The sequence below is a fragment of the Sinohyriopsis cumingii genome, chromosome 14 (assembly GCF_028554795.1).
Source record: "Sinohyriopsis cumingii isolate HCF-2022 chromosome 14, ASM2855479v2, whole genome shotgun sequence".
Lineage (NCBI taxonomy): Eukaryota > Metazoa > Mollusca > Bivalvia > Unionida > Unionidae > Sinohyriopsis > Sinohyriopsis cumingii.
In genome coordinates, this window is record NC_142974.1 from 60367814 (window position 1) to 60511992 (window position 144179).

The following is a 144179-nucleotide window of genomic DNA, read 5'->3' on the forward strand; positions in this document are numbered from 1 at the left end:
GGACTCGTGAAAAAAAAACAATTACTGGCAAAATTTATGTTGTCTACATTTGCAACCTGTAACTTTTCATTACCGTAATTAAAATTTCCAATTAATAACGGGTAGAGAACAAAACATGGAAAGTACCTGATGCAATAGCAAAGTCAAATGGATTAAAACCTCTATCTACTTCCAAATTATAGTAAAAGTCATAAAGGTTATGTAAACAATCAAAACCTACTATTTCAGCAATGGGCTTAAATTGCTAAAATTTGATTTCACATGCATTTAAACGAAACGTATTCACTATATTTAGATCATCACGCATCCATTTGCCTTTTGGAAGGTCATTATTTACAAACCGCGAAAAATACTTACGGCAAAGTCCATGCTAAATCGTGTAAACATTTTAGACGATTTTAACCTAAAGGTGTGATAAGGTACAAACCGGACTGTGTGCCGCGCGCTGTGCTGTCACAATGAAGGTAGCGCGAGTTAAAAACAACTACTATGTTATGTGTTATGATAGACGCGACGTTCTCTTTTCTCACCCATGCGAGAGAGAAATCTACTTGTTTTGCTAACCTTACTTTTCTTATCTCAGTCTAGTTATCTCAGACCAGTCGTCTCAGTCAAGGTGTTCTCACGCGCTCAGAACTTCTTTAAAAAAAGAAACCCTTGTTGTTTTCGGCTACGCCCGACATAGTTGTGCTAAAATCAAAACAACAACAACAACAGCAACACATATATAACATAAACATAGTAACTTAAGTTAAATCCATCTCTGAGAACACACAGTACAAAAACATTTCGAGCGATACAAAGACAAACGCATATGATGTCGAGCTTTTTGGTATTATGCTTGTTCGTTCCACACAGCATGGTCAATTTTGTCCTATATGCAGGCCTAGCTCAGTACATTTTTAAATCAGCGTCATTAAATGTAGCTAAAGCTACCTAACTAGTTTTAAATACTTCGTGTGAAACAAGTTATAAACTGTTAGCTACATTTAATGACGCTGACCTAAAAATAACTGTGCTACAGATAGGATCAAATTCTCAATGCTGTGTGAAATGAACAATATAATAGAAAATACTGATCCATGCATATAAACTATAGGCCTATACACTTCATGGCCTCCCACACCTCTTAACAACTATGAAAAACGTAGTAACAGCCAGATTAGTCTTTGTAAAACATGCTTCTTTTCTAATTTTGTTAAGCATCTCCACTGTTCCCCGGTTGAATCAAAAATATACCTACACTATTTAATGACAAATAATACACTTACCAGCCAGAAGGAATCATTTATACGTCAGCACATTAATCCATAAGCAAATTTCACTGTAGCACTTGCCATATTTCCAGGACAGAAAAATAAATATTCAAAGAATCCGTGAACTTGAAAGTTTTGCACATGGTTATCCGCTAGAGTCCTTTTTGGAGGGTCTATTATACACGGGGATAATTTTACAATTAATATTAAGGACAACACAAGTATGTCACACATTTTCACCTCCTCCAAAGAAAAGAATAGTTATATACAATAGTGACACAGATCTATAATTACCCATGACTAATGTAAAGAAAGATGTTACTCTTCGTTACAGCTTGTACTAAGTAAAATTGCAGTAAAGCTGAGTAGCCAATATAGCTTTATTATTTATAATATAACTTTTCAAAATTGGAACTGATGAAAATAAAACAATTTCTTGTAATAAATATTAATTATTTATTGCCAGTTTCATATAGCATCCATCTTTTAAATGTGATAATACCTCATTATTATGCGACGTTTTATGTTGTTTCTTTGCTCACGTGTATAAACTGTGTACTTCAGACGCAACGGTCACACCACAGCCCTCATTGACATATTTATATTCATGCGCCGCATGTAAACATTGGACGTGAACACTAGTGCAGAATTCTTTTTACTTTAAAGGAAAATATTGGGTAAGAAAAATAATCTACGTTGGGGTTTGGACCGAGACAAGGAAATCCCAGTTAAGGGTTTATATTATATGTCTCCCCACGAGGCCTGCCCAAGTGGGTTGACATATAATAAAAACCCTTGACTGGGATTTCCTTGTCTCGGTCCAAACCCCAACGTAGATTAATATAAACTCTTGACTGGGATTTCTTTGTCTCGGTCCAAACCCCAACATAGATTCTATATTTCTAGACCCATTTTAGTACCTGGTTACCAATGTAAAAGTCCAGAGTGATCAATAAGTTTTATATGGATTTTTTTTTATAAATGGCATTTAGGTACAAAACATTTAATAATAAGGATTTAATAGGCTTTGGTTAAACTATTTTAGTATTTAATTTTAGAACAACAATTACAATATTTTAACTTGAGAAAATACGCCTTCATGGCCTGTATGACTTTAACTGTAGAAAATGATTGTGTATATCATTTGGACACGCGCGCACACGCACGCACGCACACACACGTAAACACAAAACATTAACAATAGCAATACAAAAACAATCTGTTTAAAATCTTTATAAAGATTTGTGAGTTTTTCGTTGAGAAAATAAAATGTGGAGCAGCAAATGTTTTCTTTCAGATATTTATAGTCATCTTCCATTTTTCCGCTTTTCCGGTTCGTCCAACCATTGTCCCGTCTCCGTTCCCTTCCCTACATCTCAGGTGTTTAGCGACAATAGCCAGTACGAAGGACTACGGTTGCTCGTCGCCAGTTTGGTGTTGAAATAAAAAATCTTAATATGAAGTAATAAAAAAGATCATACGAGTGACACCCGTTTTGACATAGGACTTTGTCTATCATAAAAAAGACTGATAGACATGGTCCTATATTAGTCCTACAACGTAAGATACATCACCTGATATTTTAAGGGTGCACTAAAACAAAATCAGCATGTGCTGTCTTACATTGGAGGACTAGGTTCTATATCAGAATGGGACAATTGGGTAATCTGAGGTAATTTAGTCAATCGGTATGATTTGTTTAATTAAGGTTATTGCCTTTTTTCAACAGTAACCTCGCGTTGAGCACCTGTGCTTTTGACAGATTACCTTCTACTCTGCCAGAGTTGTATTTATACACATATTTTTCATCTGTACAATTAAACCAAGGCTGTTTGCATGGCTGCGGTGTACATTAACCGGGAAACATTACTCACACGGCTGTCATGTATCTACCGGTAACCTGGACAGATTATTTGCACAATGATCGCAAGCATAATTTGCATAAAGGCATTTGTATGGTTGCTTGTACCTGATATACAATGGGAATAAGCCAAATCCACATCACAGCAGTTGGATAGTTTGTATAACTGACATTCACCATTAGCTATGCAAACTGCCTGTGTTATAGTGGGCATATGGTTGCGATACAATGTTTAAGTCAAAATTCCGTACATGGTTGCTGTACAAATAGTAACTTCAGTTGCCTTCAGTTTTAAAAGATATGAAAATGCACTTACATAACTTTTTGCTTTCTAATGAAATGCTTTTAACTTTATTTTAAAGGTGAATGACAGTAGTAAGCTTGCAAGCAATATTAATTCGTTGTAGACACCAGTCATCTTAATTTTCTTGTACTGGATGTATCCTAATATTATCAGCAATAAAACTGACCTTATTCCATGGGACCCCAACATATCCCCTGGCTCACCTTTAAGTCAACCACTTTGCTGCATTTGTATGAGGGAATTATTATAATACTGGCATTCATTTATGTTACTGTTATTTTAACAGTGTTTGAATTCATCCAGATTTTTCATAAAAAAAACTCAGATTAGGATAGCTGTAGTAATTTTTTTGTTGTAGATTTATTTTCAAACACAAATGCTGGAAAGAAAATATACCAATGAAAATAAGAGATTTAACTCTTTTGATGCAGCTTAAAGTAATGTTCAAGATTTGAATATGGAATTTATATCTACAGTCTTAATTGCTGTGACTGGGCAGTCCAGATTTGATTAATTTCTTTATTTTGTTGTTTTTGTTGTTGGTATTAGTGATTGAAAAAGTTCACAAAATAGTCCTCATTTCCCCAAGGAGTTTTACTGTCCTTGGTGAGCATATTAGCATTACTGTCAAACTACACCATATATTTGGAATATAGGATGATCTCGTACACCCCTCTCTCAGGTCCATGCCTGCCTCTGGGTTGGGTCGTGGCATAGTGAATTTTTATGAAGATGCATTTTGGTTTAAGGCTTTACTTTTAAAAAAAAATATCTTAAGGTATATTTCCAATAATTGGTTCACTTGGTGTATATAGTACTTCCTTTCTCCCAATATCCACTGTTGCTCCAGCATTATGTACGTTGGTTTTGGGTCAACAAGTAGGACAGTGATTATTATTATTATTTAAAAAAAGCACAATCATGTAGTCTGTACAGATGGATGTACATGTGTCTCTGCTTGAGTAATGTCCTTGAATCCTCCTACACTGTTAGAGTTAGACACAGGAGACTTGGGTCAAGGGTAATGTGCCAATGCTTTAAGAACTTTTACTATATATATAAACTGCTCTTTTATATCTCATCCCAAGGGATGGGGGGATGAGGTGTTGGGGTCATAACATGACAAAAGGTAACATTCTCAATATTTCAAAATGACCAGTAAATGAACTGAAATTTTAAAATAAGCTGTTTTGTTACCACTTTCCTTATATGGAATTGGAGCCGTGTTCACTAAACATCTCATCTTAAGTACACAAACTAAAATTTTGATAACTTAAATACAGCACTATATGATGTGTCCCAATTGCATGTTGTTCTAATATATTAACCCCTCATTATAGAGCACCTCAATTTTGCATTGTCCTTCATTTAGTATACCCTCACAAGAAAGTACATCAGGATTACATTGTTATATAGTATCCGCACTACATTTTCAAAAAGTAACCCCACTATAAAGAACACCTGAATGTTGCTTCATCCATTATATAGTCCACCTGCAATACAAGGCATAAATAAATATGTGTTTCTGGCTGGCCGACTGTTCATTGCCAACCTTAGCAATTCTTCCCCAGGGTTTAAAAAAATTGGAAACAAAATGAAAGAAAAAATCCCCAAAATTTGATTTGTTTATCTTATTAAATTCAATCGGTTTTGCCCAGTACTTACAGCACTCAGCACCTTATATATACTAATAACTGTAATATAGCTTAGGTTTAAAAACACAAAACCTGCATACCTAACCTAATTTTAGAAACCAGTATAATAAGAAACATTTTTCTTGCCTCAATATTGCATTTTATTTAATATGGCCCCTCCCCTCATCCACAATAAGCAGGTTACTGCTATACTGTCCATTTTATTGTATCCCACACTATAAAGTACCCCAGAATTACATTTTATTTTTTGTTCCATTTCTCCCATAATCTGGCTCGTCATAGCTGTGCCACTAATGACTTTGCCACAATCTCTCCATTTTGCATTGTTTTCCACTGCTCTTTGGGATTTGCAAAGTCCATGCCTATCCACTCTTGGATGTTATCTTCCCATCTCTTCTATCTGCCTTGTTTTCTCTTTCGTCTCACTGTGCCCTGTGGGATTGTCTTTGACAGGCCATATAAGCATGAGATGTGACCATACCAACATGGTTTGTGTTTCTTTACAATGGTGGGCAGATCATCATACCCTGTTGAAAGCCTCTATCATGTCTTTATTGATTTCAAGAAGGCAGTATGACACAGTACCCCCTCATTATAAAGCACCTCTGTATTTCAAATTGTCCTTGATATAATACTGATTCCTTATATATAAAGAATCTAGGTATGTTAATGTGCCGTATATATTGCCACTCATTATAAAGTACATTGGTATTATATTGCGCCCTATAATACCTGCTCTATAAAGCACCTTAGTGTTACATTGTCCCTTATATAGTACCCCTCACTATAAAGCATCTCAGTATTACATTGTCAATTATATAGGCTGATGGCTCTGTTGGCTTAAGTGGTTAGAGTGTTTGCCTTGGATGCAGAAGATTGTGGGTTTGAACCCTAGCTGAGTCATATCAAAGACTTATAAAAATGGTATTAGTGCTCAGTATTAAGAAATAAGTGTTAGGACTGGTCAGCCTGATGTCAGGATAATGTGATTGGGTAGGACATGATGCTATAGTACTACAACATGGTCCCACAGAGCTAGATATTACATTAAACTGCCACACTACATACATCGTAGCGATATTAAATTGTTAAAACTAGTTGAAAATCCAGATCACACAGACATAGCTCATCACTATAAAGTACCTCAGTATTTCAGTATTCTGGATAAAAACACTATTATCTTGGAAGGCATTAGACAGATTGCATTTTTTATTTTCTGTATTAAGTCTTTATAAGGTCACCCCTTCTGCAGATGGAGATTAATCTTAGAAAAGAAGTGAGATGGATCTTAGGCAAGGGGTGAGATTGATCTTAGACAAAGGGTGAGATGGATCTTAGACAAGGGTGAGATTGATCTAAGACAAGGATGAGATTGATCTTATAAAAGGGGTGAGGTTGATCTTAGACAAGGGGTGAGATTAATCTAGACAAGGGGTGAGATTGATCTTTGAGAAGGGGTGCAATTGGTCTTAGACAAGGGGTGAGATTGGTCTTAGAGAAAGGAGGAGATTGATCTTATAGAAGGGGTGAGATTGATTTTAGAAAAGGGGTGAGATTGATGTTAGAAAAGAGGTGAGATTGACCTTAGAGATGGGGGCGAGATTGATCTTAGACAAGGGGTGAGATTGATGTTAGAAAAAGGATGACCATTGGAAATGAGATCACACATATATGAGTACTAACTAAAATATAAAGATACCATGCAGCTAATTTTGACAAAAAGCTATTTCATTAAAAGTCACATGCATATTTTGGAATGAATATTATTAATACTTGCATTAGTGTCACATTAAGCCTCAGTATCTTACCAGTACTGTTTCAATAATGATTTTGTATTCACATCAGCTGTTGGTATGATTTTGTATTCACATCAGCTGTCAGTATGATTTTGCATTCACATCAGCTGTCAGTATGATTTTGTATTCATATCAGCTGTCAGTATGATTTTGTATTCACATCAGCTGTTGGTATGATTTTGTATTCACAGCTGTCTTCATTGGGAAAATAGACACTAGTTCTCAAGAATCTTTTGGCATATCATATTCATCAAGTTTATATTTCTGAGATGTTTCTACACTTTTGTTCCTGTGGTGTATGAGAGAAAGCTTGCCAGTAGCTTCTCATGGGTCGGTGGTTCTTTCCTGGGTTTTTCCTCCACCATTAATACTGGCCACCATGTATAGCCTATCATGTGCTGAAAAATGGTGCTAAACCCTACAACAACAACAACAATTTTGTTCTGCATTGAGAAATGAGTGTAGAAAGAAGGTGAGGTCATCATCTGATTGTTCATACATGTAGTCTGGCTCTCTGTCCAATGAGTTTAGTAATGTTGTGCAGGATAATGTAGTCTGGCTCTCTGTCCAATGATGTTAGTAATGTTGTGCAGGATAATGTAGTCTGGCTCTCTGTCCAGTGATTTTAGTAATGTTGTGCAGGATAAATTAAATAGTTTCTGTACTTAGTCTAGTATGCTGAGTGAAAGTTGTGTTATAAAGGAATACTCATCCAAGATGGGTACTTTTGAACATAAAGTTACTGACAGAGAGATTATGGCTATAAATATCAAATAACTCATCAGGGGTGGGGTGGGTGAGGGCTGATGTCCAAGAGGAGGACCATTATAATGTACCTCTGAATAAGGTGGCATTACCTCTATCATTGTACATGTGTATGATTCCCATGAATAGTGTTGTAGTAATGGAGTACTGCTTAAAGATATCTGACTCCCATGAATAGTATTTTAGTGTATGAGTACTATATACATATTCTGGTAAAGACACAGCATTGTGTGCACATGTATGACTCTCTTGAATAGTGTTGTTGTTGTTGGGTTTAATGCCATTTTTCAGCACATGATAGGCTATGCATGGTGGCCAGTATTAATAGTGGAGGAAGAACCTGGAAAACAACCGGAAGAACCACCGACCCACGAGAAGATACTGGTAAGCTTTCTCACATACCCAAATTGGCTCTAACCCTAAACTCGAACCCATGCAGACAGAGGTGAGATGTCAGCGATCTGTAATGGAGAGCGCTTTAGACCACTCGGCTACTCAGGGCCCTGAATAGTGTTGTAGGGAGGATGTAATAATATACAGCTGATAAAGACAGCACAATATACACTTGTATAACTCCCATGAATAATATTATAGTGTATGAATACTGTATACCGATATCTGATAAAGACAAAGCCCAATATACACTTGTATGACTCCCATGAATGGTGTTTTAGTGAGGTAGTACTGTATACAGATGTCTTGGAAAGACACCACATTATCTTTTTCACCAGAGCTGTCATAGATAATACACAAGAAGCATTAACCATCATGCAGAAGAGAATGAAAGTTGATTAGAATGACAGTTTTAATCTGAAGAAGGTAACAATGAATGGTTGGACCAGTTTTCATGGCTGAAATAAAACAAAGCATTAATTTCTTGTGAGTTATGTTGAGCAAAAGAAGAAATATTTCTTTAGGTGTTTAAAATTTTTGAAATGTTCTTTTGTCAACCACTTGGAATGTAATTAATGTATATATTCCTTGAAAGCTGAAAAAGTGGCAATAAAACCTGTTCATGTCACTGTGATTGACAAAGATTCAGACTTGGAAGGTAAAGCTTAGATAATACTAATTCAAAATGCCGATTGAAAAGTACTAATCCCTGAATTATAGGCAGTCATCCTAATGAATTTTAAATGAAATACATTTATTGCAAGATAGGTAATTTTGTAAATATTGTTATTACAGATAAGTTGTTACCAATTTCACATGTTTTTTGTTGTTGATGAAAGGTGATAATAAATCCACTTACATTTCATCACTCCATGAACTGGGGACAGTGGGGTACATGTTACAGAGTTGTTATCACACCATTGACTGGGGACAGTGGGGTACATGTTACAGAGTTGTTATCACTCCATGGACTGGGGACAGTGGGGTTAATGTTACAGTATGGTTATCACACCATTGACTGGGGTCAGTGGGGTACATGTTACAGAGTTGTTATCACTCCATGGACTTGGGGGCAGTGGGGTTAATGTTACAGTATGGTTATCACACCATTGACTGGGGACAGTGGGGTACATGTTACAGAGTTGTTATCACTCCATGAACTGGGGGCAGTGGGGTTAATGTTACAGTATGGTTATCACACCATTGACTGGGGACAGTGGGGTACATGTTACAGAGTTGTTATCACTCCATGGACTTGGGGGCAGTGGGGTTAATGTTACAGTATGGTTATCACACCATTGACTGGGGACAGTGGGGTACATGTTATAGAGTTGTTATCAATCCATGGACTGGGGGCAGTGGGGTTAATGTTACAGTGTAGTTATCACACCATGGACTGGGGGCAGTGGGGTTAATGTTACAGTATGGTTATCACACCATGGACTGGGGGCAGTGGGGTTAATGTTACAGTATGGTTACCACACCAAGGACTGGGGGCAGTGGGGTTAATGTTACAGTATGGTTATCACTCCATAGCATGTGGACAGTAGGGTATGTGTTACAGCATGGTTATCATTCCATAGCATGTGGACAGTAGGGTATGTGTTACAGCATGGTTATCACTCCATAGCATGTGGACAGCTGGGTATGTGTTACAGCATGGTTATCATTCCATAGCATGTGGACAGTAGGGTATGTGTTACAGCATGGTTATCACTCCATAGCATGGGGACAGTTGGGTATGTGTTACAGCATGGTTATCACTCCATAGCATGGGGACAGTTGGGTATAAGTTACAGCATGGTTATCACTTCATGGGCTGGGGACAGTGGGGTACATGTTACAGCATGGTTATCACTCCATGGGCTGGGGACAGTAGTGGACATGTTACAGTGTGGTTATAACTATTTAGACTGAGGTCAGTGCAGTACATGTCAGAGCATGGTTATCCAATACACCAGTGTTGTATATCTTTACTCGTATTGATTGCATGTGACAACTTCTCATCTTTTATTGCTTGAAAGAATTACTGTTATGAAATCATTCTTGATGCAGTAGCAAAAAGCGCTATTTAAAATACCATGCAAATTGAACTTTTTCACCAAAATATGATTTATAATAATTTATGCAATTTTCTATGGTTATAAATCAGACATTTCCAAACTCAAATGGTCCTTTTGTAGAACCAGCTATGTCAAGAAATTTTGTATACATCCCTTTAGTCTGCCAATGAACAAATAATCAATACAATCAATACTTTTGTTATTACCTTTGACACATGGAAATAACTATCCATACAGTCAACAGTTTTAATATTTTCTGCCAACCACTGATGCATGCTGATAAATACAAATAACCACTTACATGATATTTTGTTTTTATTACTGCTATTATAATCAGATACCTTATGTTTATTTTAAATAAAAACTATAATTTTTCTTCTTCAGCTGACAAAAGAAGTGAATCAAAGGCAATTATCAGAAAAGTTGAAGGTAAATTTGAGACATTATTAATCTTTAAAATGGCTTTAAAACTTGGCCACAGACAATCAAGTTAGCCATAGGCAATTAGCTATATAATTAGCCATAGACAATTAAATTAGCCACAGATAATCATAGTGGCCAGTGACCGTAGACAATCAAATTAGCCACAGATAATCATAGTGGCCAGTGACCGTAGATAATCAAATTAGCCACAGATAATCATAGTGGCCAGTGACCGTAGATAATCAAATTAGCCATAGATAATCAAATTAGCCATAGATAATCAAATTAGCCATATACAATCAAATTAGCCACAGATAATCATAGTGGCCAATGACCATAGATAATCAAATTAGCCATAGATAATCAAATTAGCCATATACAATCAAATTAGCCACAGATAATCATAGTGGCCAATGACCATAGATAATTAAATTAGCCATAGATAATCAAATTAGGCATAGGTAATCAAATTAGCCATAGATAATAAAATTAGCCACAGATAATCATAGTGGTCAATGACCATAGATAATCAAATTAGCCATAGATAATCAAATTAGCCATATACAATCAAATTAGCCATAGATAATCATAGTGGCCAATGACCATAGATAATCAAATTAACCATATACAATCAAATTAGCCATAGATAATCATAGTGGCCAATGACCATAGATAATCAAATTAGCCATAGATAATCAAATTAGCCATATACAATCAAATTAGCCATAGATAATCATAGTGGCCAATGACCATAGATAATCAAATTAGATGTATACAATCAATTTAGCCATAGATAATCAAATTAGCCATAGAAAATCAAATCAGCCATAGATAATCAAATTAGCCATAGATAATCAAATTAGCCATATACAATCAAATTAGCCATAGATAATCAAGTTAGCCATATACAATCAAATTAGCCATATACAATCACATTAGCCACAGATAATCAGATTAGCCATAGATAATCAAATTAGCCATATACAATTAAATTAGCCATAGATAATCATATTAGCCATATACAGTCAAATTAGCCATTGATAATCAAATTAGCCACAGATAATCAAATTAGCCATAGATAATCAAATTAGCCACAGATAATCAAATTAGCCATAGATAATCAAATTAGCCACAGGTAATCAAATTAGCCATATACAATCAAATTAGCCACAGATAATCAAATTAGCCATAGATAATCAAATTAGCCATTGATAATCAAATTAGCCACAGGTAATCAAATTAGCCATATACAATCAAATTAGCCACAGATAATCAAATTAGCCATAGATAATCAAATTAGCCATTGATAATCAAATTAGCCACAGGTAATCAAATTAGCCATATACAATCAAATTAGCCACAGATAATCAAATTAGCCACAGATAATCAAATTAGCCATATACAATCAAATTAGCCACAGATAATCAAATTAGCCATAGATAATCAAATTAGCCACAGATAATCAAATTAGCCATAGATAATCAAATTAGCCACAGGTAATCAAATTAGCCATATACAATCAAATTAGCCACAGATAATCAAATTAGCCATAGATTATCAAATTAGCCATTGATAATCAAATTAGCCACAGGTAATCAAATTAGCCATATACAATCAAATTAGCCACAGATAATCAAATTAGCCACAGATAATCAAATTAGCCATACACAATCAAATTAGCCATATGCAATCAAATTAGCCACAGACAATTAAATTAGCCATAGATAATCAAATTAGCCATAGATAATCAAATTAGCCATTAACAATCAAATTAGCCATAGATAATCAAATTAGCCATTAACAATCAAATTAGCCATAGATAATCAAATTAGCCACAGATAATCAAATTAGCCATATACAATCAAATTAGCCACAGATAATCAAATTAGCCATAGATAATCAAATTAGCCACAGGTAATCAAATTAGCCATATACAATCAAATTAGCCACAGATAATCAAATTAGCCATAGATAATCAAATTAGCCATTGATAATCAAATTAGCGACAGGTAATCAAATTAGCCATATACAATCAAATTAGCCACAGATAATCAAATTAGCCACAGATAATCAAATTAGCCATACACAATCAAATTAGCCATATGCAATCAAATTAGCCACAGACAATTAAATTAGCCATAGATAATCAAATTAGCCATAGATAATCAAATTACCCATATACAGTCAAATTAGCCATAGATAATCATATTAGCCACATACAATCAAATTAGCCACAGATAATCAAATTAGCCATAGATAATCAAATTAGCCATAGATAATCAAATTAGCCATAGACAATCATATTGGCTATAAATAGTCAAATTAGTAATAAACTCATCAAATTAGCCGAAAAGAAAATTACCTTCATTAATCATCTTAATTCTTTCATGATGTGATATACCTGATAGTAAACACATCAAATTTATAAATCATTTTATCTTTGCTTTTTCTTCCATTTGTAGAATGCATATTTTCAGCAAGCAGCGTCAGTCCCCTGGCTTATCATTAATAATAGACTCTAAGTATAAAACATGTATATTGTCTGCAAGCAGTGTCAGTTCCCTGGCTTATCATTAATAATAGACTCTAAGTATAAAACATGTATATTGTCTGCAAGCAGGGTCAGTCCCCTGACTTATCATTAATAACAGACTCTAAGTATAAAACATGTATATTGTCTGTAAGCAGGGTTAGTTCCCTGGCTTATCATTAATAATAGACTCTAAGTATAAAACATGTATACTGTCTGTAAGCAGGGTTAGTTCCCTGGCTTATCATTAATAACAGACTCTAAGTATAAAACATGTATATTGTCTGCAAGCAGGGTCAGTCCCCTGACTTATCATTAATAACAGACTCTAAGTATAAAACATGTATATTGTCTGTAAGCAGGGTTAGTTCCCTGGCTTATCATTAATAATAGACTCTAAGTATAAAACATGTATATTGTCTGTGAGCAGGGTTAGTTCCCATGGCTTATCATGATACAAATACACTGAGTAAAATACACGTTTTGTGTATTAAATAAAAATACATTTACAATATAAGTTTAAATATGAGTCTTAAAATTATATTCAAGGCAAAATTAAAAGAAACATGATTTTCTTGGAATTATTTATGTTTGGTATGTATGTGATAATTAACTCTATTACCATGCACCTAAAGTTTGTACTGTAATATACTAGGAGAATTCCTGTTTTTCACTATATTACGATGTACCTAAAGTTTGTATTGTAATACACTTGGGGAATTCCTATTTTTCACTATATTATGATGTACCTAAAGTTTGAATTTTAATACACTTGGGGAATTTCTGTTTTTCACTACATTACCATGTACCTAAAGTTTGTATTATAGTACACATGGGGAATTCCTGTTTTTCACTATATTACCATGTACCTAAAGATTGTACTGTAATATACTAGGGGAATTCCTGTTTTTCACTATATTACAATGTACCTAAAGTTTGTACTGTAATATACTAGGGGAATTCCTGCTTTTCACTATACTACCATGAACCTAAAGTTTGTACTGTATATACTAGAGGAATTCCAGTTTTTCACTATATTACAATGTACCTAAAGTTTATATTGTAACACACATGGGAAATTCCTGTTTTTCACTTTATTATCATGTACCTAAAGTTTGTATTATAATACACTAGGGGAATTCCTGTTTTTCACTATATTACCATGTACCTAAAGATTGTACTGTAATATACTAGGGGAATTCCTGTTTTTCACTATATTACCATGTATTTTACCTAAAGTTTGTACTATAATATACATGGGGAATTCCTGTCTTTCACTGTATTACCACACTTAACTTTTGAACTGTAATATATTAGGAGAATTCCTGTTTTTCTTGCATTAACACAAAGCAGAGTCATAAAAAAACATACAGTGAAACATCCTATATCCTTTTGAAACCTTTGTTTTTAGTTTAGTTTAGCTTTGTGTATTAAGTTAGTTCTTGTATAACTTATTTCGTTTCTCATAAATAGTTACCAGATTGAAGACATATCAAGGCGAAATTGGTTTAGCGAAGGAATGGAATGAAAACCTTACAGACCCTGCTTCACCTGTATACAAACAGGAAGCCAGCAACTTCATATCTGCTGTAAGATTAATGTTGTAGATGTAATTTGATCAGAATTTTATTTTACAAATGATTGATTGAACAGGGATGGTTGCTGTTATAATCTGCTACATATATGGGACAATCTGTTAACATTGTCACCATTCCATCAAGCAATGTTAACAGTCAGTAGACGTTAAATCAGTGTGCTGATGAAGTACTTAGGATGAGGATGAAAGCTTCAGGTAAGCTTTCTCTATATTGTTTGTGTATGTGATTGAAAAGTTAAAAAAAGTGTCAAATATGAATAATATTACTGCACAGTTAAGCTTTCACTAAAAGAATTAATAGAATAATGGCATAGTAGCACAATCATTAATTAGTGTAATTATTGCATAGATATAGAGTGATTTTAAAGTTACATAATCATTAGTAGATTGCTTGCATAGTTACACAATCAATAGTAGAGTGATTGCATATTTACACAATCAATAGTAGAACACTTGCATATTTACACAATCATTAGTAGAGTACTTTCATAGTTACACAATCATTAGTATAGTGATTGCATAGTTACACAATCATTAGTATAGTGATTGCATAGTTACACAATCATTGGTAGAGTGATTGCATAGTTACACAATCATTGGTAGAGTGATTGCATAGTTACACAATCATTGGTAGAGTGATTGCATAGTTACACAATCATTGGTAGAGTGATTGCATAGTTACACAATCATTGGTAGAGTGATTGCATAGTTACACAATCATTAGTAGAGTGATTGCATAGTTACACAATCATTGGTAGAGTGATTGCATAGTTACACAATCATTGGTAGAGTGATTGCATAGTTACACAATCATTAGTAGAGTGATTGCATAGTTACACAATCATTGGTAGAGTAATTGCATAGTTACACAATCATTGGTAGAGTGATTGCATAGTTACACAATCATTGGTAGAGTGATTGCATAGTTACACAATCATTAGTAGAGTGATTGCATAGTTACACAATCATTGGTAGAGTGATTGCATAGTTACACAATCATTAGTAAAGTGATTGCATAGTTACACAATCATCAGTATAGTGATTGCATAGTTACATAATCATTAGTAGGTGATTGCATAGTTACACAATCATTAATAGAGTGATTGCATAGTTACACAATCATTGGTAGAGTGATTGCATAGTTACACAATCATTAGTAGAGTGATTGCATAGTTACACAATCATCAGTATAGTGATTGCATAGTTACATAATCATTAGTAGAGTGATTGCATAGTTACACAATCATTAATAGAGTGATTGCATAGTTACACAATCATTAGTAGAGTGATTGCATAGTTACACAATCATTAGTATAGTGATTGCATGGTTACACAATCATTAGTATAGTGATTGCATAGTTACACAATCATTAGTATAGTGATTGCATATTTACACAATCATTAGAAGACCGCTTGCATATTTACACAATCATTAGTAGAGTACTTGCATATTTACACAATCAGTAGTAGAGTGATTGCATAGTTACACAGTCATTAGTAGAGTGATTGCATAGTTACACAATCATTAGTAGAGTGATTGCATAGTTACACAATCATTAGTATAGTGATTGCATAGTTACACAATCATTAGTATAGTGATTGCATAGTTACTCAATCATTAGTAGAGTGATTGCATATTTACACAATCATTAGTAGAGCACTTGCATATTTACATAATCATTGGTAGAGTGATTGCATAGTTACACAATCATCAAAAGAGAGCTAGAAAGAAGGAGAAACAAAAGCTTACTCTGGAGCTACACCATCGTCTCCTGTAGATGGACGGATGCCAAGGAGTAGAGTGCTTACATAGTTACACAATCATTAGTATAGTGATTGCATAGTTACACAATCATTAGTAGAGTGTTTGCATAGTCATGCAATCATTATTAGAGTGATTGCATAGTTACACACTCATTATTGTAGTGATTACATAGTTAGACAGTCATTAGTCGAGTGCTTGCATAGTTACTCAGTCATTAGTAGAGTGCTTGCATAGTTACCCAATCATTAGTAGAGTGCTTGCATAGTTACACAATCAATAATCATTAGCGATTGCATAGTTACACAATCATTAGTAGAGTGCTTGCATAGTTACACAGTCATTAGTAGAGTGATTGCATAGTTACACAATCAATAATCAGGAGAGTGATTACATAGTTACACAAATATTAATTAAGTGATTGCAAAACCAGCATTGGAAATAGTTGGCAGGATTTCAATCATATTTTATGTGTAGTATAAATTGTCCACATTTCTCACTTGAGTTTGATTAATGGCATTCACAAGTTTTTGTACCAGTCATTTATTGCCTGATTCACAATACAAGTTTTTGTACCAGTCATGTATTGCCTGATACACGGACAAGTTTTTATACCAGTCATTCTTGACAAAGTTTATCAGCCAGGAATGAGAATCTTCATTAGTGTTTTCCTCAATATTTTAGACCCGTTATGGGTGGCTTTCAAAATTTTAAAAATTATCAGAATTGTTTTTGTCAATCGGAAAATGAATCTTTTTGTGACATTGGTGAGGGATGTATGTAGTATGATATGTACGTGTAGTTTCTGGCTTTTATGTGAAAGTTATTCTCATCCCTTGTCCTGCATTGACATGGACTAATTCATTTGTTTGAAAGGCACCACATTTTGAAATTCCTGTTTTTAAATAAATGAATTACTCTATTTGATGATAGTTTGCAATCATTTTATTGTGGATTTATTTTGTAAACTGCAGGCTGAGATGTAGATATTGCTTTTTCAGTTGCTTTGTTAGCAATGTTAAATTCTCATGTTGAAGTTTATAAATGGACATTGGTGAAATGTTGCGATTGGTGGATCACTTCTTGATTTATAAGGATAAATGATGTTGAGATTTTTGTGCCCAAAATGAATGTTGTAGTGGCATATAGCATTAATCAGCCCAAGGTCAGTCTGTCTGTCTGGGTTAGTTTTGCTTTATGTCACTGAGTTTGAGCATGCATGTTTCATAAACACAGTCCTAATTTTGTTGCTTTTTGTGTTTTAGATGGATCTGATATATGGAAACAGCTCATACAAGGACAGGTACAAAGGCACGGTTGTGGATGGCTTCAGGTGAGTGTGTGATAGCTTCATTTCATGCAGGAACTTTCCGATATCACTTTTTATTTCCATCTGCCCATCAGCCTGTTAGTCAATCTGACTACACCAGCATAGCTCCGAGTGTTCTGCTATCCCAACACACAGTTGGATGCCATGTAGGAGGTAAACTGCCTATGGCAGTTAGAAGTTACCTTTAATGGTTGTGTCTTCTTGGGTCCAAAATTGATTATTTTCCATCAGTATTACGGTCTCTGCCACAGTATTATTCTTTCAACTACAACAGATCCTGGCCATCAATATAGCTTAGAGACTATTTAAATATTGTATTGCAATTTGTTGTTGTGTACATTGTTTCATATGTGCCTTTCACATTTTGTCCCATCAGCTACATTTTTATATAGTAATAGGCTATGACATTTTCAATGATGTTTGTGACTAGAATAACACCACAATTCATACATGTAATTGGATGACATTTCCTGGTGAATTTCCTATTGCATGCAAATTTGCCTTTTAAAGGTTTCCTTTTTTCAAGTCCAAATTTGATGAAGTTGTTGCCCTTTTCTCTTCAATGTAACATCTTTACTATAGCTGTCTTTGTAACCAGCATTAAGCCTAGCCCAGGAATGTTGCTTTTGACCAGACTAGCACTGCAATTCATATATTTAATTGTATGACATTTGCTGGGTGAATGTCCTATTGCATACATATTTTACTTTTAAAGGTTTCCTTTTTCAGGTCAAATTTTGAAGGAGCTGTTGCCCTTTTCCCATCCATGTAACAGCTATACTATAGCATACCCATGTTACCAGCATAAACCAGGAATCGTTCAATGTCTTCTCATGCTTCTTGGTGTGTAATGATGCAAGTTGGCATGTTCCATCAAGTCGTTTCCCCGTAATTCTCGTGGAGGTGGAATTGCTGTCATCACAAAGAACTCTATGATTAAACGTCTTAACCACACCACAACATTCAATTTTGACAACACATTGTTTGAACTAGTCCAAACCACACTCACACTGGAGAAAAGGTCAGTCCATTTTTTTTGCCTATACTGCCCTCCTCCTAGTAGAAAAAACAAGCTGGCTGACTCTCTCTTTTTGGAGCAGTTTCCGAATCTCCTGGACTATGGAAATTTGATAGATGGTAACCTGATTATTCTTGGAGATTTCAACTTTCACTTTGACTGTCCCGGAAACTTAAATACATCAAGACTCATTGATTCCATTAATGTATTCAAACTCAAACAGATAACCAACCCACCCATAAACATGGTCACATTTTAGACTAGATTCTTCATAGATCTGATGATAACATTCTATGGTCCTCCCTGGTATCCCATGACCTTGCATCAGATCACCTCTGCATTATATGCCATCTTGACGTCACAAATATAGTCCATGCAGCGAAATCAGCTCACTACACTACTAAGATCATGGAAAGTTCCAGCTGCAAAGAGCTCTTTGAGGTTACTAACAAGTTAATGTCAAGGAACAAATCTACACCACTTCCAACTACCTTCTCTCCAGTCGATCTTCCAGACATATTTGCAGATTTCTTCCATGACAAAGTACAAACCATTAGAGATAAGCTTGACACCACAATTTCAATTGACTCATCATCACCATACAGTTGGGATACAGAATTTGAGCGGCAACCATTAGCAGCATTTGAACCTGTCTCTATGGATTTCGTACGTTCAGTCCTGATGATGAGTGCACCAAAGTCATGTGAACTTGATCCAATTCCAACATCACTGCTGCTTGAGTGCTTCGATCCATTATTGCCTTCACTAACTGATGTTATTAATACCTCTCTCTCATCCGGGGAATTCCCATCATTTTTCAAAACTGCCATCTTCGTCAGGATTGAACGTACGAAATCCATAGAGACAGGTTACTACTAGATTGTGTTAATTGCCAAGGTTTTATTTTTTCCCCTTTCATTTTATAGGAGTGGCAGTACATTTATCAAATGTAGAATCCTTTGGGCTGGCAAATATATTCAAGAAATAGAAACATCAACAACATTAAGTAATGAGCAGAAAGAACAGGTAATCAGTGATGTTGAAATCAATCCAATGGATACAGAAAATCTGATTAAACTAATCAAGGATAAGCTACCAGATCTACTTGGAACAAGTTTGACAACAACACCAGTATTACAAGGTAATTGTCTCTTTTCATTTCATTTTGTCCTGCATTATTTTTTATTTTTTTATCTTGTCTTAAAAAGTAGAATTTTGTATCATATTCTAGTTACTACATATACTTCCTGCTGGTGTATGTATTGCTGGGTGTTGTTCAGTGATACGTAGGTATTGCTGGGTGTTGTTCAGTGATATGTAGGTATTGCTGGGTGTTGTTCAGTGATATGTAGGTATTGCTGGGTGTTGTTCAGTGATATGTAGGTATTGCTGGGTGTTGTTCAGTGATATGTAGGTATTGCTGGGTGTTGTTTATCGCAGAACAGAACCCGAGTGGGTTTTTGGACTAAATGAATAAGACAAACACAATGTGAAGAAGATGTGAAATTTATGAAATGAATTAATAAAGAAAAATATATGATGTAAAAATACAATGATTCTCTCATGCTCTCAACATACGATTGACTCAAATCACTCTACACAACATTCACACATCGAAAATAAACCAAAAATATTAAATCAGTATGAAGTACAGATCCAAGAAACCTCATGGACTGCAGATATGCTTCAAACAGTATTTTACACTACAAGAGAGATTCACATAATCTCGAATATGAACTCCTATTAAGATTCAAAATAATCTTATGAACACAACTAAGATTCAAAATAATCTTATGAACACAACTAAGATTCAAAATAAACTTATTAACATAAAAATGCAATTGGAACAACTGAACCAAACATATGCTTCTAGACCCCTTGTACAGTCGCACGATTCCTTGGGTTGGCCCACACTCTTATCGGCCGCTCACACCCTTTATGGATCCACCACATGTACAGTCATACGTATACACACGTACAGACAGCATACAGCACCCTTTTTAATTTTCTATGTCTACATCCGTGGCACAGACATGCGCACATACATACATACGTATCGACAGCACACAGCCTTAAATACTCTGGAAACTCCAGACAGCTCTAAACAACTTTAGACAGCTTCAGACAGCTTCAGTCTTATTCATTCACAATCACAGCGACAGTCACAATCACAGCGACAGTCACAATCAGTTACAATAAAACCAAATTGGTCATAATAATAGTTTCAGTATAATCTATAGATATATGAAAATACTTTAACCTCTAATAGTGACTTGTAATTCAAAGTTCAAATCTGCATTGTAATAAAAGCATTATTACGCGATAAGACATTACAAACCAAATAAGCTTCGCATATCAAATGAAAATGTAAATTTAACACTTACCCCTATGGCTGGAGAACAATGGAGAGCGTACACTCCTTGACGTGATCCAAAACGACCAGTGTCAGTTTTAGAAATTGATCTTACTTAAATCCATAGGAGAGTGAGCAAAAGTCAGGGTAAAATACCCGTGTATATCATGTTATTAATGTTCCTTCGTCAAAAGTAATTTCTGGCTAGGTACATGTTAATACAGTCGCTTACCTGGAAAAACACGTATTCACCCTAGGTAATGTTGTACAAATGTACAACGAGAAATAGTCAAATAGTTCTAAGACAAAACCAAGTTATTTCTTTGCCTAATTCTGTGACAATACCTCCCCCTAAGAAAAAAAATATGTACACATTTATTTTAAAAAACCCTCACAGAATTAAAGAAAAATTACTAACGATATGTTACAATATTTACACCAGTTATACTGCAATCTGGATTTTCTATACTGGGTAAAAATTTATCCAGATTTCCAATCATGCCCTACTTAAGTGGTGTGCCATATATTTTCAACTCCTCTTATTGCCTCTACACGGAAGTGATAGGGTTGTAGTGTCAGCGCCCAATGCATCAATTGAGTGTTAGCTACCTGGGCCTTGTTTAAATACAATAGGGGTTGGTGATCAGTCTCGAGAACGAAATCTCTCCCAAAAAGATACACATGATACTTCCCAATTCCCCACATTATGGCCAAACACCCTTTCTCAATAACATAATAGTTTTTCTCCCTGGGTAGCAATTTCCTACTCGAGTAAACTACGGGTAACTTATTGTTATCTTGCTCTTGCAGTAAAACTGCTCCCAACCCAGTTTCAGAGGCATCTGTTCTTAAAATAAAGGGTTTGCTAACATCTGGTAATTTTAATATAGGTCCACTGATTAGTTTCTCTTTCAGCGTGCAAAAAGCTCTATCCTGTGGCGGTCCCCACTCTACTTTGTTGGGTTCAGTGATATTTAGGTATTGCTGGGTGTTGTTCAGTGACGTGTAGGTATTGTGGGGTGTAGGTCATTGACATGTAGCTATTGCTGTGTATAGTTCAGTGTAGTTCAGTGTAGTTCATTTGTAATTAGTATTTCTGACACTTTGTTTATTACACTGTGAATATCAGACCTAACAGATCATAGTAGGAAGTGATGGAGATAACGTTTGATTTCCAAGACACTATTTGGAAGTGTTTATTTTCTGAGTATATGATCAACATCATTTTCTTTGGAGACAAATGGATATTCAGAAGTTATTTAGTGCATACCCTATGTTTATTTGACCTTTTGTACAGAAAAGTAGTTATAACATGGCTGTCAAGATGGTTATTATGCTTGGGTCAGATTTGTCACTCCAGTTGCTGATTCCAAAATATACAGAGAAAACAAAGCTGACTTGGTCTTTTGCAGAATTAATGTCCCCCTTCTGCGATATTTTAAGCCATTGAATTCTTTTGAAATTTAACTACAATAAAAACACCATATGACCCACGGCAATTTGTTTACATACATGTGCATGAAACACGTGTTATTGATTCTGCACCAAATGAATCAGGTGCTACTTTCAGCATTGAGTACTCCTGAGTCAAGCCTGTAAAAATGCTAACATTGCATCAGTAGAAATTTGTCAATATTTTTTTTACATTACATATAGGATAAGCTCTCAAAGATATTTTTCCTAAAATTTTAATTTTCATTATTAACCAATTATGGACCACCAAACCTGTAAATACTCTATTGTTTCTTCACCCATTTCTAGACTGGTTCACAGTTCTTCTGTATAATTAGTACCGTGTGTCCTATAACCAGATTTAAATTTTTTAGAAAAAGTTGAATTTGACTCCTTGATATTAGAGCATAATTGTAAGAAAGAATTGGCCATGCTTGTGCATGGATAATAGTGCAATAGCATTTTATGTGATACCAATATCTATAGTTAAATTGCATCCGCATTACATGTTGCTGTGTTGTATTGTACTCATTAGTGGCTTATTCTTGTTATTAAAATAATTGTTTTCTGCCTTTGTATCTTCATGTTATCTTTCTATGGCATGCATGCTACACAAAGGAAACACAAGCATGCTGACATCAGCAAGTATGACATCACAGGGTATCAAATTACATGACGCATTGTATTTTCATCTCTCACTGGCTATAAGACAAGTTTTAAATGTTTTAAATTTCAAAATTGCATTTCTTTTCTTGCTGACTCTCACAGAAATAAGATGCAGTGCATCCCTATTCACATCAATCAAACAAAACAAATAAGTGTGCCACATGGCAGGTCAAAATGATAAGAGGCCATTGCCCTTTTGTGACTAAAACAAATACACACACCCATGAAGCATCAAGAGATGCTGACATTCCAAACTTATTGAAACTATCATCACATGTGATTCATGACCCCCAAATGTTAATAAAAAGGTATAAAAGCCAAGGAAGAGTTCCATAAGCTTTATTATACTGAATAATTAAATAACATAGTGCTACTTTTTAGTATAAAACTATGGGGAAGGGTGAATAAGCAAAGAATAGACAGAGTAATTTCTTCAAGCCTGGTAATGTTCCCCACAACAAGGGGGATGGGGGGAATGTGTATCAACCCAAATAACACATCAACATGAGGTATGTTACATAAGGAAAACAAGAGACAAATTTGAAAAAGCTATCCAAAGTTCCTATAATGCTTACATTGATGTTGGAGACAGAAAGTGTATGCACAAACTGTTATGACTCAAGCTATTAAGTATGCTGGAGGTGGAGAAATGTGTGGAAATCTTTGCTATGCAAAGACAAGTTCATATCTCTATGCAATATGCAGACACTGATAAAACTTGTCACTGAATACACTACTTGTTAAATTTAAGTAATAGAATTGAATTGCATATTGAAGTTGTCTAATACATAAACATATACCTACATTTACCCAAAGCTCATAAAAAGTTAAGAAAAAATCTCAAAATCATTACTGTGGCTACTTTCCACTATAAGCAGTGTTAAATTACTTACTTTTTAATATAAAGCTGAAAAAATGCATACATTATTGAACAAAAGAGAAACAAAGCAAACATTGCAATCACTCAATTACAGTCAAAGGGGAGGTAATACACCTTGATTTGGCAAACCAAATAGCAAGCTCTAATTTACAGCTAAATGATTCCTTACTATTACTTGCTGGTAAGAACAGAGCAATGTAGGTTTTATAAATAGCTTTTGTTTCAAATATGAAACCATATTTCTGACATGAAGCTTGTTTTCATTTATTCACAACAACATATATGGTGAACAAAACACATATCGCTTAGTGCACGCAGTAATCAAATGCTGAGATTTGGAAGAATGTGTTCTGAGACCACAAGTTGCAACACCCTGAGTATAAAGGTTTTCTATCATGGGACTTGGTACATGAAGAAAAAAGAGATCTGGTTTGGTGGGAGAGAGCAGTATGTTCACCATGCAGTTATACATCAAGAATGTTTCAACTGTATGAAGAGAGGTTGGGGAAGAAAAACTGCCTGTGTAAAGAATGCAATACAGATAGGACTTTTGCAGACTTATATTGGGAATGAAGGGTTGAAAACTATTATTTTAAGTGAAAATATCCCTCCCTGCTCCCTCAACAAAAGGGATGCAGAAAAGTTCCAATACTGTTTGCCCAAAAATGTAATGTACCAATATGAGAAACATGCTGAACATAGAATAGGTGTCAAGGGGTTTAATTCTAGGATAAGAAATAAGACCGGTATAATTGATATTCAATGTTACTCGACATATAATAATTCAATTTACAGGTTGAGGCAATGCAGCATGTGCAGTTTTGTGCACAGTCCTTATTTTTACAATGTTCTCTGCTTTGATCTGCTGAGTGTGTCTCTAAAGTTAAATGATCAGTATTGATACATAAGTGATTGTGACATAAGTGGCTTACATATAAAATCTCCCCCCACCCCCTTTTGGGGAATTGTTGCATGTTTTAAATGGTATTTAACCATATAGGCCAATCTGTGGGTACCATCATATGAAATTCTGCCATCAGGCCATACTATGCTCTTTTCCCTATGGCCTGAGCTATCTACTTCCACACTCCAGTGTATAAAACCATCCCCATCTGTCTTTTGTATAGAATTTTTCTCCAAAATCACATGCAAACCATGATAAAAAGACTCCATTATGATTGTCATATGTAAAAACCACCAAACTGATACCCTGGATGCACGTGGTAACCATGGAAACAACAAGCTCCTATTATGGTATAGGTCGCATATAGGACTCACGGTACTAATTCCACTCCAATGGTAAACATATGGAAACACTATCATATTCAAAATTCAATAACTTAAAATTTATGGGTGCTGATAAAGACACCTATAATTCTTCATGCACATCTAACCTTGGTGCAAGCTTATGTGTGGAGAACACCATATGACCCGCGGCAATTTGTTTACATACATGTGCATGAAACACGTATTATTGATTCTGTACCAAATGAATCAGGTGCTACTTTCAGCATTGAGTACTCCTGAGTCAAGCCTGTAAAAATGCTAACATTGCATCAGTAGAAATTTGTCAATATCTTTTTTACATTACATATAGGATAAGCTCTCAAAAGATATTTTTCCTAAAATTTTAATTTTCATTATTAACCAATTATGGACCACCAAACCTGTAAATACTCTATTGTTTCTTCACCCATTTCTAGACTGGTTCACAGTTCTTCTGTATAATTAGTACCGTGTGTCCTTCAAAGCCATCAAATTGTTTGTCTGATTTGCAACATTTTAATTTAGGAACAAATAAAGCCTTCTGGTAAAGGACTAGTAGATCGAGAAATTTACTGCTGTTGCTAAATCTTCACTTATTTTCATAAAAATGCTTACTGGTGACAACTGAAGCATTACTAATTACAGGACTTCTGAAACTCTGAAAATTACTAGTCATACAGACTGCGGTAGACCAAGTGGTTAGAACATCCACCTCCGATGTGTTAGGTCATACCAAAGACTTATAAAAATGGTACTAGCAGCTGCATCACTTGTTGCTCAGCATTACGAGGTTAGTGTTAGGATTGGAAGGCCTGTTACCAAGATAATGTGACTTGGTGATGACATGATGCCATATGTCTGTGGCTTGATGTCCCGGTGCTAGTCGTCACTATAAACTGCCACACTTCAGATATAGCGATATGACTAAAATTGTTAAAGCTATATTAAAAATCCAAATCACACACATCCAGTCTATTCCTACAAAAAAAATGTGCAAGCCTCAGGCTTGTGGACTGCCACGTGTTTTAGCCCTGCTGTCTGTTTGTCAGTGAGAGGTAGCAATGATTAGAGTTTAAAGATGGCTACCACAGCTGCCATATTGATGGTCAGATATGTACCATTTTTAGTTAGGAACGTCTAGAGATGATAAGATGTTGTTAATGAAATCTTAAGTTGAGATGACCATCAGTTTAGGTGGGGTGGCATTAACAACATTTTACAAGATGGCTCCAAGGTGGCTGTGTTGAAAGCTAAATTTATATATTTTCATTTAGGACCAAGCTAACATTATAGATAGTCTCCTTTGAAGAGTTTTTCAATATGGCCATGTAGCAGCCATAAATTAAAATAATGTATGTAGGATCCAGCAGACATCTTAAAAGCCTGTTATTGCAAACCCCACATTGATAAAACAATCCAAAGGAACAGTGAAAGAACAATTCTTAAGATGTTTGAAACACCATTTTCATTTAATACAAGACAGACAAATAAAAGGTTTTATAGGGAAAACACTGAAGCTGGTCATCTAATTGGGACAATTAGTATCATTAATAATTCATTCATGAAGGACATCATAATGAGTATTCTTGATGTCTGATTGGTATATGTTTCATTCATGTATGTCACATGAGGTTCTTTAGTGAAAACCCAATTCTGCATTGACCATCAGTTTGTGATGAGCATCGATAATAAGTTTTTAAAGGTGGTCACCAATGTGACCATATGGGATGTCCAGGGGGAACAACTTTCATTTAGGAGGAACTATTGAAATTCCACACCAGTGTTGGGTATGGAAATCCCATGCCAGTGTTGGAGATGGAAATTCTATACCAGTCATGGATATGCAGATCCCACACCTGTGATAGATATGAAAATCCCACACCAGTGTTGCTAATGGAAATTGCACACTGGAGAAATGGAGATGAAAATTCCACACCAGTGATGGAGGTGGAAATATCACACAAGTGATAGATATGCAAATCCCATACCGTTGTAAGTTGTAGATGGAAATGTATATCAGTGATGGAGATGGAAATCCCATACAAGCAATGGATATGGAAAGCCCAAAACCAGTATTGGAGATGGAAATTCCACATCAGTGATGGATATGCAGATCCCACACCAGTGATAGAGATGGAAATCCCATCCCAGTGATGGATATACAAATCCCACGCCAGTGTTGTTGATGAAATTTCACATCTGAGTGATAGAGATGGAAATTCCATACCATTGTAAGTTGTAGATGGAACCCTATACCAGTGACAGAGATGGAAATCCCACACAAGTAATGGCTATGGAAATCCCATACCAATGTTGGATATGGAAATCCTATACCTGCATTAGATATACAAATCCCATACCAGTGTTGGATATGGAAATCCGATACCTGTGTTGGATATGGAAATCCTATACCTGCATTGGATATACAAATCCTATACCAATGTTGGATATGGAAATCCCATACCAGCACTGGATATGCAAATCCCATACCAGTGTTGGATATGCAAATCCCATACCAGTGTTGGATATGCAAATCCCATACCAGTGTTGGATATGGAAAACCCATACCAGTATTGGATACGGAATCCCATACCAGTGTTGGATATCGAAATCCTGTACCAGCACTGATATGCAAATGCCATACCAGTGTTGGATATGCAAATCCCATACCAGTGTTGGATATGGAAATCCTGTACTAGCACTATATGCAAATCCCATACCAGTGTTGGATATTAAAAACCCATACCAGTGTTGGATATGGAAATCCCATACCAGTGTTGGATACGGAAATCCCATACCAGTGTTGGATATCGAAATCCTGTACCAGCACTGATATGCAAATCCCATACCAGTGTTGGATATGCAAATCCCATACCAGTGTTGGATATGGAAATCCTGTACTAGCACTATATGCAAATCCCATACCAGTGTTGGATATTAAAAACCCATACCAGTGTTGGATATGGAAATCCCATACCAGTGTTGGATACGGAAATCCCATACCAGTGTTGGATATCGAAATCCTGTACCAGCACTGATATGCAAATCCCATACCAGTGTTGGATATGCAAATCCCATACCAGTGTTGGATATGGAAATCCTGTACTAGCACTATATGCAAATCCCATACCAGTGTTGGATATTAAAAACCCATATCAGTGTTGGATACGGAAATCCCATACCAGTGTTGGATATGGAAATCCTGTACCAGCACTGATATGCAAATGCCTTACAGTGTTGGATATGGAAATCCCATACTAGCATTATATGCAAATCCCATACCAGTGTTGGATATGGAAATCCTATATCACTGATTGATATGGAAACCCCACACCTGGAGTGTCGGATAGCTTAGTCTCAAGGAAGCATATTCCTTTGTCACAGAAAGTGTATAAAGCATATTATCCATAAAATGTGTCATACTATAATTCAGTTATTGCTTGATCTTTCAGAAAAGGACTTAATTGTTCAATATTTTATTAGTCATAACCATAACACAAAAAAGGAATGTGAAATGTTTATATTGCCATACAAATACATGGAAAACAATCTACTAAACAGTTACCATACATGAGGTTCTGGGTTGCGCAGTGACTGAATTAGTTAAAATAAAATAACGTGTTTGTTCTGTGGTAAAATCTCCATATTAATAGCTTATGAAATGGTATAGTATGTTAGATCATCGTCTGTAGGTTCAAGGTTTGTTGGAGGACCAATATGCATGCATGTGTCATGATGGGATCAGTGAAAGGTGCAGTTTAATTGTTATTTTAGTGGTACATTCAGAGTGAATGATTGCCTTTTAATGAAATATAGTAGCCTTTGAATGAAATATGGTAGCCTTTAATGAAATATGGTAGCCTTTGAATGAAATATAGTAGCCTTTGAATGAAATAGGGTAGCCTTTGAATGAAATATGCATAATTTGCAAAAAGTTCTGAACCTGTCTCAATTTCTGCTTCATGTAGCTTGTGCCAAATTAATTTGTAACAACTCCAGATGTGATAAAATATTCATTTTTTACTGAACAGACACTAATCATCTTGAAATTCGGAGTTGCCTGCAATATCATTTTTTTTCTGCTTAATTGTCCCTTGGATAATATAAATAGTGAAAATATCAAATCTTTTCTGATAATAAACTCTATTAAGAAAAGAATGTTATGAAAATTATTTCTATTGCTGTGGTGCAGTTGTGAAAACAAACAATCTTTTCCTATAATACCACGTTAAGAAAAGATACTTATGAAAATTACTACTTTCTATTGCTGTGGTGCAAATGTGAAATTTTTAAGATGGTGTTTATTGGTCAGCATTGATGTTAATGAATTTAGGTGCAGATTAAGTGAGATGCTTGTTTCTTCACACAACTTTATCAAGTCCTTAATTAGTGATAACAGTATGTCAATGAAGCATACATTTTGAACTACAGTATTACCTTATTATACTGTCTATGTTGTTCACAAAGCTAAGTATATCTAAGCTGAAAATTTTATTTTCTTCAACTGTGTTGTTATTTATATTGATGTTGTTCTTCTGTTTACAGTGGTGATGACAACCATTGCACCAGTAATCACTGGAAAACTAGCAACAACAGTACCAATAACTGTAAAGTCAACTACTTCTACTCAAGAACCTTTAAATCGAATGACAAGTCCGCCTACAACTACAATAGCTACCCAAAATATAACCATTACTGTTACAAGTACACCCACTACACTTATGTCAAGAAGCACCTCTACAACTACTACACCAAAGACTATCATTAACACTACCACCACACCAACCAGCACATCTTCAACACTAAACAGGTCAGCTAATACTAATGCCACAACTACAACACAAACAACAACAATACTTGCTACATCTAAATCTACCACAGCTGTCACAACATCAAATCCATCCTCCACAAGTACAGTAGCACCACAGCCATCTTTCACAAGTACTACAACATTAAAATCAACCACAGAAAGAACAACAACATTTATACCAAGTACTAAATCAAATTCAACTTTTGTAAGTACATCAACACCACTGCCATCTATCACTAATATCACAACATCGACAAATACGACAACATCACCAAAACCATCTACCATGAGTAGTGTAACATCAAAACCAGCAACCACAAGTACTACACCATCAACACTCTCAAGTACCACAACAACAAAACCAATTACAACTAGTATGACACCAACACAATCTAATACAAGTTCCAAAACATCAACACCTGCTACCATAAGCACCAGTACAATGCAAATACCAGGAACCACAAGTACTACAACAGTGCCAAAATCAACTAATTCAAGTACCACACCACCAAAACCAACCACTACCACGAGACCTGACTTGACAACATCACCAAATATAACTGAACAATTGGGTGAGTTTTATCATTTTATCCTCAAATATAACAAAGTTTGTATTATTCTTGTTTAGCTGGTTGTATTTTTCTTGAGTAAATCCTGGTAGAAAATAAAGCTGTTTTGATAAAATTTTAGTGCACTACCATACACCATAGCCAATGATTTTGAAACTTTGCACTTACTATCAAGATAAAACTTTTAGATCTGGATGTGAATAAGTCAAAGGTCAAGGTCACTGTGATTTAAGTAAAAAAGCCAAATCTGTTTTTTCTTCTTCTTTTCACCAGGATATAAGATAATGGAAGCAGATAGTATTATATTAATGTTGTGAGTACTTTGTCATTCACAGTTACAATTTATGTCTTCTCGATGTAGAAACAAATGGTGTAAAGAATAACAATGAAATTCTACCATATTTTCAATTCTTCTGTGTGGGAATAGTGGCATGAAACAAGAAATTTTATTTTATGTTGATGGTCTGAGTAAAATAAAGAAAACAGTAGCTCTGTAAGAGCTATTTTACCATAGTAACAATAGTATTTTATAAGTCAATAGACAGGTACACAGATAGTACATACTTGCAGTGTAACCATACAAAGGAAGACGTTACAATGCCATTTGTAGCTGCAGATTTAAAAGTAAGTGTAACAGTAGATAGAAGACAATACAATGGCATATTAAAGACAATACAATGGCAGATAAAAGACAATTCAACAGCAGATAGAAGACAATACAACGGCAGATAAAAGACAATTCAACAGCAGATAAAAGACAATACAACAGCAGATAAAAGACAACACAACAGTAGATAAAAGGCAATACAACAGTAGATAAAAGACAGTACAACAGCAGATAAAAGACAATACAACAGCAGATAACAGTACAACAGTAGCTAAAAGACAATACAACAGTAGATAAAAGACAGTACAACAGTAGATAGAAGACAATACAACAGCAGATAGAAGACGATACAACAATAGATAAAAGACAGTACAACAGCATATAAAAACACAACATTAGATAAAAGACAACACAACATTAGATAAAAGACAACACAACAGCATATAAAAGACAGCACAACATTAGATAAAAGACAACACAACAGTAGATAAAAGGCAATACAACAGTAGATAAAAGACAGTACAACAGCAGATAAAATACAATACAACAGCAGATAAAAGACAGTACAACAGTAGATGAAAGACAATACAACAGTAGATGAAAGACAATACAACAGCAGATAAAAGACAGTACAACAGTAGCTAAAAGACAATACAACAGTAGATAAAGATAATACAACAGTAGCTAAAATATAATACAACAGTAGATGAAAGACAATACAACAGTAGATAAAAGACAATACAACAGTAGCTAAAATATAATACAACAGTAGATGAAAGACAATGCAACAGTAGATAAAAGACAGTACAACAGTAGATGAAAGACAATACAACAGTAGATGACAGACAATACAACAGCAGATAAAAGACAGTACAACAGCAGATAAAAGACAACACAACAGTAGATAAAAGACAATACAACAGTAGATAAAAGACAATACAATAACAGATTAAAGACAATACAACAGTAGATAAAAGACAATACAATAGTAGATAAAAGACAATTCAACAGCAGATAAAAGACAATACAACAGCAGATAAAAGACAATACAACAGCAGATAGAAGACGATACAACAGTAGATAAAAGACAGTACAACAGCATATAAAAAACACAACATTAGATAAAAGACAACACAACATTGGATAAAAGACAACACAACAGCATATAAAAGACAACACAACATTAGATAAAAGACAACACAAGAGTAGATAAAAGGCAATACAACAGTAGATAAAAGACAGTACAACAGTAGATAAAAGACAATACAACATGAGATATATGACAACACAACAGTAGATAAAAGACAATACAACAGTAGATAAAAGACAGTACAACAGCAGATAAAAGACAATTCAACAGCAGATAAAAGACAATACAACAGTAGATAAAAGACAATAACAGATTAAAGACAATACAACAGTAGATAAAAGACAATACAACATCAGATATATGAGAACACAACAGCAGATAAAAGACAATACAACAGTAGATAAAAGACAATACAACAGCAGATAAAAGACAGCACAACAGTAGATAAAAGACAATTCAATAGCAGATAAAAGACAATGCAACAGTAGATAAAAGACAATACAACAGGAGATAAAAGACTACAACAGTAGATAAAAGATGATACAATAGTAGATAAAAGACAATACAACAGTAGATAAAAGATAATACAACAGTAGATAAAAGCCAGTGCAACAGTAGATAAAAGACAATCCAACAGTAGATAAAATACAATACAAAAGTAGATAAAAGACAATACAACAGTAGATAAAAGCCAGTACAACAGTAGATAAAAGACAATCCAACAGTAGATAAAAGACAATACAACAGTAGATGAAAGTCAATACAATAGTAGCTAAAAGACAATACAACAGCAGATAAAAGACAATACAACAGCAGATAAAAGAAAATACAACTATTACGGTAGATAACAGACAATACAACAGTAGAGAAAAGACAATACAACAGTAGATAAAAGACAATACAACAGTAGATGAAAGACAATACTACAGTAGATAAAAGACAGTACAACAGTAGATAAAAGATGGTACAACATTACATAAAAGACAATACAACAGTAGATAAAAGACAGTACAACAGCACATAAAAGACAGTACAAGATCAAATTAAACTACAACACAGTAATAGACAACACGCAGCTGCACAGGTTTTGTGTGCATGAACATATGTAACTCATTACAGAGGAGAACGATTAATATTTTTAAATATGGAATGTGAATATTGTTTAAAAGCATGCACAATGTGAAGCACTCACCACTACTGATCACTGCCATCTCACCTCCATCTGCATGGGTTTGGATATTGGGCTTGGCCAATGTGTGTATGTGAAACAACTTACCACTGACTCCCCTTGGGTAGGTAACTCTTTCTGGGGTTTTCCCAGTTCTTCCTCTCTGATATACTGGCTGCCATGTATTGACTATGTTGTGCTGCAAAATGGTGATAAACCCCATAAAAAGACCCCAACACATGCAAAGTTGTAATTTCAGACACAGGTAGGGATAAAAGTGCTTCATCAGCAATATTTTAAGTGGTCAAATCGCAATATGAATGTTCTTCTTTTCAGTGACTATGTTTTCTCAGTCTGTCAGGGATGCCTAGATTCCAATATATTTATGTTAGGATTCCTATTAAACTTGTTCATGTGTTGGTATCTTAGCTTTATATTTTATTTACAAACTTCCTTTCTCTAAGCAATAAATAGATAATATTTTGATGATGTGACGTACCCTATATACCTACAGACCATCCGTAAATGTGATGATATCACAAAAATTTAATGAAACACTGGAACTGTTAAATGAAATTTTCATTGGCATTTGTTTTCCAATTACTGAAAAGCAGTCCATTTAATTTTCAAATATTGTATTGTGTTTTTTCTTCAATTTGTACATTTGAAATGTATGGTGTCTTAACTTCACTTTGCATAGGGAATATCTTCCTGCTTTTGAACTAAATTCAGTGTTTTACGAAATGTTTTAGTACCATTGTGTTACTGTACATGGAGGAATGTAGTGATTGTGAATATATAAAAATTATCTGCACACCAGTCCCACCAGAATAATTTGTTATGCATCATACAGTTAGTGACTGATCTCTTATGACAGATGTAGCTGTAAGTCAGTGTGATGTTTTAATGTGTTTGATTTGATTGCAGCTGTCTCGCTGACATGATATTGTAAGTATCTGATTTTCTTACAGCTGGGTCAGTGACGTGATGTTTTACAGTTTGATTTTCTTTCAGCTGTCTCAGTGACATATTGTACATTATTTGATTTTCTTACAGCTGGGTTAGTGACATGATGTTTTACAGTATTTTCTTTTCTTACAGCTGGTTCAGTTACATAATGTTTTACAGTTTGATTTTATTACAGCTGTCTCAAAGATATGGTGTTTTATAATGTTTGATTTTATTAGAGTTGTCTCAGTGACATGATGCTTTATAGTATTTAATTTTATTGCAGCTGTCTCAATGGCATGTTTTACAGTATTTTTGACTTTATTACAGCTGTCTCAATGACATGATGTTTTACAGTATTTGATTTTATTACAGCTGGTTCAGTGGCTTGCCAGTTTGAAGATGCTTACCACTGTGGGTACACAAACCTTCAGCCCATTGCCTCATGGGATCAGAGATCTGGCAATTTCTTTAAATTGCCACCATATGACCACACATATGGCAATGATACAGGTATAATTGTAGATCACTATATTTCAGTGTGACAACAACAAAAGTTATAACAGTAACACCTCAGGAGTGTCAGAAATTCATGTTGCGTATTGGAGCAGGACTGCTCGGTGGCCTAGTGGTTAGAGCATAGTGCTTATTAGACCTCCAACTTGTGAAAAAACACAAAATGTTATTATGCTCATGTTCACAATGATTTGTATAAACACAAATATGTTATTATGCTTCTTTCACAATGACTTTTATAAAAAAAAATTATGCTTCTTTCACAGTGACTAGTAGGGGCCCCAAGTGACTGAGTGGTCTAAAGTGCTCACCGTTATGGATCACTGCCATCCCACCTCTGTCTGCGTGGGTTCAAGCATGGGTTCAAGTCCTTTTCTTGGCCATTGCGGGTATGTGATAAAGCTTACCAGTAGCAGCTCATGGGTCAGTGGTTCTTTCTGGGGTTTCCCCTGGTTCTTCCTCCACCATTTATACTTGCCACCATGTATAACCTATCTTGTGTTGAAAAATGGCATTAAACCCTATAACAACAACAACACAATGACTAGTATACAAACATGTAAATGAGCTTACGAAACCATAAACATGTGAATTTTGACCTGATGTTTTATTTTGTTGCATTCCATTAGACGTCTCTGTAATAGATATTAAGATTTTTACTCATGCCTTTAGCAGTACTGTTATTGTTTTAGGCTTTAATGCCACTTTTCAGCACACTATAGGCTATACATGGTGGCCGGTATTAATGGTGGAGGAAGAACCCGGGAAAACCCCTGGAAAGACCCACCGATCCAGGAGAAGCTACTGGCATTCTTTTTCACATACCCACATTATTAGCAGTACTGATTTATGAGGATGATGACGCAAAGATTGTTGAAAACTTTGTATGGATTTACATCTGACCTTTTATTGGACATGTCTGAATAATAATTCACTACCTTGATTGATTTCATTTGTTGATCTCACAAAAAGGAAATAATTACAAATTTAAGCGAATTATCCACATGGATATTATCTTAATTTTGTCTGAGATAATGTCATAGATCGTCTGTCAGTGATAACAGGTTCGAGGTCGAAGGCTATGACAAATAATTTGTATCCCACTGAACTGCATGCATCTTAGCGACATGTTAACTCAGGCATGTGTTATCATATTTTTATTGCAAAATTTGGTTTAAGTTTATCAAGGATGTTTGATTATCAGCAGTTGAAAGTTAGGAAAGAACAGAGAAAAAAATGACTTACTGTGGATTGCTGACAAATTTCTTGGCAGTTAGAATCTAATTCTTTTGGAATCACATTTGTTTGCAGTAGGCTCATTAATGTGCACATGCCCATTATTTTGGGAAACAAATTAAACCAATAGGAAACAAGTGTTTCAGGAAATATTGTGATGAAAATGAGGATTCTGCTTGAATTTGAGATATTTGTTATTGGGAAAGGGTCCATTAGTGACCCTCAGACCCCAAAAAATTCTGGTATACGGTGTACTTACCTGTAACACATTTCAACTGTGTGGCCCCCTGGAATAGTGAAGGAGATGTATTAATGCAGTGACAGTTAAGGGTATAGTGTTATAGTGGGGGAGAACTATTAATGTAGTAACAACTAATGATAGTGTTAAAGTCAGGTGGGTCTATTAATGTGATGGTTACACTATAGTGCTGAAGTGAGGGAGGTCAATTAATGTAATGATGGTTAAAGATATAGTGTTATATTGAGGGATTATTATTATGTAATAGTAGTTAAGGATATAGTGTTATAGTGAGGACAACTTTTAATGTTGAGATAGTTAAGGGTATAATGTTTTAGTGTGGGAAGTCTATTAAAATAGTGACAGTTTAGGATAAACTCTTTTAGTGAGGGAGTTCTAGTCATGCAGTGACAGTTAATAATATAATGTCAGTCTGAAATGATAAATAAAACTAACAGTAAATAAACATGTCTGCCATCATATAAATCTTGTAACAATAGATCATGGTCTACACTGAAAAATGGAATTCATAAACACATATTTTAGAACAGACAGGGTCAACCCTGATACATTCCATAGCATGATGATAGATCGGGTTCTGCACATATATTATAAAGTTATAAATATGAAAGACTCTTATATTCTACTGTATCATGAGCCCATGTGTTTGATGTGTAAATTTGTACACTGCTCATGTGAAATTAGAACAAACATCATTGACTCTAAACTGTCATAGTGTGATGACAGATCAGGTAATACACTGTTCTTCTGAAGTCATGTATATAAACAAACATGGTAGACCCTCATCTGTCATAATATGCATAATGCACTGATATGTCAGGTTATACACTGTTCATTAAAAATAATATATAGAACAGACAGTGTAGACCCTGATCCAGTCTGTAACATGATGACAGATCACACAGATAATACACTACTTCTTTAAAATGAGGTTAAACAGCATAGACCCTCATCTGCCTTTTTATGATGGCAGATCATGCAATACATTATTCATCTGAAGGCATAAATACAAGTAAACATGGTGTACCCTTATCTGCCATTGTATAACATGTCTACATCTACACTTTTCACTTAAAATAATAAATATAAGAGAATGCCATTGTATGCTTAGCAACATATAAGGGTCTACACTGTAAACTTGAATTTACAAAAGAATAAAATGGTATAAACACTGACCTTCCATTTTATAATGTGATTACATCTCATGGTATATGCTGTTCCTTTGAAAATGTGAGCAGAACAAATGGCAAAGTCCTACAGATGACATAGTCCTACAAATGGCATAGTCCTACAGATGGCATAGTCCTACAAATGGCATAGTCCTACAGATGGCATGATCCTTTAGATATCATAATCCTACAGATGGCATAGTCTTACATATGGAATAGTCTTACAAATGACATAGTCCTACAGATGGCATGATCCTTTAGATATCAAAGTTCTACAGATGACATAGTCCTACAAATGGCATAGTCCTACAGATTGCATGATCCTTTAAATATCATAGTCCTACAGATGGCATAGTCTTACAAATGGAATAGTCCTACAGATGGCATAGTCTTACAAATGGAATAGTCCTACAGATGGCCTAGTCTTACAAATGGCATAGACCTACAGATGGCATCATAATCTTACAAATGGAATAGTCCTACAGATGGCATAGTCTTACAAATGGCATAGTCCTACAGATGGCATCATAATCTTCCAAATGTCATAGTCCTACAGATGGCATCATAATATTAAAAATGGAATAGTCCTACAGATGCCATAGTCTTACAAATGGCATAGTCCTACAGATGGCATAGTCCTACAAATGGCATAGTCTTACAAATGGCATAATCTTACAAATGGAATAGTTATACAGATGGCATAGTCCTAGACCTGGCATTGTATAATATGATGACAGATCAGAATCAAGTCAGTTCATTCGAAATTATAAATGGAACAAATAATGTAGTATGTTATCTACTGGCATAATAGGTGATGACCACTCTGGATCCATGCCGGTTTCAGTTGAAGCTAGTTGTACACTAACAAAATTGGTATTTTTTTTCCATTTCAGGACAATTCATGGTTGCCTACAACAATTCTGACTTGTCTGAATATTATAATAAAATAAGTTTGCAAGGCCCAGAATTCCCGTACAGACTTGAGTATTTAAATGCCATACTGTCTTCACCAAGAGAAAACTTCACAACTGAATCCTGTGTATACTTCTACTATTACCTTAATGGAACTGCTGTAAGACCTAACCCTCTCTCAGCTCAACTCTTTGTTTATGTCAGTGGTAATAGTGGAAGGAGGTTGGAATGGTAATTATATTCATTTCTGTCTTGTGATCTTCACTTTCAGTAATATTTTATATCAGGAGGATAACTTATTTCATTAAAAAAAATATCCTTTAAAGCACCAAACTAAAATAAAATGAAACAACATTCAGCATTCTGCTGTTTCATTGATTTGTGTGGATCTCATTTTGTCCAAACCATAAATTTAAAGAGAAGAAAAAATAATAGCCACAAATGAAAAAGCTCCACTTCCATTTTCCTAATGTGTTTTATTCCTTGAGGTAAACAAAATTACTTGATAAAATCAGCATTATTTCTTTATTCTGGTTTTTAGAATGTTACTTTTGACATGCTTTTTGAAAAGTTTCCAAAAAGTAATTGTGAAGCATTTTCCATTGTTTAAATGCAGACATAACAGAAAGGTCTTTTTTCTTTACAGTTATTATATTTATTATAAAAAATAGGTATGATCATGTAAACCGTACTATCAGTGGCTGGTTGAAGGGTTGGGTATCTGTCCAGCCCGGATATGCAAATGTCATCTTTGAAGCAAAGACTGTAACTACCACAACAGTCTGGCCAGGAGTTGTGGCCCTTGATGATGTGTCTGTTATAACTGGATCTTGTCCGGTCCACCCAGGTTGCGGCCCAGACACATTCCAATGTGCCACAACCAGAGTTTGCATATCAGTCTACTTGCAGTGTGATGGTGTCAATGATTGTGTAGATGGATCAGATGAGGAAAATTGCAAAAGTGAGTTTTTCCACTTACAATCTTTGCTGCTGTTGTTTTTGTTTGCATTCATCAGTATTTCTTCCTAGGGATTGAAATGCAAATATTCTCTGTTAGACCACTTGTTTTAGTCCACATACTAATCAAATGATAATTTCATGGAACGTTAATATTTTCTCATTGCGTATGCCTGATTCCTCATTAATATCGATATAACAAACAATATTATATTATAGCACTACATAATTTTTTAAAGTATTTCATTGGTATGGCATTTACAATAGTCAGATGCTTTTTAAGCCATATAGGATAAGTAAACCCTGTATAACACAGGTATAGTCATGTTTCTGCTTCAGGTGCTTTATGTGATCACTGTGACATTAGGAATATTTGCTCTACTACTTCCCAAATCGTTCCCTTCCAAAGATGAAAATTAAACTTTCATGTCTATATAATATAGACAAGGACAATAACTCTAGCCCACTCCCCTCCAGCCACAGCCAGGTGTCACTAGTTGCAAGCTTTCTGCTGTGCACTGACAAAATATTGTTCACATGGCCTCCCAGAACTGGATGGAAATTTATGCTAAATTTGATCCATCCGTTGAGGATATTTTTGGAAATGTTGAGGATTATTCTACAGGTGGTATACATTATTTTTGTTAGTTCTGACCAAAAGCATTGACTGATGTCCAGTCATCTGGTAAAAATCATTACCGTTCATTGACTGTATAGCTTCATATAATTCCATGCCTTGTGAAGTAGGAGTAGAAAGTTAGCATTGGCAGACATCTATGTTATAGATCTGTCTATCCATCTAACATTACCATTTCTCACTAGTTTAGCTGACTATGCTACTGTCCAATGCCTAAAACCCATATTGACTGTTTTGATTTTGACAAACCATCCAGACCAATTTGTACATTCTGTGTACATGGCTACCCATTTACTCACAGCTTACAGCTGTGGCTGTCTTAAAGATGATGGTTATGCCTGTCTGTGCCTCCGAGCATATATTATTTGGACATAGATCTTGCTCTTGACAAGAATCACCTACGCACTGAATGTATGGATAAGCCGGATGATGTTTCATACTCAGATTCCACTGCAGATACTAAGCTGTTGATGCCGAGCTCAGAATATCAGTGACTGCTTTCTTCAATGCCAGCCTACAGAGACAAGGCCTTGATGAATCTTGACTATGAGGAAATCAACACTTCCTTTTGTTTTCACCCACATATTGGGAAAATCAAGGAAATTGCTAAGCAGTTATATGGCAAGATCGACAGCGCAGGCAATTACAAAACCTTTCTTTAGAGAGCCAAACACCAGTATCCTTTGCATCTCATTGCTATAATAGACCCATTTTGATGCATATTTATCAGATCTCCCTGTGCTAGAAAGGAAATATGTTGCAGTGAGTCTGATTTCACCTGTTTACTCTAAGTTGATAAAGGTTTTTTTCACACCACTTTGAAGATCATTTGCAATATAGTAGCCATGTCTTCATTGTTGGACTTGATGTCTCTGGCAATCTTTGGGCAAGCAGAGAAGTTCAGCAATGAGCATGCCATGAAGTGAATGGTTAGGATAGCAAAGGTGATTAAATGGGTGGCCTTCCATTTGATGATGAATGCTTTGATTGCTACTGCCATCCATGATGTTGTGCATGACTTAGTTAAAGCCACACTGACACTGTGTCAAGAACTGCCCCTCCACATTGATGCATATCCACCGTTACCTTATAAATCAGTTCATTCTCAAAGACATGGTCAGAAAGGATACAGGATCATTTGCTGCACACACCCTAAACCAGCCACATTCCAAATCTACATGCACAGACAACCATCTGATCAGTCTTGGGGCAGTTGTATAGAAGGTCTAAGAAGCAAAGTTTCTCTCTCCACAAGCCTCCACCCTATCACCATTGAGTTGTATCCCCGACCACATGCAGACATCCAACAGGTAGGCACCAGGCACTTGCTTTTAAAAGAGCATTTGATAGATCTTCTTCAGTAATACGATTGGTCAATCCAAATTATCTCAGAGGGGCATCGGATATTGTTTTGCCAACTCCCTCCCCTTTTATCCTCTCCATTCTAGTTGAAGTACCAATAGATTCTGTAAAGGACACACTTTCATTGCAAGAGATCAGGAGGCTTATTGAGAGGTGGGAAGTGTACAGAATCCACAATCTCTGTGGCTTTACTCCAGGTTTTCCTAGTCTAGAAGGCCAGTGGAAACAATCTCTAGGGCTTTACTCCAGGCTTTTCCTAGTCTAGAAGGCCAGTGGAAAGTGTACAGAATCCACAATATCTAGGGCTTTACTCCAGGCTTTTTCTGGTCCTGAAGGCCAGTGGAAAGTGTACAGAATCCACAGTATCTAGGGCTTTACTCCAGTATTTTGCTGATCTAGAAGGCCAGTGGAAAGTGTACAGAATCCACAAATTCTAGGGTTTTACCCCAGGCTTTTCCTAGTCTAGATGGCCTTGCTTTCTCAATGGTGCACTTCAGTTGCAGGATCAGTGCAATGAGTGAAATAGTATCATTCATGGATCAGTGGTGAAAAGAAGGTTGGATCACAACAGGAATACCTGTGTTAATAACCCCAACCAGATATGGCCATGTGTATGGATGGTAGTACTTACAGTTGTGAAGCTCATCTGTTGCTGTACTTTAACACTATCATTGAATAGTGGGATCTGGTGGATGCAGGCCTCCACTTCAAACTCATCAAGCTATCATCAAGGTTTTTTCATGTTTGGAAAAATTTTCTTCAGGGCAAGGTCGTGCTCAATGTCATCAAACACTGTGGTGCCAAATCACCCCAATGCTGCATTAATTGACTCTGTGAGTTCTGTCTTTGGTGCATACATCACACCATCAACATCCAGATCAGACATATTCATGGCAGACTTGGGGATCTGGCCGATTTTCTGGCCAAGGAGAGCCAGATTCTCAATGCAGAATGGTTCCACCATATATTGGTCTTTCATTTAGATTTTCTAGTTGTACAGGTGTCCATTTAAATGATTGATCTTTTAAGACCAGGTGGAATAATAAACTACCCACCTTCATCTCCTCATGACCTTGTCCAAAGGCTTTGACCATTGATGCCCATTCTGTTAGGTGGGAGGGTTTGTGGACATTTGCCTACACCCCTCCCCAGAGGTCTAAGTCCCAAACATTATAAAAGAACTGATATCCCCTTTCCACTGGGACAAGTCCTGAATTATATATCTAGTTATAGATATACCCAAGAAGATTCCAACCATGGAAAATTTTTCTCAGTCATGAGTATTGGATCCAAGTGTTTCATCCTTGCCTGGTCTGGTTTTTTCTTCAAATCTGGCTCTTGTCAGGAGATCCATTCAGCATAAATAATTTAACCCATTGATCGTGGAAATAAAATTGCTCCAGCAAGAAGGCCCCTAACTCTAAAGGTTTTTGAGAAAATAGGCATGTTTTCTGCAAAGTCACTAATATCATCCCTTTAGGTACCTCAATCCCACAAGTAGTTGAACAATTGGCCCCAACTACTATAAAGGGCTACCACCAACTTTGATTTACAAAATCATTCACACTATTTCCCAAGTGGAATCTTTTCTAAACTCAGACTTGACTGAATTCAGACAAATTCGAGCCTTTAGCTAGGACTTCACTGAAACTCTTCTGATAACAAAACCTATTCCCTGATAGTGTTGGTTTTGGCATCCAGAATCAGTGAATTACATGCTCTCATCATCGACCCAGCCTATGTTCAGTTTTCATCAGATGGCTCAGTGCTTTGTATGATGCAACATCATTTTGTTGCTGTTAGTTGGCAATTAGAAAATCATCATATTACCTAACTCTTGTATTTAAATTGGACATTGTGCATGCTTACAAGCTTTATTAGAAGCAAACTGAGCTAATTTATGAACCGTAAAACTGTCTTTCTAGTTAAACTTGTGAAAGAGGATATAATCCTGCAAGGATTTTCCATCATGGCTAAAACGGATAATATGCATGGCAGACTCATGTATCTCGTCAAAACAGTTTCTCTGCTGTTGAAATCTGAGCAATCTTTGTGAGCCTTGCCTTTGATTGTAATGTTCATCTCAGAGATATTGTCAAGGTCAAAGGTCATCATCCGGCACACATGTTCAGTGTTCTTTAACTTTTACCTATGAGATTTAACTCTCCATTAAATACAGTCTTTATCTAGTATGCAGTTTCAGTTTTACAGGTGGCTACCAGGTCCAGTTGACTTTAGCACAACACCCAGACAGACACCATTAAGAAGCTTTTGATAGATTTGACCAAAACCGTTATTGTTTATAACATTTTATTTATTTCTTTTTCCCAAACTTTAGACCACATCACTTGTTGTACTGCTTGCAAGTTAAGAGCGTGGGTCATCTTTCATATTGGGAATCAAAATATCCTCTCTGATGGTTGCTGGAGGTATAGGTGGGATGCCTAAATGAGTACCTCATCGCATTATTTTAATACCCTTCCACATGAACATCCTGTTCATGGCGTTCTGCTCAGCTTAAAACTAGTGACACCTGGTGGTGGCAGGGGGAAGTAATGGGCAAGAGGTATTGCCCTTTTGTATAATGTAGACTGTAAAAACAAACTTTTGGATCTTGGAAGGGCTGGAGTTTAGCCTATAATGTTTATTTGATCAGATAAGTATTCCAGGAAAAGTTAAGTTACTGAAATTTTGCTATTCCCTTAAATTGACCTTATTGTGTTCTGCCATTTATACTGATTGCATCAGTTTAACTCAGGAGAAATACCATAATACAGTGTACTTCATTTACATGTCATCTACCACAATGTAAGGCATACACTTAGAATATTATACATATATGGCTGCCAAAAAGAACATTAAAATGAGGGAGAACTGTCCAAAATATTGCTTTGTGTTTGTCATGTACATCAATTATTTGTGTTTACTTAACACGTGGAATACTTTTGCGGCTGCTATAAAGAATAACACACTTGTAGGAGACTTGTACAATATACCTGATCATGCTTGTCATCCACTTCAATGTGAAGTGTACACTTATAACAAGGAATTCTTCATGACAGCCATATAAGCATTATAATGGGAGGAAGTGTACATCATACCACTTCAATGTAAAGTGTTCACTTATAACAGGGAATACTTTATGACTGCCATAAAAGCATTATAATTCGGGAACTAACTGTACAACATACCTCATGCTAAAATTCATCCACCTCAGTGTAAGGTATATACTTTTAATATAACATATTTTAATGGTTGCTATGAAGAACATTACAGAAAGGGAGGACTGTACAATATACCAAATGGATTGTCACCTGCTTCAATACATCATAGTGATTCATTTCTATTAATTGTACAGGCACACCAGACTATCAAGTCAAGCTAATCAATGGGGATGGTTCCTATGGCAGTATTGCCATTTTCTACCAGGGTCTTTGGAGGCCAGTGTGTATGTCAAAATACAGTATGCCGGCAGGCAACACCAACACTGTTCGGCTAGCATGCAAAAAAATGGGTTACACGTAAGAATGACTTTTTTATTTACTTAATAGGGATTATTAAAACAAATAACTATTGATCTGCTTTGGAAAATGAATAAAGAACATTGGTCCGCCTTCTATATGGCCCCAGCCACCAGTAGCCACCTTTGTTTCATGGCCAGTTTTCTCTGTGTGAACAAGTTTGTGTAAAAAAAAACCTATTATAAGGCCACTTTCCCAGTACAAAATGGGTGACCAGAGAAGTGGAGGATAGGAGGGCACTGTACAGTATTATATTTTATTATCTGCTTATTTTTATTTGATGGACAAGGAAAAACTCTGTTTCCAAAGATGATATATAGTAGCCCCCTCTTGAATGCCACCCCCCCCCCGACCAGTGGCCACGCATTTCTTATGGCCAGAATCCCTTGGCACTGACGAGTTTGTCTTCAAAAGTACCCCTCAAGAATAGCCACCCCTCTAATGCAACCAGTGGCCAGCATATTACTACAAAAATGTAAAATGTTCCCCTCGCAAGCAGCTACTTTTTATTTCAAATGTCTCCAGAATCAATAATTACTTCATATCATAAGGTTGTTGTTGCTGTGGGGTCTAATGCCATTTTTCAGCACATGATAGGCTATACATGGAGGCCAGTATTAATGGTGGAGGAAAAACCCGGGAAAACCTCAGAAAGAACCACCAATCCATGAGAAGCTATTGGCAAGCTTTCTCACATACCTACATTGGCCGAATTTGAGACTCGAACCCATGCAGACAAAGGTGAGATGGCAGTGATCTGTAACGGAGAGCACTTTAAACCACTTGGCCACTCTGGGCCCCCTGTGATGTAAGGTAAGTAATCATATTAGCTCTACTGTTGATACATATCTCCAAATGTCATGCTTCCATTAATAAAAGTCTTGACTAAAGTACATGTAACACTATGATTAATATTATATCATTGTCTATAAAAGCTGATGTTTACAGGAAATGGACTCAACAATGTTATGATAGAGTTTTGGGCTTCACACATCTGTCGAGTTCTTCTCTTGGATGATTACAACCGGATGTAATTGTCAAGATCATAACATGGTCAGCCTAGGTTAAAAATAGATTTTTTACCTTAACACACAGAGAAATTAACCTTTAACAAAACAATGTACCAGACAAAGACCAAAAAATCACATGAACATGCATATTTTGCTTCCCTTACAAAGAAGGCATTTAGTTCACTCTACAAAAGTTTGTCTGCTTAATTAAATTGCATACAGTTAGTAACATCCAAATAAATCCCTACCAAACATTAACATGTCATCACGTAAACAGAGACGTTTCATTTTAGAAGAAAGTCAATTATTCTACTTGATGACATCGGGTGGGGTGGAGATGGGGGACTTGCAGAACAATTTTATGTTGAAAAGACTCGAATAAACAATGTCATAACCGATAAGGAGATTATTCAGCAGTGCTGAGTGGGAAAATAGAGCAAATGGAAAGAGAATTATGTTTGCACCAAGATTTAAATGACGTTTTTTAATGGTTTTGCAATGTGCATAACAACAATATCCACTCGCATATCATGCTTACATCAAGAATAAGTACTATTAATGTATATTCAGTTGAAATAAGTCTATTACTATAACAAGAAGAACCTTTTAATAATTAATGTTACTTTTAAATAAAGATACTAAATGCTTTGAAGTTATGTAGCATTCTTACTACATACATATACTTCTCTGAATCTCTCCAGAAATGTAGCCCCCCCCTCTGGAAAGGCCTCTCATTTTATAAGGCCACTTTAGCGGTGTAGAAGGGGTGGCCGTATTATGAAGTGGGTTACCGCTGTAATTCATTAAAGCTGCTACTTTAATAGTGTCGGTCATTTGATGATAATTTGAGGCAATTATAATAATGATCGATAGGATAATTATTTTTCAGTGGAAGATTTCAAAGTGCATTTGCCAACTCCCGAGGTGGATTTGTCAACTCGTGGCACCATCCAGTGGAGTTTGCCATGAAAGTATCTTGCGACCATGACCAAGTGGACATATCCAACTGTAGCATGAATTTAACTCGTGCTGAAGAAAGCACCAACTCTTGTTACTACTACCAGGCTGCCTTTTGTAGTAACGATGGTAAGAAACGTACACAAAAAGTTCACATTCTTGATGAGAAATTAATGTTTTAGAAATGAATTGTAATTATCACTTTGCCTGATATTTTTTGCCTTTGTTCTAGGTGTCACTTTACAAGTATTTACTAACAGATTATTTTGAATCATTGTAAATATTACAGGCCTGCCATCCTTTATGATTTTGCCATAATTTTTAAGGAAATGTCCTGTAAATTATTGATTTTCAGAGTTAAAGCACAAATTTCAGAAATGCTAGTTTTTATGATAAAATACAAATGCTGGCTTGTTCATATTTAATTCAGATTTGAATGTTATATTTGATTGAGTTGAATTGGTCAGGGAACGGGAGTAACTTGAGTTGAATTGGTCAGGGAACCAGAGTAACTTGACCATCATACATCAGAAACTTTAAACTGCATATTTTGAGATGCAAGGCAGATGCATGATCAAGTTGTTGCTTATTTTTCAATTGGCATAAAGAAGTGACATGTCAAGATGAAAGGGATAATAAACTTGCAAAATTTTAATAGTATAGAAGAATGAAATGGAATATTCAGATTCTTGTTAGAAAAGGCAGGATTAGTGGACAATGTGTTGATTTGGGTATGTTACATAGCATGAAAGATGATTTCTATCACCCTGGCCCATGTGAATGTTTTAAAGGATTACATTTAGTTGAGATATATTAAGAAGCCATTGAGCTCTGTAGGTTTTGCAATTACACTTTGTGAAACATTGTTGGAGGTAATTAAGGATCCAGTAAACTTTAAAAACTTTTGAGTTGAACACAATGTTTACGGTCGCTGCACGAATCTTGAACCATACTTCTCGACTTTTAAATGCATGTTTTCCAGTGTCACAGTAGCCATGAATTATATTTTGTTAAACCATACTGAAAACTGGTCCAATTTAATGGTAAATAAATCAACTACTGAAAGGTTTTGTTCGGGTTTGCAGTGATCATTATGAACATGCACATATTAACAAACTAGTTATACTGCAAATTTTAAAATAGTTTTTGCCATTTTTGACTTGCAGCTGATGATATCTTGTGAAGACAATTGTGTAAAGTTGTGCATATTTAGAAATCACTGCTTTTGTAATTTAGAGTTATGTCCCCTTTGTCTTGTAGCTTAAGGCAGTATATGCCATTGCCCCCCAGTTTGTTTATGGATTTCCATGGTAATATTTATGGTTATCATCATCAACAAATCACTGCACTACCAAAATGATTATGAGAGATTTACAGTTTGTATTGGATTGCTGCGAAAGTATGTACATGTTTCGGCATTGTTGGAAGATGAGCTTTTGGACAAATTTTAAATTTTGTTAGACTCCTATTCAGGTATGTCATGCTTTAAAAAAAAAAATAGCTGATAAACAGTGATCTCAGATAAACACTGGTACAATGTTATTTACAATCAAATATAAACTTCAATTTTTTTGTAAATTTCTACTTAAGCACTTGCATCACAAAAACAATTAAATCATAGCGATCTCTGCATTCTCTGTTGATGCTAAAATAAGCTGGTAATTACATGCTGGAATATCAGAACTCAGTTGAGTTTAGGGTCCTGATGTATCGGAGAAAGTTGAAGAAAGATTTTGATATATAAACAGTTGAAGGATATTATACTTCTACAACCTGTAAATTCCCCCTAGTTGATTCATCTGTAGTATTATTGCTCCTTATTCCTGCAACAAAATAATGTATACTTCATTAATTGCATGTCATTTTGCACACAGGTCAGTTCACCATTATAACTGACAGACATGAGTGAATTTTATTCAGATTTTTGTCTGTTCCCCAAATGAGTTTATTGAAACTTTCCAAATAGAATTTTGAGTTGCTCCTTTTGTTTTCAAGCTTTGATTGATAAGTATTTTTTACTTTTACAATCATACTTGGTATTTTACTTCTTTATGCTTTATATTGTACATGATTTCCCATGTCCTTGAACTGGTCTTATCTCTTTATGCAACTAAGATTCCATTTGTAAGCTAATTGGGTTGGATTTTATTATTTACCTGAGATAGTTTCAGTGGTGCATGTTTAGAGACAGCATTCATAAATAATTCAGTCCACACAATAAGAGTTCCTCTCTCTCTCTATTATAGGGTTTATTGACATTTTTCAGCACAGGATAGGCTATACATGGTGGCCAGTATTATTGGTGGAGGAAGTAACTGGGAAAACTGCAGAAAGAACCACCAACCCACGAGCAGCTACTGGCAAACTTTCTCACATATCCACATTGGTGGAATTCGAGACTCGAACGCTCACAGACAAAGGTGAGATGGCAGTGATCCGTAATAGTGAGCGATTTAGACCACTCAGCCTTTCAGGGCCCCAACAAGTGTTTCATGCATATCATCAAATGTTTGGATTATATCCATGGAACTTTAATGAAGTCATCAAGAAATTGTTCTTTATTAAGGTGTTTGAACAATCAGTATGTTATAGTGTTGTGTGTATTTTTCATATTTGTTTTGCATTTTACCTTTCTTGTGAGAAAAGTAGGATAGTGATCACTAAGATCAATATTCAGTACATTACCATTTGCCACATTGTCTAGTAGGTTGGTATAACTGTGGTCAGTTAAAGTGATGGATATTTATTTTACCATTACTGGTTCATGTACCAGCTGGACAAGACCAAAGAATTAAAAAGAATTGCTGTACTCTTATTTGCCTTTTTAATATTTATTTTGATTTAAAAAAAGCCATGCATCAATTATTATTATTATTATTATTATTATTATTTTACATAATCCAGATGGCTTTGTGTGTACTGTACAGTAAAATCATAATTACAGGTAGAAGTTGTTCTCTCCATAATGTATGTTCCACTCAAAATACTATACTTTAATCCATCGTAGAAACGAAATCATCACCAGCTTAAAAATATATGCTAAACATAGCTCGTTAAAAATAATAACTGGATTAGTCAGTTGCTATACTTGCCATGATCAGAAGACATTTGGCCTACCAGGTGTATGAGAAACCAACAATGAACAGAAAATCAAAAGCCATATATGGCTATTCATTGGGACCCAGGAACAGAAACTTCACTTGCCGTCACAGACATATTTTGTATATTGAATGACCCCTGAACCAAATGAGAATGGATGTAACTGGTATCTTTTCTCAAAAGACTAACATTCTTTCTTCAAAGTAGCTTTAAGTCATAGACAAATAGATGAAGATATCTAACTACACCTATCATACTGGAATACAATTTATGATGCGCTAACAAAACTACTTTTCCCACCAATTGCATTGACATAGTTGCTGTTTTGATCTCTGCTTGGATTGCTGTTTTATATGAGCTTTCTTGTTCTTTAATCCTTCCCTATACTGACTTAATAGCATGTAATAGTTGCATTAAGTATTCTGTTTTAAGTTCCTAATTATTCTTTGTTGTCCATACAATGAGGATTATCACTTTGGTTCAAGTGTTCCCTGGAATCATCTTGATTAATGGAGCCTGCAATTGCCTGATATTCTGGAAGAGTGTGGATTGTACTGACTGTATTATTTAGGTTGAAGTCTAGTAATAAATCTATTTACTAGTATAAATCTAGTTACTAGTAGAAATCTAGTTACTAGTATAAATCTAGTTACTAGTTGAAATTTAGTTACTAGTATAAATCTAGTTACTAGTATAAATCTTTGTACTGGTATAGATCCTAGCATAAAACTGCTCTTATCTTGGCTATTCTCATCATGTCTTCATTGAAGGATATTATAATCTAACCATGAGAAACAGTTCTGCCACTTTATGTGTATGTCATGTGTTGTCTTATCAAAAATAGCTGTCACAGTGTTCTTGTCTGTTTTGTGTAGATTGTCTCATTTGGAACATTTGAACTGATTGAAATCATGTAAGGTTGAAACTCTAATATCTGTTTTATACACTCAACATTTTGTTGAACTGTATGCACAGAAACACTCTATTTATTATGTTTGCCCATAAATAATTTTGGATAAGTGTCTGTCATGTAGGATAAATGCAAGTCAGTATTAGCACCATTATTTCTGGTCTGTTCATGATTTCCTACATGAGATTATGTAGCTCATATCTTCAGGTATATCAGACATAAATTGATGCTGAAGTTGTTGAGCATCAAGAATACTAATATGGTTGCCATCCATTAGAGAATATTGATAGTGTTGCCATCCATCGAATAATATTAATATGTCTCCCATCCATCAGAGAATATTGATAATGATGGCATCCATTAGAGAATACTGATATGTCTCCCATCCATTGAAAAACACTGATAATAATGCCATCCATCAAATAATACTAATATGTCTCCCATCCATCAAAGAATATTGATAATGTTGCCATCCATCAAAGAGTACTAATATGTCTCCCATCCATCAAAGAATATTGATAATGTTGCCATCCATCAAAGAGTACTAATATGTCTCCCATCCATCAAAAGAATATTGATAATGTTGCCATCCATCAAAGAATACTAATATGTATCCCATCCATCAAAGAATATTGAAAATGTTGCCATCCATCAAAGAATACTAATATGTCTCCCATCCATCAAAAGAATATTGATAATGTTGCCATCCATCAAAGAGTACTAATATGTCTCCCATCCATCAAAGAATATTGATAATGTTGCCATCCATCAAAGAGTACTAATATGTCTCCCATCCATCAAAAGAATATTGATAATGTTGCCATCCATCAAAGAATACTAATATGTCTCCCATCCATCAAAAGAATATTGATAATGTTACCATTCATCAAAGAATACTAATATGTCTCCCATCCATCAAAGAATATTGAAAATGTTGCCATCCATCAAAAAATACTATGTCTCCCATCCATCAGAGAATATTGATATTGCTGCCATCCATCAGAGAATACTAATATGTCTCCCATCCTTCAAAGAATACTAATATGTCTCCGATCCATCAAAGAATATTGAAAATGTTGCCATCCATCAAAGAATACTAATATGTCTCCCATCCATCAGAGAATATTGATATTGCTGCCATCCATCAGAGAATACTAATATGTCTCCCATCCATCAAAGAATATTGATAATGTTGCCATCCATCAAAGAATATTGATATTGCTACCCTGCATGGGGTTAGGTAGCATAGATCTTCAGGTACATCAGACATGCTGAAGCCAGAAAATGATGCACAAGCTAAGCTAAGTTCATTTAGTATGAAACCAACAAGGCTGGTATATAAATTTTACTATGGTTCCGATAATAATAATAATAATACTTTATTTATAGAGGATGACTGATTAGTCAATGACTAATCTCCCTTGAGGCCCTCTTAAGGAGATTATAACAATGCACATTATATGAAGATAGCAATAATTACTGTTTATTTTAACATGTTTAGTATTAACATATAGATTCCATTATCTATTAGAAACACATACAAGCTCATGATATCTCTTCTTAAATACTGTACTGTTTTCAGCACATTTTGTATGTAGTGGAAGCTTGTTCCACAGAACTGTACCAGAGTATTGGAAGCTCTTTTTAAATTGCACTGTTCTTGGTTTAGGTGCTAGAAGGTTTCCATGTGATATTGATCTCAACTGGTATTGAGTTGAAAAAGGCCTAAATAAGTCCTGAAGATACTCTGGTGCAGTTCCTTGTAGACATTTGTATATAAGAACTACCTTGTGAAAATCTATCCTTTTATATGCTGTGAACCATTTGAGTTTTGTAAGCAGTGCTTTTGAGGGATGATCAATAGATGCATCTAAAATTATGTATGCTGCTTGTTTCTGAAGTTTCTAAGTCCTGTCAAGCTGAGATTTATTACATATATTTGTACAATAATCTATTGTTGGAGGAATATATGACTTGTAGTATATTGTGAGTTTCCATAGGTAAATATTTCTTGATTCTGCTGAGTAGGGCAATTTTGGATGACAATGTTTTACAATAGCTTATCATTATGGTCATCCCATTGTAAAATATTATCTACCGACACACTTAAAAGCTTTTCATGTTTGGTATTTTCTAACAGATGATTATTTATTGCAAGAGATAGTTCTGGGTTCCCTACCTTGTGTAGCTTTTGTGATGTCCACAAAATTATACATTTTGTTTTACCTTCATTAATTACCGTTCTATTTTGATGTGCTCAGCTTTGGACTCTAATAAGGTTTGAGTTTAATCTCATTTGGATAACTTCAGTATCAGAACTAGTTGTATACAAGGCTGCATCATCTACAAACAAATCTGTGTTTTTGGATTCATTATTTAATGGTAGATCATTGGTATAGATAAGGAAGAGGAGAGGGCCTAAAACTGAGCCTTGAAGGACCCCTGAATGAATAGTGCAATTTTAAAGCTAATATTGCCAATGCTTACTTGTTGAGATCTTTGGTTTAGGTATAATCTAAACTTTTTTAAAAAAGGATTGTCAAAGCTGTAACAATTTAACTTTTGCAGCAGAATTTCATGATCAACAAGATCAAAGGCTTTCTTGAAGTCAAGGAAAGCAATCCCAGTCATATGTCCATTATCCATTTCCTTCAGCCATAGATCAGTTAATTTGGTAAGTTCTGTCTGGCATGAGTGGTTCTTTCTAAATCCTGATTGCACTTTATGGAACAGGGATTAAGTATGAAAAAGTTTATAGACCTGAATGGCTACTTGCTTTTCAAAATAATTTTGACAATACAGGTAGAATTGATATTGGTCTGTAATTCCCTGGATCCTCCTTTTCTCATTTCTTAAAGATAGGTGTAACCTTTGCACATTTCATTGTTTCTAGGAAGTTACCACCTTAAATTTATGATATGTGTTAATGAATTTGTTATTACTGGTGCAGCAATTTTAAGAATTTGTGGACCGATATTGTTCAAACCAGATGATTTATTAATATTCACCTTATTGAGCATATCAAAAACATCAGGAACTTTAGCTGTTATAAATGAAAGAAGAGCATCAAGTTCAATTGGGATGTTAGTCTGGTTCTGAATAATGTTACTGGAGAGGCTTATGAAGAAATTGTTGAACATTTCCACAATGTCTTGTACAGATGTTGCTATATCATCATTTTGCTTAGGTCTAGGTGGAAAAAAGCTGCTGTTGGGTGGGCTCAGCTTATTTAGATGTTTCCACAATATCTTGGTACTCTTACTTTCCTCAATAGCCTGTTTATAGTAGTTCTCTTTTGCCTTATCTATCATGTGCTTAGCTTTATTCCTACACTTTCTATGTTTTTTTGTGTCTTTTCTATTGTGGAAATTGTCTATTAGGTGCCTAGCCTCGTTAATTTCAGGGATAATCCACTTGGGTATAATTTTTTGTTTAACCCTTGTTGTTTTAATTGGGACATGCTTGTCTTAGGCTGCATGGAACAGCAGATACCATTTGTATAAGGCTGTGTTGAGATCAGCTATATTGCAGACTGATTGGAAGGGTTTGCAAACTAAATCAATTAAGAACTTTTCCTCATCAAACTGTTTCAAGTTCCTGTCTTGTATTTCAGTGTGTTGACCATTTTTAGATGATTTTGGAACATCTCTAGTTATACAGACTGGATAGTGGTCACTCAGTGCATAGATTAATTTCACTTATGTTGTCAGGTTTATTAGTTTAGACATGATCAATGATGGTAGCACTTTTATCTGTTACTCTAGTTGGGGTGTTACTTAATTGAGTAAAAGTTGTAAATTTCAAAGTTACTTATCTATGTTAATGGTGGAGTTTTCATGTAGTCAATGTTAAAATCACCTAATATGATAGTTTCTAAATCTTCCTTTAGGAATGCTTTTTGAATTTTCACCTCAAATTTATCAATCCAGTCAGCTGTGGAACTATGTGGCCTGTAAATATAGCATAAGAGTATTGGCTTTGTTTGGGCAAGGGTTACTTTGATCCAGATGATCTCTACTTCAATAGTCTTGAGATCAACATGTCTGTTATATGGAACTGTCTACATATAGAGAAGACCCCCACCCCCAATGGATTCCCTATCTTTTCTTCCAGAGTTGAACCCCAGTATTTGGAGAGTCAAATCATCAGTATCATCAGAAAGAAAGGTTTCACAGAGACCTAGAATATTGACTGATCTAGTTTGCTGTAATATGAATTTAATCTCATTCAGTTTAGGGAGGATGTGTTGAATATTGAGGTTGATTACTTGCAGACCTCTTTTGAGGAGGCCAACCACATGACATTTTTGATCAGATTATTGATTTTCAGACATGGTAGTATGCAATGTATTGTTTTAGACTTGACATATTTCTTTTCTCGCCTTGAATATTTACATAAACACATAAAGAAGATTAACATACAAGATCCATATGTTGTAATATGACCAAATGTAGTAGAGATGGATAAATGAGAATCTTCAATTATATGAGACTGATTTACACACACACACACACACACACACACACACACACACATACATATATACATACATACAAGAAGACACTGACATATCAGAAGGAGAAGTAACTTTAACAGTACCACATAGTTGTTTACATGATAACAAGTTGCACTTTGTACACAAATCAAATAGTGCTTGAAACCTGTTTATAGAATTATTGCATTGAAATGTATACATATATTGTAATGCATTTTGTTGCTGGTTATGTGTTGCTTGGGCCTGTGCTGTCATTACCTTCTACTAATAGGCATGTGCACAGCTTTTGTTTACGTCCTAGTTCATTACAAACATGGCAACAAATATGTTTTACATGCAGACATTGCTGTGTTACATGACCGTGCTCTCCACAATGCTAGCAGATTTGCGACTCATGCCTAGCCCGTTTTATAAGTCTTATGTACTGGTCTGTATTCCTAAGAAGCAATGCAGTGCCTCTGTTGGACAAGTGGATCCAGTCTTGCTGGTATATTTAATGTTGTTTCACTGTACCTTGATTGTTTTTGAAGAAGGTCCTGTATTGCAGAACAAAGAGTAGTTTGAAATTTTCACACAATGTACTTAGGGTATCATTAAGTGGAGTCATAATTACATCCCTTCTTGCCGGTGGACCTGAGATTATTATTTTATACTCTGTGTTTTTTGGACCTGATGGCATACAACAAGCTTTCATAATCATCCTCAATGCCATTTAGAGATTGTCTGTTACTTTAATTGCTGCCACCAATGAAAAGAATTTCAGATATGGAGACATATTCAATTTTAATATTTTCTCTGTAATAGTATTAATAGTTGCACCTCTATGGATATTTGCATAAGTTTTATATAATCCTCTTGTTCTTACTTCTTTGATTATTGATGATCCTATTAGAAGAGATCTGTCTTTAATTATGTTGCTGATTTTGACAAGTGGCGGATTCATATGTATTGCTTGGACTTCTTGATTTCCATGACTAGACTGACAGAGAGTTTGGTGACTGCTGTATTTAGTATTTGTATTTAATTTAGTTTTATGATGTGGGTAATTGGAGGTTGTCTTTAGAGCCGTCCCTTCCGTCCCTCAGATTTGGTGTTGAGTGAGACACATGATGGTCATACCGCTCCGGTCACTTAGTGGTTAGAGCATCTGCCTCGGATGCATGATCTCGTGGGTTTGATCCCCAGCTGAGTCATACCAAAGACTTATAAAAATGGTGCTAACATCTGCCTCACTTGGCACTCAGCATTAAGAGGTTAGTGTTAGGACTGGTCGGCCTGGTGACTAATGTGACTGGGTTGGACATCATGCTACATGTATGTGGCAGGATGCCCCACTGCTAGACATCACATGATGATCAGTGTTTACAGCATGTGCTTTAACTGTTTTTTTTTTTTTTGCTGATCTAATACCTGTAGACAAGAGTATATATATAAACTATTATAGTTTGTCTTGTAAGACTACATGTTTACATTGATTTTCATGCATGCATGCATACATACATACATACATACATACATACATACATACAGACAGACAGACAGACATACATTCATACATACATACATACATCTACAGTGGACACATATGTGATATGAGCACATAAAGTTCCTACAACTTAGCTATGAGTATGACTTATGGTAAGGTTTGTTTTCATTTAGTTCATTTTGGAAAATATCACATTTTACTCACTTCTTATGAAAGAGTCCCTTTAAAACAATAAAGTTTTCATGATTCTGACATTTTTTTTATAGTGATCACTTGCTGTGTGTAGGCTTCATACAGATGCTATGGTACAATATCACAAAAACAACCCTATATCAGATATATTACCAGTGAAATTTAAAAAATGTAGAATGAATGTACGGAACTTATGTAAAGCACAAATGGAAAATACAGAAGATTGATTAGTCATAGAACAAAATATGAACATTGCAACAGACTTGTGCATATAAAATATAGTCAGTAATATTGTTACGAATTTGTATGTAGCCCATCATGTAGGATGATATGTTCCAGTTTTTGAGTAGCCCGTCATGTAGGATGATATGTTCCAGTTTTTGAGTAGCCCCTCATGTAGGATGATATGTTCCAGTTTTTGAGTAGCCCCTCATGTAGGATGATATGTTCTAGTTTTTGAGTAGCCCGTCATGTAGGATGATATGTTCCAGTTTTTGAGTAGCCCATCATGTAGGATGATATGTTCCAATTTTTGAGTAGCCTGTCATGTAAGATGATATGTTCCAGTTTTTGAGTAGCCCGTCATGTAGGATGATATGTTCCAATTTTTGAGTAGCCTGTCATGTAGGATGATATGTTCCAATTTTTGAGTAGCCCGTCATGTAGGATGATATGTTCCAATTTTTGAGTAGCCCGTCATGTAGGATGATATGTTCCATTTTTTTAGTAGCCCATCATGTAGGATGATATGTTCCGATTTTTTAGTAGCCCGTCATGTAGGATGATATGTTCCATTTTTTTAGTAGCCCATCATGTAGGGTTGTATGTTCAAATGTGTGGATAAAATGCTACTGTAGGTATTTGATGATAAGCTAATCCACTTCTAGCAGAGTTTGATAAATATTTTACATTAGTTTATTAGGCTGGACCCCTGGGCTTGCCAAAGGAGAAATAATGTTATAGGCCCCTGGTCTTGTCACAGAAGAAAGGTCCATGGCCTTATCATTGGATGATTATGTGTAATAAACCCCTGGACTTACAAGGAAGAGATCATGTAATAGGCCACTGGCCTCGTCATAGCAGCAAGTCCCCTGGACTAATGCATGGGATAAATAACATAATAATCCCCTAGCCTTATCAAGGAAGAGATAAAAATGTAATATGCCCCTGGCCTTGTCATGGGATAAATATTGCAGTAGGCCCCTGGCCTTATCAAGGAATAGATAATGAAATAGACCCCTGGCCTTGTAGCAGAAGTGACCAGGGCCTTGTCATAATTTACTAGGTCCCTGGCCTTATCGAGTAAGAGATAATGCAACAGACCACTTGCCTTGTCTTAGTGCAAAATGCCTCCAGCCTGTCATGGAATCAATAATGTAAAAAGTCCCTGGTCTTATCAAGGAAGAACTAATATAATAGGCCCAGAAAGGCCTCTGGCCTTGTCATGGGATAAATAATGTAATAGTCCCCTGTCTTTGTCTTGGATTAAATACTGTATTCGGTTGTGTAAGTTATAACATTTATGGCAGCCATTTCTCTTCTTTACTTCAGATTGTTTCTCTGGTGAAAGGCTATGTCCCCCTAACAACATCAACGCCAACCACTCAATCAGTACAAAGTGTATATCACTCAACTATTTCTGTGATGGGATCCCTGATTGCCCAGGTGGCACAGATGAATTGAATTGTGGTATGTGTTTAGTTTTCTCATTATTTGTAAGAAGTAAATTCATATTATTTGTCTGTTATTTTAAATTGCACAAGAAAGTTTTTCCTTAGTACCCAGATTAAGGGATTTGGGACAGTATCCTTTAGTTTCCATAAAAAAAATTAATTGTTCCCAGATTCTATAAATTTGTTGTCCCATGAAAGCAGTGAATTCACAACAGTTTCCTGTATTTGTTCTCTCATGAATTGTCTTTCTTTTCTTGTTTGGTATTCTTCATGTTTGTGGCAATAGTTTTATGTTAGTTATTCTAATATATAGAAGCTATATTCCTTCTGATAAACTCCCTCCCCCATTTTTGTTCCCAAAAAAAGAAGACATTCCTACCTTATTGTGGCTTATAGATCCATAGATATACATTAATACATGTCCAAAAATAAAAAGTACAAGATTAATCTGATGACCATTATAAAAATCAAAATAATTTAATGTTTTGACATTTTCATTCAAACATTGATGTATGGTATTCAATGCCCCCCACTTTAGAAATTTCACTGCATCTATTAGAATGACCATGGTATTTTGTTGCAACTCTCAACGTTTTTATACATCCATGTACAATCTGCTTTCAGGAACAATGTTCATCCTTTTGAATTTTAAGATGACTATGACATCATTATCTGGATTGCTTTCTTTTAGTAGCTGATAGGCCAAGCTGCGCTGAATTGTCTGTGGCACATGGGATAGGAGATGTTGCTTAGGATTGTTTGATCAGCAGAGGAAGTGCTGTGGTTCTGAGATTTATGCTGCTAAGTATTGAATCATCAGAATAAAGTAAGGATTGTGTCTGTTATTGACAGCAAGGAGATTCCCAGATATTTGCCATCAGCAAAGTACCTGCCTGTGTGAGAACCTCAATGTATCCGACCTTGTTCTGCCATTTTATCTGTATTGGTTTCCTCAAGCAGCCTATTTGAAAATGTTTCATCTTCTTGGCATGACATTTGTACACTGTCCAGGTTTTGCATATATACAGCAGGATCAGCAAAAGAATATCTTCTTTTATCTAGACCTTCATTTTGTTTGCACATCAATGGCTCAGTGCTCCCACGTGTATGCAAATTGTCTACCAAAGGCTGCACTTGCTTTGGTAATTATGTTGTATCATCATTCATGTGGACTGCATTTGATGGTGTACTGCTGTAGTAGTTGAACTTGTCCACTGCCTGGAGGATTTGCAATTAACTCTGATGGCTAGATCTATACAAGACTTTCCTGGTGCATGTTGGTTGTCTTCTTGATGCTGTTTGTGAGACAAAAACTGTTGCATGCTGAAGAGAAATGATTCATATTCTGCATGATATTCTCTGATATGATTACAGGTGATTACTGTGACTATCACACTTGAATCAACGTCTAATACCAGACTGGTGGCAGGCTGAGAAGACTAAAGTTAAAGGCTAAATTACAGGTTGTGACATGGTCTCCTATTTGCAGATGACTGTTCCCTACACGTCAGATATGAGTCTGATATGCAGCTTAAGATATTTGTGGCCAACATGTCAGCATACTTAATTCCACTGTGAATGTTCATAGTCTCCTTTTTGCAGATGACTGTTCCCTACATGTCTGATATGCAGCTTAAAGATGTTTGTGGCCATCATGTCAGCATTATACTTAATTCCACTGATGAGTGGGAATGATTCAGATGACTCACCTAACTCCAGAATACGATCAAACATGCCATTCTAGAAATTGCCCAGAGAAGCAGATAATAACTGACTTTGTCATAGTCATGACTAATTGTTGTAGTGACTTTTGCCAGGTCAACAAAATTCTTGTACCTTTTGGAATTCTGTTCCGGACATTTTTCCTGGAGTTAATGAGTGCAGACACCATGTATATTGTTTTTCATCCTTTTCTGACACAACAGTCCATCTGGCAGGAGACCTTCATCAACTTGATAACAAGGTGATTCAACAGAATATTATAATGATTATGCATGGTGTTGGCAGAAAGATTTTGTCCTGGTGGTTGTCGTCTGTTTTGCTTGCACATGTGGACAATGGTTGTGTCATTGTACCCCTGTGGTATAATATCTTGACTAGAAGAGTTCACTCAATTTGGTTTTATACTTTTGCTGGTATAGCATCTGCTGCAGGCATTTTGCCATTTGACAGCAGGCAAATCAATTTCTCATCTTCAGTCATTGTTGGGGGATCATAAAGAAATATGTTTATTTTCACAATGAACAGTCATGCATTTGCCTCATGTTATCTGTGGTGTCATAGTTGCAGAAGCCATATGTAATCATGGCAAGGAACATCATATTGGAGAGGGTTGGGATCAACTCGTAGACTGGATTGTCTATTGCCTATATGCTTGTGCATGTGAATGATGGTATTCCTTGTAATCCTGTGATATAATTTCTTGATTCCACATTGATAGGCAGGGTTCAGGCAGTTTTTTGAGCCATGTACAATATTCTAATTTTGCTGATGTCTGATGATGGCACTTTGCTGATTGACAGCAAGTCGATTATTTTCTCAGTTTTAGTCATCGCTGTGGGTCAGCAATATATTATATATATGCTTATTTTCATATGGGACAGTCAATCATTTGCCTGCTCACTGTTAGACGATTGTTGATTGAGGATGTTACTAGAATGTTCTGACCATCTTTGAGGTAAATTTTCTTTGTAAGTGACAAGTGTAATGCTGTCAGTATTGGAGTTGTTATGTTGACTGTGTCCCACATTATAAATATTACATCATCAATTTTCTTCAAGTCATTCCTGTCTGCATAGGACTTTCTCTGCCTTGTTCCTCAGCATTGAGACATGCATATCTCAGGATTTGCATTGAACAGTCCTTTTGATGTTATTTAGGCTGCCTGCCTTCCATGATGAGAAAGTTCTGGCTTTTAAACAAGCCTTTATGATCTAGTGTTTCTCATACTGTAGTCTCTGTATGTCAGCATTATTTTCATCAAATGTTTGTTCAAGTTTACATGTGGTGGGACTGAGTTTGAATGTAACCATGTACAAAGATCATCTGAAGGATGCCCAATTTTCCTTGACATTCATTTGTGTTTTGCATCAGTTGTTTCTAGTTGCATACATGCCAACCATTATGCTTTTGGCATAATCATTGCACTTTTTTTCCTCAAATTACATTTAATGCTTGCCTGTATACGGATTACAGTCTTTTGGTAGATTAAAAATGATGCAATAAAAAGTTGTTTTTGTCATTTGTGTTATCTTCTCTTTAATTCCACTCTTATGAATTTAAGAATATTCTTTAAACAAGACTGACACGTAAGAATAAAGTCAAAGGACTTTCCTTATTTGCTATTTATAGCAACTGCATATGACCCATTTCCAAGAAACAGTATTTTGATGATTTAGTTAGTTAGCAGACCAGTCTATACCTTTAAAGAAAATTGTTCAGATGTTAAGTGAAATGCTTTATGTGTAAGTTGTGGATGTTATATGATGGAAAATGTTAGAGCAGAAAACGTCAGATCAGAAAAAAGGGTAAATAAACACCACTTTACAAACTTTAAAAGACATATATGAGAATAATATAGTACAGTACTCTGAAAAGATGCTTTTACTCATAGCATAATTCCAGTTCTGTACACATTTAGACTAGTTAAAGAGAGTACTGAATATAAATAACTTTTAAGTAAATTTTATGTTTGTATTTTGTGTCTAATCTATATGGATTTTGCCCTTTGTGACAAGAATTTTGACTAGCTGCACCAGAACGAGATTAGTAGTGAAAATAAATATATCATTATTTATACGTGCTTTAATTCTGGCATGTAATATATAGATTACACTTTTTATGGCCAAATTTCAAGTTTTTGCCACTTATTATAGAAATAATTACGCATATACCTCTTAGAGGGTTGGCATGTATGTTGTTGACTGTACATTTTTTGAACAAAGGTATGTTTCACATTCTACTGTTTTGCGTTGGAAACCGAGCTTAAAGGGTGCTTTTTTTGTCCTCTGGTCATCTGTGAGACTGAACCCTGGAATTGAGCCTAGAGACTATGAGCTTAAGCTCAGTCCAGCATTATGCACTTTTCATGGCCTTTGTTACTTGGATATCTTGCCTATCCCATAAGTAGATGATGAGATAGTGAGATGCCAGCATTTACAGTGAGAGTACATCCATGACTTCTTCTTGTGTAATAGCCAGCAGAAGGCACTTGATATGTTAGTGCATATCCACTGAGGGACAAGTAAATTGTTATTGCATTTGCAAATGTCATTTTTCAGGATGACCAGGTCATGTCTGATGATTTGTGCCAATGTTTGTATTCAAGTCTGCACCACTTCTGCGATGAGGGACTACAGGTCCTCATATATTTGTTCTTGATTTCATCAGGTTGGTCATGGTGGGTGTGTAGGTACTGATGATAGCTGCATGTCTTTATCCAGACATTTGAGTCTCCTTTGCATTATTCTGTCATTTATGTCTTTAGGATAGTATGACCTTGCTGATTTCATGTGATTTGATGGTAAATACAACACCATATTCAGGTCCCTCTTCTTTACTTTGGCCCCTCCAAAAAAATGGTGTGAATTGCACCTACATCACTGAGTTGACCTTCCTTACCTAGGCACCTTTCACTCAGGGCTGCTATCTGGATGTTCAGTCTGGCCACTATCATGATGTTAAATCTGGTCACTATATGGATGTTCAATCTGGCCATTATCAGGATATTCAGTCTGGCCCCTATCTGGATGTTCAAACTGGCCACTATCTGGATGTTCAATCTGGCCACTATCATGATGTTCAATCTGGTCACTATATGGATGTTCAATCTGGTTGCTGCCTGGATGTTCAATCTGGTCACTATATGGATCTTCAATATGGTCACTGTCTGGATGTTCAATCTGGCCACTATATGGATGTTCAACCTGGTCACTATCTGGATATTCAATCTGGCCACTATCTGGCTGTTCAATCTGGCCACTATCATGATGTTCAATCTGGTCACTATATGGATGTTCAATCTGGTCACTGTCTGGATGTTCAATCTGGTCACTATATGGATGTTCAATCTGGTCACTGTCTGGTTGTTCAATCTGGCCACTATATGGATGTTCAACCTGGTCACTATCTGGATATTCAATCTGGCCACTATATGGATGTTCAACCTGGTCACTATCTGGATGTTCAATCTGGCCACTATATGGATGTTCAATCTGGTCACTATCTGGATGTTCAATCTGGCCACTATATGGATGTTCAACCTGGTCACAATATGGATGTTCAATCTGGTTACCTTATGGATGTTCAATCTGGTCACTATATGGATGTTCAGTCTGGACACTGTCTGTATGTTCAATCTGGCCACTTTATGTAGGTTCAATCTGGCCACCATCTGGATGCTCAGTCTGTTCATTATCTGGATGTTCAATCTGACCACTGTCCTGAATGTTCAACCTGGCCACTATATGGATGTTCATTCTGGCCACTATATGGATGGTCAGTATGGCCACTATATGGATGTTCAATCTGGCCACTATATGGATCTTCCATCTGGCCACTATATGGATGTTCAGTGTGGCCACTATATGGATGTTCAGTCTGGATGATGTTCAATCTGACCACTGTCCTGAATGTTCAATCTGGCCACTATCTGGATGTTCAGTCTGGCCACTATATGGATGTTCAATCTGGCCACTGTATGGATCTTCCATCTGGCCACTATATGGATGTTCATTCTGGCCACTATCTGGATGTTCAGTGTGGTCACTATATGGATGTTCAATCTGGATGATGTTCAATCTGACCGCTGTCCTGAATGTTCAATCTGGCCACTATCTGGATGTTCAGTCTGGCCACTATCTGGATGTTAAATCTGGTCACTATTAGGATGTTCCATCTGGTCAATATATGGATGTTCAATCTGGTCACTATATGGATGTTTAGTCTGACCACTGTCCTGAATGTTCAATCTGGTCACTGTCTGGATGTTCAATATGGCCAGTTCTCCTTCATCTTTAACTGTCCCTCTATCCATTTGCTCTCCTGATGTACTTACCCATTAGTGTGCACACATTCCAGTAATTGATGGCAGGTGACACTGACATTGTATTTTTGTTAGATTTTTAACTTCTAAAGTGGGACCCCCATTAGTTGCAGTATGATGGGCAGGGTTAATGTGTTACAGAGATGAGCGTTGTGATCCTAAGAAGGGCTGCTTAGTATTCCTAATAGAAGAACCTGTGAAAAGCTTGGTACCATGGACCTGCAAGAAACTACTGGCAAGCTTTCTCACATACCACATTGGCCAAGCCTGACAATGAAAACCCACACGGACAGAGGTGAGATGGCAGAGATCGATATAGATGAGTGATTTAGACCACATTTGCTTTCTTGCTCTTGTTAGTGGTAATCTTAATCTGCCATTGAAATTAATTTTACTATTATTTATTTACAGCCAACTGCTCCACCAGTGAATTTGAATGTACTAACCATGAATGTGTTCCTGCTTCCCAACTATGTGATGGCACTCCACAGTGCGGTGACAAGTCAGATGAGTATGACTGTGGTAAGTCACTACCAACATTTTAACAACCAGGCTACAATATTTATCTGTATATGATGCTAACTATAATGTACACTTACCTACCCTTATTTTGTGCAGACTATATGATGAATGTGCATTACATGAGGACGTAGAACAAGTAATAACTGTGTTCCAGAAGAAGATGACATGGGGATAATTGCATAATATGAGGCAGTAGAAAACAATACCTGTACTCCAGAGCAAGCTGGCAAGCAGATAATTGCATTATGTGAGGCACTATAAAAAAATACATGTACTCCAGAGTAAGCTGGCAAGCAGATAATTGCATAATATGAGGCAGTAGAAAATAATACATGTGCTCCAGAGCAAGCTGGCAAGCAGATAATTGCATTATGTGAGGCAGTAGAAAACAATACCTGTACTCCAGAGCAAGCTGGCAATCAGATAATTGCATTATATGAGGAAGTAGAAAATAATACATGTACTCCAGAGCAAGCTGGCAAGCAGATAATTGCATTATGTGAGGAAGTAGAAAATAATACATGTACTCAGCAAACTGGCAAGCAGATAATTGCATTATATGAGGAAGTAGAAAATAATACATGTGCTCCAGAGCAAGCTGGCAAGCAGATAATTGCACTATATGAGGAAGTAGAAAATAATACATGTGCTCCAGAGCAAGCTGGCAAGGAGATAATTGCATTATATGAGGAAGTAGAAAATAATACATAATCTCAGCAAGCTAATAAAAAGATAATTGCATCTTTCTGAAAGCCTAAGGAATGCTCATGTGTTACATTTTCTCTCCATACAATAATGCATGCTCTAAACATATTCAGTAACTGAGAAAAGTGACCTATAAAGGCATGAATCCACTTAACTGAGCTTCATTAGGGTCACACTCTACAGACTAACTAAGTAGAACCAGGTACTAATCATGTAGTCCATCCATCCACTCAGTTGTCCATGCAGCCATCTTTAACAGCATTCACTCTGTTGGATTTGGCAAGATGTCTTTACTGGGAAATGTTAGGAAAGAATTCAGTTTCATCCTTTTGAGGAGTTTTGTAACCTGATTGCATAATCTTATTATTTTCTTTTCAGCAACCTAAGGGGGCCCTGCAGTCAGGGGCACTAGCCTTTACAGATCACTGACATTTCATCTCAGTCTCTGTTGGTTAGAGTCTCGGCTTGGCTAATGTGGGCATGTGAGAAAGCTTGCTGTTAGCTTCCATTGGTCATTGGCTCTTTCCATTTTTTTTACAGAATCCTTTTTTACCAAATACATGTATTCTAGTCACCATGTATAGCCTAATTTTATCATGTGCTGAAAATGGCATTAAACCCACAAAACCAATCAGCAATCTAACATTACCATAAATTTGTCATTTTTTTTTTTATATGATGAGACCTTGAAAGAATACATTTCCAGCATTTCAGAGAGCCATGATAGCTCAGTTAGTAATGTATTGGAATCATAATCCAAGGTTCTCAGGTTTGATACTTGCCTATGCTAACCCATTTTCACTGCCTCTGTGTTTCATCAGTATATTATAACCAACAATGTGTTAAGGTGCCATTTAATCCAAACTAATCACACCAAAGTAAACACTGTAAAATAAAATGCAAAATCAGCTTCCTGCAACATCATTTACAGTAGTTATGTTCTCAATTTCATGTCGTCATGAATTCAGTTTCTCAAGTTTAAATTTACCAAGGTGTGTTTGACTGTAACTGAATTTGTTGTACATCTTTATACTAATAATGATGTGACTGCATTTGATTTGAAGCTTTCCATCACATAATCTTGGTTTCTGCATGATTACTTAGCAATGACTGTTATGAGTCAAATAAATTTGTCAAGCATCTTTAAGATGATAAGACCTTGAATGAATTATATTCCCAGCATTCCATAATATCACTTTGAGAAGTTATTGCCCCTGATTTCCCATGAGTAAGGATAATTTATAGCACTCCATGTCATAATTTATAGTCATTATGCCTCAGTGTCCTTCTGACCTTGGCTTCTGCAGCATTAATTTACCAAGGATTGTTGAGTTTGATTTCAGCATTATACAGATGCGAACTTGACAGAGTTCCAATAATAATGATGCATATTACCATTTCAGAGAGTTATGGCCCCTGATGGCTAATCCAGACAGCTTTTGTTCTCTGACATAAGTGCAGTTGTTCAGGTGCTGCTGACTAAATTTTGTGAGAGGGGAACTTTTCAATAAACTCAGTACTAATGTCTCTAGTGTTTTATATTATTTGACATAGGAAACCTAGAAAGGAACACTGTCCAGAGTATATAGTTGTGAGTGGGTGCCTTTGGGATGCACCCATTGCTTATATCTTTAGTGTTGCTACTACTAGGCTTAGGAATTCTAGAAAAAGCGGTTGTCCCAAGCAGATGGTGGTGTAATATGGACTCCTTAAGACAAGTTTGACAGTAGTTGCTAAACTATTTATCAGCTACAGATAACAGAAATAACTAAGGCTTGTGGTTGTTGAGTTTAATTATAGTGGCATGCACACAATTGTGCATGAACCACTTTTTTCTGACTGCACCGCAGCCTGCTAGTTGTTCCTGGGAAGGGAATGGTGCCACCTCCCCCAGGCTTTTATGGGTTCAAAGAACCCTGATAGTTTGGCCTCAATTTGTGGGTCCATAAATGTCCCTTACAGTTGAATAACTGGGTGCAAGACAAAAACTGAGATGAATCAGTAATATTTTGTTACTTAGAGTACACAATGTAAAGAAAAAAATTGTTATCCAGTCTAACTTTAAAGATATGCACAGTGATACAGCAAACTAAATGTATGCAATATGCCAAGAAATATAAAGGTGTGCAAATATATGCAACAGTGAAGCTGTGCAATACACCCAGCACAGTAAAGGTATGCAATTCACCCAGCACAGCAAAGGTATTCAATACACCCAGCACAGCAAAGGTGATCAATACACCCAGCACAGTAAAGGTGTTCAATACACCCAACATAGGAAAGGTGTTCATTACACCCAGTACAGAAAAGGTCCACAGCACACCCAGCACAGTAAAGTTGTTTGATAAACCCAGCACAGTAATGGTGTTCAGTAAACCTATTACAGTTAAGGTGTTCAGTATACCCAATGTAGCATGAGTGTGCAGTAGCCCAGATTAATTACATTGTGCAATAACTCCAAGCAAACTAAAGGTGTAAAATTTTCAATTTTCAATGTTCAGTACACCAAGCAAAGTAAAGGTATGTAATGCACCAATCACAGTAAAAGTGTGCAATACACCTAGCACAGTAAAGGTGTTCATCACACCCAGCACAGTCAAGGTGTTCAATACACCCAGTACAGTAAAGGTGTAGAATACACCCAGCAAAGTACAGGTGTTCATCACACCCAGTACAGTAAAGGTGTTCATCACACCCAGCACAGTCAAGATGCTAAATATACCCAGCACAGTATAGGTGTTCATCACATCCAGTACAGTCAAGGTGTTCATCACACCTAGCACAGTCAAGGTATTCATAAACCATCATAGTCAAGGTGTTCATCACACCCAGTACAGGATAGGTGTTCAATACACCCAGCACATTATAGGTGCTCAATACACTCAACACAGGCTAGGTGAACAATACACCCAACACATTCAAGGTGTTCATCATACACAGTACAGTAAAGGTGTTTAATACACCCAGCATATTAAAGGTGTTCAATACACCCATCACATTCAAGGTGTTCAATACACCCAGTACAGTCAAGGTGTTCATCATACCCATTACAGTATAGGCATACAATACACCCAGCACAGTCAATGTGTTTATTACACCCAGTATAGTAAAGGTGTTCATCATACCCAGCACAGTATGTGTTCAATACACCCAGCACAGTAGGTGTTCAATAACCCAGCCCAGTAAAGGTGTACAATATACCCATCACAATCAGTATGTTTATCACACCCATCAAAATCTAGGTGTTCAATCACACCCATCACAATCAAGGTGTTCATCACACCCAGCATAGTAAAGATGTTTAATACACCCAGCACAATATAGGTGTTCAATAAACCCAGCACAGTCAAGGTGTTCAATAAACCCAGCACAGTAAAGATGTGCAATACACCCATGATAGCATAAGTGTGCAGTAGCCCAGAATAATTACAGTGTGCAATAAAAGTGTGCCATACTATTAACACAATACATGTGTAGAATTTTCCAAGCAAAATAAAGGTGTACAATTTTCACAGAACAATAAAGGTATGCAATATACAAGTAACAGAAAAGGTATGCATTATACTAATTGTTGAATCAAGTGCAGGAAGTATGTATATTTATAAAGAAATCTTGTATTTGACCACCCGAGCTCGTTACTATGCTGGAGAGCATATATTTGTCAGTTATTGCTCTGGTTGGTTAATTAGAGTGTAGAAGCAGTCTAAGGTTTTACAAATAATTTTGTTTATATGTCTTAAGTAATTATATCATCTTCCAACTGATCAGATGAACATGTTACCTCATCAGATCAAGATGCTATATTTTTCATGCAGTTCTGATAAAACTTTGTTATTAGGTATATCATAAGCTTAGATTTGATGCTATGCATATTATTATGCCTCTATTTTGGAAATTTTTTTATGGACTTTACTAAATACTTTACTAGTTAAAATAATATATAGTTTAGGAGACAGAGGTTGTGTTCTTACAAATACTACATCAGCCTATTAAATAAAAATATTATTAAACTTTACGTAAATGTAAGCCACATAATCTGGCCTAATTGGGCCTCTATCAGTTGTGGACTTGTTTGGACTTTTGACATCTACTTTAATAAAAGCCTTTGTTATGAATATTTGATTTAATTTATGTTTGATTTAATTTAATTGTTTGTTAGTTTCAATTTTTTAAATTCCATTACATGTTATTTACTGGAATAGATTTCAGTTCTCACTGTTTTGTTTTATTTTTCAAAGTAAACAGCTAATAATAGAAACATTGTATCTAATGCTGACCTGGTTCCGGACCTCGATTCAGAACCAGTAATAGTTGTAGTAAGATTCATAAAGTGGAATCCAGGCAATATTTGGAGTACATGACAAATAACATGTGTTTATTGTTACAAACTTTTTGTTTTCCCAGAAGGATGAACTCTTTAACTCTATCTGGGAATCTGTTTTGCATTGCAGTTAGAATTATTACTGATGCTTTGAGAAAGAATAGTGATTCTTGCAATAACACTTGAGAAGTTAAACTGTTTTATGTGATGACCAGTTTGGGGAATTTTTTTTAACTTTCTTCAAATTATTCAGTTGGGGAATTTTTTTTAACTTTTTTCAAATTATTTGGATTTCAAGATTGTTTTCCCTGGAAATACTAGTGCTCAAAATTAAATCTTGGACAAATACATTTATCAAAATTTACACAGAATTAAAAAATTGGAATATTATTTTATTTGATTCAACAAAGAACTGTTGACACATGAGTATGATGCTGACCACAGCATACATCACTGCCTTCCATTTTGGATTTCATCTAGATCCAGACTCAGTTTCATTAAGACTTTTTATTACTATGACTTTTATTTTTTATTTCTTGGATTATTTTTGGATTTGATTCATAAAATCGTAAGTTCTTTTTCTAATTTTTACCTTGTTTTTCGTGGGAAATAAATTATTTGTTAAATTTTACAAAGCTTGTTGTCTTCACTCTTTTCTTGTTACCTTTGTAGGAGCTTAAACACGTAACACCTTGTTTGCACAAATTACCAAAAGCCATTTAGTAGGTTGACAAATAGGCTGAACATAATGACAAGATTAAGTTTTGATTTATTGGGATGTGTAATGGCATCATCTATGTTTTATGGGCACGGATCTTCATCTCTAGTTATTGTTTAATTGCACAAAAAAGACTTTGCTTACAAGTACATTGTTAAAGATAGGCATGGCATTTTGTTTTAATTGCTGTGAAATTATCATAAATACATTTACAAAAAATAAATACTTTCTAGTTTCTAAAAAATGACAAACTAGTATAAATTTACCCATGTAAGAAACTATAAAAACAATTTTGCATCTGGAAGTATCTCAAAGAAAACATCCAGCTAATATGTCACCATCTTCTATCACTTCATGAGGAATTTTTTTCCCCTTAGAATCTGAGTTTTTTCTTTCAGTGATTATTGCAAACAATGTGTCACAGATCTACCATTCTCAGTTGTCGGCCTATCTCCCAGTTTGCTATAACAACATGAATAGGATACTGGCTGACATGCTGTGTTCATTATCTGGGCAAGGGTGAGTAGAATTTATTAATAAATCTTTTTTAAGGGCACATTTTTTCACAATCGGACAAAGGTTAATTTTCCAGCAGTTTAATAATATTTTTATTAATAATATTTTATTACTAATATTTTTATTTAATAATATTTTTATTTTTCGTTAAGTTTCTTAAGGTTTTCTTTTATTTAAATCCTTTGTTTGAGCATGGGTATGAGACATATACCATGACCTATTTTTCACTAGATTAAATTCAGCTGGCTAACTGATTCATGCATGTGATATCTCCCAGATCATTAAATTGCATAATCAGTCTTGTTGTAAAAAAAACCATGTCAATCAGAAAGCATCTGCTTACACTGATTATGTTTTCTATTTCCCGTGAGATCAATCAGTCATATCAGGAAAAGCAGGGTCCCCGACTGGCTGATTAGTCGAAAGCGCCCACTGTTACAGATCACTGCATCTCACCTCGTTCTGCATCGGTTTGAGTCTCAGGCTCTGCCAATTTGGTTAAGTGAGAAAGCTTTCCAGTAGCTTCTCATGGGTCTGTTTTTTTCCTGGGATTTTCCCTGGTTCTTCTTCTACCACTTATACTGGCTGCCATGTATAGCCTATCGTGTGCTGAAAAATGGCATTAAACCCTTTCACAACAACATCAGGAAAAGCTCAGTGGAATGAATAGTATTTACTCTGTTGATAATAACCATCATTCATTTTTGCAATTATTTTATAGCACATTTATTCGTCCATATAATTGTTACATTCACTGTATTTTTGTCTTATTCTTAATGCTCTTTCTTCAGCTCATCTACCTATTTCCGATCAACCACCTATGGTCAGGGTACAGTGCTGACAGCTCACTCAAATGCTACCACTTCCCTTGTCCGTGGCTACAATATATCAATGTAAGTTGTAACTGACTACACTGTAACAGTTTAATTTGTAATTGGCTACAGTGTACCGCTGTAATTGGTGACAGAACTGGTCCAATAATTTCAAATTTGCTGTTCATAGCTATTATTATTTCCTTTCTATAATATCTTGTTTTCTGTATGTAGGGTCATACTTCCATAACACATGTAGGACAGTTGACTCCATTGATAATAGATCGATGTCATGACAGCTACATCATGGAAAAAAATGCATACTTAAATGTATATGCACTAGTATGAATGGCTTATGCTAACTTCAGAAATCATTTAATTTGAGACGTTTCCTTGAATGTAAAAAGGTTTTAATTGTCATTGGAAAGACTTTGAAAAACTTATAGAAATTTGTTTCAAACATAAACTTTTCCTGGGGTAATATCAAATATAAATTAAACCTGAGTGAATTATATATTTTTCATTTCAGAAAGTTTGCTTTATTTACATATATTCTAATATAAATAAATAAGTAAATCAATAAAATGTGATAAAAGTGAATGCATGAAATGACATTAAATTGGTAATTTTCCAGCAAACATTTTCTGTAGGCCATGCTAATTATTCATTTGTTTTGTCTTGCACGTTTGTGAATATACATGCACAGAATAAAAAGATAAGATCTAAGAGCATGTAAATATCAGGCATAAATGCAAGAAGAAAATGTTTCTCTGACTCCATCCTCCTACAGTATGTAACTGCAGCTCCTACTGTCATACAAAATGACCATAAATGTTGTGGTCCCTTTACCTAGTCAAACCAATCTTGTATCAGAGAAAAGATGGCTCCACATAACAAAGAGCTTAGCAATTCAAATAAGTAAAAACTTTTATACGATCATTCCTATTGAAAGTTGAATGAATTTTGAGCATGTATTCAAACAAATAATATAAAAATTGAGTTTGGACATATTTAATTGCTGCATGTTATATGATGACAGTCAGCTCTGTTTCCATTTTATGACTGATTGATCTTACATGTTAAATTCACGTAGTTGGATGGTCAGTCACATAGTCACATGATAGTTTTGGTTAGTTGACCATTGGAATCACCCTTGGGTATGATAGTCAATCTGTCAGTTGGTGGACATAAATTAATTAATTGTCTTACATTTATTAGTAATTAGTAATGATATGACATTTTGGAGGGGATGGATTTAAGATTTTATATCCAAGTTTTTGAAAGTCTTCAAACACGTATCATATCCTTCATTAGACAGTGTGTTATATTACAATATGTTATATTAGACAGTATGTTATATTACAGTATGACATTATGGTAGCAATGTTAACATCTTATTTAAGATTTTATATCCATGGATGGATAGATAGATTGATATAACTGCCTATGTAACTATCTGATCATTACTGCTAAGTAAAACAAATTTGGCTGCAAATGCTTCTCATTTATTATATGCATGCAAATGACATTAAGATTGGACAGCAATTAATTATAACTGCAAGTAGGTAACAAATGACCTAAATGGATCTTTCCTGCCATATAATGCGTCAATCATTATTGCTATTTTTGTGATAAATTTTGATAATTTTTTTTGGTCACAATAGATAAATGGGGCATATTGTGTTTACTTTGTTTGTCATTCGTATCTCTGATAAATTGTAGTATGGTCAGTTTGTTGAATGTATTTCATTTTAATATTATCTAGGACATGCTGTGGTTTGTATCCAAATCTGTTTCTCACCACTTAATAGAATAATATCACTTCACTTTTATGAAAGTGAATCTATCTTTAAACTTTTACAACTGCAAGGAAATCATCATCATCTGTGATGCATGTACCATCAGATATATTCTCATTTGAAGTGAACAACTATGTTAACTCAGTTGACACAATCCATGTTGTTAAATGTTTGCTTATTCAAAGCTAACAAACCATATCAGCGGTAAGTGATTATTTTAGCATATAAAGAGAAGTGTTTGAGGGAACAACTATATAGTAAACAACTGTCCTGAGCCATATGACTAACATATCATGGGTTTCACATTGTTAAAGTTTTTCACTTAGAATGGAAATGCATGTGTGTGTTGTTTGGATTTTTTAACATAGCTTTAACAGTGGCAATTCACACATTAGTGGTTTGGATGGATATGCCAAAGGTTAAACTGTATTAAAAGATGTTTTAAAAAGTAGTAAATTTCACACAAATTTTAGCAATATAGTAGTTGTATTTGGTAAAATGTAGGTAGTAATTGAGTATCCCAGAGAATACTGTATATATGTTTTTGACTTAGTTCTAAGTTCCTTTTTTAGTTCTGATCTTTCGTTTGATTTCAGTGAGTCCTGTTTTTATTTATTCCTTCAGTGTGCATCCTTTGGTGAGTACAATTATATGTCACTGTAACTTCAGCAATGGATATTCAGTGGAAATTTTTGTGTCTATTTCATGCATATTGTACAGGTAGTTGAATCAACAGATTGAATCCTTTTAATATATGACTTATCATATGCACATTTTTGAGAGACTTCTTATCACAGTTGTGAAAAGACAAACTTTGTAGGACTTACCTGCTTACTTATTTCCATAAACTAATTTTCCTTCCAACTATTATTTACCTTAAGGATTAATAAAAACTGAAGAAAAGTCAAGATTTAGTGGCAGTGATGGCAAATACAGATTGGGGATCAAATCTTACCCTGATCCTCATACAAGACCACAGTGAGATCTCAGCTTATAATGTGGCCTCAGGATTTAATGGCAGTGATGGCAAATACAGATTGGGGATCAAATCTTACCCTGATCCTCATACAAGACCACCATAAGATCTCAACTTATAATGTGGCCTCAAGATATAATGGCAGTGATGGCAAATACAGATTGGGGATCAAATCTTACCATGATCCTCATACAAGACCACAGTGAGATCTCAGCTTATAATGTGGCCTCAGGATTTAATGGCAGTGATGGCAAATACAGATTGGGGATCAAATCTTACCATGATCCTCATACAAGACCACCGTAAGATCTCAGCTTATAATGTGGCCTCAGCTTATCATCAAAATGACAGACTGTTTATCTATAAGACCTGAACTTATCCATGTCTCATTTGTGTATGGATCAGCCCACAAAATGTTACTTTCCAATGCTTGATGCGATACACAGTCAGGGCTTTATATGTGGTTGCCTAGGATATATGAAGAGGCCTAACTTCTTTTCTGCTGTGCGTGGCGTGTTTTGCTTTAGACCTGTTATTTATACCTATTATTTTCCCAATTTCAGAATAATCTGCAAACACGGAGACAAATGGTTTTAGATGATCTTTTGCAGATTTGCATAAATGAATTACTTAGTAGATATTATTATACAATTTATTATCTCCCCATTATTCCCACTGACTCCAAGATAGGCATTGTATACATTTATGCTGAGTTCCAACTGCTTGTCACCAAGATAATCATCAAGTTTAGAGGTAAAATCTTGAATCCTGGCTTCTCTGAAGAATTAACTTTATTACACTTGTGTACACCTAACAACTCCTGGCTTCTCTAAAGAATTAACTTGTGTACACCCAAAACCTCCTGGTTTCTCTAAAGAATTAACTTATTACACTTGTGTACACCCAAAACCTCCTGGCTTCTCTAAAGAATTAACTTATTACACCTGTGTAGACCCAAAATATCCTGGCTTCTCTAAAGAATTAACTTATTACACTTGTGTACACCCAGAAACTCCTGAGACTACTCCATGTGGGTACTAAAGTATTTATATACTTATAGCTTATCATGCAACTGGTTATTCTGTTTGCCTGGACTGAGATGAATATATATCTTTCTATGTCCAGTAACACTATAGTCCTGAACTGATATTTTTGTAGTCCTTTTCATTTCATAGAAAGCAGCCCTCAGCATTCTATCAACAAGCAAATGTACCCTCTTTCCTCCATATCACCTGCATCAGTCCGCATGGAAAAAACAAACTTGGATTCCAAATAAAGTAGTAGTAACCCTCCCACCCCAGCAAAATTTGCTTGTAGTTTTTCTGTATGCATCATATCTACAAAATGCATGAAACAGAAATGTAGAAAATTTATACAGTGTAATTTTAAATGAATTTCAGCAGTGCATCATATCCTTGTATGAAGAACTCGCTGACTCCAACGACAAGTTTTCTCTCCTGTGATGTAAGGGACATGGAATTTAATTTATAGTCATCTAATTTATACTCATATAAAGTCATGACATATTTCAAGTCACCAAACATATATCCAAATGTTATCATGCCCAGTCACCTAATGTATACCAAAACAATGTCATGACATCATGTCCAGTCATCTAATGTATACCCAAACAATGTCATGACCTCATGTCCAGTCACCTAAAGCAGACCCAAACAATTTCATGTCATCATGTCCAGTCACCTAATGTATACACAAACAATGTCATGACATCATGTCCAGTCACCTAATGTATACACAAACAATGTCATGACATAATAATAATAATAATGAGGACTTTGTATAGCACCTAATCTTTAGAAGCTCTAAGTGCTTCACAACATTAGACAACACCTATAAGATAAAAAAAACATAAAGACATGATTACAAAAACAAATGCCATGAAACTAGAAAACATTAAAAAACATGCTGAGAATATTTAAGGTAGGAAACATTATTAGATCTTTAAGTTTGTTCTTGCAGTCGAAATAAGTGAGTTTTCAGAGCATTCTTGAATGGGATCACTGTGTCTTTGTGTCTAAGTTCAGTGGGCAATTCATTCCACATTGCTGGGCCCTAGTATGCAAAAGAACGCTGTCCATATGACTTTGTTTTCATAGTGGGAATAATGAGTATATGATTGTCAGAAGACGAGTGTAAGTATCTTGCTGGTGTGTACACGTGGGGGAGATCGGATAGGTATGTTGGACTAGAGTCTGACAGTGAAACGTAGCACGGAGAACAAATTTTGTGTTTGATTCTGGATCAAATGGATAGCCAGTGTAGGGTACAGAGCAGCGGGGAGGTGTGCTCTGATCGTGGTAATCTAAGTTTGATCCGAGCAGCTGTGTTTTGAACCTTTTGAAGTTTTTAGAGCAGATATTGAGATGAACCAGACAGAATTGAGTTACAATAGTCCAGTCTTGAAAGTAATAATGAACACAAGTGCTTTAGTGACATCAACTGAAAGATATTTGCGAATGGAGCTGATGCGTCTCAGCTCAAGATATGCAGCCATGCATATGTTCATGACGTGCTGGTGCAATGTGAGAGTACTGTCCAGAGTATGTGAATGAGAAAGTCTTTGTGATCATCATGTACAGTCACCTAATGTATACCCAAACAATGTCATGGCATCATGTCAAATCACCTAATGTATACCCAAACAATGTCATTACATCATGTCCAGTCACCTAATGTATACCATGCAAACAATGTCATGACATCATGTCAGATCACCTAATGTATACCATGCACACAATGTCATGGCATCATGTCAAATCACCTAATGTATACCCAAACAATGTCATTACATCATGTCAGATCACCTAATGTATACCCAAACAATGTCATGACATCATGTCCAATCACTTAATGTATACCATGCAAACAACGTCATGACATCATGTCCAATCACTTAATGTATACCATGCAAACAACGTCATGACATCATGTCCAGTAACCTAATTTATACCATGCAACCAATGTCATGACATCATGTCCAGTCACTTAATGTATACCATGCAAACAACGTCATGACATCATGTCCAGTAACCTAGTTTATACCATGCAAACAATGTCATGACATCATGTCAAATCAATAAAGAAGGTAGATTATCCATACTGAAGTGATGATAAATTAGCTTTAAGCTAAATTACACTTGCCGTTGAAAACAGCTGATTCATTAAACCATGATTTAAAGAAAATGTCTTGGTAAAAGAAACAGATTATTATGTATTTATCATTGTTATTAGAAACAATAAATGTATTTCTTGATAAATCTATTTTATTGTTGAACTGTTAGCTTTATAGCTATCCTACTTGAAAACTAAGGACAGACCACCTTTGGATTACTGATGGCACTGGGAAAGGGTAAACAGATATGGTGTACCCAATAATGTCATGACAGTTTCAAATCACCTAGTATATACACAGTGTAATGACATCATTTACAGTCCCCTAATGTATACCCCTAAAAAATATCATGTCATGATTTCAAGTCTCTTGGCTATTGTTGATAATTATTGTAAATATAAACTAAGATGATTATGTTATGAGTTTTTTTTCTTCTAGTTCTGCTTTATATAAGCCAAGGTTGGTGACAAATTGAATCAATGTAAATTTTGCTTTCCTCACATTTCATTTCATAGAATGTGGTACAACCCTGTTTGGTGATAACAGATTGCCAAAAATTCTTCATGGTCGTGATGCAGTACTTGGGCAGTTACCATGGCAAATAGCACTCTATGCAAACGGAGCTTATGCCTGTGGTGGTTCCATTATACATCCAAACTGGGTCCTCACAGCCGCTCACTGCATAGTGTAAGTAAGGCTTACAGTGCATTTTTTATATCATGCCAGAAGTTGCTTCCTTATACATCCTAACACATTCATTGCAGCTGCATGCTGAACAATGTAAGCTCACACACACACATGATGACTGCATTTTTGTCTATGCAGTGAATATTGAGACACTAAGTAATGGCAGCTGCGATGGCATTGTTATGATTCTTCTTCACAGTTTCGAAAATTCGCATTTTTGGGAAATTAACATTTATGATACATCTCAAATTGAGATAATTATATATATATTCATGACAGAAAGATGATATTGCCATTGTGGCAATAGTGCTTTAATTAGCATAGTGTTAATGTCAGTTGGAACCAATTTTACCCATTTTGGAAATATATATGCCATTATGTATGTAATTCACACCTGTATTACCATATTATATCCTTCTCCCTTTTCTGTTGGGAGTAGCAGCTAGGTATATTTGTATTTAATGTCTTTGTGGTTTTGTTTATATGAGTGTTGGCATGTGTTGTGGTGGTTCTGACAAACACTGATATAATAATCCAACCAAATATATTTTTTTTAATTATATTAATTGCTTCAGAGAAATCATGCTATTTTTTTAGTTGTTAAATCTGAATTTCCAGGGATTTATATATATCTGGCTTCTCTGAAACAATAGCCTTTTTCTAAATTGGATCTTGCAGTTTATTTCACACACACACACACACACACACACACACACACACAGGTACACACACATGCAGTACTCTTTCTGTCTAAATATGTAAGGTGCACCAAATCTGTTTTTAAAAAAATGATCCATATGCCATTATTCCTGTTTGCACACATTAACATAAATTATAATTTGTGCAAAACAGATATAAAACAAAATATGCCCTAAATACTGTATGAAGAAGCTACATTGAGCAACAAGTTCTAAGTGTCTGTATGTCTGAATGTATGTCTGTATTTCTGTCTGCATGCAATATGATGTCTGCAGTGTGGCAGTTTATTGTAATGTCTAGCACTGGGGCATCATGCTCCAGACATGTAGCATGATGTCCCACCCAGTCACATTATCCTGACACCAGGCCAACCAGTCCTAACACAAACCTTTTAATGCTGAGCACCAAGCAAGGCAGCTGTTAGTACCATCTTTATAAGGGTTTGATATGACTGGGCTGGGGATTGAACCCATGACCTTCTGCAACCAAGGCGGATTCTCTAACTACTAGGCCACCGGAGTGGTCTGTACCTATGCATGTATATATGTATGTATGTATGTATGTATGTATGTATGTATGCATGTGTCAAACTTTCCGGTGGCAGAAGTGGTTAAAGCATCCACCTTGGTATCAGAAGATCTTGGGTTTGAACCCCATCTAAGTCATACCAAAGACTAATGAACATATTAGTGGCAGCTGCCTGACTGTGCATTCAGCATTAAGAGGTTACTTTTAGGATGGGTCGGCCTGGTTTCAGGTGGTATATGATACTATATGTCTGCAGCATAATGTCCCAGTGCTGAACATCAGTATGACTGCCACAATGCAGACATCGTAGCGATATGAGTGAAAAATTGTGAAAGGTACATTACAAATCTAAGTCACAAACAGACACACACACTTACAAATGCACACACACACACAGACACACACGCATTGAACCCTTTCCTGGGACTTCAAAAATACACTTTTGAGTCTTCAAACCTGGCAAAACTATCTGGAAAAATAGCAGATATTGTGCCCTGATGTGCAAGGAATTGCAATTTGCCCATGACATTTACCCTGGTTTGCAAGGAATTCCTGTCTTGCTTATAACTTGTATCCTGATATGCAAGGAATAGCTGTCTTGCTTATAATTTGTACCCTGATATACAAGGCATTCCTCGCTTGCCAGGAAGTTGCTTATAATGTGTACTCTGATATGCAAGGAATACCTGTCTTGATTATAATTTGTACCCTGATATACAAGGCATTCCTCTCTTGCCAAGAAGTTGCTTATAACTTGTACTCTGGTTTACATGGAATTCTTGCCTGTAATTTGTACACTGATATTCAAGGAACTACTGTCATGCCTAGAAATTGTACCATGATATGCAAGAGATTCCTGTCATGCCTAGAAATTGTACCATGATATGCAAGAAATTCCTGTCATGCCTAGAAATTGTACCATGATATACAAGGGATTCATGTCATGCCTAGAAATTGTACCATGATATACAAGAGATACCTGTCATGCCTAGAAATTGTACCATGATATGCAAGGAATTCCTGTCATGCCTAGAAATTGTACCATGATATACAAGAGATTCATGTCATGCCTAGAAACTGTACCATGATATGCAAGGAATTCCTGTCATGCCTAGAAATTGTCCCATGATATGCAAGGAATTCCTGTCATGCCTAGAAATTGTACCATGATATTCAAGGAATTCCTGTCATGCCTAGAAATTGTACCATGATATTCAAGAGATTCCTGCCAAGCCTAGAAATTGTACCATGATATACAAGGGATTCAGGTCATGCCTAGAAATTGTACCATGATATACAAGGGATTCAGGTCATGCCTAGAAATTATATCCTGATATTCAAGGAGTTCCTGTCTTGCCTAAAACTTGTAATCAGATACGGAATAAATTTATGTCATACCTTGAAATTGTACCCTGATATGTAAGTGTCTCATTTAGACAAAACAAAAGTTGGCATTAATATTTTGCAGTTGCCTATAGTTTGTTTACATTTTGATGCTTTTCTGGCAATCCACATTTTCTACTGGAAATATAACTTGTTGTCCTTTTTGTCTCAGATATTTACAGTCATTATACTCTGTCAAAACTGGAGCAGTAGAAGCTGGACAAATCAGTTCGGACGACGATCAGGGACATTTATACAGCTCATCACGGACACACGTTCATCCCTACTACAATAAAGATAGCGATAATGACATCAGTCTGCTCTACTTCAATCAGCCAATTGTCTTCAATGACTATGTCCGGCCTGTTTGCATTGCATCCAAAAGAACTGTTGAAGAAATGCTGAATGCAGGATATAATGCAGAATGCTACGTCAGTGGATGGGGAATGCATCATGGATACATAAATGGAGGTAAAGCACATTACTATTGTGTTTTTATAACAGATCTTTAACGTAGATAAAGCACATGTGTTTTTATAACAGATCTTTAACATAGGTAAAGCACATTACTAATGTGTTTTTATAACAGATATTTAACATAGGTAAAGCACATTACTAATGTGTTTTTATAACAGATTTTTAACATAGGTAAAGCACATTACTAATGTGTTTTTATAACAGATATTTAACATAGGTAAAGCACATTACTAATGTGTTTTTATAACAGATATTTAACATAGGTAAAGCACATTACTATTGTGTTTTTATAACAGATCTTTAACATAGGTAAAGCACATTACTAATGTGTTTTTATAACAGATATTTAACATAGGTAAAGCACATTACTAATGTGTTTTTATAACAGATTTTTAACATAGGTAAAGCACATTACTAATGTGTTTTTATAACAGATATTTAACATAGGTAAAGCACATTACTAATGTGTTTTTATAACAGATATTTAACATAGGTAAAGCACATTACTATTGTGTTTTTATAACAGATTTTTAACATAGGTAAAGCACATTACTAATGTGTTTTTATAACAGATCTTTAACATAGGTAAAGCACATTACTATTGTGTTTTTATAACAGATCCTTAACATAGGTAAAGCACATTACTAATGTGTTTTTATAACAGATTTTTAACATAGGTAAAGCACATTACTAATGTGTTTTTATAACAGATATTTAACATAGGTAAAGCACATTACTAATGTGTTTTTATAACAGATATTTAACATAGGTAAAGCACATTACTATTGTGTTTTTATAACAGATCCTTAACATAGGTAAAGCACATTACTATTGTGTTTATATAACAGATCTTTAACATAGGTAAAGAACATTACTATTGTGTTTTTATAACAAATTTTTAACATAGGTAAAGCACATTACTATTGTGTTTATATAACAGATCTTTAACATAGGTAAAGAACATTACTATTGTGTTTTTATAACAGATCTTTAACATAGGTAAAGCACATTACTATTGTGTTTTTATAACAGATTTTTAACATAGGTAAAGCACATTACTAATGTCTTTTTATAACAGATTTTTAACATAGGTAAAACACATTACTATTGTGTTTTTATAACAGATTTTTAACATAGGTAAAGCATATTACTATTATGTTTTTATAACAGATCCTTAACATAGGTAAAGCACATTACTATTGTGTTTTTATAACAGATCTTTAACATAGGTAAAGCGCATTACTATTGTGTTTTTATAACAGATATTTAACATAGGTAAAGCACATTACTATTGTGTTTTTATAACAGGTTTTTAACATAGGTAAAGCACATTACTATTGTGTTTTTATAACAGATTTTTAACATAGGTAAAGCACATTACTATTGTGTTTTTATAACAGATTTTTAACATAGGTAAAGCACATTACTATTGTGTTTTTATAACAGGTTTTTAACATAGGTAAAGCACATTACTATTGTGTTTTTATAACAGATTTTTAACATAGGTAAAGCACATTACTATTGTGTTTTTATAACAGATTTTTAACGTAGGTAAAGCACATTACTATTGTGTTTTTATAACAGATATTTAACGTAGGTAAAGCACATTACTATTGTGTTTTTATAACAGATTTTTAACATAGGTAAAGCACATTACTATTGTGTTTTTATAACAGGTTTTTAACATAGGTAAAGCACATTACTATTGTGTTTTTATAACAGATTTTTAACATAGGTAAAGCACATTACTAATGTGTTTTTATAACAGAATTTTATCATAGGTAAAGCACATTACTAATGTCTTTTTATAACAGATTTTTAACATAGGTAAAACACATTACTATTGTGTTTTTATAACAGATCTTTAACAGAGGTAAAGCACATGTGTTTTTATAACAGATCTTTAACGTAGGTAAAGCACTATACTATTGTGTTTTTGTAACAGATCTTTAACATAGGTAAAGCAGCATAATAATGTGGCTATTTTATTTAATGATAAATTTTTGACATTCAAATTTTATTTTTTCACATTTATTACTATCTTTGATGTCATAGACTCATCATTGTTTAGGCTTCAGTTTGATCCACAACCTGAAAATGGAACAATAAAAACCTATTGTCAGAGACAAAATGATGACTGTACTGTATTTACTGTATATTGGGACACTATATTTGTTGGGACAACAGAAATTAATTTTTAAAGTGATATTTTACGTGCACTGAATGTTCTAGAACGCATCAGATTTTGTGTCATAGGTTGTGGAACACGTTTTAAATCTTTAAACTACATGAATGATATCAAATCATCAGAGGAATTCCAAATTGTTCATTTCACCATAAGTTTGATTTGATTTTACTGCAGTATCATATGTATTTTGCTAAGAATGTAATTCAAGTGTAAGATGTTCATATATTAAACAAATATTCAATTAAACCTAAAGTTATGTTGTGTTTATCTTTTACTTTTTTTCCCAATGGTGTCTTAAGTTTGTGATATTTTCTAACCATAGTGAAAGTAAAATAATAATAATATTATGATCGCTGGGACAATCACAAGAAACCATAAATCACGCTTTTTCTGGACCAGAAAAAGTACTGATTACTGTTATAGTTTTGCATTGGGGATGCCTTACTAGTAAGTAGTTTGTTCTATTTGGAATGGAAGAACTGTAATCATTAGACTTATCTGTGCAATATACCGGTATGTAGTATTTGCAAACATATTGACTTTGTGACATCAAAAGCAGCCTATGATGGCAGGTGACAGTGATAATACAGGACATAAAAGAAAGTTATTTTGTATAAACAGAACATATCATACCTTCTATTATGGTTGTTGTCTACTACATGCTATATAAGACAAATAAAATGCACCATTTGAGGTTTTTTTTGGGGGGGTAGAAGGGAAAATCTATATTGATTAGTGGATCATCATTAGACCTGACCATATATGGAATGAGGGAAATGGAATATCTCATGAAATTAATAGCCAAGGAGATTTAAGGTCAAGGTGACAAGGAATAGTCTCAGTTTTAGGTGCCAGGTCAAAGGTTAAGCTTCTAGGATCTTTCAGTACTGTCTATTTATGTAATGCTATAATTGACATCAGGAAAATGTTTACAATGAGGTATAAATATCACTAATGGTGTGCAGATCAAAATGTCAGAGATCAAGGTCACAGTAGTTATTTCAATTATTTGAAAGGAGAAAAAAATATATATTTTTTGAAAGGATAAGTATTAAATATTTTAACCAGATTTGCCACTGTTCATGTTGGGTTAAGGGTTGATGATCCGGGGATTAAAGATCAAGTTCATGGGGCTCGATGTTTTACTTTTAGAGTACATTTTTAGGACCTTTTTTATTTGATTTTCACATTTCAGCAAAGGAGTTTATTGGTTAAATTGTCAGAGGGTTGTTTAGATGTGTTACTAGGACTACAGCAATATCATTGCAGGCAACATGATACATTTACTGATTTTTCTTTTTCTTTTTCTTTTGTACATTTTTATAATTTTTTAAAACTTTCTTTCCTACAGAATTATGGATAGGGAAGCTCCAGATGGTCCGTGTTCAGTTGTACAGAAAAGAGGAATGTGATCAGATTTACTACAAGTTGTTCAATATGTATCCTCAAAATACCACTGTTTGTGTGGATAACCAGAACTTCGGTTCTCCAGCTTGTAGTGTAAGCTTTAAAATATCCATACTATGCCATGTAGCCAATACTCAACATCTTACTACTAACATTGTACAGTAGAACTCATATGCAGATTTAAAACTTGCATTTATAGTTTAAACAACATATAGAGTTTAAAATTTCTTTTGGTCAAATTTTAGCAATTATATGTCAAAAAATTGTAATATTTGACTGGATTTGTTTTTTCAGTCTTGCCCTCAGGCTGCTAAATCACTAGAATGTATTCAACAATACATATATCTTCTATCAAATGATGCACTTGCAGAACTGTCTTCATATAATAAACTGACAGATCTGTCTTCATATAATACACTAACAGATCTGACTTCATATAATACACTAACAGATCTGTCTTCATATAATACACTAACAGATCTGTCTTCATATAATACACTAACAGACCTGTCTTCACATATAATACACTAACAGATCTGTCTTCATATAATACACTAACAGATCTGACTTCATATAATACACTAACAGATCTGTCTTCAAATAATGCACTAACAGATGTGTCTTCAAATAATGCACTAACAGACCTGTCTTCACGTATAATACACTAACAGATCTGTCTTCATATAATACACTAACAGATCTGTCTTCACATATAATACACTAACAGATCTGTCTTCATATAATACACTAACAGATCTGACTTCATATACTACACTAACAGATCTGTCTTCATATAATACACTAACAGATCTGACTTCATATAATACACTAACAGATCTGTCTTCATATAATACACTAGCAGATCTGTCTTCATATAATACACCAGCAGATCTGTCTTCATATAATACACTAACAGATCTGTCTTCATATAATACACTGACAGATCATTCTTCATCTAGTGCACTAACAGATCTGTATTCAAATATTAAACTGACAGATCTGACTTCATAAAATACACTGATATATATGACTTCATTTAATGCACTAACGGATTTTTCTTCATATATTGCACTAACAGTTATGTCTTCATATAATACACTAACAGATCTCTCCTCATATAAAACACTTAGATACCTGTCTTAATATAATGCACTATGAGATCTGTCTTCATATATTGCACTAAGAGATATATTTTAATATAATACACTGACATATATGTCTCCATATCATGCACTAACATATATATCTTCATATAAAACGCTTACAGATCTGTCTTGATATAATGCACTAACACATCTGTCTTCATATAATGCACTAACAGATCTGTCTTCATATAATACACTAACAGATCTGTCTTCATATAATACACTAACATATCTGTCTTCACATATAATACAATAACAGATCTGTCTTCATATAATGCACTAACAGATCTGTCTTCATATAATGCACTAACACATCTGTCTTCATATAATACACTAACACATCTGTCTTCATATAATACACTGACAGATCTGTCTTCATATAATGCACTAACACATCTGTCTTCATATAATACACTAACAGATCTATCTTCATATAATGCACTAACACATCTGTCTTCATATAATACACTAACAGATCTGTCTTCATACAATGAACTAACACATCTGTCTTCATATAATACACTAACAGATCTGTCTTCATATAATGCACTAACAGATCAATCTTCATATAATGTGCTAACAGATCTTCATAAAATAAACAAACGGATCTGTCTTCATATAATATACTAACAGATCTTTCTTAATATAATCCACTAGCAGATATTTCTTCATATTAGAGATGTAAAAATTTTGGGTATTTCTACAGTGTACCCATTGATCATAATGATTGGCTACCCTGGTACCCAATCAAAGGGAAATTGTATTTAATGTGAACCTGAACTGCTGTTTTATAGGTTCAAACATGCCAACCCCCAAGAGAAGTATAAGCTTAAATATTACTAATATATTTGTCAAAAATGGTGATCTGAGCATAAAAAAGAGCAGCCTGTATATTGCATGCCATGATTACAGATAAGTGTCTGAAAAATGTACTTTTTTATAGCTACTTTCCTGGATCTGTAGTTAAATATTGTCAGAAATCGTCTAAATCCATGTGGATAAGTAGTTAGTACAAGAGTTTAAACACTAATAAAATTGATAAATTATTTATGCATAACACTTATTCGAACTTTTTTACATGTCTACCATAACTTTTACAAATAGTCTTAAAGTCCTCATATGATTACTGTTTTATCATCCTCGACCTGCCATGATTGGTGGTCTTAATGACATTCTGAATGCAGCTTGATTTTATGTTTAAAAAATACCTCTCCTCTAACAGTTTTTAGTCATATAACATCCGTCAGTTTCAATTTAGACTGGTCCGCTATGTATGTATTATTAAAAAAAATTAATCTGATAAGCGCTTTCACATTTAAGAAACCTGCCTGTTTTCTTGGAAATGTTTCAAGTATAATTAATTTAAAAATTAACATATTTACATGTGTGGTAATTTTTGCATGAGATTTTTTTCTATGGTATTCAATAAAAAGGATTTTTTCCCATATATTTAAATACTTGATTGAAAAAATTCATTCTCTGTAGATGTCCATGTGGTTCATTTTTCCTGAAATGATACAACAAGTGTTTGTTATGGTAACCAAGTGTTGCCTTGCCATGACAAAAATATTTGTCATGGGTTTCCCACTAACAAAAAATGTCCAGTAAATGAACATGTGAACAGAAGCCCTGATTTGAAACAGCTAACAGACACTCCAGGGCCACAAACTTAAGACAAAAATGGCATTAGTTAAAGGACATTTATATTGTGCTTTCTTAATTATTAATTGTGGTTTGTATTTTAATTTTATTTTGCATGAAATGTTTCTTAATTAGTACTCACTGGCGCTGGCAGTGAAAGGTATAGGTTCAGGATTTCAAAATAAGCATGTTAAGTTGCGAGAAAAATGGACACGTAACCAAGGACAGGCATGAAGTTAGGATAGTATATAGCTTGAAATACCAGCATTGATTCTTAAATAGGTTGCACAATAAAGGAGTGAAATGTCCTCCCTTGTATCATTACTTAGTACATGCATGACAAGTAAATTGTAAGCAAAGACATGAGCCCCTGTGATGATGCATAAATGCACACACGACATTGTTATTTTGTGTCTCAATCTGAACTTGGAACCTTTTTTTAAGGGGAACCTGGTTGTCCATTTTATTACCTGGGCTATTAATCAGTGGGCAGGTACTGGAGTACCCATTGGCATCATTGCTTCATATAGTGCACTAACAGATCTTTCTTTTATATAATGGAATGACAGATTTATTTGTCATCACATAATGCTCTAGCAGATCTGATATCATACAATGTACTAACAGACCTGCTCTGAGATGATACACTAACAGATCTTCTCTCAGATGATATGCTAACAGATCTGCTCTCAGATGATACGCTAACAGATCTGCTCTCAGTTGATACTCTAACAGATCTGCTTTCAGATGATATGCTAACAGATCTGCTCTCAGATGATACGCTAACAGATCTGCTCTCAGATGATACACTAACAGATCTGCTCTGAGATGATACGCTAACAGATCTGCTCTCAGATGATATGCTAACAGATCAGCAACAGTACTGTATAATGATTAACATATGTACCATCATATAATGGACTGATAGGTTTGCACCATACAATAATTCATCAACATATTGGACTCTGGTATGGTTTCTTTAAGTTACTTCTGGGTTACATACAAGTAGAACAAACATAATGAATCCTGGATATCCATTCCTTAACAGATTAATCCTAAACAGTATTATTAATAGCATTTGATCTTAAAATTCCGGTTTCAATATATGCTACAGCCAAGAACTAGTGCTAGAGAAATAATATCATTCCAAAGAAGACATTTTGTATTCAAGCTTTTAAAGGGATTTAAGCTGACATTTTACCATAAATAGGGTATATTTTGGACATAAAAAAATCATATTAAACCACAAGTTAAATTGCTTTACTATTTTTATAGTCTGATTTTAGCCTAAATATTAATATGCATGTCTGTCTGATTTCAGCATTTGAGTAGGTTGCAATTAGGTCAGTTCTCAGTCACAAGACACTGGTTCAAGTAATTTGATTTGTCAGTGCATCATAAGGAGTAATAAGCTTTCAGTCAAAATTAGGTCACTGTGACTTATATTTCATATTCAATTGATGTGTGTTACATTTGTGTTTAGCTAATATTCTCATACACTGTGTAATATGATTCATAAATTCATAATGGGAATGCAACATTTAGGCAATACAAAGTATATTGTAATATGGCCATGCTGCCATGAACAGTTTCTCTTGCTGTTATTAAGCCTAGTATGTATTGCACCCTTGTTATCATTAGGCCTAGTATGTATTGTACCCTTGTTATTATTAAGCCTAGTATGTATTGTACCCTTGTTATCATTAAACCTAGTATGTGTTGTACCCTTGTTATCATTAAGCCTAGTATGTATTGTACCATTGTTATCATTAAACCTAGTATGTGTTGTACCCTTGTTATCATTAAGCCTAGTATGTATTGTACCCTTGTTATCATTAGGCCTAGTATGTATTGTACCCTTGTTATCATTAAGCCTAGTATGTGTTGTACCCTTGTTATCATTAAACCTAGTATGTGTTGAACCTTTGTTATCATTAAGCCTAGTATGTATTGTACCCTTGTTATCATTAAGCCTAGTATTTATTGTACCATTGTTATCATTAAACCTAGTATGTATTGTACCATTGTTATCATTAAACCTAGTATGTGTTGTACCCTTGTTATCATTAAACCTAGTATGTATTGTACCATTGTTATCATTAAACCTAGTATGTGTTGTACCCTTGTTATCATTAAACCTAGTATGTGTTGAACCATTGTTATCATTAAGCCTAGTATGTGTTGTACCCTTGTTATCATTAAACCTAGTATGTGTTGAACCTTTGTTATCATTAAGCCTAGTATGTATTGTACCCTTGTTATCATTAAGCCTAGTATGTATTGTACCCTTGTTATCATTAAACCTAGTATGTATTGTACCATTGTTATCATTAAACCTAGTATGTATTGTACCCTTGTTATCATTAAGCCTAGTATGTATAGTACCCTTGTTATCATTAAACCTAGTATGTATTGTACCCTTGTTATCATTAAGCCTAGTATGTAATGTACCCTTGTTATCATTAAGCCTAGTATGTATAGTACCCTTGTAATCATTAAGCCTAGTATGTATAGTACCCTTGTTATCATTAAGCCTAGTATGTATTGTACCCATGTTATCATTAAGCCTAGTATGTGTTGAACCCTTGTTATCATTAAGCCTAGTATGTGTTGAACCCTTGTTATCATTAAGCCTAGTATGTGTTGTACCCTTGTTATCATTAAGCCTAGTATGTATAGTACCCTTGTAATCATTAAGCCTAGTATGTAATGTACCCTTGTAATCATTAAGCCTAGTATGTAATGTACCCTTGTAATCATTAAGCCTAGTATGTAATGTACCCTTGTTATCATAAAGCCTAGTATGTGTTGAACCCTTGTTATCATTAAGCCTAGTATGTGTTGTACCCATGTTATCATTAAGCCTAGTATATAATGTACCCTTGTTATCATTAAGCCTAGTATGTAATGTGCCCTTGTTATCATTAAGCCTAGTATGTATTATACCCTTGTAATCAATACCCTGTTTGTGTTGTACACATGTTACTATTAAGCCTAGTATGTATAGTACCCTTGTTATCATTAAGCCTAGTATGTATTATACCCGTGTAAGTGTAATCAATAGGCCCTGTTTGTGTTGTACACATGTTACTATTAAGCCTAGTATGTATTATACACTAAGTAGCTTTTCATCAGTTGTGCAAATTTAATATTTAACCTTGCATAATTGGCATGCATAAATGAACAGCATATACCCATATCTGCTAAATTTGTAGCATTTTGTTTTCCAAACTAGGAATTTTTCTGGGACTGTTTTGTTTTGTTAGAATGAGTGTAAAAGGGATCAAAAGAGTCAATGTAACCTATGTTATCAACATATTTAAGTTTTTTAAATCTGGTCTTTCATATATTTTTGTAAATTAACAGCTTGTCATAAACAAATGAATATTTCCCAGCATGGCAGGTTTACTTGTAAAAATTTCAAATATCTTGGACTCATGACCACATTTTGAAATGGCATAAATATCTCTGCAAACAGCCATAAAAATTAGTACCTGCATGTAACAGTAAATTCTTAGCTTTGTACGAGTTCAAAGCATACATAAAAGAAAACAAAAGAGAAAACTTAGCATAGTGTAGATCAAATTTGGGTGATTAGATACTCAATCTACTATTGGTAAATCATCACATATTTTAAAAATTGAATTACAGGGTGACTCTGGAGGCCCATTGATGTGCCGTAACAAGTATGGGCGATTTGAATTGTTGGGCACATTAAGCTGGGGCTATGACAGCTGTTTTAAAGATGGCTACCCAGATGTTTATCAACTTTCCTACTCCCATGCAGACTGGATAGAGCAGATTACGGGTAAGCTTTTTTATAATTCTTCTGAGTGAATGGTCCATGTTTACAATTTTTTAAAATATTCCTTTTCAAAATAGGACTTCACACTTTAATAATAAAATGTCTGGACAAAATCATTCACATTCATTTAATGTCAAGCTGTTAGTTTTAGGATTATGTTTTAAATCTTTTAGTGCCTTACGCCTGGTATCCAACCCAATTTCATCTCAGCATTTATATATTTCTCAATTGTCAGAATTTTCTAAAGAATTTTACATTATACGTCAATTTTTCATAGTTTTATATAAACAGTTGATTGATTTCATGTCTTTAATACCATAAAAAGAAAATTTCTGTAGAAAAATGGATTTGTTTTCATAAATTACATTACTGTCAAAATTAAAAGTTTTATAACTTAAAAGTAAGTATTTGAGAAAAACAATTTGTATCATCATCATTATTATTTTCATTGCTACAGAGATAACAACCATTCCAATTTTAGTTGAATAATGCCTGTTTTCAATCTTAAATGATTAAATTTTAATCACTTCTGTTAGATTCCAGTTTTGTGGTCAGACATAATTTTTTGCAGGTGAACTAAAATTTTGAACAATGGTCAGATGGTATATTTAGGCCATGTAAATGTTTGTAGTGTCTGATTGCAAGTTTGTTATCAAAGTATACACAAGTAACTGAATGTTGACCTGTCAGAAATCACATCAGCATGGCATTCTTATGTGCATGTCAAATTTCAGAAAAGTTAGAGGAAAATATGCAACAGAAATTCCTGGTAGCAGATTGAATGCAATTCATTTGCTGTCTTTTTGGACAGATTTCAGCCTGTTACATAGCTTGAAGAAATTACAGGAAGCACATTTAAAAAAAACATACTCTGCGTTAATGACATCTAATTTATAAAATGAACTTTTGGATGCAAATTTGAAGCATTTTTGTTTGATGTTTCGGATCCTGATTATTTCGTAGCATATATTCATTTTTCACATTGGTCAGGGTTGGTATCTCGGTTGATGTTAAAGATGTTATGAGTATTACTAGTAATAGTAATAATACTTATAGTACTGGATATAATCAACTACTCCCTCAATATAATGCATTGTATGGGTGGCAGAAAATAGCCTAGAAGTAGTACTAGTTGCGTTAGTAGTACCAAAAATAACAACATTAGTACTAATTCAGTGCTCCCTCTCTTGTTATTGTAGGCATTAAAGTAACTGGTGTTACAAGTGCGAGAACCTTATATTGAGGGTTGTATGTTACATCTGTAACAGTGTATCGAAAAGCATAAATACTGGTTTGGATATCTGAGGATGTCAAGTCATGCTTTAAATTAATTCTGAATAGGTTCAAATTGAAATTAAGCTAACTAAAACACTAAGCATTGAGCTGACAAAATGAAACCTTTTTTTGGTGGGATCACTTCCCATACCTAGACAGTAAGAGTCATTTTGATTGGATCTCTTGCAATACTTAGACTGTAAAGGCCATCGTCATAGGATCACTTTCATACCTAGAATGTAAGAGCAATTTTGATGGGATTGCTTGCCATATCTAGACTGTATGGGCTATTTTCTTTGGATCCCTTGGCTTGTCATATCTAAACTATAAGGACCATTTTTACAGGATGTCTTGACATACCTAGACTATAAGGGCCATTTTGACAGGATGTCTTGACATACCTAGACTGTAAGGGCCCTTTTAATTGGATGTCTTGTCATACCTAGAGTGTAAAGGCCATTTTGACAGGATGTCTTGACATACCTTGACTGTAAGGACCATTTTAATTGGATGTCTTGACATACCTAGACTGTAAGGGCCATTTTAATTGGATCACTTGTCATACCTAGATAATAACAGCCATTTTAATTGGATCACTTGTCATACCTAGATAATAAAAGCCATTTTAATTAAATCCTTGTAGACTGTAAGAGACATTTTGATGGGATCCCTGGCCACACCTAGACTATCAGATGGACAGTGGTCAACTGGGGGGCATTATAATGATGGACAACTATAGTATTAATAGTAGTAGTGGTTGTTGTTGTTATTATAATGCATAGATTACATTTATTTCCAATTATTCTTTTCAGGTCTTGATTTCTCAGATCTTACGATGGATATGGATTAGGGATTAAACACCAGTTACATTATGCCAGAGGTTGGTTTCCATCTATTATTTCTTTCTGCACATTCTGAAATATCCAGTAACTCTAATTTGCAACCTTTAAATTGGAGTAGTGGCCTCAAAATACTGCAATCTTTGTGCACAGTTTATAATTGTTTTTGTTAACTTAATTTTTATTAGATTATGCCTTTATTCAGTGGGGTTGTTGTCCAAGTCTGAACAAATTATTTTGGATTCAAATCATCCAGAATTTGTGTACACTCAATACAGGTTATTTATGAGAGACTGAGGCTTCTTATATCCATGTAAATTTCAATATTTACCCATTTCCATTAATATTGGGCACTGCCACACTTTCTTCTTAACTGTGTAATACCAGTAGCTGTTATTTGGGAGAAAACTCCTTGGGTTCTTGTAATTTAATCAGATGGGGTGATGACTAAATGAATAGTAGAAGAAGATGACCTATTAGATAAACAGATGAAATATATAAATAATTAGAAGTAAACGAATCTATCACATACAGACAATTCACAAAAGGCGAGAAATTATGATAAAACTATGACAATGTAACTACTAAAAACTGACCAGCGCCATGTAGTATTCTGATGTACTTTAGTTATTTTCTTCAATACCATTGACATAGTATTGAATAACTTATTGCACCCTGAAATGTTGAGGTTTACTCGTGGAGGGTCTTTGGATGAGTGGACAATGGAACAGGGAACTTGTTAATGTAATCGATGGTTGCATATTAGACATGTGCAAGGCAAGCAACTCACATACTACTCACTCACCCTACGTACAACAGAACAACATTGTGAATCAGCCTTGGTGTTTACCATTGAATTGCAGCATAGTCTTTTCAATCTAACTGGGTCAATTCATAATTAGTTCCTTCACCTTGATCCATCTCAAACATTCCATGATTATGCCAAGTGCTCTCTTTGTTAAATGCAGGATCAAAGCCATATCTATCAGTGGTAATTTAAAATCAATAAAATATATACCTACCCCAAATAATCACCAGATGGCATAAACTACCCACCTTCCTGTTTTACAATAAACAACAATAACACCATCTACTATTTTTAATGGATTCTGAAAGTGTGACAGACTTCTGGAAGTCGACTAATTGTCGATAGCCCTGAATCAGACCCATCTCTGGAAGTTTAAGATTTTACTAAACAAAATAACATTGCTGCTCTTCATAAATTAGTGTTAGTTATTAAATTGAAGATGCTGATTTTTTTCATGTTGATCTTGTCTTCCTTTTATTATATTATCTTTAAACATTGAAAACTGTAGCTGAAATGTAAAATACAACTATTTAATTAATAGATTTGTTTAAAAGTTTGAACTTAATGCATTGTTTAAAATAGGTTACACTTGATGCATTGTTTAAAATAGGTTACATCTTCTTAAAATATTATTACAGCATGGTAATAAGAGTAAAAATCAGATTGTATAACCTGCAGACATGTATATACCCTGCAAGAGGTGTGAGATGATAGGGACAAAGCTTGGGTAACCCATGTATTATATTTGCTAATGTCCAGTTGATTCATGTTTTTTTTTTTTATCAAGTAAAATTGCAACTTAATATTGAAGCATTCTATTGTGTACAGTCCACCCAGTAACATGAGGCTGAAAAATGTCATTAATACATTTCCATAAATACATTCATAAACTATACATTATATGTTGACATGAATTGAGCATAGAATATTGAAAATTGAAGAGAGCTAATTATAAGTTGACCTCAGATTTACATTGCAAAAACATGCAGTGAGTGTGCAGTTGGAGCTGAAAGTTAGTCTTATTGTACACTATGTAATTACACTAATGTACAGTAGTCATATTGTACACATTTCTTAATGAAGTCACATGGTCTTATTGTACACATTTCTCATTGAAGTCACATGGTCTTATTGTACACATTTCTCAATGAAATCACATGATCTTATTGTACACATTTCTCAACGAAGTCACGTGGTCTTATTGTACACATTTCTCTATGGAGTCACATAGTCTTATTGTACACATTTCCATTAAAGTCACATGGTCATATTGTACACATTTCTCATTGAAGTCACATGGTCTTATTGTACACATTTCTCATTGAAGTCACATGGTCTTATTGTACACATTTCTTGATGAAATCACATGATCTTATTGTACACATTTCTCAACGAAGTCACGTGGTCTTATTGTACACATTTCTTAATAAAGTCACATAGTCTTATTGTACACATTTCCATTGAAGTCACATGGTCATATTGTACACATTTCTCATTGAAGTCACATGGTCTTATTGTACACATTTCTCAATGAAGTCACATGGTCTTATTGTACACATTTCTCTATGGAGTCACATTGTCTTATTGTACACATTTCCATTTAAGTCATATGGTCTTATTGTACACATTTCTCAATGAAGTCACATGGTCTTATTGTACACATTTCTCAATGAAGTCACAGAGTCTTATTGTACACATTTCTCATTGAAGTCAAATAGTCTTATTGTACACATTTCTACTTGAAGTTACATGGTCTTATTGTACACATTTCCATTGAAGTCACATGGTCTTATTGTACACATTTCTCAATGAAGTTACATAGTCTTATTGTACACATTTCTTAATGAAGTCAAATAGTCTTATTGTACACAATTCTCATTGAAGTCAAATAGTCTTATTGTACACATTTCTTATTGAAGTCAAATAGTCTTATTGTACACATTTCTCATTGAAGTCAAAAAGTCTTATTGTACACATTTCTCAATGAAGTCACATGGTCTTTTTGTACACCTTTCTTAGTGAAGTCACATAGCCTTATTGTACACATTTCTCATTGAAGTCACATGGTCTTATTGTACACATTTCTCAACGAAATCACATGGTCTTATTGTATACATTTCTCATTGAAGTCACATGGTCTTATTGTACACATTTCTCAATGAAGTCACATGGTCTTATTGTACACATTTCTCTATGGAGTCACATAGTCTTATTGTACACATTTCTCTATGGAGTCACATGGTCTTATTGTACACATTTCTCAATGAAGTCACATGGTCTTATTGTACACATTTCCATTGAAGTCACATAGTCTTATTCTACACATTTCTCAATGATGTCACATGGTCTTGTTGTACACATTTCTCAATGAAGTTGCATGGTCTTATTGTACACATTTCTTAATGAAGTCAAATAGTCTTATTGTACACATTTCTCATTGAAGTCACATGGTCTTATTGAACACATTTCTCATTGAAGTCAAATAGTCTTTATGTACGCATTTCTCATCGAAGTCACATGGTCTTATTGTACACATTTCTCAATGAAGTCACATGGTCTTTCTGTACACATTTCTCAATGAAGTCACATGATCTTATTGTAAACATTTCTTAATAAAGTCACATAGTCTTACTGTACACATTTCTTATTGAAGTCACATAGTCTTATTGTACACATTTTTCAATGAAATCATATATTCTTATTTTACACATTTCTTATTGAAGTCACATGGTCTTAGTGTACATATTTCTTTATGAAGTCAGATAGCCTTATTGTACACATTTCTCAATGAAATCAAATAGTCTTTTTGTACACATTTCCATTGAAGTCACATGGTCTTATTGTACACATTTCTCAATGAAGTCATATAGTCTTATTGTACACATTTCCATTGAAGTCACATGGTCTTATTGTACACATTTCTCAATGAAGTCATATAGTCTTTTTGTACACATTTCTTATTGAAGTCACATAGTCTTATTGTGTGCATTTCTTTATTAAGTCAAATATTCTTGTTCTGTACATGATTTCTTTATGATGCCAGAATTCATATTGTCATATAGTTTTGTAATATTCATGATTTCTTTATAACACCATAATTCATATTGTCAGATAGTTTTGTTGTATCAATAATTTCTTTATGATGCCATGATTCAAATTGTCATATAGTATTGTTTTATACATGATTTCTTTATGATGCCATGATTCAAAGTGTCATATAGTATTGTATTATACATGACTTCTTTATGATGCCATGATTCAAAGTGTCATATAGTATTGTATTATACATGATTTCTTTATAATGCCATGATTCAAAGTGTCATATGGTATTGTATTATACATGATTTCTTTATAATGCCATGATTCAAAGTGTCATATGGTATTGTATTATACATGATTTCTTTATGATGCCATGATTCAAAGTGTCATATAGTATTGTTTCATACATGATTTCTTTATGATGCCATGATTCAGATTGTCATATAGTATTGTAATATACATGATTTCTTTTTGATGCCATGATTCAAATTGTCATATAGTATTATTTTATACATGATTTCTTTATGATGCCATAATTCAAAGTGTCATATAGTATTGTTTTATACATGATTTCTTCATGATGCCATGATTCAAAGTGTCATATAGTATTGTATTATACATGATTTCTTCATGATGCCATGATTCAAAGTGTCATATAGTATTGTATTATACATGATTTCTTTATGATGCCATGATTCAAAGTGTCATATAGTATTGTATTATACATGATTTCTTCATGATGCCATGATTCAAAGTGTCATATAGTATTGTTTTATACATGATTTCTTCATGATGCCATGATTCAAAGTGTCATATAGTATTGTATTATACATGATTTCTTTATGATGCCATGATTCAAAGTGTCATATAGTATTGTAATATACATGATTTCTTTTTGATGCCATGATTCAAATTGTCATATAGTATTGTTTTATACATGATTTCATTATGATGCCATAATTCAAAGTGTCATATAGTATTGTATTATACATGATTTCTTTATGATGCCATAATTCAAAGTGTCATATAGTATTGTTTTATACATGATTTCTTTATAATGCCATAATTCAAAGTGTCATATAGTATTGTATTATACATGATTTCTTTATGATGCCATAATTCAAAGTGTCATATAGTATTGTATTATACATGATTTCTTCATGATGCCATGATTCAAAGTGTCATATAGTATTGTTTTATACATGATTTCTTCATGATGCCATGATTCAAAGTGTCATATAGTATTGTATTATACATGATTTCTTTATGATGCCATGATTCAAAGTGTCATATAGTATTGTAATATACATGATTTCTTTATAATGCCATGATTCAAAGTATAGTATTGTAATGTACATGATTTCTTTATGCTGCCATGATTCAAAGTGTCATATGGTATTGTAATGTACATGATTTCTTTTTGATGCCATGATTCAAAGTGTCATATAGTATTGTAATGTACATGATTTCTTTATGATGCCATGATTCAGATTGTCATATAGTATTGTTTCATACATGATTTCTTTATGATGCCATGATTCAAATTGTCATATAGTATTGTAATATACATGATTTCTTTTTGATACCATGATTCAAATTGTCATATAGTATTGTATTATACATGACTTCTTTATGATGCCATGATTCAAAGTGTCATATGGTATTGTATTATATATGACTTCTTTATGATGCCATGATTCAAAGTGTCATATAGTATTGTTTTATACAGGATTTCTTTATGATGCCATGATTCAAAGTGTCATATGGTATTGTATTATACATGACTTCTTTATGATGCCATGATTCAAAGTGTCATATAGTATTGTAATGTACATGATTTCTTTTTGATGCCATGATTCAAAGTGTCATATAGTATTGTAATATACATGATTTCTTTATGATGCCATGATTCAAAGTGTCATATAGTATTGTTTTATACATGATTTCTTTATGATGCCATGATTCAAATTGTCATATGGTATTGTAATATACATGATTTCTTTTTGATGCCATGATTCAAAGTGTCATATAGTATTGTAATATACATGATTTCTTTATGCTGCCATGATTCAAAGTGTCATATGGTATTGTATTATACATGATTTCTTTTTGATGCCATGATTCAAATTGTCATATAGTATTGTATTATACATGATTTCTTTATGATGCCATGATTCAAAGTGTCATATAGTATTGTTTTATACATGATTTCTTTATGATGACATGATTCAAATTGTCATATGGTATTGCAATATACATGATTTCTTTTTGATGCCATGATTCAAAGTGTCATATGGTATTGTATTATATATGACTTTTTTATGATGCCATGATTCAAAGTGTCATATAGTATTGTTTATACATGATTTCTTTATGATGCCATGATTCAAAGTGTCATATAGTATTGTTTTATACATGATTTCTTTATGATGCCATTATTCAAAGTGTCATATGCTATTGTATTATACATGATTTCTTTATAATGCCATGATTCAAAGTGTCATATAGTATTGTTTTATACATGATTTCTTTATGATGCCATGATTCAAAGTGTCATATGGTATTGTATTATACATGATTTCTTTATGATGCCATGATTCAAAGTGTCATATAGTATTGTTTTATACATGATTTCTTTATGATGCCATGATTCAAAGTGTCATATAGTATTGTATTATACATGATTTCTTTATGATGCCATGATTCAAAGTGTCATATAGTATTGTATTATACATGACTTCTTTATGATGCCATGATTCAAAGTGTCATATGGTATTGTATTATACATGATTTCTTTATGATGCCATGATTCAAAGTGTCATATAGTATTGTAATATACATGATTTCTTTATGATGCCATGATTCAAAGTGTCATATAGTATTGTTTTATACATGATTTCTTCATGATGCCATGATTCAAAGTGTCATATAGTATTGTATTATACATGATTTCTTTATGATGCCATAATTCAAAGTGTCATATAGTATTGTTTTATACATGATTTCTTCATGATGCCATGATTCAAAGTGTCATATAGTATTGTAATATACATGATTTCTTTATAATGCCATGATTCAAAGTGTCATATGGTATTGTATTATACATGACTTCTTTATGATGCCATGATTCAAAGTGTCATATAGTATTGTATTATACATGATTTCTTTATGATGCCATAATTCAAAGTGTCATATAGTATTGTAATATACATGATTTCTTTATAATGCCATGATTCAAAGTGTCATATAGTATTGTATTATACATGATTTCTTTATGATGCCATAATTCAAAGTGTCATATAGTATTGTATTATATATGACTTCTTTATGATGCCATGATTCAAAGTGTCATATAGTATTGTAATATACATGATTTCTTTATAATGCCATGATTCAAAGTGTCATATGGTATTGTATTATACATGATTTCTTCATGATGCCATGATTCAAAGTGTCATATAGTATTGTATTATACATGATTTCTTTATGATGCCATGATTCAAAGTGTCATATAGTATTGTAATATACATGATTTCTTTATAATGCCATGATTCAAAGTGTCATATGGTATTGTATTATACATGATTTCTTCATGATGCCATGATTCAAAGTGTCATATAGTATTGTATTATACATGATTTCTTTATGATGCCATAATTCAAAGTGTCATATAGTATTGTTTTATACATGATTTCTTTATAATGCCATGATTCAAAGTGTCATATAGTATTGTAATATACATGATTTCTTTATAATGCCATGATTCAAAGTGTCATATGGTATTGTATTATACATGACTTCTTTATGATGCCATGATTCAAAGTGTCATATAGTATTGTAATGTACATGATTTCTTTATGATGCTATGATTCAAAGTGTCATATAGTATTGTAATGTACATGATTTCTTTTTGATGCCATGATTCAAAGTGTCATATAGTATTGTAATGTACATGATTTCTTTATGATGCCATGATTCAGATTGTCATATAGTATTGTTTCATACATGATTTCTTTATGATGCCATGATTCAAATTGTCATATAGTATTGTAATATACATGATTTCTTTTTGATGCCATGATTCAAATTGTCATATAGTATTGTATTATACATGACTTCTTTAGGATGCCATGATTCAAAGTGTCATATGGTATTGTATTATATATGACTTCTTTATGATGCCATGATTCAAAGTGTCATATAGTATTGTTTTATACAGGATTTCTTTATGATGCCATGATTCAAAGTGTCATATGGTATTGTATTATACATGACTTCTTTATGATGCCATGATTCAAAGTGTCATATAGTATTGTAATATACATGATTTCTTTATGATGCCATGATTCAAATTGTCATATAGTATTGTATTATACATGATTTCTTTATGATGCCATGATTCAAAGTGTCATATAGTATTGTTTTATACATGATTTCTTTATGATGCCATGATTCAAATTGTCATATGGTATTGTAATATACATGATTTCTTTTTGATGCCATGATTCAAAGTGTCATATAGTATTGTAATATACATGATTTCTTTATGCTGCCATGATTCAAAGTGTCATATGGTATTGTATTATACATGATTTCTTTTTGATGCCATGATTCAAATTGTCATATAGTATTGTATTATACATGATTTCTTTATGATGCCATGATTCAAAGTGTCATATAGTATTGTTTTATACATGATTTCTTTATGATGACATGATTCAAATTGTCATATGGTATTGTAATATACATGATTTCTTTTTGATGCCATGATTCAAAGTGTCATATGGTATTGTATTATATATGACTTCTTTATGATGCCATGATTCAAAGTGTCATATAGTATTGTTTATACATGATTTCTTTATGATGCCATGATTCAAAGTGTCATATAGTATTGTTTTATACATGATTTCTTTATGATGCCATGATTCAAAGTGTCATATGGTATTGTATTATACATGATTTCTTTATGATGCCATGATTCAAAGTGTCATATAGTATTGTTTTATACATGATTTCTTTATGATGCCATGATTCAAAGTGTCATATGGTATTGTATTATACATGATTTCTTTATAATGCCATGATTCAAAGTGTCATATAGTATTGTTTTATACATGATTTCTTTATGATGCCATGATTCAAAGTGTCATATAGTATTGTTTTATACATGATTTCTTTATGATGCCATGATTCATATTGTCATATAGTATTGTTTTATACATGACTTCTTTATGATGCCATGATTCAAAGTGTCATATGGTATTGTATTATATATGACTTCTTTATGATGCCATGATTCAATGTGTCATATAGTATTGTTTTATACATGATTTCTTTATGATGCCATGATTCATATTGTCAAGTAGTAAACCATGTTTCATATATCTACATGTATTTCCATCTGATTTTTGTGATGCCCACAAATGACAAGATGAAGATCATAGCACATTTCTAGTGGCAACAACATGGTCAACAATATAAAGATCTCTCGTGAAATGTTTGTAATAATACATCTTCTGTGTTACTTGATGTATTCAACTGTGACTTACGCATGATAGTTCTGTATGCCTAGGTTTGTACCTTGCCATGCTGGGGTTTCCTGTTTTACTACCTTAATGCTGTTCACAGAAGAGAAACCATGTTCCATGGAGTTTTTGTTTCTAACCTTTGTTTTGCTTTCTACTTTCAGGAAGAACCTTCAAGGGAGTCCATAGAAACCTGACAACATATGTGGAATGCTTGGTATATGAATATGATATGAACAAATAATAAGTCTTGCAGAGTATTCATATATATGTATGTAAATAAAGAGACTAATATATTTCTTACAAGTTTGAGTGCATAAAAATAAACACTTGCTTCTAAGTATGAAAAAAATGGCCTTGGCATTGAGGAGGACTCCAATATATCTACATGACGATCAACATTAAATTTACATGCATCATATGTAATGACAGTAAAGCAGCATGTACATGTACAAAATACAGTTGGAATTACTTACATATGTGTATATTGGAATAGATATGTTAAAGAAATTGATAACTGATACTACTGTCATGGGTATTCCATATTACCTTTCTAGCTCTGATGATCTTGTGCATTGGAATAGATATGGTAATGAAATTAATAACTAAGGTACTGAGTCAGATATAGGTATTAAATATCTTATTTTTAGCCCTGCTGGTCATATATTAGAAGAACTCATAGTCCATCATGAATTGTCTCTTGTCCATTGTTCATCTGTCCATAAGTATAAATTTGTTATCACCTCTCCTGTTACACTATTATGAGGATTGTCATTAAACTTTACATACACATTAACTTCTACGGTGTGTTAAATATTCATGAAAATAGTACTTAGAAATGCATCATGTCTACCATATCAGCCCTTTTAAAAATCTTGTTATCATTCACTCACCAAGGTTTTGATGTCTTAACCTTGGCAGATTGATCAGATATTTCAGCACTTTGGGTCTGTTGATTTCATCAGATGCATCCAATCAAAATCAGGTTGTTAAAATTTGAATACTATTTTGACATGATCAAAACAAGGATTGCATACAACTGAAATGGACTCATGAATAAGCAGTTTTCCACTGTTGGTACATGTTTGTACAAATACATCCCTTCCCACAAATAAATCTGTAATGGCTTCTATCTGGTACATAGTCATACTTTTAATGTTAAACTTACAAAGTAACCTTTTGAAGTCAGTTGCCTCCTCCATTTTCGGCTGATGTGCAAATGCGCTACTGTTACACGCTATGGTTAGTTGGCATTACATACTAAGCGAGATTCCAATGTGGGTATGTGAGAAAGCTTGCCAGTAGCTTCTTGTGGGTCGGTGGTTCTTCCCGGGGTTTTACCGGGTTCTTCCTCCACCATTAATACTGGCCGCAATGCACAGCCTATTGTGTGCTGAAATATGGCGTTAAACCCAACAACAACAACAACAACTAAGCGAGATTACTCATGAAATCCATTAGCTGTTGAGAAAGCACTGAAATATCCGATCTGCCAAGGTGTAGATAGGTTAACATATCGGAACCTTAGCTAGAGAAGATGCTGGAATGGCTAGTCATATCAACATTGCATTTTCACTAAAGGATGTTTTTGATGTCTAGTTTCTTCGAAATAAAAATATTGCTGATCTATCTTCCAATATGGCCACCACAGAATCCATCTTGAAATTCTTGTTATTGGTACTCCTCATGAACAGAAATTCACATCAACATGGTGTTTGTGGCAAAAGATTGCTTATCACATGTTGTTTGTCCAAAACAACAGTGATGCTGCCCAGTCATCCAAAATGACTGTCATAGCAGTCATCATGAAAATTTTATTGAGTAGTAAACAATGTAAATTTCTTTAAAAATATGTCCCATTGTTACTGGTGGGATATCTTTTAGGAATGTTGATTTAATCTTAAAACACGCTCAGTATTTCAAGCTGGAATCTTGGGACTGCCGATGTGAAATGTTTTCCAGAGGAATGTAACTACTGACTTCAAGCAACTGTACTATTACAGTACTGAATACTATATGCAAACATCCAGCAGAGATGGTGCATATAATTTGGTATACAAGTTTGTTAGTGCATAAACAAAATCCACTTGGTACAAATTAGGACTAATGTATTTCATTCCTACAGTGACTTAAAGCTGCTGTGACATCATGAGCAATGTTGTCTGTAGAAAGTGACTGACTCTTCTTGGCTATCATAATTTCCAGGAATTCAAGATAGGGCCATTTCTTTATTTTAAATGCCAAGTGTTGAAACCATCTGCAATATGTCTCAGCACTGGCAAGATTTCATATTAACTGCTGTGATCGACCTATCGATTATCAGATGACTTTCATTCAGCACAAAGTATACATAAATAGCTTGTTAGAAGTGATTTCTTGAAAACTCTGTTATAATGGTCATCCATTGAGGGGACATGATGATATTCAGCAACATTTTCCATTTTCTCCAGTATTTAATATTCTTAAATTGATGATATCAGCAGTACAGCCTTTTGTGTATAATTTAAATTGATCAAATCATTTGAAACATTGAATGGCCAGCAAACCTGCAAACCATATTTCAGAAAATAAATGAAAGAAATACTCTTACTTCTTCAGCAGAATTTAGGCAAACATGGGATACAGATCTTTTCTAGTTGTTTTCAAAGCCAACAATGCAGAATAAGTGATGATTTAAATTGTTATCACAAAAATATTAAACGCTCTCTCATTCTCCATTTCCCCCCCCATGAACACACACACACACACAAATAGATAATCAGCACATAAATTAAAAATTATATCTTATTATTTTTAAACAATATAAGATTAAAAGATCTGCACTCTGTGCCTTGAAATTGTAAAATCAGATTTAAAAAACCATACTTCCTCACTGAGTCCACTCAGTACATTATGAGCAGGATCTAATAGCTCAATGGGGCGTGTGTGTTCAAGACATGATTTTTTTTTTTTAATTTAAAATGTTTACAATCAGTAACAGTCTTATATCCAAACTCATGCGCATAAATTCCAAGACTGGATTTTTAACTGAATGGTAACTGAAATAATATAACAAGAAATGATATGGTTCCTGACTGGAATGAATTATAAGATTTAATATAAAATGAACAGTCATCAATAATAAATAAAATGAAATTACACAAAAATTAGGCACAAAAAGAAACAGTTACTAAAACAATAATCTGTGAATTTCAAAACAATGATAGGATTTCACTCAGATAGTGATAGCTGGTTTCATAAAGAATGACAACTTTTCACTCAGTTTTAATCGGTTTAATATAAATTGGGACATACTTTGCGGAGTCCAGTTCATAACCACAAGGTAATTTCAGCCACACTGAACTGCCAGATGGTCAAGGAGTCCCCACCAATTGTCTGTCCCTCAAGGTCTGCCTAAGAATCTGTAGAACCCCTTGTTCCATGCAGTCCCGATGATCCTCAAGCTTAGGTACATCACCACAAGATAACCAATGTCTTCTCAGGTCCGACTGTGTCAAACCGGGTACATACCAACCTAAATTAGCACCACGACTATAACACCTACAGTATGGTGCAGACACAAAGATACAGCATAGCTCTGTCACTATCGCTCCAGCATTTCATCGTTCCTTCATACCTTCTCTCCTTTTCAGCTGAAAATATAAATCCATGTAATATCAGTGACATGGTAGTGTAACACATGCAGTAAGGTACATAATACATGCAGTAGGGTACATAACACATGCAGTAAGGTACATAATACATGCAGTAAGGTACATAATATGTGCAGTAAGGTACATAACACATGCAGTAAGGTACATAATATGTGCAGTAAGGTACATAATACATGCAGTAAGGTACATAATACATGCAGTAAGGTACATAACACATGCAGTAAGGTACATAATACATGCAGTAAGGTACATAACACATGCAGTAAGGTACATAATACATGCAGTAAGGTACATAACACATGCAGTAAGGTACATAATACATGCAGTAAGGTACATAATACATGCAGTAGGGTACATAACATATGCAGTAAGGTACATAATACATGCAGTAAGGTACATAATATGTGCAGTAAGGTACATAACACATGCAGTAAGGTACATAATATGTGCAGTAAGGTACATAACACATGCAGTAAGGTACATAATATGTGCAGTAAGGTACATAATACATGCAGTAAGGTACATAATACATGCAGTAAGGTACATAACACATGCAGTAAGGTACATAATACATGCAGTAAGGTACATAACACATGCAGTAAGGTACATAATACATGCAGTAAGGTACATAACACATGCAGTAAGGTACATAACACATGCAGTAAGGTACATAATATGTGCAGTAAGGTACATAATACATGCAGTAAGGTACATAACACATGCAGTAAGGTACACAATACATGCAGTAAGGTACATAATACATGCAGTAAGGTTCATAACACATGCAGTAAGGTACACAATACATGCAGTAAGGTACACAATACATGCAGTAAGGTACATAATACATGCAGTAAGGTACATAACACATGCAGTAAGGTACACAATACATGCAGTAAGGTACATAATACATGCAGTAAGGTACATAACACATGCAGTAAGGTACATAATACATGCAGTAAGGTACATAACACATGCAGTAAGGTACATAACACATGCAGTAAGGTACATAATATGTGCAGTAAGGTACATAATACATGCAGTAAGGTACATAATACATGCAGTAAGGTACATAACACATGCAGTAAGGTACATAACACTTGCAGTAAGGTACATAATACATGCAGTAAGGTACATAATACATGCAAGTCGGGTTTATCATTTTATAAAAACCATACCATCCAGATCGCCATATAAAGTTATAATATTCAGGTTCATTTGCGAACCTGTAGCTGACAAGAATCCTAACAGAACTTGAAAGTAACATGATCTCGTCCCTTAATTCATGCTACATTAATGTCAATACAATCCTTCTGTTCAGTTATACACTGGTGAACTTGAAAACAGACCATAATAAAATCTAACATTGCATTACACAGTGTGGAACTATAAGAAATGCTCAATGAATATTAGAATAAAGCAATTCTATCATATAATACAGACAGGAAAATAAAATGCATGTACCTCTACAGCGTCATAAAGGGGACTAATTGATGACAATACTTTCCGTAATGTGAAGTTTGTATTTACTATGAGCCTATATTTACTCAGGCTATGTTGCAATGCACAGCCTGTGCACTCAAGGTAAAGTCAATTTTTCCATTGTAAGCACTTTGCTCATGGAAATAACACATAATATAGATAAAAGAACCCCAGGTAATGCTGTACATAGAAACTAAACCTGAGTACATTCTATTCAAATTATTCATAAACAACAAATATACACAATTCCGTGACATATGCATCTTCCTAATGATGTTTATTCTCATTGTATTACATAAGAAAACTGATAGACCATCCTTAGAGTTCCATGATGAGAGCACACCTCCCCACTGCTCTGTACCCTACACTGGCTATCCATTCGATCCAGAATCAAACACAAAATTTGTTCTCTGCACTACGTTTCACTCTCAGACTCTAGTCCAGCATACCTATCCAATCTCACCCATGTGTACACACCAGCAAGATACTTACGCTCGTCTTTTGACATTCGTATACTCATTATTTCCACTATGAAAACAACATCATATGGACATCATTCTTTTGCATACCAAGGCCCAGTAATGTGGAATGAATTGCCCACTGAACTCAGACACAAAGACACAGTGATCACATTCAAGAGGGCTCTCAAAACTCACTTATTTCGACTGCAAGAACAAACTTAAAGACCTAATAATGTTTCCTACCTGAAATATTCTCAACATGTTTTTTATTTTTTAATGTTTTTCTAATTTCATGGTGTTTGTTTTTGTAATAATATTATTATATGTTTTTTATCTTATAGATGTTGTCTAATGTTGTAAAGATCTTAGAGCTTCTAAAGATTACGCACTGTACAAAGTCCTCATTATTATTATTATTATAGTTGGAAACTAAAAGTCACAATAACCAACTGTGCAAAGCAATGCTTCTTGAATGAACATTACAAGGTGCAAGTAACCATGAATATTGTCTTTTTTTGTAGAGATTTCACATAAATTCAGTCCCATTTATTGCTCATCCTACTGTTCCTAGTAACATTGTAGTATTTGAAAATAATGGTTGAGTTTAGTGTAAGCAACACACATTTACAGCACCTTATCCTTGTCTTGCAACTCAGTTTGACACTCAAGTAAACCCAGATTTACAAAAGCTTTCAGAGAAGTTCTTATTGATATGTAAATCATAACATAACATAATCTTCCCTTGGCATTAAAATGCAAGTCAAAGAAAACAAAGTAAATGTTACTTGATAACAAAAATCTTTTCTTAGTAATTCTCTCACATCAAATCCTAAATTGGAACTTACTACAGTTTCTGAGATTAGAATCTCCGTTAATGACCAATTAATTTTTGAAATAGGAGGCAAAACTATTTCTTACGCTTCACATACAAAAGTCAACAAGCTCTGGGGAAGATCAAATTAGAAATGTGATTGCTTCTTTCAGAAAGGAAAACAGTATAAATAAACTACATGAATTAGAAAGGATAAAGATCCAGTTAGTGATAATTCATGCCAAAAGATGAAAGGTGTATGAGTGGGGCAAAATGAAATGTAGATGGGAAATGGTTTCAATCCATTATATTTACAGTCATTCGCTTTATAACAGTAATATAATTGGTTTATGACAGTATTATAATTCATATATTCCTTGAGTTTATTCATTATAATTCCAAATTAATGATGTATTGTATGAGGTATTATTGAGCACTTTTTAATTCCATCGAATAATTTAAATAAATTCACATCAAGTTGGAATAGAAGATGGGAAATGGTTTCAAAATACATCTGTGATTTCGGAAACATAAACTAAGCAAGTACAATCATGACCAATTTATCTAATGTTACATATATTTGATTTAATTTATATTTGATTTAAATTGTGCTTGATTTGATTTGATTGTTTGGGAGTTTTGGAATCTTTTTATTTTCTTTACATGTCAATGTAATGTAATTTTGTTTACAAGGAATTTGATATTTTCCAGAAAATTCAGTTTGATCTAAATGTTTTTATAAATACCTAATAATAGAAACACTTGTTTTTCTTTTTGACTTAGCTCCTGGCCTTGATTGAGGGTCAAGTAAACAACTTTTACTAAGAGTAAAATGATTGGTTCTTATCAAGGACATGCAGGAGCTATGTGACTGTTACTTGTAAACATGGTCACGTCATCCTCTATTTCACAATATATTTTGCAATTAAGCATTTCCGAAATCTCAAAATATTTAGTATTGATAGTGATGTTTAGAGAGACAGAGAGAGAGATCGATCTGAGAGTCCAGGGCTTTAAAACACTTGATGTCAAGTAGTTTTCTTCTGTTGTGACCAGAAATGAACTTTTGAGTTATTACTTAATTTTTCTCCAAATTATTTGGACTCTAAAAGATTAATTAGTTTCTCTGGAAATATTATTGTATTCATACAGAATTCTTGAACAAAGACATTTATTGAAAATTCTGTTTGGATCTCCAAGACCCAAGGATAAATTGTTATGTTTCTACAAGGAACTGTAGACGTCAAAACAGTACAGGCTACATCATATGTCATCGCCTTCCATCTTGGATTCTTCATCAGGATTCAAACTTGGAATCATTAGAACACTTCAATATTAGAACTTCAAAAAAAAAACTTGATTCGTGGATTATTTTTGGATTATTTTTTGGATTTGATTAGTAAGTTCTCATATTTTTTCATTTTTACAGTATGTTTCCAGGGAAATAAATTATTTGTTATATTTGTCAATGCTTGTTGTTTTCACTCTCTCTCTCTCTCGCGCTCGTTACTGTTTATTCAAGCCTAAACACATAACACTAAACAGGATGGTGCCTTTGCAAAAAATGAGCTAGAAATTTTAGCAGAAAGCAGGTTATAGTATGAAAAATCATTTTGTTATCACAATTTAGACCGAAATGATCCTGATGCTTCATTGAATGTTATAGACATCATTAAAGAGAATAATAATGAATGGCCAAATTGCACCAACAGAAGCAAGAGCAAGTCTTAAACTCACACCTAATAATAAAAGCCCATGATCATATGGATCTGCATCTTCGCAAGCCAAGGTTCAAATGTGCTAACCCTACCTATACCTTGGCGGATCGAACATATATTTTAACGTTTTGTCTTAACAACATCTATTGGATTTTATGAGTTGCCTCCCTTAGTATGTACTGCCATGAGGTGCCTCCCTTAGTATGTAATGCCAAGTAACCAACAACGTGTAACATAGGTGCATTGTACATCGGCCGGAAATGGTGTTGGCAATTAACTTAAAAAATTTACTTTGTAAGTTTAACATCGAAAGCATGAACACGTACGAGAGGGAAGCCATTATACGGGTATTTAAGTCAGAGGTATTTGTACAAACAGGGACAGACAGTGAAAAAGTGCTTCTTTATCAGTTTATTCAAGCTATGTACTCCCCTTGTCAGATTATGTAGGAAACGTGTTCAGATTTCAACAACTTAATTTTGATTGGATACGGTGTCATGCAGCCGCATCCAATGAAATTCACAGACCAGAATCACATCAATATCTGCTCGATACGCCAAGATGTAGATATAATATTCCTATCAGAACCTAGGCAATCAAAAATGATGGATCTCACGACGAGTTCTTTGAAGTCATTTGGTAAGCTATTGGTAAGTATTTTGTTAGTTAACCCAGTACTAATGGTCTGCTATCATCGACTCAGAAATACAGGGTATAAGCCAATAAATTTTTAATAAACTAAATACCAGTTTCCTCGTTTGATGTCTCATACAAACGCGCATCAGCATGCGTTACAAATATACTTAAATCTATACTTCGATTAACTATACGTATTTAGCAAAGATGCTTTCTAAAGGCAGATACATGACAGCAACTAGCCATAATCATTATGATATTATGTTTTACTCAAGAAATGCATGATATCTGGATGTATTTTTTAAATGCTTTTGAGAAAGCTTTAAGTACTATTGCCTTTTATTGATCGCGTTTTAAACGTTTTAAACTTTAGCCCGTTTTTCCAAGGCAAAATGTTTCTCTTTTATACAAATACCAGATCATGTATTATTGTTAATGTTCACCAATGTTCGCAATCATGAAAGGATGATGACAAGGTTACCCCCTATCCACACCTATTTTTTATTTTCGGTGCAGATATATTTGCCCACTGATTCAGAAAAGTCCAAATATCAAAGGAATTAAAATTTTAAAAACAGAATATGTATTGGTACATTATGCAGAGGACAACGCTCTCATCCTTGATGGCTGAAAGGAGTCTCTTAAATCAGAATATGTATTTGTACAGTATGCAGAGGACAACGCTCTCATCCTGGATGGCTGAAAGGAGTCTCTTAAATCAGAATATGTATTTGTGCAGTATGCAGAGGACAACGCTCTCATCCTGGATAGCTGAAAGGAGTCTCTTAAATCAGAATATGCATTTGTGCAGTATGCAGAGGACAACGCTCTCATCCTGGATAGCTGAAAGGAGTCTCTTAAATCAGCTCCAAATCTGATCTACCAATATTCTAAATTTTCAGGGCTCAGTATAAATATTGAAAATCTAAATGTGTATGGACTTGAGGTACAACAGGAAGTACTCTAAGTTCAAGAATATACTTTAGACTGGGATATATTTTATTTTACATATTCGGGTATTATATTCCCTATAGAGTCTCTTGACGATATGGTGACGCTCAATATCAAAAGTAAAATTAAAGAAGTTAAAGTTTTACCTTTACATTGGATACAGATCACTTAGCCCAATTGGACACATTGTATTTTTGAAAAGCTTGGCCCTATCCATTATTACTCAAATAATTTAAGTTTAACAAACCCCCTAAAGCAAGCTTATATATATATATATATATATATATATATATATATATATATATATATATATATATATATATATATAGTGAAATGGAATAAAGAATACTATTTTATAGATGAGAGTGATTGTAATGAATAATTTATGTTGCATATTGAATTACCTAAATTTGATAGACTGAGACAGTTTCAAACTAAACTAAAGAATAGAATTATACCGACACATATAGTTTTGAAGATTTTTTTTTAGAAAGTCCATACAACCAAGTGCTCTTTATATAATGACTCCTTAGAGACTTTATTTCATCTTGTTTGGAATGTTTCCAAAACTGAGTCATTACTTAACAAGATTTATTGGGTAGATAAGGAGTAAGAATAAACATCTGCACAATTTTCAAGTTTCAAAATGAGAATTTAGTGTTCTTGTTACAGAACGAACCAAAAGAGATACAGTAATCAATCTCGCACTGTTGTAACTGAAACGATATATCTATAAATAAAAATACATTAAATACGACCATTTTAACAAAAGAAATAAAACAAAAAAGAAATAAAATCAGATTACATGTCAGGAAAATATTATATATACATCAATTGCAATTAGTAAAAGCTTGATGACACATGATAACTACCCAAATATATATTTGAATGATTCCGACTATATTTGCAAATCACAACTAGAATTTTAAATAAGCTTAGATATATTCATATATGAAATTAAGAAAGTGAGTGTCATTGGAAGTACGGCCTCATTTATTTCATGCTTTTGTTGCGTACATTAGAAAGAAGAACAAAACCATCTGTGTATACACATCTGTAGAAATAGTAATTTCAAAGGTAGTAAATTATTAAAGTAATATTTGTCTCATAATGCATGGATTTATTTTTATGAGATTGCTAAAAAGAACAAATAATTATTAAAATTATAAAAGAAAACAAATATTGTCAAATTAGTAAAGAAACAATTATTGTATAAAACTTATTATGATAGGCGAACTCTCAATCCAGTGGTAACATACATATTAGCATTTTCATAGTTGTATGTATGTATGTATGTATGTATGTATGTATGCGTATGTAGGTATACATGTAGGTGTATCTGTGTATGAGTGCTTATGTGTTCATATATATATATATATATATATATATATATATATATATATATATATATATATATATATCCGTGTGTTTTGTGTGTGTTTGTTCGCATGTGTACATGTACAAAATGGTTACAATGCATATATTTTTCTTTTTCCTTTTTTGGCACTCACACTCCCTCTTTTTCTCTCTTTCTCATTGAGAGACTGTTGGCTCATGTATGTAACTTATTTCTTTTCTACTGCCTATATGGTAGGCAATATTAAGTTATATAACATATATATATATATATATATATATATATATATATATATATATATATATATATATATATATATATATATATAAAGTATTCAGACTATTTCGTCATGCTGCCTGACGTTCTGAATGAACACGTATTTGTGAATGTAATCATATTAAAATTAGTTTGATAGCAACAATAGAGACACCTGTTACTATCGATATAGCAACGACGATTATTCATATTAGTGCACTTATGGTGATTGCAGCCACACCAAAAGCCAATATGTGTTGCCTCGCTAAGATAACAAATACCATCTACGACCAAACACGCATTACACATTGTACTATTCTCGAACTTCCTCCTTCACTCCTTGAGACTTGTGTGCCTTCTCCACTTGCACATCGGGGTCTTTCTATTGAAAATATAAGAGACGTACACTCGGTTCTCCCATACGCCTTTCGTAATCTGCCACTCTTTCCCGGACTTCTCATCAGACAAGTGACGAATACTTTATCTAACGTGTCTCATTTAATACACGTCATACCCTATATACAAATAATATCACTTAACGAAGTTTCGTAACACACGCACACACATATAAATGCTACATTCTGACACAGCAGCATAATGTTAGTACGGCAATTGTTCACATTACCTGTGTCCTACGAATAAAAGAAAAATACATACAAATACGTGAATACATAACCATACAAATCCACAATGTCTACTTCACATAATTCTAATTATATATACTGATAATACAAATACCATCCAAAATCAAATTCTAATAGATTCAACTATACACTATGATGTAATATTCTCTAATAATTATACCATATGTTACGTTCCATGTTCTAATAAAATAGCTTTAAGTTATAATAAACAATCTAATTCATATTTACACAAATCAACACCCTTTATTCGGCTGAGACATTTATTACCTGTAGAAACTTTTTATTTCATTGCAGTTCAATTCAACGTTCCCTTTTTTAAGAGTCTCTCGCTCGGAGTGGTCCTTTCCTCTGGAATACTTTCTGTTTTCTTGTATCCCTCTCTCCTTTCAACCGTCAAGAACCCACTGATTAACTTAATCCAGGTACTGGCTAGTTGTTTCACTGTCCTCCTGTCTGTCAGATACATTAGCTCCTCCTACTGTCAGGATTTAGATTACTCTAATTCCGATCGGCTGGTAACGTCTCGTTTGATGTTCCTGTTTCTTGATACATACTTATTACATGTACTTATGAATGCAGAAATCTGGCCTTCGTAGCGACACAAAGAGTTTAATCCGTCTAATGCGACTAGCCGACTCACCCGTCTAATTATTAAATAAATAGTAAATAAACACACATTCGGATATCCGCGGTTTTCTCACAAAGTTCTCAGTCAACTGTCATAAAATGTCCTTAAGTTTTAGCCAGCAAGAAGAGTAAAATCACAGCCTTAAAGGTCACACTGATGTTGCGACAAAGCCGTACGTTAAAACATCATCTGACCTCCAGCAAGCGTAAGCAACGTGAATACGGACGATTTCTTTATATGATACCTATGGGTACGTCCGTAAAAAACGTTAAGTCAACGTGGGTGGGACTCATGGTAGTACCATATATCGAAGTGGCATGCTCGACGACCAACATAATCATGTTGGTTAGTGGGAGAAGAACAACAATGGCAAATGGTGACCGCTGCTAAAATACAACACAAGACTTTTAAAACGCTAATACTCAACAAAAACAACTACACTATCACCGTCACAGACATGGGTGTTTACTTTATTAATCTTTACGTAAGTAGTGGGAGCCTAACGTTAGGCCCCTTTCCATCTGTGTAACCGATGCCATTAAAGTAGTGGGAGCCTAACGTTAGGCCCCTTTCCATCTGTGTAACCGATGCCATTAAAGTAGTGGGAGCCTAACGTTAGGCCCCTTTCCATCTGTGTAACCGATGCCATTAAAGTAGAAGAGGCAGTAGTGTCCCATCTGGAACTGAAACAAAATCTCAGACACCAGATCCTTTCAACAAGCATTTTGTCTACGACTGCCCCTTGAGACACCATTAAGTGCGAAGGCAATACTTCTCAGAATAGGAATATTTGAATCCAACATTGTGCAAAAGCTTGACAAAAGTATATTACTAAGGCCTTTAGATATCATGGTGGAAACTATCATTTTCAAGGCTAAGGTATGTTTATTGTGCTATAAAATACCCTTACAGATGCTCAGACCGATGTAACACACACATACACGCATAATAATAATAATAATAATAATAATAATGAGGACTTCATATAGCGCCTAATTTTTATAAGCTCTACGCACTTTACAACATTAGACAACACATATAACTTAAAAAACATATATAATGATATGATTACAAAAAAACAAACACCATGACATTATATATATATATATATATATATATATATATTGTTGCGATTCAATGATTTTAAACTAACAGATAAGATCAAAAACCTAGTAAGTGTTGTACAATTCAACAAATAATTTATTTGCCTAGAATATGAAATGAACACGCAATAAAGAATACTTACAGTATAAGTTTCAGTATTTAATGTGTTGAGGTGCCTGTAGTTTTGACTTGTTAATGTGTTTTTGACCCGCAACGCGGCAATGTGTTAACAATGTGTTAACAGTCATTCGATTTATAACAGTAATATAATTCATATTGTCCTCGAGTTAATTCCAAATTAATGATGCAGTGTAACAGGTATTATTGAGCACCGTTTAATTCCAGTGAATAATTTAAATAATTAAATGCACCCGAAGTTAGGATATAAAAATGTTTTCGGAAACTTTTTAAATATATGAGAGGTTAGAATCAGGGCGGTACTTCTTTAGATAATTAGGATCAAGTATCCGTTTCTTCTACAGTGGCTTTACAACGGTAGCTTTTTAAACATCGTTGGAATTCCCAGGATGAGAAAGAAATATAGTTTACATCGGTTAGTGAAGGCAACATTGAATTTTAGCTCTCAAGTAGCAGTGATGACGAGCTAACGCTACCTTGTTGCACTCTTCATCACATGTATATGGATTAAATTCCATAGTGACAGGTTCAAATGCACTTAAGAATGCCGTGTATATTCTGTATCAGACCTGTATGGTGGCTATGAGTCATTTGAAATTGTGTTTTCGAGCTTATCTTAACTTTATGGTGGTTATGAGTCGATTGAAATTGTGTTTTCAAGCTTATCTCTAATGAATTGACTTTGTCTCGGGATAAATTTGCAAACAGGTGGAAAAGGTCGACCCGGAAGAAGGTCGTTGAAAGTGGTGTACGTATATTCCTTGACATTAGCTGATCCGTAATCTAGAATAGCTCTTTGCAGCCTGAATTTTCTATGATCGTAGTAGGCCGACGTTGCTGCATGTACAATGCTTGTGACATTCTTCTTAGCAGCCTATTCTGCTTATGAATAGCGAAGCTGGTGTAAATCCAAATCATCTTAGTATTATTGCGTTCTCTTATAGCGGAGCGAAGCTTTCCCCTAGCACTACTATTTCATGTACACCACTTTGAATTGATAATCTCTGTGCTTGGTTGCTGGGGCATGTTTATGAAGCAATAAACGCAATCACTTTGAATGTTGTACTGTTGTATGAGGTAATGTTGTTTTTAGGTATGCTTTGATGTTATGCATTAGTTAAGCTCTATTTATTTTACGGACGTTTCTCTTAGTAGCAACCAGCATTGCAGGCTTAAGGACTGATACGTTGATATGGCATATGACGCAGAGGTGACCGGATGCAAGGTCATGGGACACCAATGAAGGCTGTGGAAAATTATCATCACGCCTTTGAATAATCCAGTCTAAGATGTGAACATTGTATTGTAGTTGGGTTAGCTAACTGACTGAAAATGCGAACATAATCTCGAAGACTTTATGTGCATGGTTTTCCAGAAAAGTCAAAGTGGAAGTTGAAATGTCCAATACTAATCAGGTTGCTTCCACTCGAATTTAGACACTCAAGGAGGTTATGTAAATATATGTGCACACTCACTGGGAAATATGTCATAGGAGGTGATGATCGAATATGTAAGTTATGTGGAAAGTCAGAAGTGTGGGAAGAGTTTCCCTATTTAGTTGTCTGTCCAAATTGTGTAGGTTTCTTTGGTACTTTTTTTTCAAAACCTTACGAATCAGCTTGTTGTTTTGTTATTATTTCTATACGTGAATATTGCTTATCATATATTTGGAATCGACGGATATTTACCATATGCATTTGTACGATTTTACCTACTAGTAACAAGCTAATGTGAAGGAACAAATCAACACCACTTCCAACTACCTTCTCTCCAGTCGACCTTCCGGACATGTTTGCAAATTTTTTCCGTGACAAAGGACAAACCATTAGAGATAAGCTTGACACCACAATTTCAATTGACTCGTCGCCACCATACAGTTGGGATACAGAATTTGAGCGGCAACCATTTGCAGCATTTGAACCTGTCTCTATGGATTTCGTACGTACAATCGTGATGAAGAGTGCACCAAAGTCATGTAAACTTGATGCAATTCTAACATCACTGCTGCTTGAGTGCAAAAATCCAGTATTGCCTTCATTAACTGATGTTATTAATATCTCTCTCTCATCTGGGGAATTCCCATCATTTTTCAAAACAGCCATTGTAAAGCCTCTGCTGAAGAAACCAACACTAGACCATAACGATTTAAATAACTACCGCCCAGTTTCTAATCTCCCATTCATTTCAAAAATCTTAGAAAAGGTTGTTCTAACCCAGCTTGTATCTCATCTAAATTCAAACAGTCTTTTTAGCAATGTACAATCTGCATATCGCCCTTGCCACATTACTGAAACTACTCTTCTAAAAGTAGTTAATGACATTCTCTCTGCACTGGATAGCGGAAAGATTACAGTCCTCACCCTCCTTGATTTGTCTGCAGCATTTGACACAATAGACCATGATATATTACTTCACCGCCTCCAGCATGTATTTGACATTCATGATACAGACTTACTGTGGTTCAAGTCCTACTTGGTCAACAGGACACAAATTTTATCTGCAAATGGAATACACTACAACCCAGTTGATCTATGTTGTGGTGTTGCACAGGGGTCTGTTCTTGGATCTGTTCTCTTCATTCTATACACTCAGTCGCTCTCAAGTGTCATAGATCATCATCCATTGTCTCATCAATTGAACGCTGATGACACGCAAATATACAAATCTAGCCACCCAACTGAAGTTGATGCTACCATCCAAGGTGTAGAGAGGTGCATTTCTGATGTGAAATCATGATGATATGGAACAAGCTGCATATGAATGATGATAAAACTGAGGCCATTCTGATCACAGCACAAAGGCTTTCTCATTCACATCCTTTACCTAAAACAATAAATATCAGCAACGCCAACATTAAATTCACACAATCAGTACGAAACCTAGGTGTTACTCTGGACAGTACTCTCACATTGCACCAACATGTCATGAACATATGCAAGGCTGCATATCTTGAGCTGAGACGCATCAGCTCAATTCGCAAATATCTTTCAGTTGATGCCACTAAAACACTTGTGTGTTCATTAGTACTTTCAAGACTGGAATATTGTAACTCAGTTATGTCTGGTTCATCTCAATATCTACTCCAGAAACTTCAAAACGTTCAAAACACAGCTGCTCGGATCATACTTAGAGTACCACAATCAGAGCACACCACCCCGCTGCTATGTACCCTACACTGGCTATCCATTCGATCCAGAATCAAACACAAAATTTGTTCTCTGTGCTACATTTCACTGTCGGACTCTAGTCCACCATACCAATCTGACCTCGCCGATGTGTACACACCAGCAAGATACTTACGCTCCTCTTCTGACAATCGTATACTCATTATTCCCACTATGAAAACAAAGTCATATGGACAGCGTTCATTTGCAATACCAGGGCCCAGCAACGTGGAATGAATTGCCCACTGAACTTAGACACAAAGACACAGTGATCACATTCAAGAGGGCTCTCAAAACTCACTTATTTCGACTGCAAGAACAAACGTAAAGACCTAATAATGTTTCCTACCTGAAATATTCTCAGCATGTTTTTTATTTTTTTAATGTTTTTCTAATTTCATGTTGTTTGTTTTTGTAATAATATTATTATGTTTCTTATCTTAGAGGTGTTGTCTAAAGTTGTAAAGTGCTTAGAGCTTCTAAAGATTAGGCGCTATACAAAGTCCTCATTATTATTATTATTATTACTTTATCGGAACATGTCTTTACAAACAACAACTGAATTTCATCGCATGGGTAGGTATATTCCTGACATGTTGAACACATCTGTATGATTAGTGTACACCTTAGGCGAACAGAAAGTACTCTCTCTCTCTCTCTCTCTCTCTCTTCTTCGTCGATTGGTTTATGTTCTCAGTAAATAATCTCGACATTCCAAATATGAATACTGCATGCAACCTAAAATGTAATATGTTTTCTCCAATTCCAACTGCATGCGGCCTGATAAATATTCTAAGAATAAAGCTGTAGTCTGTTCGTGTGCATGGTGTTGTGTTGTCCTTGTTGTATTGTATTGTATTGTATTGTATTGTAGTGTATTTACATCCGAGCTTTATTCATGTTTAATTTGTGAAGAAAATTATTTCCAAATACATGACCGTCAAATGACCTTTAGTTCGACAGGAATGGTTTCCAAGAGATAAACACCGCGATTAATCTTTAGAAGGATAAATGTATTTAACAAAGTATGAGATGTTACAGGTTGAGCGTTTCCCTCAATATATATATATATATATATATATATATATATATATATATATATATATATATATATATATATATATATAAATTTCAGTACCATTTGTCAGATCGGTGAGAAGTACTATTTGTCCTTTTCAGCTTTAATTGATAATCAACTTCCTGGAGGGGAATGCGATGCCAGAAGATAACAATCAGTTTAAATTAAAGATAAGATGAGAACAGCCCTGTTGGTCCATACTGATCTTTCAATCCCTGTTTGCTGTTTTGGCTAATAGATCTTAAGCTGGAATACATATCTTGATTAAATAAAAATTGTACCAATCCACATGGAGTTCCTGTTTTGATTAAGCAAAATTTGTACCATACGTTTGAAGATAAGAATGAAATATAGTCTCACCATTCTGTGTGTGTGTGTGTGATTTGGATATTTAACGTAGATTTAACAATTTGTCAGCCATATCGCTACAATGTCTGCAATGTGGCAGTTAATAGTGATGTCTTGCACTTGGGCATCATGCCGCAGACATGTAGAATGATGTCCCACCCGGTAACATTATCCTGACACGAAGCCGAGCAGTCCTAACATTAACCTCTTAATGACAGGCGCCTAGCGAGGAAGTTGATGGTACCATTTTTATTCGGGGTTCGTACCCACGACCACCCGCATCGAAGGCAGACGCTCTAACCACTAGGCAACTGGAGTTGTCTATTGTGAGTGAATAATTTAAAAGCTCATGAAAAAGAAAGACGAAGAAGAAGAAGAAGAAGAAGAAGAAGAAGATGATGATGATGATGATGATGATAATTATGCTCTACCTAAATTTCCATTTATTTAATTAAAAAATATAATTATACTTCCCGGCCTTGTTACCATTTGTATGTATGTATGTATGTATGTATGTATGTATGTATGCATGTATGTGCGGTTTATTGATCACTTGATTAATATTTAACTGAACACACGAACGACGGTTTGGTGTATATGCAATGGGAGACATATCATGCCCACATAAACCTCACAAAGTCTGGTCAAGAGTGAAACCTGCAACCCGTGAGATCGGCACCACGTTCTGTCTGTATGCATGTCTGTCTGTCTCTCTCTCACTTTCTCTCTCTCTCTCTCTCTCTCTCTCTCTCTCTCTCTCTCTCAACACATATCCACGCGCAGAGAGAGAGAGAGAGAGAGAGAGAGAGAGAGAGAGAGAGAGATGATCGTGTTCAATATTTGTATGTGCATGTATGTATGTATGAAATTATGTATGTATGTATGATTGTAAATATGTGTCTATGTGTGTTGTGTGCGTGGGTGCGTATGTATGTATTTCTGAATGGATGGATGGATGGATCCGTGCATGCACTAACGCACGCACGCACGCACTTCAAAGAGATTGGTATTATTTTCTCCACGGACATCATTTGTAAGTCTTATAAAAATTCGATGTATTTGGCAATGATAGTTGCATTGGCACTATACGTTATACGCTCTTTATCGCTTGACACTTTTGCATAGTTTCAATCTGACGCTTGATGTGTTGATGTGTCTGTATTATCGAATATGTTCAAGTAGCCTGGATTGTGGCGATTTGGTAAGACTCTTTTGATGTATCACAATAAAATAATCTAAATATATTTTGTTCTTATTCACTATAATTCCAAAGAAATGTTTCTGCCCAATGATGAGTACTTTCTCAAGTAAACAACATTATAACAATGCTAAGACAACAACATAGAACGAAAAGTGAAAGTTTATTGCTTGAATATTATGGTGTCAAGAATATTATACTAAAATTATAACAAAGAGCATGGCAAACGTCAAGTAAACAAAAATTAAATGGAGGAATTCCAATATCCTAGACCCAGACTGAAATAAACTTATTTACATCAATTTGAGAAATATCAACCATGTATTGTTTACCAAAAAGATGGTCCTGGTTATGTACACAACCAACTTATTTTGGACAAGGTCAAGTAAAAAATACTATCAAACATAGCATGTAATCATGGAGGAAAAAATTAACAAAAACAATACAAATTAAATACACACAACACTGTACTTTGAGGAGATCATGCAGACATTATTCTAATCATGGGCAATATGTATTGTTATAGTACAGCTTCTCGTGACTAACATTTTATGAGGTATATGTTGCCTGAAACCGATCAGAACAACTTTGTGAAATTTTCATGCTTTGCTCACTCAGTAGAAATCATTTTACTTGTCACGCCTCATAAATGCATTGTCCACAAACACATGGCAATACATGCTAGAAGTTATCGTAAACAATATAAGCAGAGCTAAGCGGTCGAAAATATTCTTACTTTTCAGTATTGAAATATGCATTGTTTCGACCTAAATTTCGTTTGTCATTATCGTCGATCTTGAATATACACACACACAAATATATATATATATATATATATATATATATATATATATATATATATATATATATATATATATATATAAGTGTGTGTTTGTGTTTTCATCATTTTGGATGATTAAATCCATATTTAATGATTTATATGTTAATGAAATTAACGGTTGTTTATAATGGTCAGCGGGTCAACATTTCAGCAACGGGTCAACAGGATGTAGTAGTCAATATAGCCTGAGTGGACATCTCCCGCCTTAGTCTGGCTATTGATTAAGAAAGCTACAAACTGTATTGGATAGGTGCTGTTTCGGACAGGGCTTTATTTTTCAATGGCGAAATACAATAATGGAAAACCATGGGATGAGGTATGGTGACCTTATTCTATAAATGCTTTGTACCTAGAACTTATTTTCATTTACTTTTTAAACTATTAGCACCGTGATATTGAATTGAAAATACAACGTACCTGTATTTTGACTATTACTGGTGGCTAGAGTTACGTTAATTAATTGATATTATAGTTGCATTATAGACGTTTCGAGTATTTAAGGCGAGATACCTATTGTTGCAATATAATATTTAAGAAATATTTTGTATCCACTAGAATAATGAGGCAATGGCAGAACGTATTCAATGGTAAATGATTAACTCACAAACTCACACACACAGATATATAGATAGATAGATAGACAGACAGACAGACAGACAGATAGACAGATAGATAGATAGATAGACGGGTAAACAGAACGCCATCAGACAGTACACAATATGGTGCTTATTCTAAAATATGTCTTATTCTCTGGAAGCATCTTGTTCTACATATATCAGTAAGTACATAGAAAATGCAAGGTTAATAATAAAATTGAGATTTAGAAAATTCAGCAAATAAAGACTTGTCCAGTTTTGAGTTCGTTGAATGTGGGTACGTTTGTGATGTACTGGCTCAGTCAAATAAAGCGCTGTAAAATCTTTGTTTCAAAAGTAACCCTCTTTCATTGTCCTAATTTGCATCTTGTATTTCCGTTCCTGATTCACGAAAATTAGAATTTTGACTCGATAAATGTTATCATCATTTATAATCTGCTTGTTTTACTCATTCCTGTGTAATTTTATACATTTCTTAAATCTCCTATTTGTCTCTCTTTTCTTACATTTATTAACTGTTAATGTTACTTCGTTCGTTAGCTCATTCTGTCACTCATTTTATTCCTCCAACCACTCTTCGTCCTACACACTTCCATGCACCTACGTCTATTTGATCATCATTTTCATTGTATTTTCGTTCAAAATTATACACTAACTGTTGAAACCAAAAACTAATATAACTTGATCGTTAATAACATAATAAACATTTGGAAGAAAATTAAATCGTCAGCAAATTTAAAGGCACATTGTTATTTTTAAACTGATATAGCCTTCCTGTGGCAAAACTTTGTTATTATTTTTTTGCAAAAATAATCTGCGTGATTTAAAATGTTGAAGCATATTTTTTCCTACAGCATTTATTAAATTCTGATATTTTCATAATTACTTTATTAAATGCTATATATTTATTTCATCTAGAAGTCCGCATTTTATATAACATTTATTAACTACACATTATTTAATCTAGAAGTCCACATTTTGTATAACATTTATTAACTACACATTATTTCATCTAGAAGTCCACAGTTTATATAACAGTTATTAGCTATACATTAGTTCATCTAGAATTCAACAGCTAATATACAGTTAATTAACTCAACCTTGATTTTAGCTATTAGTCCACAGTTAATTAACTAGACATTGATTTCATCTAGGGTCAACAGTTTATTATTATGTATTAACTATACCTTATTTCTTCGAGAAGTCCACAATTAATATAACATCAATTAACAAGATATTGCTTTCATATGAAGTCCATAGTTAATATACTATACGTTAAATAGACATTGTTTTTTTTTTATCTCTCGAATCCACTGCCCATTTTGCAAATTGTCTACACTGATTTCTTCTAGAAGTCCGCAGTATCTATATCATTTATTAACTTGGCAGGAAACTGTACTTAATGTCTGACAGTTATAACATAAGAAGTTTACTGCTGTTCACTATATTCACCATGTTACATGTATTGAAGGAGGATTGTCTACATTACTGACATAAAGAACATAACTTTACTTCGACTTCCACTTGCAGGTAGATAGCATTCTAACCATTCTTTCAGCTGAATAAATAAGTTGCTTTTTTATCAGACTTGATGGTAACTTAGCTTCCGAAATATTGTCTTCGTTCACAGTTTGTCAGTAAGGGTCAAGACATTTTCCACAGCATTTTTTTTTTTTGTGGCAATATTTGGTAATTACACCTGGCATCATATCCACCCAGTTCGTAACCAGCCTTATACAACGATCAACAGAGAATCACTGATGTGTAAAATAAATTTTTTCTCTCGATACTCGTCTTTGATGCATTATCCACTATAAGTGGTAGATCAGGTGTTAATATACATTAAGTGTGTCCACTCTTGAACAACAATGATCACTGAGCAGTTAACAGCGTGAATATTTTACCTTAACTTAATAGCTTATAAGATCAGCTATCGTTCATTTGGTTTAGTGTGAATAAACAATAAGCGATAAGGCATTGGACAAGAACGTAACATGGTAATAGTGACAGGGGTGGGGTCTTGACCTATCTAGATCTTTTCAAGTTTCAAAAATTCATTCTTAGACTGACCAGACTACGTAAGTAAATCAGAGATTAGTCATCGATAAATCATCGGTTGACCATTTTATGAGTCTATATACGGTGTATGACCTTATCACCTACCTGTTCAAAACAGCTATGACCTGAACAATAATAAATCAGCAGACATTTGTATTCAGACTTAATAGGCCTCGTTGTAAATAACAAAACGCAAGAAAACAACTCCAAAATATAAACAAACAAACAAAAATATACTCTACACCCTGAAATTTTTTTTAACATTTTCTGCCATAATTGCAAACACATTTATATATATTTATAGTTGTTAATTAAATCTTCAAGTGTGCTACTTTTTACATTGTGTTGAACCAATCAATTTAATAAAATTCACCATGATTGTTTAACATTTATATGCAAAGTAACTATTTAATTTAACCAAAAAACTATCATCTGTCTGGAATGCTATTAATTGATGATGTCAGTCCTTCGAGGTAAAATATGACCATGATATCATATATGATGATCAGATTTGGTTGCCGTAAGTACGTGTGTGCTGATAAGGCCGATTTGTGATTTGAACTGTCCATGGCGCACTTGAGACAGGAGATACCTTTAGGGTCCGCTTGACAAATCGAGACGTGCTACAGTTTTGAGATTTACGCTATTTGCGCACCTGTATAGTTTCTGCTATTCTCCTTCGCCCAAAGACTATAGCTTAAGTAGGGATGATACTCCACCTTGGGAAGTGATCTTTGTGAGATCTTCCAAAAATCGAGGTCATTGTTAAATTGTTTCAAGGATGATTTGAGGGACCAGGACGAGATCGCCTCCCCTCCATCAGTTCGCCGTAGAAAATAGTCGCTGTTCGAACTTTCCAGTGACGTAGCATATCCATCTCAGTAGACTGTGGATAATTAGAATGCCTGCTTGTGACATTATAAAAAACTATGTTAAGAATATTTCAGGTAGGAAACATTATTAGCTCTTTAAGTTTGTTCTTGCAGTCAAAATAAGTGAGTTTTAAGAGCACTCTTGAATGGGATCACTGTGTTTTTGTGTCTAAGTTCAGTGGGCAATTCATTCCACGTTACTGGGCCCTGGTATGCAAAAGAACGCTGTCCATATGACTTTGTTTTCATAGTGGGAATAATGAGTATACGATTGTCAGAAGATGAGTGTAAGTATCTTGCTGGTGTGTACACATCGGCAAGATCGGATAAGTATGTTGGACTAGAGTCCGACAGTGAAACGTAGCACAGAGAACAAATGTTGTGTTTGATTCTGGATCAAATGGATAGCCAGTGTAGGGTACAGAGCAGCGAGGAGGTGTGCTCTGATCGTGTTACTCTAAGTATGATCCGAGCAGCTGTGTTTTGAACTTTTTGAAGTTTCTGGAGTAGGTATTGAGATGAACTAGACAGAATTGAGTTACAATGGTCCAATCTTGAGAGTACTAATGAACACACAAGTGTTTTAGTGGCATCAAATGAAAGATTGATCAGTCTTTTCTTAGGCAGACTAATTGAAAATGGTTCAACCTTTTGATTTCAGTATACCGTCAGGTTTCTCAAGCACACAACAGGGTCGGCAACACAATGGGTTTATAGACCCTAAGTTTTGTTTTGTATATTGATCCTTCTGCGCTAACATATATTTCAATATAGTGTGCCAAGGTCATGCGCAATTTAGCAAAAGTATGATTATAGTTTCATTATCGAAGTGGACTGCACTTGGCAATGTGCTGCCATGGCATTTTCTACTCCCGCGAGGGTAGCAAATATGGCTTAATAGACATTATTTATATCATTCCTGTCGACGTAGGACTGAACCACATGTCGTATAGTTCTCTGAGCTTGCATTTGACAGTCAACTTGACATTGTGGAAGGCCGCCTTCTAAGATGGTACAATTTAGCCTTCTATACAGGTCTTTTGTAACCGACGCTTCGCATTCAGAGGTCTATGTATGGCAACATCGTTCTCATTAAATCAGTCTATATGTATACGTGTGGTGGAAACGAGGGTTTGGGATTGTGCTGAGTGCACAGTATCTCTGAAAGATGGCCAGTTATCCCTATATATTCTCGAAGTTTATATCATTTATGTTTAACTGGCTGCGCAGTACATCCACAAACGACTTTTCTACTCTTCCCTGTTTCAATTTGGCGACATGAAGCTTTTTGGGGACTTTTTACCTTTTGCAGGTGGTGTTTACCTGGAGTGCTATCAATGAGCTACTTAAAATGATCCGATTAGTTGAGTATGGGGAACAATATTTATACAATGGGCTGTAAGTAATAAAACAAAGTTACACATTGCAGAAATGAGTGGGTACGATTTATATACAAAGAGCTAATAAAAACAATACAATAAAAAAACTTTCTAATTTAAGTTTAAGATCTGGGTAGTGTAGATGTCGGAGGTGTTGGTCAGTAATTTACATTATTTTGTTTTTGGTTTTCAACTCCCGTACATGGGATACAACATGAAACTATTTAGTTTTGTGAAATAAATACTGTACCAAAAAAAAACTAGGTCTGAACCACTAAGTCTGTAAAATTCGTAGATTGCTTTAAGTTCATGTGACAGTCAATATGACAGCTGAATACGAATTTATGTGATTATTAATGTAATGAGACTGAACTAATTTATATACGCGGCAACTAAATACTAGAGATAGTACGAATAAAACCACACGGATAGCATTGAAGAGTTAAACGAAACACTTATACCACCAACATAAAATTCACTGACCATCAGGATGCATATCATGAATGCAATGTGACATTTTGAGGAGTTTATAAACATCTGTTCGAACATTTGCATAATAGATGCTATTGTTGTGGTCCACAAGTAAAATATCAGCCTCATTCATGATGAGTATTTTTATATTGGTTTTAATTGACTATGACTGGTTCCTGGTGATCGATACAGTTATAGGCGAGGGAATTAGGATGATACCAGATTTAAACAGTGAATCAAAACATACATCATATCTGGACAAAGATAGACAAATAAAATATATTACGGTGTCATGGTTGTTCATATCACAAGCTCAGAATGTGGAACAAACTGACCATCAAATTAGATGTATGGAAGAACAATATTTCGAAATAATGTTTGCAGTTTCAAAATGGATTTCAAGACTCATTTAAACTTTTGTGATTATTCCACATAACCTTCATTGAAACCTGGAGAAAAATGATGCTTGTTTTTCTAAGAACTTTAAAACGTTACATGAAGTTGACTTTAAAAGTGAACTGAATACATGTAATATGTATTTAAGCAATAACCGTGGCGTTCAAAATCAGAACTATGTAATCATGAGTTAAAGGGGACTCCACCTAAAGAGCTTTGTGGATGTAGGTCATGGCTGTATTAACTTCTGTATTGATAAAGATAAATCATAGTTTCTGTGAATACTTTTTCTGTATTGTGATATTTTTCCTGATTACTTTTTGGTATATCTTTTTATATTTTTACTCGTTGATGATACAATAAGGCAGTGATTCTCAAACTGTGTGCCGCGGCACAATAGTGTGCCGCGAGAGATTTTCAGGTGTGCCGTGGGAGTTTTGAAAAATATTTAAACTTGCTAGCGTTTTGAAACCTTGAACATATCGAAAAATTAAATGGCAAATCAATGTCGCAAAAGTTTAAAAAAGTAACATATATAAAAATGCAATCTCTGTCAGTCTGTTATTCATTGGTTCATTTCGTAACGAGAGACTTGTGCAAGATCTCATCCCCGAAAATGGACACACTGAGAGAACTACAATCGGCACTGCATCATTACTTCCCATCACATGCAAGTGATGAATATGGATGGGTGATCAATCCATTCGGAAACAACGAAACTACAAATCTTACAACCGAAGAAGAAGAACAGTTCATTGATTTAAAAAAACGATACATTTCTTCAGTCAACATTTCCCGAAAAGAGCCTGGATAACTTTTGGATCTCAATCAAGAAGTCATATCCTGCAATTAGTTCAAAAGCAATCAAAGTAATTCTGCCATTTGTGTCTTCGTGGTTTTGTGAGTTTGGATTTTCAGCACTGACTGAAATCAAATCGAGAGAGAGAGAGGGAGAGAGAGAGACTTCTTACAATCGACGATGAAATGCGTGCTTGTTTGTCGACTTTGGAGCCTCGCTTTAATCTGATTTGCTCTCGAAAGCAGGCACATCCTTCACATTATTAAATATATATGTAAAAATAAATAAATTCTTCACCACAAAAATTGTTAAATCTTTTCAGGTGTGCCGTGAAATTTTTTAGATCTTTCTGGTGCGCCGCAAGACAATAAAGTTTGAGAAACACTGCCTTAAATAAAGGAATTTTAATTAGATCAAAAGTTTATTATTCAGATTCCTAATTTTGATTCAGATGCGTAATTATTTCTCCACATAAAATAAATTACCTTTAATTTGTGTTAAAATGTAGACCTTAATAGATATCTGTCAAATTATTAAGTGACAAACATTACTCCATTATCTAAACATACTGCCCCAAAGCGAGTCTATTTTTATAGCTTGTTCAACTGGATTTTATGTTGTCTTCTTTATTTTGATTTGCCAAGCGAAAAGCTGGATTTTCACTGCGGTTTATAAAACACTATACTTTGATTAAGAATCACATGCTGCTGGTATATGGTTCTCTTTTTGATTGCTGTTGTAGCAAGACCAATTTTGCTGCGGTGATATCATTAACCCATTAGAATTTTCAGTCATGTATTAAAGTGTTAAATACTCGATTGACTTTATGTATCAAGACAATACCTTTTTCGTGTTGTCATCACTTTTCACTTCCTTGAATAGGATAATAAAAGGACACAGATATAAAAGGCTGCAGCTTATTTGACAATAGGCACAAAGTCTAGTACAAATATGTGATGTGATGTGATTGTGATTTTTAACGTAGCTTTAACATTTTTTTCTGTCATAACGCTACGATGTCTGCATTGTGGCAGTTTATAGTGATGTCTAGCACTGGGGCATCATGCCGCAGACATGTAGCATGATATCCTACCCAGTCACATTATCCTGACACCCACGACCGCCAGCATCCGAGGTGGACGCTTTAACCACTAGGCCACCGGCGCGGTCTAGTACAAATATATGTCGTCGCTAAATGCGAGGTGAACCTCAGTGCATCATCGATTGATACATAGGAAGTATGTACAATTCTCGACAAATACGATCATGTTTAGCTGCAAATGAATTATAATAACTGTAACAAATATTTTTTTTTTATATACTGACAAATTTTAATGTATATATATATGACAACAGTCCTTACTAAATTTATTGACATCTCAGATTGAAGCATAAGTATATGTCAAGAATCTCATTTTTGATTGGAAATGACAAGACATATTAAGAAGCAGTATAACATATATAGTCAAGATTTTGTCGTGCATGAATCGCTGGTTACAACAAATTATTTGTGCTTTTGTCCTAATAACTTATCACTTTAGTGTTGTACCCTTATAGGAGTTTGTTGGCACACACCGTGTTATTTATTACTGCTAATATCACAAAAAAATTTCACCGTATTCTATTAGATAAGTTATATTGTTTAAGGTAACGTCACACACACACAAAATTACTACACCAACTAATTTTTAAGAATACAATTTTCTTCAGTAATTCAATTCTTTCTTCCTTGTTTTCTTACTCTATCGTCCTCTACAACTCGGTCAGTTCACGTCACCACGTGTACTGCAAGAATACAAACACGTGTCTTACAAATTATCAACTGAGATTAATCTCTCGTTTTCTTATATTCGCTCCAATGGTCTCAAACGAACACGGCAGCCTCTATGATCTGGCTTCAACAGTAACTACTTTATTGAGGTTCAGAAGATACGTTCGCAGTTGAAACGAACCCTTAAAATATAAAAAATGCCTCCTTATACAAAACGATTAGGTCGGTGGTTCTTTCCGGGGTTTTCCCGTGTTCTTCCTCCACCAGTAATATTGACCGCCATGTAAAGCCAGCCTATCGTTTGCTGAAAATGGCGTTAAACCCCAAAACTACAACAACAAGAACAAAACGATTAAAAATCCAAGAGATTTGTTTTCTTTAAACGAGGAACGCCTTTGGTTCCTGATCATATTTCAGTAAAGAGTATTGATGGTACAGCAATGACGAGCTAGATATGCGGTTTAATCCTGTTTACTGAATATGCAAATATACTTATTCCTTCACGTGTATCATTCTCCTGTATCCCCAGCTAAAAGGATACCATACACTGATATCAAAATCTTTTTCTTTATAAGAATAGTGTCTTCTTTCATCAAATTCTTTTTTTTTTCTTACCAGGTCGTCCTCTGCGACTTGGTCAGTATATGTAACCAAGTATACTGTAAAGATATGGACAATTGTTTTTCCCAAAAACAATTCTAACTGAGACTACCGTTTACTTATATTCGCCAATTTAGTCATTAGCTGAAATGAAAAACACAGCCATTAAGTCATGCCTTTAAAAATATATATTAGTTAAGGTTCAAAATATACATGCACACAAGAAACCACTCTTTAAAATACCCCCTTATACAGAATGATTCATAGAACCTCGACATTTTTAAACCAGATATGACTGTGACTCATGAGAATTTTTGGATAAGGACGAATAATTGTGCAACAGAGGCCAGCTCGCTCTGCACATCTATAGTTCCGGGCTTGATTCTCTTTATTTCACAAACATGGACATCAAATCGTCCTCAAGTATCATGAAAGAACACCTCACACTAACATCTGAATGATATAAAGTCTTTTGTTAGTTATGAGAACGTGTAATTAAATAGGCGTACAATAAATAAAAGTTGCATTTTTCTTTGGAATGTTCTAACAGGACTTCTACAACGAGGATTCGTACAGCCATCAAATGTACTGGGAGAAGTATTACGATAACCTCAGTTACTTTCACCATACAGCGCCAAAATTTGCACCTCAGTACCATGCAGTCGGACAGAGGAGTTATGACCATTCATCCACTGACCTTGACCCAAAGGACCGAACACAGAGTTCTACCATCAGCAAAAGCAGGATAGCCATTACTGTAGCAGTAGTTGTCACGATATGTGCTATGATTGCCGCAATTATCGTTGCTGTATATGTTACAAGCATACGTAAGTAAATCTCAATTGCAGTTTGTCTATACGATTGTCTTTCACTTTTCTGTGCCTGTTTATTTTCATTACTACATATATAAATCGAAATGACCTCATTTAGGACACGTACAAATGATACAAAAGTAAAATTGATACAAGCAACAGTTTCACTGGAGAAGAAGATATTGTAAATTAACTTCTTTCTTCAAGCCAAATACACCATGCTTGTGTCACTCTCTACTTGACTAAACCAAAGATGCTACTTTAATTGCTCATTCATGCCTTAAGAGTGCCTATACCGTATATTTTCCTAAGATTTTTACTCTTTTGTCGTTTACACATTTTATTTGCTATGGGTTTGGTAGTCAAGGAATATTGTTCACTTTAATTGATATACCAAAAATATGGATGTTAATTAAGTATAACCTTTTGAGCCAATTATATTTCGGCGTTGACGTGTGTGCCGCATAACTTACCTGTTTTGAACATGAGGGTAGCTTGTTTACGATGTGTGCAGTGAAGAAGACAATGTCTAATTCTTCCATGTAACATGATTCTTAAAGTTAAATCGAGTTAATGGTAAGTAAAAAGTTGCTTTCTCATCTACCACTGTTTTTTAATTAAATAAGGGATGTGTCGTAGGGTCGCAAAACATGGTACATGTAGCTTTCTTCACCGGTTGTCACATGAGCTCGGGGTTGTTGCAGTAGGCTAAATGTGCACGTTTCGGAGCCCGTAACTTCAGTTTGGTACAACACAGAAAAGTCAATGATGGCTTGATGAATATAAAAATATCACAGGAGTAAACCAAGCTATAGAGTGTGGTCATGTGCCTTTAACGACGGAAATAGCAGAAGGAAATCGAGGGTCATGGGTGGAACCAAGTATTTGGAAGTTACGTACCTTCTCTCTTATATAGTATAATAGAGAGGGTCCTATGTCAGATCGGGCCATGGGGTAATCTAACGTTTTTTTTTGTCACTCTGTATGATTTTTGTCCATCAGAGTATTGTTTGTTTTCAACAGCAATCTCGCGTTGAGCACTTGTGGTTATTTTACTTATATACCTAGACCTTCGGCATTGTAGACTGGGGGCTTAGAGCTTTTTAAATTATAATTGTCCACCTTTCTACGGTAATGGAAATAATACCTTAGGAAGCATGTGACACTTACAATGGTGTCTCGCTTCAGGCTTCGAAATAAAATTGGTCTGGATGCATATATTGCCAAACTTGCCATTAAGATAAAACATGAAAATCTTGTTTGGCAGCAACTGTGTTCCGCACTTGTTTCAAAGTTCACGTGTGAGGACAAACCTGTTAAATTTCACATCAGTTCATACATGGCAAAATGTCACTCCAAGCTGGACTACTGACAGATACGAATTAAATTTTCATGTGTATGTATACGTGATTTATTTATGTTTTACACATGTGGTGAAAGTAGTGAGCCGTGCTGGAATTAAACATGTATGATTGTATGATTTAGATGTGCATACCATGAATGTCTAACACGTATAACGCATGCGAAATATGTAACTCTTTGCGGATTAAATCTTAAATATTTAATACTATGCAAATTCGCATTATCGTCAGAGTTATCGTCGCATTATCGTCAGAGTTCTATATTCCCATTGTATTTAATGGATAGCTTTGTTGGACTCTGGATAGTTTGCAATGCAGTTGTTTTTTTGCAGGAAAGCATACTTTTTTTAAAATATTGTAAATTAAATAAATAAATAAATACATAAACGACAAAACAGATTACCTTATCTACTGAGTTGAAAAGAGAGAAATTGACTCGTGCAAAACAACTAATTTGTCTGACAAAATATTTATGTTATCTACATTTGTAACCTGTCACTTTCAACGTCTTAAAATAACTTTCCAATTAATAACAGGTAGCGATCAAACATAGGAGAGCACCTGATGTTAAACCAAAGTCAAAATGGACTTAAACAATGAAGGCATTTAAAACCTGCTAGAATTTGATCTCACTTACATTTAAAGGACATTCTGGATTCTCATACATCCATAGGCCGTTGGAAGGTCATTATTTACACGCCCGGATAAATACTTGCCGCAAAGTCAATGCCAAATCCGGTGAACAGTTTTGGATGAGTTTAAACTTAAGGTATGATAAGGTACAAACTGGACGGGGTGTCGCGCGTTTTGATGTCATAATGGAAGCTTCGTGCATTGAAAATAACTATCCTGTTATTTGTTATGATAGACATGACTTTCTCTTACACATTGCAACATGATTATTACTCGATCCCTGGAGATAGTGGGGTACATGTTACAGCAAAGTTTATCACTCCATGGAATGGGGACAGTGAGGTTCATCTTACAGCATGGTTATCCCTCTATGGACTCGGGACGGTGGGTACATGTTACAACATGTTTATCACTCCATGGGCTTGGAACAGTGTTGTACATGTTACAGCATGGTTATACCTATATGGACTGTGGACAGAGGGGTTCAACTTATATCATTGTTATCACTCCTTGGAGTGGGGCAGTGGGGTTCATGTTACAGCATATTTATCACTTCATTGACTGGAGACAGTGGGGTACATCTTACAGAATGGTTATCACCATATAGACAGGAGACAGTGGGGGACCATGTTAAAGCATGGATATCACTCTATGGACTTGGGACAGTTGGGTACATGTTACAGTGTGGTTATCTCTCCATGGACTGGGGTCAGTGGGGTACATGTTACATCTATTATCTTCTATTTTTTTTATAAAATAATTACTGTTATGAAAACATCCTTAATCTTGAAGCAAAAAGTGTTATTTAAGAAGCAGATATAAAGAGCAAATTGAATGGTCACAAACAAAATTCCAGCAGCAACAGGGGCTGGAAAAAACTTTCTTCTTTCTTAAAAATCAAATTTATTTTATATTAGTTCAAAGCAAAATACAATGCAAATTGAATTTGTTCACCAATATATAAATATTCATGCAATTTTCCATGGTTAAAAAGCAAACATTTCCACACTCAACTAGTCTTTTATGCAGATGCAGCTGTGTCAAGAAAGTTGGTTTACTTCTTTTTCATCTGCCAATTAACAAAATATATTAGTTCAAAGCTTGAGGTTTGACCACAAAACACAAAACACTGATAATTGTGGAGAAAAAGGATCATTAAAAATATTTAATTAATGACAAGTTTTCATTTACATCACTGACATATTTAATGGGAAGTTTTATTTAAGGTTTTCTGTATATTAAAGTACCCCTTTAATTTTCACATTTTACACATGCCCATAATTATACCCCATAATTATAAGTCAATACTTTTGTTTATTACATTTGACACATGCATGTCAGTATACCCTAAATAAAGACCTTCATTTATTATTTTTGACACATGCCTGTAATTATATCAAACAGTCAATACTTTTGGTTATTACATTTGACACTTGCATGTCAGTATACCCTAAGTAAACACCTTCATTTATTATTTTTGACACATGCCTGTAATTATGTCAAACAGTCAAGACTTTTGTTTATTACATTTGACAGATGCATGTCAGTATACCCTAAGTAAAGACCTTCATTTATTATTTTTGACACTTGCCTGTAATTATATCAAACAGTCAAGACTTTTGTTTGTTACCTTAGACAAATGTGAGCAATTATCCCTACAATTAATACTTGTGTTATTACTTTTGACATATGCCAGTAATTATCCATACAGTCAACATTTTTAGTATTTTCTGCCCACCACTGATGCATACTGATACATACAAATAATTTGCTTACATGATACTTTTATTTTTCTTACTCCTATTATAATCTGATATGTTATGTTTTCTTTAAATAAAAATTATAATATTTCTTTTTCAGCTTACAAAAGAAGTGAATCAAAGGCGATTATCAGAAAAGTTGAAGGTAAACATGAAACATTATAAATCTTTAAAATGGTTTTAAAATTTGGCCATAGACAATCAATTAGCAATTAGCTATTAAAATTAGCCACAAACAATCAAATTTGCCATAGACAATTAGCCATATACGATTAAATCAGCCATATAATTAGTCATGGACAGTTCAAATTAGAGCCATAGACAGACAATTAGTTATACATGAACAAATTTGTCATTGACAATCATATTAACAATAGACAATAAAATAAGCATTAGAAAATCATATTAGCCACATAAAATCAAATTAGCCACTAACCATAGACAATCAAATAAGTTATTAACAATAGACAATCAGACTACACATAGACAATCATACTGATCATGGGCCATAGCTAATCAAGTAGCCATAGACATTAAAATTGCCCATAGACAACCAGATTACCCATAGACAATCATATTGACCATGGGCCATAGATAATCAAGTAGCCATAGGCATTAAACTTTTCCTTAGACAAACAAATTACCCATAGATGACATAGTCATAATCCAGTAACCATAGACAATCAAATTACCAACAGATATACAGACTCTAAGAAGTGCAAAAATCGACAACATCATGGACAGAAATGAATACTGACCTAACCAAATACAACCAAATTTGTATTTGAGTAGGTGGAAATGATGCCAGTGATGGAAAGTCACTAAATCAAATCAGAACAGATTTTGAAAGTTTACTGTATGCTGCTAGGTATGGCAGCCCAAATACATTGAAACAATGATATCAGGACTAACATCTTATGTGGACAACAGGGTGAAATAAATCAATGATCAGATAATGGACCTACATGAAGACTTCAACCTACAGTACATTCCACAATACACATATTTCTTTCTTCAGAACCAGGATGTCAACCTAAGCCTCTACCAAAGAGACAAAATTCATTTAAGTAGAAAAGTAACCTCTCAACTACTGAGAAATATTAACATGTATGCCCCCATTTTTAGGTACTACTGTGGAGAAACTGGGCACATGACACAGGTATGCCATCATGGCAAACAGACTGAGTGCTTCAGATGCCATAAATTTAGACACAAACAAAGACTTTGTCAATCAATGTATTATACCTATTAGGAATCTGGCAAAGAGGAGAATGCCAGTGCTTCATTTATAAAATATCTAAATGTACCTTGACTCTAACTATGCAATGAACATGATTATAAATTCAAAAGTTAATGGATTTTAATGGTCTGTTTGTGACTTTGAAGATGCTAATAAATATGAACATTTAAATCTGGAAATAGGTTGTCAAAATGATAAAAGTAGTATGGAGACAATCTCATTGAGTATTATGACATACATATAATTGATATGAAACTAAACGCAAAAGGTTTTTAACATAGGTCACTTAAATGCACAAGGTATAGTGGGAAAAATAGACCAGATTAAGTTAATGTTGTCTTCCAAAGAAAATAAATTACATGTTTTAGGACTCACTGAAACCAAATAAAACAGTAACCAAAATGATAATATATTTCACTGTCAAGGCTAAAATAAACCATTACACAGGGACAGAGAGACAGTAGGGGGAGGTCTTGTTGTATACATTATGGAAGATGTAAATGCAGGAAGGCGACCTGACTTGGAGTCACATGAGTGTATCTGGGTGGAAATTTCTCAAAATAATGCAAATCATTCCTAGTTGGTTTCATTTATAGGCCACCTTCCTCCAAAGGAATTAGGAATGATAACTCTTTGAAACAAATGGAAAATGTTCTTGCACAGGAGAAAGAAACATTTGTACTTAGCAATATAAATAAGGACCTTCTCAATACTCAGATAACGAACAACTGGATGGAATTTATTGAATCATTAGGCCTAGTCCAGCTGGCAAATGAATCCACAAGGGTAATAGAAAAATCAAGCTCTCTTATTGATCACATTTATACCAACCTACTAGACAATGTGGCTTGTGTTAATGTACTGAATGTTGGTCTTAGTGACCCCATCCTACTTTTTTGACAAGAAAGGTTAAATGAAAGAGAAACCAAAAATTACACCCAAAACTATCACTTACAGATCATTAAATTTTTTTAATGAAGACCAATTTCTCAATGACCTATATAAAGTTCCATGGAATATGATCCAAAATTTGGATGACATAGATGAAGCTTTGGGGGTGTGGACTGGCTTATTTATGGATGTAGTCTTTAAGCATGCACCACAGAAAGTACATCAATTAAAGGATGGAATCCAACCTAAATTAGGCTTACTACTGAAATCCTAGATGCAATGAAAACACGAGACCAATTCAAGGCTATGTGAAACCATGCACAATATAAAGTATGGAGAAATAAAAAGTATGATTAAAAAGCTAAAATATAGTTTATTTTCAAGCATTGCTTGAAAACTGAAGAAAAAAATCCATTTGGAAAGTCTTCCACAAACTCACTGGAGGAACACACAAAGATCAGACAAATAAACACTCAGTTCTGGTAAATGACACCATATTTACTGATGACACTGATATTGCAAAAGTTTTCAATGATCTTTTCACCAACATTACCAAACAATTAAAAGAACCAGTGATATGAAAAATACTTTAATGAACTGAAAAAGTTCTGCAAGAGCAAATTCACTAAGAATGTATGTTTCTCTATTCCACCAGCATCAAAAAACTTTGTTAAAAATGCCTCAGTGACCAAGAAAGCTACAGTACTGGATCAGATTGGTCCATGACTCATTAAATCTTCTGCCTCTGCTATTTTAGATAGCATAACATTCATAATCAATTTAACTATTGCAACCTCATCTGTCACCAAAATATGGAAAACTGCAAAGGTTACTCCTATTCACAAATCTGGTTCTAAGGATGATGCTGATAACTATCAACCAATCTCAATACTATCAAAGTTGTCAAAATTGATTGAAAAATATATCCATGACTCTTTCATGTCATATTTAACCAAACACTTGCTGTTACACCCTAATCAATCAGGCTTTAGACAGAAACATTCATGTGAGGCTACCTTGATCTTCCTAACTAATAAATGGCTTCAAGCACTTGACCATTAGTAGAATAATAGGATCTGTATTGTAGATTTTAGGAAAGCTTTTGACATGGTGGATCATGAAATCCTTTTAAAGAAACTGAAAATATACCAATGTGACAAAATCACAGTTAGATTGTTTACTTCATACTTAAGTGAGAGAGCACAACATGTTTATATCAACAGTGTTCTGTCTGAACCTGGAACAATTAGATATGGAGTACCACAAGGCTCAATTCTAGATCCATTGCTATTTATTTTATTTATTAATGACCTATCACGTTTACTAAGGGACTCAATATCATCTACAAATCTCTATGCAGATGACACAACATTATCAGACATCCAAAACACAAAGCATGAACTCAAAATTTCTTTACAGAATGCCCAAAACAAACTGGATAACTAGTGCACATTCAATGACATGGTGGTAAATCCTAGTAAAACTAAAATATTACTTATCAAAACATGGCAAAAAGAATAAATCTTGATAGTGATATACTAAGTCTGACATGGAAGGATACAAATTTGCAAATGGTCTGTCATGATAGACTACTTTGTGTTTTGGTACATTATAACCTATCATGAACTGAACCTATCAAACATATCAATAAAAAGGTCAGTTCAAGTGTATGGCTTCTCAGTAGAATAAGAAATTTTCTCCTTGAAAGACAGAGAAAACTATTTTATAGTAATTACATACAACCCTAATTAGATGCCTGTAATACAGTATGGGGTAATTCATATGACAAAAACATAGCAAAGTTGGCACATCTTCAAAAAAAAGAGTATTTGGGCTAATATCAATTCAGAAATAAAGCAAGGAAAATTTAGCTGTTAAGTTACAAATATTACCTATGAAAGACTGAATCCGATTGAGAAAAACCAAATTAATTTTCAAGATATCCAATAATGGTGCTCCTAAATATTTATAATCACTATTCCAGTATAGACTACAAAGCAATATTCCCCACTTGCAGTCCGTGCTTACTAAAAAGTATAAAATTTCCAAACCAAAAAATGAATTATTTCAAAAGTTTCCAATACTTTGGAACTTTGCTTTGGAATAGTATTCCAGTTGAGATTAGAAATGCCCACTCTATTTCCTTCTTCCAAACCCAATATAGACCGCTCCAGTGGCCTAGTGGTTAGAGCGTCCTCCTCGGATGTGGGAGGTCGTGGGTTCGATCCCCGGCCGAGTCATACCAGAGACTTAAAAAATGGTACTAACAGCTGCCTCGCTTGGCATTCAGCATTAAGAGGTTAGTGTTAGGACTGGTCGGCCTGGTGTCAGGATAATGTGACTGGGTGGGACATCATGCTACATGTCTGCGGCACTATAAACTGCCACATTGCAGACATCGTAGTGATATGACTGAAAATTTGTTAAAGCTACGTTAAAAATCAAAATCACATCACACACCAAACCTAATATATCCAGTGGTTTCAGAGATGCAGCTAAAATAAAAAAAATTATTTTGTATGAGGGCCTCAAGGTAGATTAGTTCTTAGCTAATTGTGTTTACCCTCTTTAAATAAAGTCATTATAATTGTTATTCTTATTAGACAATCAACTTAGCCATAGGCAATCAGATAATCCATAGATAATCATATTGACCATGGGCCATATAAAATCAATTAGCCATAGACCATCAAATTAGCCAAAAGAAAACTACCAACATTAAAACAGAGATACCATAATTTTTTCATGATGAGAATTAATTATACCTGATAATAATCACATCCCCCACAGGTAAAACATTTTTATCTTTTCTTCCAGTGTAGAAAGCTTTACCTGATTATTAATCCACCCTCACTTTGAAATTAAACTACATGGTCTGGCCCCTGGGCTGACATGAACAAAATTCTCCACAAGTATAAACATGGCTATTTTCACCAAGTGGCATCAGTCCTCAGAGTGTATTATGAAAAATAGATTCTAAGTATCAAACATAACTATTTTCAGCAAGCAGTGTCAGTCCTCGGAGCTTAAACTCCATAACATGTATACTGTGTGAGCATTATGTCAGATATTGTACATGTACCTCAAATATTTTCAGCATGTTTTTATTTTTTTTAATTTCATGGTGTTTGATTTTTGTAATCATATCATTATATATGTTTTTTGTTGTGTTATAGGTGTTGTCTATTGTTGTAAAGCACATAGAGCTTCTAAAGATTAGGCGCTATACAAAGTCTTCATTATTGTTGTCATGAATAAAATACTGCAAGTATAAATATGTATATTTTCTGTAAGCAGGGTCAGTTCCCAGGGATTATCATTATTAAAATACTCCAAGTATAAAACATGCATATTTTCTGTAAGCAGTGTCAGTTCCCAGGGTTTATCATGATAAAGATACTCCAAGTATAAAACATGTAAATTGTATTAAAATAACAAAAATTACATTAAAATTGTACATTTACAATAGAAGCTTAAATATGAGTCTTAAAATTATATTCAAGGCAAAATTCAAAGCAACAGTATGATTTTCTTGGAACAATGTATGCTTGATATATCAATGTCACTTACCTTAATTGGTTATGTCTATTTCAGACTCAAATTTAGCATATGCTTGATTAAATACTACTGATTTCAAAGAGACAATGCACCTCCAGAGAGAAGAGTGCTGAAACATAGGGGGAGTAATTATTCCAATATATACCTATACATGATAGGGATATTATCTAATTGTACTGAGTTTAAACCCCATAACATGTACACTGTCTGAGTATTATATCAGATATGGTACATATACTTGTGGAAGGATCATATCACATTTCATTCTTTGTTGAAAACCTCCTAAGACCCTCTCAAAACCAAACTTTTTAATTTTGTTTCAAAGATTTTCATGTTGGAGATGTTTCACTGTATTACAATATTCCTAAAGTTTGTACTGTAACATATAGGGTAATTCCTGTTTTTCACTATATTACCATTGTATTATATTAGCATTATTCCTGGCTTTCTGGCATTAACACAGAACTGAGTTATAAAAATCCATACAATAAAAGATGCAGTATCTTTTCAAAACCCTTGGTTTTAATTATTTTAGACTTTTGTATTAAGTTAGTCCTTGTATAACTAATTT

General features: G+C 34.4%; 1 protein-coding gene across 1 annotated transcript; it reads left to right on the top strand.

Moving 5' to 3' along the window:
- Positions 1 to 30622: 30622 nt before the first annotated feature.
- Positions 30623 to 104739, top strand: LOC149783952 (enteropeptidase-like). The gene is made up of 17 exons (XM_089932925.1): positions 30623 to 30752; positions 34938 to 35075; positions 38636 to 38885; positions 39326 to 39615; positions 44969 to 45131; positions 47031 to 47227; positions 58832 to 58969; positions 65408 to 65518; positions 71661 to 71781; positions 72570 to 72671; positions 74986 to 75026; positions 79014 to 79185; positions 81968 to 82266; positions 85812 to 85960; positions 92305 to 92461; positions 94546 to 94613; positions 104112 to 104739. The coding sequence occupies exons 1-16, from the start codon at positions 30623 to 30625 to the stop codon at positions 94581 to 94583; spliced, it is 2496 nt and encodes an 831-aa protein (XP_089789051.1). The 3' UTR covers positions 94584 to 94613; positions 104112 to 104739.
- The last annotated feature ends 39440 nt before the right edge of the window (positions 104740 to 144179 follow it).

What these genes read in the sequence shown, in the direction of transcription:
- LOC149783952 (XM_089932925.1), top strand. Translation starts at nt 30,623, where the DNA reads ATGCAAATACCAGGAACCACAAGTACTACAACAGTGCCAAAATCAACT. An exon ending in CCTTCAGTGTGCATCCTTTG is followed by an intron (nt 75,027 to 79,013) that starts GTGAGTACAATT and finishes TTCATTTCATAG; the next exon opens with AATGTGGTACAACCCTGTTT. An exon ending in ACAGCCGCTCACTGCATAGT is followed by an intron (nt 79,186 to 81,967) that starts GTAAGTAAGGCT and finishes TTTTTGTCTCAG; the next exon opens with ATATTTACAGTCATTATACT.